General features: G+C 43.8%; 2 protein-coding genes across 5 annotated transcripts; both read left to right on the forward strand.

The window, feature by feature from the left end:
* Positions 1-45,990: 45,990 nt before the first annotated feature.
* Positions 45,991-75,484, forward strand: CGN (cingulin). Of its 3 annotated transcripts, none has more exons than XM_049880477.1 (21): positions 45,991-46,029; positions 51,456-52,336; positions 53,200-53,300; positions 53,438-53,507; positions 53,612-53,707; positions 55,928-56,055; positions 56,715-56,847; positions 57,186-57,398; positions 57,999-58,147; positions 58,353-58,485; positions 66,604-66,813; positions 67,156-67,362; positions 67,939-68,196; positions 69,059-69,229; positions 69,772-69,933; positions 71,487-71,576; positions 72,056-72,139; positions 72,252-72,370; positions 72,706-72,814; positions 73,476-73,639; positions 73,969-75,484. In XM_049880477.1, exons 2-21 carry the CDS (start codon positions 51,470-51,472, stop codon positions 74,108-74,110), a joined length of 3,606 nt encoding a protein of 1,201 aa, XP_049736434.1. In that variant the 5' UTR covers positions 45,991-46,029; positions 51,456-51,469; the 3' UTR covers positions 74,111-75,484. The 3 variants fall into 3 exon arrangements, with proteins under 3 accessions (XP_049736434.1, XP_049736433.1, XP_049736432.1); XM_049880476.1 differs by lacking the exon at positions 45,991-46,029 and adding an exon at positions 46,128-46,215; XM_049880475.1 differs by lacking the exon at positions 45,991-46,029 and adding an exon at positions 49,656-49,714.
* A 1,212-nt stretch (positions 75,485-76,696) lies between these two features.
* On the forward strand, positions 76,697-121,277 carry TUFT1 (tuftelin 1). 2 transcript variants are annotated; one of them, XM_049880480.1, is made up of 13 exons: positions 76,697-76,899; positions 97,795-97,869; positions 98,269-98,370; positions 102,986-103,072; positions 103,919-104,005; positions 105,464-105,529; positions 109,002-109,115; positions 113,336-113,464; positions 114,050-114,144; positions 116,822-116,927; positions 117,987-118,070; positions 119,080-119,180; positions 119,722-121,277. In XM_049880480.1, exons 1-13 carry the CDS (start codon positions 76,840-76,842, stop codon positions 119,783-119,785), a joined length of 1,170 nt encoding a protein of 389 aa, XP_049736437.1. In that variant the 5' UTR covers positions 76,697-76,839; the 3' UTR covers positions 119,786-121,277. The 2 variants fall into 2 exon arrangements, with proteins under 2 accessions (XP_049736437.1, XP_049736435.1); XM_049880478.1 differs by lacking the exon at positions 97,795-97,869 and having other exon boundaries at positions 76,754-76,899.
* The last annotated feature ends 619 nt before the right edge of the window (positions 121,278-121,896 follow it).

Here is a 121,896-nt window from a genome sequence, read left to right on the forward strand (position 1 = left end):
AGCAAGTCTGGTCTTTCTTTTTGAGTTAGAATTTTGTTCTACATTTTTCTCCAGCTCTGTCTACTACTCTCTATTGTGATCCCTGTTAGAGCAGTCACTGGTGGTAGCTGGGCACCATCTAGTTGTACTGGACTCAGTCTGGTGGAGGCCGTGGTAGATGTGGTCCATTAGTCCTTTGGACTGATCTTTCCCTTGTATCTTTAGTTTTCTTCATTCTCCCTTGCTCCTGATGGGGTGAGACCAGTGGAGTGGCCTAGATGGCTGTTCACAGGCTTTTAAGACCCCAGATGCTACTTACCAAAGTAGAATGTAGAACTTTTTCTTTATAAACCATGTTGTACCAATTGAGCTAGATGTTCTCCAAGATCATGGTTCCCCACAGCCCTCAGCCCAGCAATTCAGTCCCTCAGGGAGTCTGGATGTGTCTATGGAGTTTCCATGACCTTGCCTTGTACAGGCTGTGCTGGCTTCCCCAGTACTGTGTACTGTCTTACCCTTCACCAAAGTTACCACTTATCTGTTGTCTATTTAGTGTTTATCCATCTCCACCCCTACCCTCCCTCTTAACCATCAAAGATTGTTTGTTTTTGTGTGCAAGCCTTTTTATGAGTTTTTACAGTAGTGGTCTCATGCAATATTTGTCCTTTTATGATTGACTTATTTCACTTAGCATAATACCCTCCAGATTCATCCATGTTATCAGATGCTTCACAGATTCATCATTGTTCTTTATCGTTGCATAATACTCTGTTGTGTGTATGTCCGACAGTTTGTTTATCCATTCATCTGCTGATTGACATCTAGGTTGTGAGAAATGAAATCTTAATGCATGTCACAACCTTGATGAACCTTGAGAACATCATGCTGAGCAAAATAAGTCAGTCACAAAAGGACAAATCCTGTATAATCTCATTTACATGAAATAGGCAATTGCACAGAAACCAAAGTTTATTAGTGTTTACCAGAGGTGGGATGGAGGGGGGAGAGACTGGAACACTTATACACTGCTGGTGGGAATGTAAATGGTACAACCACTTTGGAAATCCATTTGGTGCTTCCTTAAGAAGCTAGAAATAGAAGTACCATACGATCCAGCAATCCCATTCCTTGAAATATATCCTAGAGAAATAAGAGCCGTCACACGAATAGATATGTGCACACCCATGTTCATTGCAGCACTGTGCACAACAGCAAAAAGATGGAAAAAACCTGGGTGGCCATCAACGGACGAATGGATAAACAAATCATGGTATAGACACACAATGGAATACTACACAATGTTAAAGAACAATGATGAATCCATGAAATATCTCACAACATGGATGAATCTGGAAGGCATTATGCTGAGTGAAATTAGTCAGCTGCAAAAGGACAAATATTGTATGAGACCACCATTACAAGAACTCAAAAAAAGGTTTAAACACAAAAGAAATCATTCTTTGATGATTACGAGGGTGGGAAGGGAGGGAGATGGGAATTCACTAACTAGATAGTAGACAAGAATTATCTAAGAAGAAGGGAAGGACAGCACACAATACAGGGGAAGTCAGCACAACTGGAATAAACCAAAAGCTAAGAAGTTGCCTGAAACAACTAAACACTTTGAAGGACAGAGTAGCAGGGATGGAGGTCTGGGGGCCATGGTTTCAGGGGACATCTAGGTCAATTAGCATAACAAAGTTTCTTAAGAAACGGTTTTGCACCCCTCTTTGGTGAGTGGCATCTGGGGTCTTAAAAGCTTGTGAGTGGTCGTCTAAGATGCATCAATTGGTCCTATCCCACCTAGAGCAAAGTAAAATGAAGAACACCAAAGATACAGGAAAATATTAGCTCAAGAGACAAAAGGGCCACATAAACCAGAGATGCCATTAGCCCGAGACCAGAAGAACTAGATGGTGCCTGGCTACCACCAATGATGCCCTGATAGGAAACATAACAGAGAGTTCCTGACAGAGCAGGAGAAAAGTAGGGTGCAGAACTCAAATTCATGTAGAAGCACCAGACTTAATTGTGTGACTGAGATTGGAGGAACCCCTGAAGACTTGGCCCCTGGACTCTGATAACTCAGAACTAAAAGCATTCCCAAAGCCAACTCTTCAAACAAAGATTAGACTAGGCTGTAAAATATAAAATAATACTCGTGAGGGGTGTGCTTCTTAGTTCAAGTAGACACACGAAACTAAATGGACAGCTCCTGTCCGGAGGCGAGATGAGAAGCCCGAAGGGGATAGGAGCAGGTTCAATGAACACAGGAAACTGGGGTGGACAGAGGGAGTGTGCTGTCACATTATAGGTACTGCAGCTAGGGTCACATAACAACATGTGTATAAATTTTTGTATGAGAAATTAACTTGAGCTGTAGACTCTCACCTAAAGCACAATTAAAAAAAAAACAAGGAAGGCAAGAACGGTTGCATAACTTGAAGAACGTAATCAATGTCACAGAATTGTGTATATAAAAGTTGTTGAACTTGCAAATGTTTTGTTATGTATATTTTTACCACACATACACAAGCTTCTAGAAATACAAGAACAAGAAGAAGAAAAAAAAAGCACATCCGATCAAGTCATTCCCCTGCTTAAAACCATAAATATATAATGAATGTACATTGAATAAATGTGAGATGTCATACGAAAAGCACCTGGCACAAGAATTCTACTCACTAAAGTTAGTCCTCCTCACCTACCTCCTCCTTTCACTCTCTTGTTCTGCCCTTCTTTCCTCTCTGGCTCTTTTTTTTTATTTTTATCTGCCTCTCACCCTCTTCTCCCGCTTATCACCTATCAGTCTCTTACCATCTGAATTTTTTTTCTTCTTTCTTGCCTTCTACTTTCTTTCCATTTGCTTTTCTTCCTTCTTTCCTTTCTCTCTTTCCTGCTTTAGTTAACTATAATGTAGAATTTAAATAGATTTAAAATTTATTATAGTTATTTACTTCTGTGTTCCAAGTTCTTAATTTAAAAATCAGAAGAGCTTGACCTCTCATTAGGATGAAATTAAGATGCTTTTTACTTCATCATGGTCCTCAAATAACTTCTGTTGTGGACTGGAGAGCTTTTATAGAAAAACACATATTATCGTCTCCTCTTGGGGAGGAAAACAATCCCTTTCACTATTTCATAGAAAAAAAATGGTGCCGTTTTTCCACACAGGATCATTTAGGGATTTGAAACAAGTCAAAGAAGAACCCTGGCTTCTGCCCCCGGCCACTCATAGGTAGATCCCAGTTCCCTCCTGGCAGTAGGGCAGTGAGGCAAGTTAATTATTCAGTGTCTTTGGAGGTCAATAAATAAATGAAATACCTAATTAAATAAACCTTCAGGGTGGCTGAGAGCTGACAGTTTCCTTAAGTTGGCACACTTTCTTTGGAGGACCATTCTCTTGCTGAAAGAACAGCTGACCCAGGCATATGGGCTGTTTCCTTTTAGGTCTGAGAAAATGGGTTTATGACCCTCTGCAAACTCATCTTTCTGTTCATGTCTCAGACATAAACAACTCTGCTAGAGTCCAGCACTCTTTCTTACCTCCACTGAAAGCAAGGAGAGATTCTAAAACTCCAGAAGGAAGAAAGGAATTTGTAGTAATTCAAGAAGGACTTGCTGTTGTCAAGACAGAGTAGACACTAACACAAAACAAGTGAGGGAGGATCGTAGGCTAGAAGACATGTCTCTCTGCAGAAAAGACCCTTCTCATCCCAGGTCTGGCTTGAGGGTGGGCCTACCTCGAAAAGTCTTGGCATTCAGATTCAGGATCAACATTTGTTGAGCAGCTATTACATACAAGTCAGCTCCATATAAATCTGTCTATTATACCATTTTAATATTTGGACCTAAGAGAAACTCATCAGCTTTTTCCCAAAAGAAATCTTATCCTGCAGTGAGATCCTGCAGAGAACTACCCGCAGCAATACTTTGGTTTTAAGGTAACTTTGCCCACTAGAACATTTTTCCTATCTTTAACTATTGCTCTGTGAACACCCTGAGCCTGTTTCCCACATTCCATCTGTCATGGACTGAACTATGTCCCCTGTAAATGTGTGTCAACTTGGCTAGGTCATGATTCCCAGTATTGTGTGGTTGTCCACCATTTTGTGATCTGATGTGATTATTCTATATGTTGTAAATCATAACCTCTATGATGTTAATGAGGCAGGATTAGAGGCAGTTGTGTTAATGAGGCAGGACTCAATCTACAGGATTATGTTGTATCTTGAGTCAATCTCTTTTGAGATGTGAAATAGAGAAGTCAGCAGAGAGACATGGGGGCCTAGAAAGAAGAGCTAGGAGTGGAGCGTATCCTTTGGACCTGGGGTCGCTGTGCTGAGAAGCTCCTAGAAGAAGGTGAGATTGATGACAAGGACCTTCCCCCAGAACCAGCAGAGAGAAAAAGCCTTCCCCTGGAGCTAGCACCTGAATTTGGACCTCTAGCCTCCCAAATTGTGAGAGAATAAATTTCTTCTTGTTAAAGCCATCCACTTGTGGTATTTCTGTTACGGCAGGACTAGATAACTAAGACACCACACTAACAGCTTGCTCTTAACCTCTCACTACAAAAATTTACTGAGAATTTCTTTCTGAAGAGAATTACTCTTGTGAAAAATAATACAAGAATGTTGTATTAGTTAGGATATGGTAATTGCTGTAACAAATAGACCCAAATAAGAATGACAGCCCATATTCAATAGAAGTTTATTTCTTGATTCTTGGGTGGGAGGGCAGCCCTCTTACTATGCATTCATTCAGGGACCTTCACTAACTCGGGTTAATGAATGCCTATCATGCAAAAGTCATGGAGGAGCACACATGGGAGGTTTTTATAGACCTAGAAGTGGGATACATCACCCAAAATGTGCTCCATAGACTAGGTTCAGTTCGTAGTTTGCTACTGGTCCAAGGCAAGATAAGCACAGAAATTGAGAGTAAGGTTTTAGAAACTTTTATAGCAATTTTGACAGTATTTTAGTCTGTTGAATCTAAAATAAAATATTTGGACTTATAGTTTATATGTCTTCATTCTTTTGAAGTCCCTGGTTGATGCAAACAGTTAACACCCTTGTCTGTTAACCAAAAGACTGGAGGTTCTAGTCCACCTAGAGGTGCCTAAGAGAAAGACCTGACAATCTACTTCTGACAAAAATCAGCCATTGAAAAGCCTATGGAGCACAGTTCTGTTCCCCATGTGTAGAAGTTGACATGTGGTTTCTGGTGAATAGTTGGTACTCAGTGAATATTTTTTACGTGAATAAATAAAGGGTTTTAAACCTTTGATCCATCAAGAGGATGGAGACTATCTTGTCTGTTCCCTAAGAATAAAGGGTTTGAGGAAGATAGGACAAGAAGTTGAGACAGCAAAAGAAGGAGCTAAGACAAGACCTCAGGAATACTGTCAAATGGGAAGGCTCTGAAATGTAGATATCTAGGATGGGACAGGAAACCTGGTGGCGTAGTGATAAAGTGCTACGGCTGCTAACCAAAAGGTTGGCGGTTCAGATCCATCAGGCGCTCCTTGGAAACTCTGTGGGGCAGTTCTACTCTGCCCTATAGGGTCACTATGAGTCGTAATCGACTCGATGGGCCTGGCTTTGGTTTTTGGTTTGGTTTAGGATGGGACATCTCAATGCCTGGAGAGGGGAGACTGCTAGTCGCTTATCCAATATCCAATCTTTCATTCTTTCTTACTAACAGAGCGCTTATATTATTGAAGGTGGTGTTATGGATTGAATTGTGTCCCCCCAAAAAATGTGGGAATGGGGTTTCTTTGTTATGTTAATGAGACAGTATTAGTGTAGTGTGTATCTTAAATCAATCTCTTTTGAGATATAAAAGAGCAGGTTAAACAAGCCGACACAAACCAAACCAAAAAACCCATGCCGTCGAGTCAATTCCGACTCATAGCAACCCTATAGGATCAGGGTAGAACTGCCCTATAGGGTTTCCAAGGAGCGCCTGGTGGATTTGAACTGCCATCCTTTTGGTTAGCAGCCGTAGCTCTTACACACTGCAACCGTCAGAGTTTCCAAGCCAACACAAAGGGAGGGGAAAATATAGGCCACATGATCACCAAGGACCTTCCCCCAGAGCAGGACAGAGAGAGAGCCTTTCCATAGAGCTCGTGCCCTGAATTCAGACTTCTAGCCTCCTAAACTGTGAGAAAATAAATTTTTGTTAGTTAAAGCCACTCATTTGTGGTTTTTCTGTTATAGCAGTACTAGATAATTAAGACAGGTGGTAATATGCTCAGCTGCTAAAACCATGTCTCTGTAGGTAGGAATGATTAGCAGTGAGATGTAGGTGGGAGTCTTTGGGCTGGAATTCTTGGAAAGCTTTTTAAAGGGGGCTGACTATGAGTTGGAACTGTCTCAACGGCAATGGTTTGGTCTTATGGTGTTTTGACTTAGCTGACTGAGTTTTTTACCTTTGCCTCTTCCTCATTCATGCTGCCTAGAACATGGATGTAGTGTCTGGAGTTACAAATGCCATCTTGCAACAAGAAGTCAACCTTGAGAATGGAAATCATGAGGAAAGGATAGCAGAGCAGAGAGCTCGAGGGAGCCTAGTGAGATGGAATCACCCTTCTCGCCCTGGCTTGCCCTTTTGAACTTCTTTCATGAGAGAGAAAAAAATCTTCAAGCTACTATTATTTAGATTTTCTGTTTTACGTAGCCAAACCTAATGCTAGCTGATAAACCAAAATCAAACCTGTTGCCATCAAGTTGGTTCCACCCTGGTGGCGCAATGGTTAAGTGTTTGGCTACTAACCAAAAGGTTGGCAGTTTGAATCCACCAGCTGCTCTTTGGAAATCTATGGTGCAGTTCTCTGTCCTATAGGGTCACTATGAATTTTAACTGATACAAGGGGAATATTTACAGAATGTTTTCATTTGTAGGTATTTTATAGATATTAGCTCTTTTTAGTCTTCATGACAATACTGCAAAGATTGGCCTGATTGCTCCTAGCTAGTTATATGTCACTAAGTAAGTTACTTTACTTCTCTGTGCCTCGATTTCCTCATCTGTAAAATGAAGACAATAATTGCACCTTCTCATAGAGTTGAAGACGGAACAAGTTCATACATGTAAAGTATTAATACTTAGAACCGTGCTTGGCACATAGTAAGTGCTCAGTGTTATCTATGACTATATTAGCAACGTCATAATTATATTCAGAGGCCTGACTGTAGCTGTGGTGGCCTAGTGGTTGAGAGCTACGACTGCTAACCAAGAGATTGGCAATTCGAATCCACCAGCTGCTCCTTGGAAACTCCATGAGGCAAGTTCTGCCCTGTCCTATAGGGTCACTATGAGTTGAAATCAACTCAAAGGCAAGGGGTTTGGCTATTTTTATTTTTTATTTTACTGTAGCTCAGAAAGCTTCAGTAACTTGTTTAAAGTCGTATGGCTAGTAAGTGGTAAAGCCAAGATTCAAATCCAGGCTGGTCTGACTCTTAAAATTGTGCATGCCCCCACTACATTCTCAAGGACCCAATGTGGGTAGGCTGTGGGGCAGAGGGGCCAGAGCTTGAAGATGAATGAAACCTTGATTTTTGTTCCCTTTTATTATTTCCAGTGGAAGGAGTGTCCATCTCGCCCTCTTGTGGCCACAGGAGTCACTGTGCACTCTTTGGTAATCAGTGAGTAAAGAAGCCAAACCCTTCAGAACAGAGGGACCTGATACTTTTGATGAGGAGGAAAGTGGCACTGAGTATGGAAATAGTGAGCATAGCACAGCCATAATAAAGATGAGGGTTTGAGCACAAATAGAAGGGTATAGATACAATTAAAGAGTGCTGACAAATTGTGATAAATGCAAAAAATATCGATGAACAATTTGTGTGGAAAATGTAAAAAGAATTCATTGAAAGATACACAGTTTTGCAACAACAGTAATAACTAAAAACATGTGTATGCTTACACAGATAGATATGGATGCATGACAGGCAGGCATATATTAATATACAGACGGGCGTGTAGCTATAGGCATGTAGACATGTTTATATGTGCTGCATATATTTTCAAATGTAAAATAAAGCACATAAGGGGCACAGTTATAGATACTTACTAGACATAACCAAACACCTCATGGGATCTGTTTACTGGGTTTGAGAGCTTAGGACCATAATCTCGTGAGGCAACTTGGTCAATTGGCACTATACAGTGCATGAAAACAGTATTGCACATCCTAGTTTGGTGAGTAGCATCTGGGGCCTTAAAAGATTGTGAAAACCAAAGACACAAGGAAAATATTAGCCCAAAGGACTAAAGGACCACATGATCACAGGCTCTACCAGCCTTAGCCCAGAACAACTAGATGGTACCCGTCTATCACCACCAACAGCTCTGACTGGGATCACAATAGAGAGTTCCAGACAGAGCGAGAGAAAAATGTAGAACAAATTTCAAATTCACACACACACACAAAAAAAACCAAACTTACTAGTTTGACAGAGACTGGAGGAACCATTGAGACTATGGTCCCCAGACACCCTGCAACTGAGATCTGAAGCCACTCCTAAAGCCCACTTTTCAGACTTTAAAAAAAAAAAAAAACATTAGAAAGGCCTATAAAACAAACAATAACACACGTGAGAAACATGCTTCTTAGTTCAGTCGAGTATACAAGACCAAATGGGAAACTACTGCCCAAAAGCAAGATGAAAGGGCACGAAAGGACAGGAAAACTGGACGAATGGACACAGGGAACCTGGGGTGGAAAGGAGAAGAAGTGCTGTCATATTGTGGGGATTGTAACCAAAGTCACAAAACAGTTCGTGTATAAATTTTTGAATGAGAAACTAACTTGCGCTGTAAACTTTCACCCAAAGCACAATAAAATTATATTAAAAAAAAAAAAAGCTTGTGAGCTGCCATCTAAGATATAGCTATTGGTCTCTACTCCTCCAGAGCAAAAGAGAAAGAAGGAAACCAAAGATGTAAAGAAGAAACTAGTCTCTGGAACTAATAAAAAAACTAATAGTCTACGTAAACAATGGCCTCACCTACCCCGAGACCGGAAGAACTACATGGTGCCCCATTACACTGATGACTGTTCTGACCAGGGACTCGATAGATAATCCTAGATACAATGAGAGAAAAATGTAAAACAAAACTAAAAAAGAAAAAAGGCCAGACTTACCGAACTGATAGAGACTAGATGAACCTCTGAGATTATTGCCCTGGGATACACTTTAAACTTGGATCTCAAACCCTCCCAGAGGTTACCTTTCAGCCAAATGACAGATTGACCCATGAAATAAAAAATATCACCTGCAAGTACTGTATTCCTCTAAATAATCATCTAATTGAAACCACACGGTAAACATTTTCCCTAGTCCAAAAATAAGAATGTAAGAGGGGACAGGAAAGCTAGATTAAGGGAAACAGAACAATCAGAATGGAAATAATGCAAAAGCTGATAGAAATTACGAAATGAGGACTGAATTTGCTGTGTAAACTTTCACCAAAAATACAATAAAATATTTTTTAAAAGTCAGTTAAAAAATTGACAGAAAATAGCTGTTATATCACCATCTCAAAAAGAACTCAAAATAAGGTGATCTTTAGACTTGTATTCACTAGCATTTTCTCATAGTGGAGGAAAGGCATATTAAAATATGAATTTCCTATATGCTAATTGTTTTCCTCTATGGAAATATGTTAAATTTTAAAAAAAGGACAGAGTCCTTAAAAAAAAAAAAAAAAAGAAGGAAGCCAGAAAGGGAGCGCTGAAGTTACCAAAGGGCTTAACTGGACTCCTCTGTGAAAAAAGATACGGTTTTCAAGAAGAAAGGAGGCAGCTAGCAAGTTCAAGGGAACCAGGCTTAGTTCAGTGCCAGACTTCCCAGTCCCAAGTCCATTCCCAGGGCTAGGAGTGTTTAAAAAAAAAAAAAAATTTTTTTTAAGGAGTGTTTAGCTTCCCATAAAAATGAGGCCCAGAAAACTTGTCAGGCTGTTGATAAGACTTTCTTAAGCACGGGGTTCTCAAGAGATATCGTCCCCTCCCTCAAGGAGCTCATGATATAATTAATTCATCTGAGCAATCAGCAGGCAGAATTGTACATGCACTTTGATTTTTCTTTATCTCTTTTTTTTTACTCAGTACCGTATCTTTGAAGATCTGTTCCTGCAGTCAGAACTGCCTGGGTTCGCATACTGGTTCTGTTACCCACTGTGTGAACTTGGGTAAGTTATTTAACCTCTTGGTACTTTAGTTTCCTCACTTAAAACGGAAGGTGATAATGCTACCTACCTCATAAGGTCATTATGAAGGCTAAATGAGGTAATATTTGTAATTAGAACTGTGCTGTTGAGGTGATTCCGACGCAGAGCAACTCTACAGGACAGAGAGGAACTGCCCCACAGAGTTTCCAGGGAGCACCTAGTGGATTCAAACTGCTGACTTTTTGGTTAGCAGCTGTAGCTCCTAACCACTAGGCCACCAGGGTTTCTGCCTAACATATAAAAAAAACTGAAAAAAAAAAACCCAAACCCATTGCGGTTAACTCGATTTTGACTCATAGCCACCCTATAGGACAGAGTAGGACTGTCCCATAGGGTTTCTAAGGAGCAGCTGGTGGATTTGAACTGCCCACCTTTTGGTTAGCAGCCTGAGCTCTTAACCACTGTGCCTCCAGGGCTCCAGCATGTAGTAAGTGCCTAAGTATTTGTTTGAGGCATTGATAGTTCAGTGGTAGAATTTCTCCCCTGCCATGTGGGAGACCTGGGTTCTATTCCCAGCCAATGCACCACATGTGCAGCCCACCCCTCTTTCAGTAGTGGCTTGTGTGTTTTGAAAATCAGCCAATGAAAACCCTACAGCTCACAATGGTCCAGTCCCCAACTGATCATGGGGATGGTGCAGGACTGGACAGCATTTTGTTCTGTGTGTATGGATTTGCCACGAGTTGAGGGCTAGCTTGATGGCAGCTAACAGCAACCAATATGTGTTTGTTAAATAAATAAATATACAATTAGAGATTTATAAAAAGCAACAAAATACTCAGTGTGTGGTAAGAATTCAGAATGGGAAAAATTATAGGAATAAAGAACTCAGAAGAGCTTCACTGAAGTAGTGAGGTTTTAAACAATGGACAGGATTTGGGTGCACTCAGAGTAGTGGCCCTGATCCGGAGATCAACAGGCAGAGGTGTGGAGGCAGAAACCAGCACAGTGCAGGGGCAGGTGAGGTGGGAAGTGAGGAGAGACTGTGTAAAATAGGCATGGGGCAGTGTCCACCTCCTGTAACTTCACGGGAGGAAGGAGAATCAAGATCAACAGCCCAAGTGTGATTCCTATGAGGCGGAGTTCAGACATGCCTCCTGTCTCCACCATCTTTATCAATTCTGACACCAACCGTCCCTCCCATGGTACTCTCCACTTCTCTGTTGGGTTCAATAATTCATTGCAATGGCCACATAGAACTCACAAACAATATGATTATGGAGTTTATTAGAGAAGCAACAGGTTACAACTCAGGTTAAGGAATGCTCAGGATACAGTTCTTCGATCAGGAGAGCCTCTTTCCAGCCCTGCTTGCAGGCATGCATTTCTCTGGCCCATGGCCTCTGCCTTGCTTGGACAAGTGTTACAAATCTCTTTTAGCTCCGCCAATAAGTACCTGAAGGTACCCTACTCCTCCAGTAAACCCTAGCCCCAAGGCGCTCAGCTCTAGCTCTGTGGGTTGGCAAACCTATCTCCACCAAGTGTCCGCAGGCACCCTACTCTGCCAGCAAGCCTCCTGCCTAAAGGTTCTCAGCTTTCTCACTCCGTGGACTGGGAAGCCCACTGTAAAGTCTCCTGCTGGTCTCTCCTGCCACTTTTTCTCTGCCACCACTTCTTGATGTCTTGTGTTACAGTTCTCTCCCTCTCTCTCTCTGTCTCTCTCTCAGTCTCCTGGTTCTAGTTGCTTCTCAGCCCTGGGATCCCAAGTCCAAAGGAGGAGCTCCGCTCTTGCCTCTCCTCCCCACCTCTGGGATGGCTCATTTCAAGCCCAGCAGGACAGCAAAGCTGAGCAATCCCCTTGGTGGGCCACAATTACTCATTTGCATAGTCCCACCCATCACGTAGGTGGGAGTTATAGACCATGGCGAGAAAAGCCACACAAAAAACGATCCATCTCACTGCAGATGGCCAGATGGTGGGATTGGAATTGGGGAGTAGGGAGAGATAAGGTTGGTTGAGTTGGTTGTGACCTGATGATGTAAGACTTTGAAAGCTATATTTGCTGTAATAGACCATGCAGAACCATAAAGACTTTTCAGAAGAAAATGACATGATGAGAGTGATGTTTTAGGAAGATTCATCTGGTAGTGGTTTCCCAGGAAGACTGGAAAGGAAAAAAAATTAGAAGAAAGGAGGATAGTTAGGAGTTAGTAACAGTAATTCTCACTTGAGGTGGCGAGGAATTAATTTAATGTTGCACTAGACGTGTTGAAAGATGAGGGGAATCTGAGAGATATACGGTTTAAAATTTATTTTTAGAAAATAAAAGCAAGATAGGCTTAGACAAAAAAAATTGAATAGCACACAAAGGTATAAAGTGGAAAAAGTCTGCCTTCTCTTCCCTACCCCCATTCTGGCTCTAGAAAGACAACCATTCTTAATAGTTTCTTTCATATTTCTACACATTTTAAGCATAAAAAAGCAAACCAAACTTGTCATGGAGTCCATTCTGACTCACAGTGACCTTAGTGCTCCATAGGGTTTTCAAAGTGTTACCTTTCAGAAGCAGATCCCCAGGCCTTTCTTCTGAGGCACCTCTGGGTGAGTTTGAACCTCTCACTTAGTAGTCTAATGCTTAGCCACATCACCCAGGGACTCCAGTTTGACACATATACCTAAACATACATATACATGTGTGTGTGTATATGTATGGAAGAGCTCAGCAGTTAACCAAAAGGTCAACAGTTCGAATCCACCAGTTGCCCCTTGGAAATCCTATGAGGCAATTCTACTCTGTCCTATAGGGTTGCCATGAATCAGAATCGTCTCAACAGTAACGGGTTTGGTTGGGTTTGATATATATATATATATATATGTATATACATAGAGAAAGAGAGTGAGCACGCGTGTGCAAGCAAGAACGAGCCAGCTTTACGGGTGTAAGATCCTTGCAGTCACACAGGGTCCTGCACTTAGAAGGGCCCCTGACTTTGGCTTCATGTTCTTGCTGTTGCTGTCTTTAAATTTTTAATTTTTGAACAAGGGTCTGTACATTTTCATTTTGCAATGGGCTTAGCAAAATTATGTAGCTAGTCCTGTATATGTACATAAAATTTTTAATTTCACAAATGAGATCATAGTATACATACTGTTTTGTATTGTTCTTTTATCTTTTTTTTTTTTACTTAATATTCTATCTTTGGAGATCTTTTCATAACGACATATATAGATCTACTTCCTTTTAACATCCATGATATAGATGTATCATACTTTTTTTATCAAGTCTCCAATAGATGGACATTACTTTGTTCATGGATTTTTGCTTTTAGAAATGATGCTGAAAGATTACCCTTGTATATCTGTCTTGGTCATCTAGTGCTGCCATAACAGAAATACCACAAGTGGATGGCTTTAACAAAGAAAAATTTATTTTCTCACAGTCTAGTAAGTTACAAGACCAAATTCAGGGTGTCGGCTCCAGGGGAAAGCTTTCTGTCTGTCAGCTCTGGAGGAAAGTCTTTGTTTTCAATCTTCCCCTGGTCGAGGAGCTTCTCAGGCGCCGTGTCCCTGTGTCCAAAGGACGCGCTCTGCTCCTGGTGCTGCTGTCTTGGTGCTATGAGGTCCCCAATTCTCTGCTTGCTTCCCTTTCCTTCTATCTCTTGAGAGATAAAAGGTGGTGCAGGCCACGCCCCAGGAAAACTCTTTTTACATTGGATCAGGGAGGTGACCTGAGTAAGGGTGGTGTTACAATCCCACCCTAATCCTCTTGACATAAAATTACAATCACAACCACACATGGCCTAACCAAGTTGATACACAGATTTTTGGGAGGATGTAATTCAATCCATGACAATATCCATACTTTGGTATGCCTTGCAGTTATATTGATGGGGTACACTAGCAGTGGAATTGCTGAGTCAAGGGATATTTGCATTTAAAATTAATAGATATTGCCATGCTACTTTTTTAAAATTTATACTAATTTTTGCTCCTACCAAGAATATTTGAGAATATCTATTTCCTCACAGCTTGTCAACTCTGGAGATTTTCAAACATCAAAAAATTTTGCCAACCTGATAGGCAAAAAATGGCATTTTGTAGTTGTTTTAATTTGTGTTTATTTAGTTATATGTGGGGTTAAACACTGTTTCTATGTGTTTGTTTATTGCTCATTTTGTGTTTCTCTTCTCATGAATTATCTGTTGTTATCTTTTGTTCATTTTCCTATTGGAATGTTATCTTTAGTATGTCTTTAAATTAATTGGTCATTTGTCTATCATATGAGTTATAGTTTCCCTGACTTACAATCTTTTTATTTCATTTACAGTATTTTTTCCCTATAAAGAAAAGCTTTTGATAAGTAAAACTTTTAGATGAGGGATATTCTTAATTTCAATCAACAGAACTTAATGACAGCTTACATGGGGAGGGTAGGGGAGAGTGACCGGTTGCCATGGAGTTGATTTCCACTCTTGACAATCTCATGTGTGTCAGAGTAGAACTATGCTTGATAAGGTTGTAAAAATGGCGGCATGGGGGCATCTGACCTCCTCTAACTTCAAGAGGGGGAGGAGAGAGAATCACATCAGCATTAGCCCAAGGCTGAATTTTGTGAAGAAGAGGTCAGACTTACCTCCTCTCTCCAGCTTTTTTACCAATTCTGACACCAGCCACCCCTCCCACAGCATTCTCTACTTTTTTGTTGGGTTCCATAATTCTTTGTAATAGCCACACAGAACTCACAGTCAATACTCAGGATTATGGGTTTTTTTTAAAGAAGTAACAGGCTACAGTTCAGGATTGGGAGGCACTGAGGATACACGTCTTCAATCAGGACAGCCTCTTCTCAGCCATGCCTCTAGGCAGGGCTCTCTCTGGCCCTCAGCCTCTTGGCTTCTTGGCCCCCTTGGCCCTTTGCCTGGTTTCTGCCCTGCTTGGGCAAGTGTTAGCCCCACCATAAGTGGCCAGGGCACCCCACTCTGACAATAAGCCTTGGCCCGAAGGTGCTCAGTTCTCTTGCTCTGTGCGTCAGCACACGCAGTGTAGCTGCCATGCTTGGTGGGACAGAAAGCCTACTGTGCTGTCTTACGCTGGGTCCCCTGGTTCTGCTGCTATCATTTCTCTACTGTTGCTTCTCACTGTCTTGCATTTTCTCCAGTATTACAGCTCACTTTCTATCTCCTGGGTCTAAGAGGTTCTCAGTGCAGGGACCCCAGGTCAGAGGACATGCTTCTTTCCTGTCTCTACTTCTTGGTGATAAGGTAAAGAGGTCCCCCTCATTTTGAGTGTAAGCATACCATTGATAGCATGTAAGCCAGCGACTTCATGCCATTATCTCCCCTCATTTTACATAGCCAATTTCTAAATAGTCCATCCCTATTTTTTTTTTTTGGTAAGGAAGACAAGCATATTTCTTGATCTGAAGAATCTTCTGTTCTGACTGGAACTTTGAGCACCTGCATTCATAAGCAAAGTCTAGTCCAGAGCAAGGCATCAAATTGCAGCAATTTACACCAGCTTACTGTGTGTCAGACATCTCTCTCTCTTCACTGGTCAGTTCATCCCTAGCCCATGTGGGTTAGGTCAATGGGTACTGGCCATAGGCTCAGGAGTCCACACACACTCCTGCACTTCGGACCAGTCAGTCTTTCTCTCTTTCGCATGCCTAGCTCCCGTAGTCTAGTCAATGAGTGTCAAGGGAACATGTCCAAACTCAGCACATTTCTTTGTTGCTGCACCTCCGCTACTTCCACTCCTCAAGTGAGCATACCAGGCTGTCTACTCACTGGGTTACTTTAACTTCCAGGACTGGAAGGGAGTTCTTGTGATGGACACTGACTTTTCCTGCCTTGATACACCACTTGCTTGAAGTTCAAGAAGCAAAAGCCATTTTTTTCCTTGCAGGTCCTTACTTCGAATGCGAATTTCCTACTCTCTCAGCAGTTTTAGGTGGATCTGCATGTCTTTTCAAATGCAAATTTCCTGACTGGACTGATTCTGGGTGAGGCTCAGGTTTTTAACCTAAGCCCCCAATACTCTATACACAGGGCTACTGCAAACCAACAGCTTGTGTTTCTTTAGGGCAAGTCCTAGTTTCCCTTTTAGCATATTCAATCAAGTATTGGCTGAAGGCAGAGTTCCAAGCTCTCTGAATACCCAATATTCATTTCCTTCATACATTTAGGTCTGTTTTACAACACTAGGTAGGAGAAACATTCAATATTCATAAAATAAACCAAAAAACCAAACCTGTTGCTTTTCAGTCATAGTGACCCTGTAGGACAGAGTAGAACTGCCCCATAGGGTTTCCAAGGAGCAGCTGGTGGATTCAAGCTGTTGACCTTTTGGTTAGCAACCTGAGCTCTTAACCACACTCAAATAAACACATAAACCTTTTTAAAACATTCCAGTTTCACCTACTCTTCTCCACTCCTTAACTATCTTAGCATTCATTTGCATATGGCCTTGGGACAATGACAGAGTGGAACCAGAAAACCCTGGCCCTCTATTAATCATCTTTAACCCACCTGGCTTTTGCCCCAAGCCACTCCATTTTCCCATCTGCTCCTCCAGCATAACATCTTGTGCTTTTCTTTCAGCCATTACAGATAACAACAACCAAAGTAACCATCTAATAATCAATAGTTTCACTTCCCACACCCTTTGGTCCTTTCTCTTACAAAGTCCCATGCTTCCATGAGTCTAGAGCCACTGCAATGAATCCAGCTTCTGACACCAACTGTAAAAATGGAAGCACAGGGATATCTGACTTCCTCTAACTACAGAAGGGGGAGGAGAGATAATCACCATCAGCACCGGTGCAAAGCTGATTCCTGTGAAGCAAAAGTCAGACAAACGGTTTTAAAGGTTGATTTTTTTGGAAGTTGGTTGCCAGGCCTTTCTTCTGAGATGCCTCTGGAGGGACTCTGTCAATGAGTAAAAGCAAAGAGAGAGGAGGGGCCGAGATGGCAGAGTAGTCAGACACTTCCTGTGGTCCCTCTTACAACAAAGCCTGAAAAAACAAGCCTGAAAATCTAGGAGCCCCGAACATCAAAGACAAAGTTGAGGGGTAAAACTGAGTGATGGCGGGGGGAGAGGCAGTTCAGAGGGAGCGAAGATTTGCCAGACCCATCCTGTCTGGCACCCTGCATGCAGAATGGGATGGCGTGTGAGGTCTGAGGCAAGCAATAGCACTTGGGATGTGTTTTCCACACAGGGAGAAACCAAGAGGTGGAGAGTCTGCTCTAGTGTCTGGAACCAGGGAGAAGTGGTGCTGATTCTGTGAAAGATAAGTGAAAGGTCTAACCTACAACACAAACCAAAAAAACCCGTTGCCGTCGAGTCGATTCCAACTCATAGCCACCCTGTAGAACAGAGTAGAACTGCCCCATATGGTTTCCAAGGGGCGCCTGGTGGATTTGAACTACTGACCTTACAACACGGGATCAAAAATATCCTTCCCCCCCGGGAATTACCTCTCCCCATTTATCTACCCCTCCCTGCTCTGGTCTGGGTCCCCATCTGGCTTCAGCATTGTCGTGCCCCTTGGGCCAGAAGTGGGACCTGTCACATGCTCTGAGCCACAGCTGTGGAGAGGGAACAAATTAACAAACAAGAAAAAATAATCTGCCAGCTTCCCTTAGCTGGGAACTCGAGGCAGGCACAGTCCCTTTGCCTAGGCACAGGCATAAGGGATCCATGGACTGTGAATGCCTTTCACCCCTGCATAGACCGGCGTGGGCCCATTTCAACAGCATAGGCCCTCATTAGCATAGTACAATGGGGTATAGACCTGAAGCCTATTTTCAACTGCAACAGTTAAGGGGGAGGGGTAGATCTGTGACGTTTGACACTGCCTTGCCCATTAAGCAAGGTCCTCATCTACCCACATCAGGGGCTGAGAACTGGTGGCTCCACCCACTCCACCTAACCACCTGAGACAGGGGTCTGAGAATAAGCGATGCCTCCCAGGTTTTAGAGCCAACAGCATTGGGTGCCCAAAGTCTGGCTGCAAAACCCACCCACCTATTCGCTGTAGGGAACAGGGACACCCCTTCCACCCAGGCACTCAGGGGAAGCCACCAGCTACCCACTTTGCTCAGGATATAACCCCATAGTGCAGCCAGACACCTCTGCCTACTCCAATCACCCCTACATAGCTCTACCCAACTAGGATTGTAGGAAAGCCTGTACCACACACTCAGTGACCGATGACCTGGACACCTGACCTGAATCTACACAAAAAAAGTAAAAAAAAAAAATCTCCTGGGGTCACATACCTAGTAACAGCTCTGACCACCTGATGACAGGACATGAGAGCTTCAAAGATGCCAACAATCAAAGTAGCACACATGAAAAGCCAAAGAAAACAAGAAGCTAGGACACAGTAAGCAAACATAAAATAAATAAATGTAATAACTTATTGATGACTTGAAGACAATAAAAAAAATAGTCAATATCAAATCATACAAAGAGGCAGACCATGATGGCTTCAGCAAGCAACCAAAACAAAGAACTAAGAAACCTCCTGGAGAAAGATAATTTCTTGGGATTACCAGAGGTAGACTTAAAAAGATTAATATGCAGAGCTCTTCAAGAGGTCAGGAAAGCAATCAGGCAAAATGCAGACCAAGCCAAGGAACACACAGACAAAGCAACAGAGGAACTTAAGAAGGTTATACAAGAGCATAACGACAAATTTGACAAGGTACAAGAATCCATAGAGAGTCAGCAAACAGAAATCCAAAAGAATAGCAATAAAAATTCAGAATTAGTTAACTCAACAGAAAGTCAGAAGAGCAGAATAGAGGCAATGGAAGTTAGAATTAGCAAGACTGAAGATAAAGCATTTGACAACAACTTATTTGAGGAAAAATGAAATAAAAGAATTAAAAAAAGGAGAAGAAACTCTAAGAATTCTGTGGGACTCTATCAAGAGGAATAACCTACAAGTGATGGGAGTACCAGAACAGGGGGGGATAACAGAAAATACAGAGAGGATTGTGGAACTTTTGTTGGCAGAAAACTTCCCTGGTATCGGGAAAGATGAGAAGATAGCTTTCCAAGAAACTCATCAAATCCCACACAGGGTAGACCCCAAAAGAAAGTCACCAAGGCATATTATAATCAAACTTGCCAAAACCAAAGATAAACAGAGAATTTTGAGAGCATCTAGGGATAAATGAAAAGTCATCTACAAAGGAGAGTCAATAAGACAAAACTCTAACTACTCAGCAGAAACCATGCAGGCAAGAAGGCAACAGGATAACATATAAAAGCCTCAGAGGAAAAAATTGCCAGCCAAGAATTATATATCCAGGGAAACTGTCTCTCAAATACGATGGTGGAATTAGGGCATTTCCAGATAAACAGAAGTTTAGGGCATTTGTAAAAACAAAGCAAAATTGCAAGAAATGCTAAAGGAGTTCCCTGGTTAGAAAATCAGTAACATCAGAAACAACCCAAGGCTAGAACCCAAGACAGAACAACCAGATATCAACCCAGATAGGGAAGTCACAAAAATAAACTGATGCTAAAACACTGAAAGGAGGAAAACAGAGATGTCAATATGTAAAAGATGACAATATTAAAACAATAAAGAGGGAATAAATCATATTGTCATAGCACTTTCACATGGAGAAGAAGTTAAGGTAATATCAAGAAAGAAAAGACTGGTTTAAACATAGAAAAATAGAGGTAAGTATTAAGGTAACTACAAAGGAAATGAACAATCCTACCCACGAAAGTAAAAAACAAGAAATACATAAAGACTCAGCAAATACAAAATCAACAACAATGAAAAAGATGAGAAGAAAATACATAAAGAAAAATGACTCAGAACAGAAAATTAAGTGGAAAAAAGAAACTGTCAACAACACACACACACACACAAATAAAAATGACAGCACTAAACTCATACTTATCAATAATTACAGTGAATGTAAACGGACTAAATGCACCAATAAAAAGACAGCGAGTGGCGAATGGATAAAAAAAATGATCTGTCTATATGCTGCCTACAAAAGACACACCTAAGAATCAAAGATACAAACTAAAACTCAAAGAATGGGAAAAAATATATCAAGCAAACAACAATCAAAAAAGAGCAGGAGTGGCAATATTAATTTCTGACAAAATAGATTTTAAAGCAAAATCCACCACAAAGGATAAGAAAGGACACCATATAATGATTAAAGGATCAATATACCAGGAGGAAGTAACCATAATAAATACTTATGCACCCAAGGACAGGGCTCCAAAATAGATAAACCAAACTCTAACAGCACTGAAAAGAGAGATAGACTGCTCCACAATAAAAGGAAATTGCAACATACCACTTTTGGTGAAGGACAGAAAGAAGCTCAATAAAGAGACGGAAGATCTAAATGCCACAATCAACCAACTTGATCTCATAGACATATACAGAACACTCCACCCAACAGTACCCAAGTGTACTTTCTTTTCCAATGCACATGGAATATTCTCCAGAATAGACCACATATTAGGCCACAAAGCAAGCCTTAACAGAACCCAAAAACATCAGAATATTAAAAGCATCTTTTCTGACCATAAAGCCATACAGTAGAGATTGGTAACAGAAAAAGCAAGGAAAAAAAATCAAACACATGGAAACTGAACAACACCTTGCTCCAGAACTATTCGGTTATAGAAGAAATCAAAGATGGAATAAAGAAATTCATAGAATCAAATAAGAATGAAAACACATTCTACCAGTACCTTTGGAATGCAGCAAAAAGAGTGCTCAGAGGTCAATTTATAGCAATAAATGCACACATCCAAAAAAAAAAGAAAGGGCCAAAATTAAAACATTAACCCTACAACTCAAACAAATAGAAAAAAACCCAAAATCAAAACCAAACCCGTTGCTGTAGAGTCAATTTCGACTCATAACAACCCTATAGGACAGAGTAGAACCACCCTATAGAGTTTCAAAGGAGTGCCTGGTGGATTTGAACTGCCAATCTTTTGGTTACTAGCTGTAGCTCTTAACGACTATGCCACCAGGGTTCCTGAACAAATAGAAAGAAAGCAGCAAAAGAAGCCCATGGGCACCAGAAGAAAGGAAATAATAAAAATTATAGCAGAAATAAATGAAATACAGAACAGAAAAACAATTGAAAGGGTTAACAAGACCAAAAGATGGTTCTTTGAAAAGATCAACAAAATCGATAAACCACTGGCCAAAACGAAAAAAGAAAAACAGGAGAGAAAGCGAATAACCTGAATAAGAAATGAGATGAACAATATCACAACAGACCCAACTGAAATTAAAAGAATCGTAACAGGATACTATGAAAAATTGTACTCCAACAAATTTGAAAACCTAGAGGAAATGGACAAATTTCTAGAAACACTACCTATCTAAACTAACACAAACAGAGGTAGAACAACTAAATAAACCTATAAAAAAAGAAGAGATTGAAAAGGTAATTTAAAAACTCCCCCCACCCCCCAAAAAAAGCCTTGGCCCTGACGGTTTCACTGGAGAATTCTACCAAACTTTCAGAGAAGAGTTAACACCACTACTACTAAAGATATTTCAGAACATAGAAAAGGATGGAATACTCTCAAACTCATTTTATGAAGCCAGCATAACCCTGATACCAAAACCAGATAAAGACACCACAAAAAAAGAAAACTACAGACCAATATCCCTCGTGAACATAGACACAAAAATCGTCAACAAAATTCTAGCCAATAGAATTCAACAACGTATCAAAAAAGTAATTCACCATGACCAAGGGGGATTCATACCAGGTATGCAGGGATGGTTCAATGTTAGAAAAACAGCAATGTAATCTATCGTATAACAAAAGATAAGAATCACATGATCTTATCAATTGATGCAGAAAAGGCATTTGACAAAGTCCAACACCCGTTCTTTCTTTCCTGTGTTTTCAATGACGTCTTGCTTTCTTCATGTATGATGCCCTTGATGTCATTCCACAACTTGTCTAGCTTTCGGTCACTAGTATGCAATACGTCAAGTCTATTCTTGAGTTGGTCTCTAAATTTAGGTGGGATATACTCAAAGTCACATTTTGGCTTTCATGGTCTTGCTCTGATTTCCTTCAATTTCAACTTGAACTTCAAAAAACCCAAAACCAAACCCACTGCCATCGAGTCAATTCCGACTCATAGTGACCCTATAGGAAAGAGTAGAACTGCCCCATAGAGTTTCTGAGGAGGGCCTGGTGGATTTAAACTGCCGACCTCTTGGTTAGCAGCGGTAGCACTTAACCACTACGCCACCAGGGTTTCCTTGACTTTGCATATGAGCAATTGATGGTCTGTTCCACAGTTGGCCCCGGGCCTTGTTCTGACTGCTGATATTGAGCTTTTCCATCCTCTCTTTCCACAGATGTAGTCCATTTGACTCCTGTGTGTTCCATCTGGTGAGGTCCATGTGTATAGTCACTGTTTATGTTGGTGAAAGAAGGTATTTGCAATGTAGAAGTCGTTGGTCTTGCAAAATTCTATCATTTGATATCTGGCATTTTTTCTATCACCAAGGCCATATTTTCCAACTACTCATCCTTCTTCTTTGTTTCCAACTTTTGCGTTCCAAACACCAGTAATTATCAACACATCCCGATTGCATGTTCAATCAATTTCAGACTGCAACAGCTGATAAAAAGCTTCTACTTCTTTGTCTTTGGCCTTAGTGGTTGGTGGGTAAATTTGAATAATAGTCGTATTAACTGGCATTCTTTGTAGGCGTATGGATATTATCCTATCACTGCCAGCGTTGTACTTCAGGATAGATCTTGAAACGTTCTTTTTGACGATGAATGCAACACCATTCCTCTTCAAGTTGTCATTCCCAACATAGTAGACTACATGATTATCAGATTCAAAATGGCCAATACCAGTCCATTTCAACTCACTAATGCCTAGGTTATCAATGTTTATGCGTTCCATTTTATTTTTGACCATCTCCATTAGATTCATACTTCGTACATTCTAGGTTCCAATTATTACTGGAGGTTTGCGGCTGTTTCTTCTCATTTTGAGTCATGCCACATCAGTAAAGGAAGGTCCTGAAAGCTTTACTCCATCCACATCATTAAGGTCCACTTTACTTTGAGGAGGCAGCTCTTCCCCAGTCATCTTTTGAGTGCCTTCCGACCTGGGGGGCTTATCTTCCAACACTATATCAGACAGTGTTCCACTGCTATTCATAAGCTCTTCACTGGCTAATGCTTTTCAGAAGTAGACTGCGGGGTCCCTCTTCCTAGTCTGTCTTAGTCTGGAAGCTCAACTGAAACCTGTCCTCCATGGGTGACCCTGCTGTTATCTGAATACAGGCAGCATGGCTTCCAGCATCACAGCAACACACAAGCCCCCACAGTACAATAAACGGACAGACATATTGAATACTAGTGAACAAAGACAAGACGAGTTGTGGAATGACATCAAGGACATCATACATGAAGAAAGGAAGAGGTCATTGAAAAGACAGGGAAGAAAAGGCCAAGATGGATGTCTGAGGAGACTCTGAAGCTTGCTTACGAACATCGAGCAGCTAAAGCAAAAGGAAGAAATGACGAAGTAAAAGAACTGAATGGAAGATTTTAAAGGGCGGCTCGAGAAGACAAAGTAAAGTATTATAATGACATGTGCAAAGACCTGCAGATAGAAAACCAAAAGGGAAGAACACACTCAGTGTTTCTCAAGCTGAAAGAACTGAGGAAAAAATTCAAGCCTTGAGTTGCAATAATGAAGGATTCTGTGGGGAAAATATTAAATGACACAGGAAGCATCAAAAGAAAATGAAAGGAATACACAGAGTCATTATACCAAAAAGAATTAGTCAATGTTCAAACATTTCAAGAGGTAGCATATGATCAGGAACTGATGGTACTAAAGGAAGTCCAAGCTGCTCTGAAGGCTTTGGCGAAAAACAAAGCTCCAGGAATTGACAGAATATCAATTGAGATATTTCAACAAGCAGATGCCGCTCTGGAAGTACTCACTCGTCTATGCCAAGAAGTATAGAAGACAGCTTCCTGGCCAACTGACTGCAAAAGATCCATATTTATGCCTATTCCCAAGAAAGGTGATCCAACCGAATGTGGAAATTATAGAACAATATCATTAATATCACACGCAAGCAAAATTTTACTGAAGATCATTCAAAAACTGCTGCAGCAGTATATTGACAGGGAACTGCCAGAAATTGAGGGTGGTTTCAGAACCAGGGATATCATTGCTGATGTCAGATGGATCCTGGCTGAAAGCAGAGAATACCAGAAGGATGTTTACCTGTGTTTTATTGACTATGCAAAGCGTTCAACTGTGTGTATCATAACAAACTATGGATAACACTGCGAAGAATGGGAATTCCAGAACACTTAATTGTGCTCATGAGGAACCTTTACATAGATCAAGAGGCAGTTGTTCGGACAGAACATGGGGATACTGATTGGTTTAAAGTCAGGAAAGATGTGCGTCGGGGTTGTATCTTTTCACTATACCTATTCGATCTGTATGCTGAGCAAATAATCCGAGAAGCTGGATTATATGAAGAAGAATGGGGCATCAGGATTGGAGGAAGACTCATTAACAACCTGCTTTATGAAGATGACACAACCTTGCTTGCTGAAAGTGAAAAGGACTTGAAGCACTTACTAATGAAGATCAAAGACTACAGCCTTCAGTATGGATTGCACCTCAACATAAAGAAAACAAAATCCTCACAACTGGACCAATAAGCAACATCATGTGAAACGAAGAAAAGATTGAAGCTGTCAAGGATTTCATTTTACCTGGTTGTACAATCAATGCTCATGGAAGCAGCAGTTCAGAAATCAAAAGATACATTGCATTGGGTAAATCTGCTGCAAAGGACCTCTTTAAAGTGTTGAAGAGCAAAGATGTCACCTTGAAGACTAAGGTGTGCCTGACTCAAGCCACGGTATTTTCAATTGCATCACATGTGCATGAAAGCTGGACAATGAGTAAGGAAGACCGAAGAAGAATTGATGCCTTCAAATTGTGGTGTTGGCGAAGAATATTGAATATACCATGGACTGCCAAAAGAACGAACAAAACTATCTTGGAGGAAGTGCAACCAGAATGCTCCTTAGAAGCAAGGATGGCGAGACTGTGTCTTACATACTTTGGACATGTTGTTGGGAGGCATCAGTCCCTGTAGAAAGACACATGCTTGGCAAAGTACAGAGTCAGTGGAAAAGAGGAAGACCCTCAATGAGGTGGATTGGCACAGTGTCTGCAACAGTGAGCTCAAGCAACAATGACTGTAAGCATGGCACAGGACTGGGCAGTGTTTCATTCTGTTGTGCATGGGGTCACTATGAGTCGGAATTGGCTCAATGACACCTAACAACAACAACAACAAGAACATCCATTCAAGACAAAAACTCAGCAAAACAGGAATAGAAGGGAAATTCCTCAACATAATAATGGGCATTTATACTAAGCCAACAGCCAACATTGCTCCAAATGGAGAGTCTGAAAGCATTCCTCTTGAGGACAAGAACCAGACAAGGATGCCTTTTATCACCATTCTTATTCAACATTGTGCTAGAGGTCCTAGCCAGAGCAATTAAAAAAAAATTTTTTTTAGGCTAGAAAAACTCAGCAAAACAGGAATAGAAGGGAAATTCCTCAACATAATAATGGGCATTTATACTAAGCCAACAGCCAACATTGCTCCAAATGGAGACAGTCTGAAAGCATTCCTCTTGAGGACAGGAACCAGACAAGGGTGTCTTTTATCACCACTCTTATTCAACATTGTGCTAGAGGTCCTAGCTAGAGCAATTAGGCTAGAAAAAGAAATAAAGGGCATTCAAACTGGTAAGGAAGAAGTGAAAGTATCCCTATTTCCAGATGATATGATCTTATACACAGGAAACCCTGAAGAATCCATAAGAAAACTACTGGAACTAATAGAAGAATTCAGCAGAGTATCAGGATACAAGCTAAACATACAAAAATCAGTTGGATTGCTCTACACCAACAAAGAGAACTTTGAAGAGGCAATCACCAAATCAATACCATTTACAAGAGCCCTCAAGGAGATAAAATTTCTAGGAATAAATCTAACCAGAGACATAAAAGAACTACACAGAGAAAACTATAAGACACTACTGCAAGAAACCAAAAGAGACCGAGACAAGTGGAAAAATATACCTTACTCATAGATAGGAAGACTCAACACTGTGAAAATGTCTATTCTACCCAAAGCAATCTACACAGATACAATGCAATGCCAATCCAAATTCCAACGACATATTTTAATGAGATGGAAAAACAAATCACCAACTTTATTTGGAAAGGGAAGAGGCCCTGGATAAGCAAAGCATTACTGAAGAAGAAGAACAAAGTGGGAGGCCTCACGCTGCCTGATTTTAGAACATATTATACCACCATAGTAGTCAAAACAGCCTGGTACTGGTCCAACAACAGGTACATAGACCAATGGAACAGAATTGAGAATCCAGACGTGAATTCTCCCACCTATGAGCAGCTGATATTTGACAAAGGCCCAAAGTCAGTCAAATGGGGAAAAGACAGTCTCTTTAACAAATGGTGCTGGCATAACTGAATATCCATCTGCAAAAAAATGAAACAACACCCATACCTTACACCATGCACAAAAGCTAACTCAAAATGGATCAAAAACCTAAATATAAATTCTAAAACGATAAAGATCATGGAAGAAAAAATAGGGTCAACACTAGGAGCTCTAATACATGGTATAAACAGAACACAAAACATTACCAGCAATGCACAAATACCAGAAGAGAAGCTAGATAACTGGGAGCTCCTGAAATCAAATGCTTATGCTCATCAAAAGACTTCACCAAAAGAATAAAAAGACAACCTACAGACTAGGAAAAAATTTTTGGCTAAGACATACCTGACAAGGGTCTGATCTCTAAAATGTACAAGATACAGCAAAACCTCAACAACAAAAAGACAAATAATCACATTAAAAAATGGGCAAAGGATATGAACAGACACTTCACCAAAGAATACGTTCAGATGCCTAACATGGGGAAATGCTCACAATCATTAGCCATTATAGAAATGCAAATCAAAACTACAGCGAGATACCATTCACCCCCACAAAGCTAGCATTAATCCAAAAAACACAAAGTAATAAATGTTGGAGAGGTTGTAGAGAGACTGGAACACTTATACACTGCTGGTGGGAATGTATAATGGTACAACCACTTTGGAAATCGATTTGGCACTTTCTCTAAAAAGCTATAAACAGAGAACCATAGGATCCAGCAATCCCACTCCTTGCAATATATCCTAGAGAAATAAGAGCCATCACAGAAATAGATATATGCACACCCATGTTTCTTGCAGCACTGTTCACAAGAGCAAAACGATGGAAACAACCTAGGTTCCCATCAAACGGATGAATGGATAAACAAATTGTAGTATATTCACACAATAAAGTACTACACAATGATAAAGAACAATGATGAATCTGCAATACATGTCACAACATGGATGAATCTGGAAGGCATTATGCTGAGTGAAATTAGTCGCAAAAGGACAAATATTGTATGAGACCACTATTATAAGAATTCAACGACAGGCTTAAACACAGAAGAAAACATTCTTTGATGGTTACCAGGGTAGGGAGGGAGGGAGATGGGAATTCACTAACTAGGTAGTAGCCAAGAGTTATCTGAGGTGAAGGGAAGGACAACATACAATACGGGGGAGGTCAGTACAAACGCACTAAACTAAAGGCCAAAAAGTTTCCTGAACACAATCAAACACTTCAAGGGACAGAGTAGCAAGAGCGGGGATCTGGGGACCATGGTTTCAGGAGACATCTAGGTCAATTGGCATAACAAAGTTTATTAAGGAAATGTTCTGCATCCCACTTTGTTGAGTGGCATCTGGGGTCTTAAAAGCTAGTGAGCAGCCATCTGAGATGCAACAATTGCTCCCAACTCATCAATAATGGATAATGAAGACACAAGGAAAATATCAGCCCAAGAGACAGGAAGGGCCACATAAACCAGAGACTCCATTAGCCTGAGACCAGAAGAAGTAGATGGTGCCTGGCTACCACCAATGACTGCCCTGACAGGGAAAACAAAACAGAGTCCCTGATGGAGCAGGAGAAAACCGGGGTGCAGAGCTCAAATTCACATAAAAAGGTCAGACTTAATGGTCTGACTGAGACTAGGGGAACCCCAGAAGAGATGGCTTCCAGACTCTCTGTTAACTCAGAACTAAAGCCATTCCCAAAGCCAACTGTTCAAAGATTAGGCAGGTCTATAAAACATAAAATAATACTTGTGAAGAGTGTGCTTCTTAGTTCAAGTAGATACAGGAGACTAAATGGGAAGCTCCTATCTGGAGGTGAGATGAGAAGGCAGAAAGGGATAGGAACTGGTTGAATAGACATGGGAAACCTGGAGTGGAAAGGGGGAGTATGCTATCACAGTTATATAACAATATGTGTGTAAATTTTTGTACGAGGAATTAACTTGAGCTGTAAACTTTTACCTAAAGCACAATTAAAAAGTAAATAAATAAAATTAAAGTGAAGAGATTTATGAAAGGTTCAAGACAGTTTGAACTGGGGACATAGCTGACCTCACAAAGGGAAACCAAAGGTTCCAAAATGGTGGAGTTACAGAAGCATTTTTATGAGCTAAAATACAACATTTTGATTGGAAGTTGCAAGATTAGGTAAGCAGGAGGTGGGACAACTCAAAGCAGGGGCTTTATAGTGATTGATTGGAAACATGAATGTGGGCTATTTGGATTGGTTAGTTTAGATACACGACTAACTAAAGGGGGGTTTGACAGGGTGGTCATAGAGTAATTATCTTTAAACATTTCCTCAGGGCTACTGTGGGGGTTTCTGATAAGGGTCTTGTGTCAAGACCCTCCCTTAGGAACATTCTTTCCATATTTTCTGTTTAACCACAGAGAAAAATGTTTCCTTTGTTATGTACTTAAGTCTGACTAAGGTTTCGATGGTTGCTGGGTCAATAAGCAAAACCTAAGATGGAATCGGGGCTCAGACCTGGGCTGATTATTCTGATACAAGTCAGGTGCCTCTATTTTAGAATTCTCACACAACTCAAGCCTCCAAACTTTCAGGTAGCAGCCGAGTGCTTAACTGTTTGCACCACACAGAGACTCCTTGGGGGGATAACAGTAGTGTCCTTACCAGGCGCCTCTAGCAGGAATCCTCCCAATAATATGTTCTTCCCCAAGTGCTTAGAGAGCCGAAGTTTCAAAATCAAGAATTCACTAGAACATACTCCTTTTTTTTTTTTTTAAATAAAAATGTTAAGACTAGTTTAGATTTACAGAAAAGTTCCAAAGTGGTACAGAAAATCTTCTTATACCCAAAATGAAGTTTCTGCTATTACTAACATCTTAACGCTAGAATGGTTCATGTCACAACTAACGGATCCTTTTTGTTAACTAAAGTCCATACTAAATTCAGATTTCCTTAGTTTTTACTAATGTCCTTCTTCTGTCTCAGGATCCCATCCAGGATACCACATAATGTTTATTTGCCCTGTCTTCTTAGACTCCTCCTGACTGTGATGGTTGAGTGTACAGCTTTTCTTTTGAATTTTATTCTGCTTTAGGTGAAACTTTACAACTCAAATTCGTTTTTCATTTAGAAGTTTATACACGAATTGTTTTGTGACATTGGTTGTAATCCCTCCAATGTGTCAGCACTCTCCCCCTTACTTTTTCCACCCTGGGTTCTTTGTGTCCATTTGTTGTCCAGTTCTCCTGTCCCTTCCTGCCCTCTCGTCTTTGCTTTTGGGCAGGAATTGCTCATTTGATCTCATATACTTGATGGAAGTAAAGAGCACGCTCCTCGCCTGTGTTATTGTTCATTTCGTAGGCCTGTCTAATCTTTGGCTGAAAGGTGGACTTCAAGAGTGAGATAGCAGGGTGTCTGGGGGCCATAGCCCTGGGAGTTCTAGTATCTGTCAGATCAGTAAGTCTGGTCTTTTTTTGTGAATATGAATTTTGTTCTCCATTTTCCTCCTGCTCTGTCTGGGACCCTTTATTGTGATCCCTGTCACAGTGATTGGTGGTGGTAGCTGGCACCATTTAGTTCTTCTGGGCTCAGGCAGGTGGAAGCTGTTGTTCATGTGGTCCATTAGTCCTTTGGACTAATATTTTCCTTATGTCTTTGTTTTTCTTCATTCTCCTTTGCTCCAGATGGGATGAGACCAATAGATGCATCTTAGATGACATCTCGCAAACTTTTAAGACCCCAGACGTGACTCACGAAAGTAGGTTGTAGAACATATTCTTTATGAACTACGTTACCTCAGTTGACCTAGATGCACCCTGAGACCATGGTCCCCAGTCCTTAACGTAGTAACTCGGTTCCTCAAGGTGTTTGGATTGTATCTAAGAAGCTTCTATGACTTCACTTTGTTCAAGTTGTACTGACTTCCCTATATAGTGTGTTGTCTTTCTCTTCTCCAAAAGTAACACTCGTCTACTGTTCAGTTAGTAATTTTTCTTCCCCATCCCTCCCCTGAGAGTACGTTTTTTTATTATTTTCATACCATGTCAATTTACACTGACAAAGGAGAGGAAAAGGTCCCTGGATGGCACACATGGTTTACATTTAATAACTAACCTAAAGATTGTAGTTCAAACCTATCTAATGGCACCACAGAAGAAAGGCCTGGTTTTCTACTTCCTTGAAGATTACAGCCAAGAAAACTATATGGAGCTGTTCCACTCTGTAACACATGGGGTTGCCATGAGTCAGATTCGACTCAACTGTAACAGGCCTTGTTTTTGTTGTTTTTTTTTTTTTAATGAGAGCAAAACCCTATCTGAGCTAGCCCTGTCCAGGATACGGAATCAGCAAACAGCAGAGTTTAGATCCATATCCCATTCCCCCTCTTGCTCCAATCCTTCTTTCCTGAGGCTTTGAGTTTGCATACCAAACAGTACCAATCCTTTGCCCTCCAGTGGATTCTGACCCACAGGGACCCTAAAGGACAGTGCAGAACTGCCCCATAGGGTTTCCAAGTCTGTAATCTCTACAGGAGCAGATTGCCAGGTCTTTTCTCCCTCAGAGTGGCTTGTGGGTTAGTAGCCAAATGCTTAGCCACTGCCTCAACCAGAGCTCCTTTACATTCAAAAGGTTACGTAGGTAGCTTAGGGGGCAGTGAGTTCATGTTAATGGAAAGAGTGAGTTCATGCTAACGGGAAGGAACAATTCTGAAAAGGAAGGTGAGAATGGTTTAACAATTTGGTGAATATAATTGGAAAATATAATCAATGTTGTCATGGATTGAATTATGTCCCCCCAAGCTGTGTGTATCAACTTGATTAGGCCATGATTCCTAGTATTGTGTGGTTGTCCTCCATTTTGTGATCGTAATTTTATGTTAAGAGCATTAGGGTGGGATTATAACACCACCCTTACTCAGGTCACCTCCCTGATCTAGTGTAAAGGGAGTTTCCTTGAGGTGTGGCTTGTACCATCTTTTATCTCTCAAGAGATAAAAGGAAAGGGAGGCAAGCAGAGAGATAGGGACTTCATACTACCAAGAAAGAAGCACCAGAAGCAGAGTGCATCCTTTGGACCCAGGGTCCCTATACCTGAGAAGTTCCTAAACCAGGGGAAGATCGAGGACAAGGACCTTTCTCCAGAGCCAACGAAGAGAGCCTTCTCCTGGAGCTGAAGCCCTGAATTTGGACTTCTAACCTACTAGACTGTGAGAGAATAAATTTCTCCTTGTTAAAGCCATCCACTTATGGTATTTCTGTAATAGCAGCATTAGATGACTAACACAAATGTACACATAGAAATTGTTGAATTGGTATATGTTCTGCTGTGTATATTTTCAACAATAAAAAATAAATAAAATAATTATTTTTAAAAAATTAGTTTGCCTTAAGTAAAGCAGATTACCATCTATAATGTGGGTGAGTGTAATCCAATCAGTTGAAGATTTTAAGTTCAAAAACTGCTTTCCCAAAGGAGCATTCTGCCTTGAGACTGTAAACATAGCTTTTCTGTGGAGTTTTCAACCCATTGCCTGGCCTACGGATTTTGGATTTGCCAGCTCTCACAATCGCGTAAACCGATTTCTTGAAATAAATCTCTCTTTCCCTCTCTCTACATATATAAATGGTTACAACGTTTCACTGCTATCCGTAAAGTTTTCACTGGCTAATTTTTTTCAGAAGTAGCTCGCCAAGTCCTTCTTCCTAGTCTGCCTTAGCCTGGAGGCTGAACTGAAACCTGTCCCCCATCGGTGACCCTGTGGTATTTCAAATACCGGTGGCATAGCTTCCAGCATCATAGCAACACACAAGCCACCACAGTATGACAAACTGATAGACAGGACTAAGATGTGCCTTACCTAAGCTGTGGTGTTTTCGATTGCCTCATATACATGGGAAAGCTGGACAATAAGGAAGACTAAAGAAGAATTGATGCCATTGAATTATGGTGTTGGCAAAGAGTATTGACTATACCATGGACTGCCAGAAGAATGAACAAATCTGCTTGGAAGAAGTACAGTCAGAATGCTCCTTAGAAGCAAGGATGGCAAAACTTCGTCTTACTTACTTTGGACATGTTATCAGGAGGGACCAGTCCCTGGAGAAGGACATCATGCTTGGTAAAACATAGGGTCAGCAAAAAAGAAGACGACTCTTAATGAGATGGATTGACACAGTGGCTGCAACAATGGGCTCAAGCATAACAATAATCATGAGGATGGCACAGGACCAGGCAGTGTTTTGTTCTGTTTTCACTGTGAGTTGGAAATAACTGGATGGCACCTAACAACAACATAAATAGTTAAGGGCTCTACTTTACCAGCCAAAAGTTTGGCAGTTTGAACTCATCCTGAGGTGCCTTGGAAGACAGGCCTGGTGATCTGTTTTTGAAAGGTCATAGCCTTGAAAACTTTAAGTAGAAAGAGGACTGAGTTTAGTTTCCTAGTTCAACTGCAGGGGATAGACAAGAGGACTTGGAACCGTTGGGTATAAACTACTCAACTCAAGAAATGACAAATAGAAAGGAAAGAAATAGGACGGCAGCTACAAGTTGCAAAAGGCTTAGGGTAAGGATTTCCTATTTATCTTTGAGGGCAGACAGAAAGTAACTCGGAAAATTCTTGAAGATGAGAGAGGAAAGAGAGATTTGTGGAATTTAACTTTTAGTTTCTCTGCTTAACTAGGATGTAAGCTCATGAAGGCAGGGATTTCTACCTGTTCTGACTTCTGCTATGTTGTGAGGGAAACCCTGGTTGCATAGTGGTTAAGGACTACGGCTGCTAACTAAGAGGCTGGCAGTTTGAATCCACCAGGTGCTCCTTGGAAACTCTGTGGGGCAGTTCTGCTCTGCCCTGTAGGGTCACTATGAGTCGGAATCGACTCGATGGCAGTGGGTTTTTTTGTTTTATATTGCAAGAGCCTAGAAGAGTACCTGGCACCTAACAGGTGTTAAAAAAAATATCATTGAGCAGTGGTGAGACACTAGGAGGGGAGGCTGCCTTTAAAATGAAGGATAAATCTTCCTCTTATACCATAAGGAAGGTTTAGATGTCAGAGGTAGAGAAGGAACTCTGCCTGACAGCTCTGGGCTGAATGACTTTGGTACCCAATGAAAATGGACTGCTGAGGGGCAGGCCTGTTAGGGAACTAAGGACAGAAACCCTCTCCTGCTCCCATACAGGGAGCCAAGAGCTGGCCTGGGACACCAGCTGGGCGCTCTTCCCAGTCCTTTGCATTCTAGCTGAGCCTTGTGAACAATGAAAGAGAAGTGACAGCATAGTGACATAATTTAGATAAATGAGCTACTGATCACCAGTCAAGTGAGTGGGAAGTTGTGTTTTTTTTTTCCTGCCCACTTTTATAGAAAATTTTTTTAATGAATGACTCATCTTCTTTCATTATTCAGAGGACAAACTTGTGAGCTGGGAACAAGAGGTCAAAACTCAGGGTGAACATATCTAACCCCTACCCCCAACACATATAATTTCTGGTGTATGGATCTATTCACTCTCTTGATTGCAGTGATAATTTCACAGATGTATTCCTATGTCAAAGGAGCCCTGGTGGTGTAATTGTTAAGTGCTCACCGCTAACTCAGAGGAGTGGTTCAAACCCACCAGCTTGCTCCCTGGGAGAAAAGAACTGTCAATGGGATCCTGTAAAGACTACAGCCTAGGAAGTAGGGGCAGTTCTACTCTGTCCTGTAGTGTTGCTATGAGTTGGAATTGATGGCACACAACAACAACATACTTATGTCAAAGGGGCCCTGGTGGTGCAGTGGTTAAGAGCTTGGCTGCTAACCAAAAGGTTGGCAGTTTGAACCTACCCAGTGCCTCCACAGGAAAAAGACCTGGTGATCTGCTCCGGTAAAGACTACTAGAAAACCATATGGGGCAGTTCTACTCTGTCACTTAGCGTTGCTATGAGTCAAAATTGACTCTAAGGCACCTAACCAAAACACGAACATACCCCTGTCAAAACTATCTAATTGTACACTTTATATACCTGCAGCTTATTGCATGTCACGTATACCTCAATACAGTTGTTTTTAAAAAGGAAAGAATCTTAAATTTAAAAATATTTTAATGATAGTTTTCATATTTAATTTATATATGCTTATTTGCATATACCTAAATTTTATCTGATTTGTCTTCACAGTCAAAAAGAAGGTCATTTTGAAATAAAATCAAATAACTATTTATGGGAAAACAAATGACAAGCCAGAGAGACAGAATACAAAGAGTGTCATTGTGGAATTATCAGCCAAAGGCCCAAGAAAAATGAGCCACTCCCTCTCCTGGGGAAGGAAAGAAGAGGAAAAAACCTTTGGTTAGCTAGGGTGAGAATGGTGTGTTCCTTTTGTAAACTTTTCATCATTCCTAATTTAACTGGCTGACTCTTCTTGAGACCATTCTTTCCTACCAGTAACCAGTTGCTTCCAAACTGATCTGTATTCACGGCCACCCACGTGTGTCAGGATAAAACTGTACTCTACAGGGTTTTTCAATGGTTGATCTTTCAGAAGTAGATCTCCAGGCTTTTCTTCTGAGGTGCCTCTGGGTGGACTTGAACCACCAACCTTTCAGTTAGCAGGTGAGCATGTTAACTGTTTGCACCACCCAGGGCCTCCATTCTCTTCAAATTCTCTTCAATCTATAGAAAATCTTCCTTTTTATGTTTCAGAGGGAAAGACGGCTTTCTCCTAGGGCAGCCAGTTGCTCTGCCATTCTGCTGGCCTTGGGGTCCCATTTCTTAGTCCTCCTGATGTGATGCTCTACAGACCTTGAGAGACACCAATACAGCCCACCTAATGGTTGGATCCAGGGCCTGGTTTCCCTGCCTCCAGTACTCAGCAATGGCCCAGAGTATTACTGGGGAAAATTTACTTTAAGTTTTTCTGAAAAGGTTTTGGAAATTATTTTCAAAGGAATTAAATTCAAATGGTAGGGACTTAAATTACTCCAAATTTGGTCTCGGCCATTGCAGTTTTAGGGCTTTTATCCCAGACAATATGCCAACAGCTAAATGCTGCTCTTAATCCTAAAGAAATATGCTTAGTCCTTGCTTTTGTGTTTGAGACTAAAACCCCAGGGGGATGGGGGGGGGGTGAAAGGACAAATCAATATTTACTTTGCGTGTTGGAACTTGTCTGCTTAAGAGACCTGATTGATAAGTGGGGACTGTAAAAGTCAGCTACCTTCCTGAACTAATGGGCCCCAAATTCACCAAAAACCTCTAAAGAACTCCAGGGGCAATGGATCCAAGGGTACTCTTAGTTAGCTTCCCATTATTCAGGCTTCAGCTCAAAAGCTACTTCCTCAGAGGGACTTCCCTGACAGCTCTCCATACCTAGTCACCATCATGTCACCCTTTCAAAAATGTCTTCATAGCACTTCTCAGCATCTGAAAGTGATAATTAATTTATCTGTTTTTTATCTGTCCCTGCTACCTTAGAATACAATCTCCCCAGGAGCAGGAATTTTATCTCCATGTTCACCACTGTATCACCAGAGCCTGGAATGGTGTGGTATAGCCCCCCAAAAATGTCCACATTCTAATTGTAGGGACCTCTAAATATGTTACCTTATGGCAAAAGGGACATTGCAGCTGTGATTAAGTTAAGGATTTTGAAATGCGAAGACCATCCTGGATTACACAAACAAGTCTAATGTAATCACAAGCGTTGTTATGAAAGGGAGGAAGGCAGGTCAGAGTCAGAAGAGATGTGGTTGGTCACAGTCAGAGAAAGACATGAAGATGCTATGCTGTTGGCTTTGAAAATGGAGGAATGCAGGCGGCTTCTAGAAGCTGGAAAAGACAAGGAAACGGATTCTTTCCTAGAGCCACCAGAAGGTGCACGGCTCTGCTGACAACTTGATTTTAGAATTTCTGACCTCCAAGACAGTAAGATAATAAATTTTTCTCTTTTGTTTTAAGCTGCTAAATTTGTGGTAATTTGTTATAGCAGCAACAGGAAATACAAACGATATCTGACACGCAAAAGATGCTCAATAAACACTTGTTGATTGATCAACTTTTTTATATCTGGGACCTGAGTCCATAATAAAAATAATACTTTGTAACTCTATAGTGTTGTACAGAAGCAAAGTGTGTTCATATTCTTTATCTCATTTTATTGCCATGACAAGGCTGTATCCAATAGTCCACAAAGTATCTGAATATTCTCCTTTCCTCCATGTATAGCCACCTGAGTAAATAGCCATAAGTCCCTTTTTGGAAGAACTGGGGAATCATTACTTGCCAACTGGGAACCTGGCTACCTCTCAGTCAATGAGTTTGCATCTGAAAACTGACTTAGGTCCAGAAACTAGGCAAGGGATCATTCCTTTTAATGAGACATCCATCCTCAGCCTTCTGCTCATCCATTCTTACTTTCTTTTGATTATATATATTAAGCAGCACCCTTGCTAACAGCACATCTATTTTGCTCTCTGTCTGTATAGAGAGATTTATATTAAGGAATATAGAGGCTCGAAGTCCCAAGTCCATGGGTCAGGCCGGGAGCTTTTCCTGACTCAAGTAGCTGCAGGGGCTGGCAAATCCAAGATTGGCAGGTCAGATAGCAGGCTTCTGGTTCACAGGCTGCAGAGGCTGGCAAATCAGCAAGTAAGACAGCAGACCACGGGCTCACAGACTGTGAAGGTTAGAGAATCCCAAGACTGGCATAAGCTGCTAGCTCAAGTCCCAAGAACTGGGGGGTCAGATGAACAGGAGCCAGCTGCAGGATCCAGAGCAAGTAAAAGCCTGTGAGCTTTGCCAGAAAGTCCACCTACATTGGATGCAGGCCACACCCCCCAAAAAACTCCCTTTCAACTGATTAGCTGCTCATAACAGACCTCATCATGGAGGTGATTACATTATATCAGATCTCATTACGGAGGTGATTATATCATTACATAGCTGCCAAACTATATCGTAACTGCCAAACCACTGAAAATCATGGCCCAGCCAAGTTGACACACAAGCTTAACCATTACACTATTCTTCATTTCATGGAAAACCTGGTGGCATAGTGGTTAAGAGCTACAGCTGCTAACCAACAGGTTAGCAGTTCAAATCTACCAGGCGCTCCTTGGAAACTCTATGGGGCAGTTCTACTCTACTCCAAGGAGGGGCTGGTGGATTTGAACCACCAATCTTTTGGTTAGCAGCCAAGCTCCAAACCACTTTACCACCAGAGGTCCTAGAGGGCCTAGGGAGCCAAAATCTTTGGGGTTATCCACCCAGTTATCTCCATTCTATGTGTCAGAGTTTCAGGTTTTCCCAACCAGAGCCTTGACCTTGATTGCAGACCTGTCTCCTGAACTCTTATTAAGTCTTCTGAGTTTGGTCTTCAGCTTTTTCTGCTCTTCCACTGCCAATAAATAAGGGCTTCTTTGTAAGCCACCAAAGAGGCCCTCTGGCCTTCACAGTTAATTTTCAATGCTTGTTAACAGCTCTCAGTTTATGTTCTCTTGGCAGAGCTCAATGCAATTTAATAACACCCAGTCAGTACATTGTCCTGTATGTACTGCTGTCCTTTCCCCTACCCCATATGCCTGAATTGTTGGACCACCTGAACATTTTCCCAAGTGAGTACCAGTGAAAGTTTTGGCAACTTGGGCCACCATCTTGTCCCAGGGGCTATCTGTATGCCGCATATCCTCCAGGATGGGCTGTTATTGCCAGCCAGGCAATGAGTAATGTAGCTGTCAAAGCCCATCTTACCACCTGCTTTTTCAGACCACTCCTGGTACCAACTGAGTCAATTGAAGTGGTCTGGGAAGCAGATGCTGAAACAAAGTTAGAAATGCAAGAGATTTATTGGGTAGAAATGCCTGTGAAAAAGGAGCCCTGGTGACACAATGGTTAAATGCTCAGCTGCTAACTGAAAAGTAGGTGGTTCGAATCCACCAGCTGTTCTGAGTGAAAAAAAGACCTGGCGATTTGCACCTGTAAAGACTGCAGCCTAGAAAACCCTATGAGGCAGTTCTACTCTGTCCTATAGGGTTCCTTGAGTCAGAATCGACTAGGATGCACACAACAACAAAGCCTGTGAAACATAAAGGAGAAGGAAGCAGGAATGGGCAGGAAAAGCCTTCAGATAGTGATACTGACCTGACACACACACCTGTGAAAGGAAAGAAGGCAGGAAGAAAAACTGGACAAAGAAGGCCTCAAGCCACAATGAAGATCCTTCCAAGTTTCAGTCAACCCAGTGGAGAGTTCCAGAGCAAAAAGTGCCCTATCCAAAAAAACCAAACTCGTTGCTGTCGAGTCAACTCTGACTCATAGCAACCCTATAGGACAGAGTAGAATTGCCCCACAGAGTTTCTAAGGAGTGCATGGTGGATTCAAACTGCCAACCTTTTGGTCAGCAGCGTAGCACTTAACCACTACTCCACCAGGGTTTCCGAGTGCCCTATACCAAAAAAAAAAAAAAAGAAACCAAACCCATTTCCATTGATTCTGACTCGTAGACCCTATAGGACAGAAAAGAACTGCTCCATAGGGTTTCCAAGGAGCACTTGGAGGATTTGAACTGCTGACCTTTTGGTTAGCAGCTGTAACACTTAACCACTACACCATGAGGGTTTCTGAGTGCCCTATGGAGGAGTATAAGTGACCAGACTTAACAGACATACTGTGCTCGGTCATTGGTTCAGGGCTGCCAGCCAAGAGCCCTGACACTGTAGGAGATCCCAAAGGTGCTGCAGCTGGAGGCTGACAGCTAACTGTACTCCTGGCTTTTGAATGGCAGATTTTTTTTTTTTTTAATAATATGGAGCGAGATTTATTTCAAGGAAATGGCTTACACAACTGTGGAGGCTGGCAAATCCCAAATCCATGCATGGGTCAGGAGCCAGGCTGGAGGCTTCTCCTGACCCACATGGGTGGCAGGAGCTGATGAACCAAAAATATGCAGGTCAGGCAGCAGGTTGCTGGCTTATGGGGTTAGGCAGCTGGCAAATCCAGGCAGATTCTTCCTTTAAGGGAGCTCCGAGTGACACACCTCCATGGCTGCCATATCAGGTATTTGGTCTCTAAGTCCAGTGCTATCTTCATATAGTGTTATGGATTGAATCGTGTCTCCTAAAAATACGTGTTGTAAATCCTAACCCCTATACTTGTTGATGTAATCCTGTATGAGAATAGGGTTTTATTTATTATGTTAGTGATGCCATATCAGTGTAGGATGTGTTTTAAGCCAGTCACTTTTGAGATATAAAAGTGCAGATTAGGCGCAGAAGCAAGGAAGCAGAGATGGGGAAGATAGACGCTATTCCACGTGAAGATCGCCGAGGAACCTATGTGAAGATCTCCAAGAAACCGAGGAACAGAAGCTGAAAAGAGACAAGAACCTTCCCCCAGAGCCTACAGAGAAAGAAAGCCTTTCCCTAGAGCCAGTGTCCTGAATTTGGACTTCTAGCCTCCTAAGTGTGAGAAAGTAAATTTCTGTTCATTAAAGCCGCCCATCTGTGGTATTTCTGTTACAGCAGCGCTAAGAAGCTAAGACACTAGTATGAGACATGTATTTTGGAAAGGATTCAGATAAAGGATAAGCAAATCAGGTAATTAGTGAAACTCAGCCAAAACTCTGCCACAATGGAATGTGAGGGAACTGGAGGAATCTGGAGGCTTCGAGAATGTGTGTATAGGTTTAAGCTGCCAAGCTTCCGTCTCCTTTACTGATGAGGGAAGGAAAACAAGTTGGGAAATGGGATCAGCTGTTGCTTGGGTGTGTGGAGGAAAGCTGTCTCTCTCCTCAGAGTAGTGTTTTAATAACTCAGAAAAAAAAAGTACGCAGAAGGAATCTGTTCCTTCTAATTTCACTGGAATTGAAAATATGTAGCCTTTCTTGCTCTTTTTTTTTTCCTTTTAAATGATAACTCTTATTCTGAATGTATACTGGAGACTTTGAACTGGAAGTTGCTCAGAGCATTAGAGGTGGGGCAGACGGGGCAATAAAGGGGGTATGGGGTGTGGTGTGACTCAAGGAGCTTTGAGATGAGTCTTTCCCTTGTGAGGGAGTGACTGTGACTAGGCTGCAAAAGTTTGCCTGAAATTCTTTGTCCCAGGCAGTTCCCCTGTTATGTACCAGATATGGTTACATTTACTCATGTTCCCAGCTGATGGTAACAGGAGCTAGAAGGCAGGAGAACATGGTTTTTTCCCCAAGAAGTCCAAAGGACACAATACAATTATGAAATATGGGTCTGTCTTCTTAATTTCTCAGAGGAAACAGAGTCCCAAAGGTTTTAGGAGACTCGGCTAGGGTGACAGCTTTCCCAGAAGTAAAATTAGAACACAGGTCTCTTGACTCTAGACCCAATGCTGTGCCTCAGTGATGTCCATTCAAAATCCTTTCAGCTCTGCCTCCCTAGTCAACCTGAGTGGAAGATGTGGGGCAGAAAGAATGAACTAACTTCTCGGGACTCTTGGGAGATCCTGACTCAAAAGGTTGGAAGGGTATATAAAGTGACCCTTTCTTATTATCTTTGCTAACAACACACAGAATAGAAATTTTACTCAACCAGGAAAGGCCCCAGTGTTAGTATAATTACGTGTTATTATTGCTATTGAAGAGCAAAGTACATATTTGTAAACAAAACTCAAGGGAGAAGTGATGAGTAATGTGCCAAAAGGGTGTCAGGGTGACTGGTCCCTTGCTTTTGCCTCCATTTGCCATCACTCTAGTATAGGCTTTACCACCTCAAGCCTTGCCCATTCCATCTATCATATAGACCTTATCTTTTGTAATGCTGCCATTTCTTTGCTCAAAAACCTTCATAGCTCTCTATTACCTATCAATAATGTCCAAATTCCTTATCCTGATATTCAAGGGCTTGTGGAATCTATCCCAGAATCTACCTTTCCAGTTTTATTTCCCACCACTGCTCTGCCCCTTGCTCAGCCAATAGGGTCTACTTAGGGTTTCCTCAACAATGTTGTACTTTCCTGCCCTAGGGCCTTTGTACATTTTCTTTCTCCTTTCCTTTCACCTATCTGGTTTTTCAAGGCACAGATTAGATACTACCTTGTTATTATTGTTGTGTGCCTTCAGTCAATTCCAACTCATAGGGGCCCAGTGTTACACAGTAGAACTGCCTCATAGGGTTCCCCAGGCTGTAATCTTATAGGAACAGACTGCCAGGTCTTTTCTTCCATGGAGAGGCTGGTGGGTTCAAACAGCTTACTTTTAAGTTAGCAGCTGAGCACTTAGTTCTAGTTGAAAGGGTGACTTTCCCCTAGAATTTAATTTGTGCCATTCATTTTGTGGAGCCCTGGTGGTTAAGAGCTCAGGCTGCTAACCAAAAGGTTGGCAGTTCGAATCCACCAGCTGCTCCCTGGAAACCCTGTGGGGCAGTTCTACTCTGTGCTATAGGGTTGCTATGAATCGGGATAGACTCGAAGGCAGTGGGTTTGGGGATTTTTTTAGTATTCATTTGGTATTTATCACATCCTTTTTTAAGGCTGTAGATAATTCCAGCAGTTCCAAAACCTGTTTACAAATCCTCCAGCTCCCAGCAGGAGAGCAGTGGGATACAGATCTCAAATTCTTGTAAAAAGACCACACTTAATAGTTTGACTGAGACTAGAAGGACCCCAGGGGTCATGGTCTCCAGACTTTCTGTTAGCCCAAGACAGGAACCATTCCCAAAGCCAATCCTCAGACAGGGATTGGGCTAGACCCAAACCAGTACCCAGTGCCATGGAGTTGATTCGCTAGACTGTGGGATAGAAAATGATACTGGTGAAGAGTGAGCATCTTGGATCAATCTTGGATCAAGTAGACACATGAGACTATGTGGGCAGCTTCTCTCTGGACAAGAGATTATAGGGCAGAGGGGGTCGGAAGCTGGCTGAATGGACACAAAAATAGACAGTGGAGGGAGGAAGTGTGCTGTCTCATTAGAGCGAGAGCAACTAGGACTATACAGCAAGGTGCATATAAGTTTTTGTATGAGAGACTGACTTGGTTTGTAAACTTTCACTTAAAGCACAAAACAACAACAACAACAACAAAAAAACTCCAGCTCCCAGAATCACCCTTCTCTTTGACAGGTCCAGCAATCTGGGGACCCGAAGTTATCTGGCTCAACCTCCTCAACCTCCCAATCTTTCACACTGTTCTTCCAATTTAAGTTCTAGAACATAGACTCCTCCTTCTTCTCTAGGTCCAGGCTTTGACTATTTGACTCTTCTCTCATTTCTTGAATCTTGCCCACTCTTCCATTTCATTCTCCAAAGATGACCAAGTTGTGCTTCTTCCTAAAAACAAAACATACAACTTCCATTTTCTTTCATCTTTTCCCTTTTATTGACATACTTCTTTTACTGAAGTCTGAGTTGAAGGCCTACCACTTTGCTGAAACTGACATCTGGAGGATGAACTTTAACTTCCTAAATGCCAAATTCCACAGTCTCTTCACCTATTTAAATATCTCTCTTCCACGGACTTAATTTTTCATCTGCCTCTTTGAATACTCCATCCCTGTCCCCGTACCCCTCTGACAATATTTTTCGAGGTTTTTTTGGTCCTCTTTATAAACTTTCACGTTTTATGAGAGTGATTCTTAGATCTTTCTCTAGTCCTGACTTTTCTTCTAAGCTTCATTTCCAGGTAGGCATTTTTTTGGATGTCCCACATACTTCTTCAAGACTACAAGTTCCAAAGTTTACTCATACTTTTCCTCTTCTAGATCCTCACCAATCCCCTTCTGTCTTAAGTCCTTTTGATCTCAGCCAATGGCATCATCTCCTTTCAGTTATTTTTTTCAATTACTCTTCCTGCGTAGGCTTCCCTGCTGCTCCATTTAGTACTGGCCACAGATTAATAGATGATCTTGAAGGGAACAATTTGAGTAGAGTTGTTAGAGTGATAGTAGTGATGGTCTTGAAGAATTTAGGAAAGAACTGAGGAAAGAATTGCAGCACAGGAATTTAGCTCCCAATTAACTTCTTCCATGAAATCGTTTCCAATTTACTTAGAGGTGCTTCTTCTACATCACTTCACAAAATAAAATTAACCTCTTGAATGTATGTATCAATGTTATTTATTTCTTCTATCTAGATATTATATTCGCTGTAATGTTCTGTCTTTACTGTATTTATAAACTAAGCCAATTTTGCCAAATTGTTAACATTTCTTAAGGAGAGAGGCCACTTGTCTCCTGAACTCTGGAAAAAGACCATGGTATCACCTCTGTAGGAAACCCTGGTAGCATACTGTTTAAGAGCTACAGCTGCTAACCAAAAGATCGGCAGTTCAAATCCACCAGGCATTCCTTGGAAATCATATGGGCAGACCTACTCTGTCCTATAGGGTTGCTATGAGTCGGAATCGACTCCACGGCAATGAGTTTAGTTTTTTTTTTTTTTTTTTTTAATCACCTCTGTCTTGGTGGAGCAGTGGTTAAGTGTTTGGCTGCTAACCAAAAGGTAGGCGGTTTGAATCCAACAGCCGCTCCTTGGAAATCCAATGGGGCAGTTCTCCTCTGTCCTATAGGGCAGGCTTGACAGCAACGGGTTTATCACCTCTGTCACCTGTGCCTGATGAGGATGTCCCTCTGAGACTGAGCATTTCCTTGAGGAACAGATGATGATGATGGTGACTCAGAGACTTCCTGGTTTTTCCTTGTAATCCTAGTTCATAGTGCTGGGGTGGGGTGTCTGTTTTACTGCCTCAATTTTGTATTTACTACGAATGCACTTAAGTATCCTAATTACTCAGATATTACCCAGGAGAGCTTAGGAGTTTCCACTTTTCTAATATATAGGTCAACTCAATAATCCCACACTTCAAAAAGAAAAATCTCTTTATAAAACCACCCTAGTGGTCTGGAGGTAACAAGATCTTGAAGAGACTCTCCTCTTCAGTTTCCCATCCACACCACGCCTTTTTGGCCGTTTCTCCCCAGGGCATGGGCTGGCTGGGTGGCTCTAATCATTAGATAAAGCTTCCTGTGGAATGCAGAGACTTTGCATCCCAGTTTAGGAACTGGTAGGTGGACTTTACCCTACAGGACCCACACCTAGCTTCTGAAGGCAAGGGAAGGGGAAGAAAAGTCACTCTTGCAAACGCACTGTAGGTTGTATTCAATATTCCTCTTCGACCTTAAATAGGTACACAATAAATATTTGTTGAATAAATAAATGAGAACAGTATCCAGAGCTCAGGAATGTAAACTAAGTCAATCTCTTTTTTACATATCTCAACGTTTAAAATATAGGAAAAGCTTTAATGCTGTTTAACGGGGTCTCTCTAGTTGCAGAGTATCATCCTTTTCTGAATAGATTTTGGAGCCGGGGACCGATTTCCCTACTTCTTGAAAGGCTAATTCCGAGGTAAATTTACAATCTGGGATTGAGTTTCCTTCCGTTTAGAATGAGGGTCTTCATATTTTTCCCTTCAATGTAAATTTATACCCTCAGTTTCCATTCATTCATTCAACCAATATTTACTGTTGTTGTGTGCCATCCAGTCGATGCTGACTCATAGAGACCTTATAGGACAGAGTAGAACTGCCCCATTGGGTTTCCAAGGAACGCCTGGTAGATTCAAACCGCCGATCTTTTGGTTACAGTCTGAGCTCTTAACCACTTCACAACCAGGGATGGCAACCATTACTAAACGCCTAATATGTGCCTGTCCCTGTTCTAGGCAGTGAACAAAACAGATCCCAGTCCTGGTGGAGTTTATCGTCGGATTGGAGACAATGTGATTTTAAAAAATTAAATCATATAATAAGTTAGAAGGTAATATACTGGAGAAAAAGTTGCCAGGCTGTAAAATGATCGTGGAGGCCAGGGTGTAGGGGAAGAGAACCCAAGACTGGGGTTCTAGTTTAGTTGGGGAAAAGGAAGACGAGCTCAGGTGGATTGGGCTCTGATGTCGAGGGACAAGGGAGGTTTTTCTGCAGAAAGTGATGAGAGTGTATTTTGGTTTATGCGCAGGTAGGTGAAGGACTGTAAGTCGGAATCGGCTGGACGGCACTGGGTTGGGGTTTTTAAGTGAAGGACAAAAGAGGCTCTGGACCGAGATTCCCGTTGGGAAAACTAGAGGCGGGGGTTATCTTCCAGCAGAGGCGAGAAGATGCTGCAGCTGCGTAGCTCCGGGGCAAGGGGTGAGGGCGGTCACGGCGGCCAACTGCTACGCCCCCAAAATGGCTTCCCAGTGCCCCTCGCCGCCCCGCCCCCCGAGCGCCCGCCCCCCGAGCGCCCGCCGACCCACGTGACCCGCCCCCCCCCCGCCCATCCCTGCTCGCGACCCCGGCCGGGGTCCCTGCGGCGGCAGCCCCGCCTCTCGCGGAAAGCCGACCAACCGGAGGAAGGGTAGGGCGGGGCGGGTGGTGACGGCCAATGGGAGTGAAGCTCCGTAGGGAGTAACAGGTTGGTGGGAGGGGTAGAGAGAAGGAGGGAGCGCGGGGGGACCGAGTGGGAGGGCCCGGGAGTCGCGTGTGCAGGTCTGCTCTAGCCCGAGCCCGGAGTGCGAGCCCGAGAGCGCCGAGCCCGGCTGGGGTGAGTCAACCGGGCGGAGGCAAGGGCATCTGAGAGGCAAGCGAGCCCTCAGGTGTACCCCTGAGGGGCGGGGGGTTGCGGCGACCAGGGATGTCCCCTTCCAGGGCACAGGTGCTGAGTTGGAGCGGGGAGGAGGGGAGGTCAGGGGAGAGTAGGAGCTTTGATTAAGAGCTGGCCCCTGCTCTAAGCGGCCTGGGGCAGGTTGCTGGCAAGGTACCAGGTGAGGGGCACCTGAGGGTAAGATTTTTCTCAGTGCGTGAAAGCATTTCAGAGCCAGGATTTGTCTGGAGGTTTGACGCCAGCCCCAGGGGCAGAGTTTCTCTTGGAGATCGGGGTGGTGCGGGGAGAGTTAGTCCCAGCTGGGCAGAGGGAACAGCTGCCTAAGGTTCAGGGTAGTAAGGGGAAGGCATCAGCAGGTGCTGTTTTCCTGAAACCCCAGTGCCGGTCTGAGCTGGTTGTTGACGCCTCCTTTCTGGCTTTGAGATGGCTCTGAGGTGTGGCGCCTTTCTCTAAGCGTTCACCTACAGGTGAAGACAGTTGCAGATAAGAGGCACTGAGGGGAGAACAAGAAACCACCCCATCTCTTTACTAGGTGTGAAACTATTTCAGGGGATACGGTTTCTGTCTGCCTTTGCTTTCACGCCAGGGAGGAATTTCCTTCTTGAGATAGTGCTCTCCTAGAGAGGGACATAAGGAGCTCTGGTGGCGCTGTGTTTAAGCGCTGGGATGCTAACCGAAAGGTGGGTGGTTTGAACCCACCAGCCGCTCCTCCTGGCAGTCTGCTTCTGTAAAGATTTACAGCCTTGGAAACTCTACGGGACAGTTCTGCTGTTGCTCTGAGTCAGAATTGACTTGATGACAATAGGTATGGTTTTGGTTTTAGAGAGGATATGAGGAAGCATAGGTCCCTGAGCCTATAAAATATGCAGAAATTCTTATTTCTAACGAGGCCTCTTTCTCTGGGCAGATATCAGTTCCCCCCAGCACACATACCTTCTTCTGTGTTTCTAGATGGAGACCATTGGGTGAGGTTTGGGAGCTCAACCGATTTATCTTGATGCCTCCCAGAATCACCCTTATTCTCTGAGGCCCCACCAGGCATCCTGACTCCCGACCATGATGACTGGCAGGCATTGTGCTGTAGGAAACAGTCAGGACTCCTCAGGAGAGACACAACTAGGAGAATTAGCACCTTCAAGTCTCCAGGCCAGATGACAGGTGCATGTTGGGTCCCAGGCAAGACTTCTGAGGCAGATTTCCTCGCCTTAGGCAGGGAAGGCATCCAGAGCCAGCCTTAGCTTGGCCCCTTTGATGCCCTGCCTGAGGAAAGTTGTTGTAATTGGGAAATAATTAGCAACCGCTATTATATTGTAGACAGGCTGCCCACACGTGTCTGTGCACCTCTTCTTTTGTCCTGGATATTTGGGATTTGGGGAGCTGGCTCTGGGGGGCTGCTTATCTAGTGATTTGGTTCGCTCTAAAGAATTCTGGTGTCCTAGAACCCCTTTCTGCCTTCCACAGGCTGACCTGCATGCTATTGCCCCTGTGGGATGTGGGGAGAGACACTTATCATGGGAGGGGGTGGGCTGCTTTTCTTCATGCGAGGGAGGGAAGAGCTCAGGGCTGGGGGGTGGCCAAGGCAAGTGTGGAATCAGGAGTGCAACTTTGGGAGCTTGAGAGGGAGGAGTAGAGGGAGACAAAGTCTTCTGTCACACACTGGCCTGTCACTCACCGGGTTCTTTGTGTGTCTGCTCCCACTGCCTGTTCCCTCCCTACCTTCTGTCTCTCTCTTTAGAGCTTTGGCCTTGGCAGCCAGACTGGACAGAACCCCTACCCACAGGCTTGCCCCTCTGCCTCCTATGTGGTGTGGAATTTCTCTGGTCTGTTTTACAAGCTGCCAGTGTAGTCTCCCTGGCCCTGCCTTTCCCCTTGCCTCTCAAACCAGTCCAGCCAGTTTACAGGGATCCAGTTCCTCATTGTTTTTCTTCCCACTGGCCGAGCAGCTCTAGCCTGGCTCTCAGGTTTCTGGCTTTTTCAGTGGACAGTCAGAACTCCACTTGGGGGTTCTTTTTGGATCCACTGGGAGCCTCCTTACCTCTGTAACTCTTTAATGGGAGCAGAACAATCAAAGTCACTGAGCTGTCCTCTATTTTGACCATTTGATTTCCTTGTTACCTGAAAGAGGTAGTCTAATCTCTATACCTCTAGTTCCCCCATTTTCTGAATCTGCCAATATGTGGCACCTAGCATACTGCCTGGTCTTGGGCATATCAGCCCTTCCTGAAACCACCCCACTCCCACTTCCTGCCAGGAGTCCAGGGACCCTGTCACTGCTAGTTGGATGCCAGGCGATAAGACTGGGCCAGAGGTGATGGAATTGGGGCAGGGCAGGATAATGAGTAACTAGGAGAAGTGGCTCTGAAACAGGTGAAGGGTGTCCCCTCCCTCCTTACCAGCTGGAGTGGCAGAGGCAGACAGATGAAAACAGAATTAAGTGTGGCCTGGTCTCTTCCCGGAGTACAGTTGGTGGAGAGAGACCCTGAGCATGCGCCAGGGGAGGCAGGAGGGTCAGGCATCTGGTGAGAGCTCAGGCTCTGGGCTTCATGTTGCCTGGTGCTAGATCACTGTTTACCTGCCTCTGGGGCTTTGGCAAGGCCCACAGCTGCGCTGCTCCCTTGGCCCCGCCCCGCTGTCCTCTGTAACCGAAGGTGGTGGGTAGGTTTCGGGTTTTCCATGCTGAATCATTTAGAGCCCTGCTTTCTGACCCACCTCACAGATTCCCTCCAGCCATCCTGGCCCCTGACCCACGTGTCCCAGGACTGAAGGTGGTTGAGGGTAGGGAGTCATTGGGACCTGGGGGAGTGCTGGATCTGCCTCTCAATGAGCTGGTGCTCTCAGGCAAGGGGCTGTGTACTCTCTCAGGCCTAGGCCAGGAGCTCCTTGACCTGGATCTGGAAGATCAGTAGATGTGCTGACAGAGGAGAGCTGCATCATGAATAAATCATGTGGTTTCTGAGAGCTGGCAGTCTAGGCACATCTGGATCTAAAGTCGTGAATGAGTAGGGCAGAGAGTTCAGGCCAGGAGGAGGTCCTGTTATGAGGGAAAACAAGACATAACTGTGAGGGACCCCTGGGCAATTCCTCCTTCTGCTATGCAAGTCTGCATTGGTTCAGGATACAACCTTTCACAAATATTTATCAATATCTACCATGTGCCAGGCATTGGGGACACAGTAATCGGCTGATAGCCATGGCCTTTGCCCTCCAGGAGACTGTAATCCTGTGGGGGAGACGGACAGGAAACAAATAATGACTTCAATAAATATATAAAAACGAACCGAGATAAACCTACTGAAGAACAACTGCAGAGGATATAACATGGATCTGACCTAGTTTGTGGGGAGGGATGGTCAGGGAAGGCTTCTCTGAGGAAGTGACATTCTTCTAGGAACCAGGTGAAGCCGGGAAGTCCCTGTTGGAGGGAACAGCATGTGTGAAGGTAACATTTATTGTCAGCTTTGTAACAGGCCTACTCTGCTAGGTACTTTCGTGTTTAATATCTTGACTTTTCCACCTTTATATTGAAGTATGACTTAAATACAATAAAGAACAAAATCTTAAGTGTAAAACTTGATAAAATTTGACAGTGGTATATGCCTGTGTAATTTGTTGTTGTCTGATTTAATTCTCACAGGTAATTACATTGTGAGATATTATCATTATACCAGTTTTTACAGAGATGGAAACTGAGGCATAGAAAAGTTGTGATTTGCCCGAGGTTATACATCTCCAGGGAGAACAGAGTTAGACTAGTCCAGTGGCTTTTCTACTGTGCCAGGCTGCCTCTGGATAAGTGGTTTGGAGAACTTACCTCTTTACCTCCTAGCTTCGTTTCTGGTCCCATTTTGGATCCTGCCAGTAAGATATCTTGCTGTTTGGGGTATCTGAGTTAGAGATTGGTTAAGGTTCTCCCCAATGCCTAAAAAATGGGAGACCAGGGTCCTCAAAAGTTGACGGTTGGGCCTTAAGGTATCCACGGACCTCTTAAAATTGTGCGATACTAGTTTGTGTGGGCTGTCTCCTAGAGGAGGTTGCACTGCTGTCATCATTTTCTCAAATGCGGACCCAGTGTCAAAAAAGGCAACGAACCACTACCAAGAAGGGGCTCCTCCTTCCCTATTCTTTTCTGTGGAGGGGAAAGGCTGGGAAGGCTGTGAATGCGCTTCCTCAGATAGGAGGCTGTTTCCCCCCACACCAGCCCTTCCTAACGTGGAACTCTGCCCCTCTACATCCCTTCCCCTCCTCATCTCACACGGGTTGTCTGGGCTGCCAGACCTGGCCGAGTTGCCTTGGCTCAGAGCTCCGCAGGGAGGTCAAGTTGCATGTTTGTGTTTCTGTCTGGTACGCTACAGGCACCTCCTCCAGTTTGGTGCTAGGTTCTGGTAGAGACTAGCAGAAGGGGTGGAGAAGTTGCATTTTTTCTTTGCTTGGAGTTTCCTGGAACAGAGCATGCCTGGAATACATTTCATTTGATGACTCTGAGCTTGGCAATGTGGATCTGGGGAGCTAGTCTGTAGATGGCCTTGGCTGTGTGGCCCCTTGGACTGGGACACTTAAAATGATATTTACATTTTTTCTCGAATAGGTAATACATCTGTATGGTTTCAAACTCAAAACGGACAAAAAGATACACAGTAGAAAGTCAGTCACTCTCCCCTTCTTGCCCCTAACCCCTTGGGTTCCTTTCCTCGGAGGCATCACTTTCTTTGAATAGTTTCCAGAAATGGGATGGCACACTTTGACATCTGTCATGCAGGGGTTGGGTTCTGTCCTTTCTTGAGGGAGGAGGAGGAGGGACATGGTGGTGTATGTGTGGATATCAATCAAAGTTTTTAAACTCTTAACAAAACCAAGTTGTCCGGAGCTATATCAGAAGAAATGGATTCTTCTGGACCAGCCGTATCAGGATCACCTGGGAACTTGTTAGAAATGCAAATTCTCAAGCCCCCACCCCAGACTTACTGAATCAGGAACTCTGGCGGTAGGGCCCAGCTATCTGCGTTTTTTAATAATCCCTCCTAGTGATCTTGTTGCTCAGTTAAAGTATGAGAATCACTGTTCTACAAAGAAAAAACTGACAAGGCAACTAGCCCCATTAAAGCGGGGCAGCTGGAGGTTTCTGGATTTCTACTTCATGTCTCTCGGCATAAAATGTTTAATCTCCTTTCTCCCTCTTCCAGGACCTCTCCTGCCCATGGAGCAGGCAGCTACCATGGCTGAGCCCCGGGGCCCCCTGGACCATGGAGTCCAAATTCGCTTCATCACAGAGTCAATGGGTGGTGACGAGACGGGTACCCTACGCCGTGGTGTGCGACGCCCAGCCAAGGATGCAAGAGCCAACACCTATGGAGTTGCCGTGCGCGTGCAGGGCATTGCTGGGCAGCCCTTCGTGGTGCTCAACAGTGGGGAGAAGGGTGGTGACTCCTTTGGGGTCCAAATCAAGGGGTCCAACAACCGAGGGGCCCCAGGAGCTCTGAGCTCTGACTCGGAACTCCCCGAGAACCCCTACTCTCAGGCCAAGGGGTTTCTTGCCTCCTCGCAGGGCAGCGCATCTGATGAGGAGCCTGGGACCCACTGGAATGGAAGACTACTCCGTTCCCAGTCACAGGCCTCACTGGCAGTCCCTACCCCTATGGCTCCAAGCAACAGGAGCACCAGCCTGCTGGAGTTAGCCCCCCAGGGGGCCTCCCCAGGTAGCACCATTGACACTGCTCCCCTGTCCTCAGTGGACTCGCTCATCAACAAGTTTGATGGTCGCCTTGGGGGCCAGGCCCGGGGCCGGACTGGCCGCCGTACACGGACATTGCCCCATGAACAGCGCAAGCGGAGCCAGAGCCTGGACAGCCGGCTCCAACGGGACACCCTTGAGGAGCGGGAACGTCGGTCCCCCAATGACCTGTCCCCTAGCATGAAGTATGACAGCCATGTGGGGAGCTCAAAACAGCCAGCCCAGAGCCAGAGCCCTCTCAGTGGCTTCAGCCGTTCCCGGCAGACCCAGGACTGGGTCCTTCAGAGTTTTGAGGAGTCACGTGGGAGAGCACAGGACCCTGCTATGCTGCAGGTCAGAGCTCATGCCCAACCCCCAGCCCCTTCCATCAGCCCTGACCCATGATGGACCCCTTGCCAATTCAAATAACCTAGAGCAGCAAGTCCCTACCTTTTTTCCTTCACTTCATGCAACCACTTAATGGATGATATTCACATGTATAAGATACTTCCATGGGTAAAATTCTAAAGAAAATAGAACTACAAAATCATCATTCACAAGCATGGAGAGTAATTGGTTATTGCCCCAACCCTTAACTGTGCTTCAGTCACTAACATTTGAGGACTGCAACTAAGTGGAGGTGGGACTTTACTTGAGACAAAATTGAATCCATTCTCAAATCATTTACAAGCCCTAGTATCTTATTTTTATGCAAATAACACGCACTTTCTACATTTGTTTACCAACAGCTCCTCCCCCCCACCAGGTATTTTTGTAAACATGCTATACTAATTTTTTTTACAGCAACATGTGAAAAAAAAAAAAAATTGGCATAGCAGTGCTTAATACCTGGGGGCAGGGCGGGGGAAGGGTGGGAGCAGTTGGCAGACCAACTGTAGAAGGTGCCTGTTATTTGTGTAAAAATAGGACACATTAACTATCATTAGTGACAATTTACTTGTGACACAGCTCATAGCTGGTCGAGATCTGCTTGTCCAGTAAAATCTGTTTTTCAACAATAGCAGAGAGGTATATCTTGCACGGACCTCTCCTGGCCCATTGCTCAGGGCTCAGCAGGGTTGCCACCTTACCCTGTTTCAGGCTTGTTCATCATGTTTGAAGGGCCTCATCTTCCAACTGCTAGTTCTGCTCCGTCTAAACCCCATACATGCCTCTGGTCCTAATCTTCCTGTTCCTTTGGGCTTCTATCTTTGCAGTTCAAATCAACCCCAGACCTTCTCAGAGACCAGCAGGAGGCAGCCCCACCAGGCAGTGTGGATCATATGAAGGCCACCGTCTATGGCATCTTGCGGGAGGGGTGAGTAGGGCCGCCCCACAGTGGAGGCACACACCTCTGTTTTCCTTTCCTTTTAACTTCATTCCCCATCTTCCCTCTTCCTCATCTCTGCTACCTCTTTCTTCTCTAACTCTTGCTTCTGCTCTTTCATCCTCTAGAAGTTCAGAAAGTGAAACCTCAGTGAGGAGGAAGGTCAGTTTGGTGCTGGAGCAGATGCAGCCTCTGGTGGTGAGTGGCTTTCTCGGGATGGGAGCAAGGGGCAGGGCTAGAGCCTTGAGGCCTTAGAGGATCTGGCTGTGGACTCACTTCCTTTCCACCCATGTCTCTGGCAGATGGCCTCTCCTGGTCCAGTTAAGGCCTTGGCAGGGCAGGGCGAGCTCACCCGAAAAGTGGAGGAGCTACAGCAAAAGCTGGATGAAGAGGTGAAGGTGAGGAGAGGTTAGAGGAGTGAAAGGATGAGTGATCCCAGGGAAAGAGCCCTGCCCTGGAGATGGGCTGGACTGGCTCCTCTAAGCAATGAAACAAGCACTTTTGTGTCCTGTGAGACAAGAGATACGAGTGTGCCCTATCTCAGAAAGGACTTCTGGGGCTCTCTGAAGCTCAGGGAGGCACACTGCATTAGGGATCCAACTACCTTCCATTCCATTTCCTTTGGGAGTTCCCATCTTTGCTGTGCCACTTACTGGCTTTATGAATCTTGTCCAGACTACCTAAGTTACTTACTTAAATTACTCTGTGCTTCAGTTCTCTTTATCTGAAAAATGCGGACAATAATACCCACTTATTGGTGGTGAAGTTGTTAAGTGCTCGGCTGCTAACCCAAAGGTTGGTGGTTCGAGCCCACCAGCTGCTCTGCAGAAGAAAGATGTGGCAGCCTGCTGCTGTAAAGATTACAGCCTTGGAAACCTTGTGGGGGTGCTCTACTCTGTCCTACAAGGTCCACTATGAGTCGGAATTGATTCGATGGCAGTGGGTATAATCATGATAATTATGATGGCAACAATAGTAGCTGTCATTTATTGAAGATAATTTTTGTAATAGATAGTGTCCTGGTTAATATGTAATCATTATAGCAACCCTGTAAAGCAGGCATTCTGGATCCATTTATGATAAGAAAACTGAAGATCAGAGAAGTTAAGTAAATTGCCCAAGGTAGTAGGTTGCAGAGAAGGAGTTAAATAACTCCTTTATTTATTTATTTTTTTATTTAATGCTGCCCCCACCTCATAGTATTGCCTTGTACATAATCCGTACTTGGAAAGTGTTGAGTTGTAACTTCTCTTATTTCCTAGTAGCACAGTGTAGTTAGTCGTTAGTTGGTAGGCTATGGAGTCCAGCTGCCTGGGTTCAAATACTGGTACCCTTACTTGTTGGCTGCATGACTGACCTTAGGCAAGTTTTTTAAATTTTCTAAACATCTGTTTCCCTAGCTATAAAGTGAGAGTAATAATAGTACTGTATTTGTTATTTATTATTGTGTAACAAATTACCCCAAAACTTAACAGCATAAAAAAAGGAAAAATTTATTGTCTTCACAGTCTCTGACGGCCAGGAGTCTGGGAGCAGCTTAGCTTGGTCGTTCTAGCTCGGGGTCTGTCATGAGGTTCCATAAAGTTATCAGCTGGGGCTATAGTCATTAGAAGACTTGACTGGAGTTGGATCTGCTTTGAAACCGGCTGTTGTTTGGAGGCCTCATTTACTTGCTGTGCAGACCTCTTCATAGGGCTACTCAGGTGTTTCACAGCATGGCAGCTACTTTCTCCCAGAGTGAGTGATCCAAGAGAGAAGGCAAGAAGGAAGCCACGGTGCCTTTTTATGACCTACTCTTGGAAATCACACGTCACTTCCCTGTTTTTCTATTTATTAGAAGAGAATCCGTAAGTCTAGCCCATATTCAGGGGAGGGGAATTAGGCTTCACCTTTAAAGAGGAATGGCAAAGATTTGTGGACATATTTTTTGTTGTTGTTGAGAAATATACACAGCAGAACATATATAATTCAACAGTTTATCCATGTACAATTCAGTGACATTGATTACATTCTTCAAGTTGTGCAACCATTCTCACCCTCCTTTTCTAAGTTGTTCCTCCCCCACTAACATAAACTCACTGCCCTCTAGGTTTCCTATCTAATCTTTCAAGATGGTGTTGTCAATTTGATGCCATAGAGATAGTTCTTAAAAGAGCACAATGCCCAAGGCAGACATTCTTTACTAATTAAGCTAAACTATTGTTTGGTTTAAAGAAGACTTCTGGGTATATTTTTGGTGTAAGGTTTAAAGATTATCTCAGAGCAGAAGTTTTTGGGGGTTCATCCAACCTCAATGGCTCCAGAAAGTCTGAATTCCATGAGAATTTGAAAAGTCCGCCTTTCCCCCCTTTTGATCAGGATTCTACTATAGACTTTTTGATCAAAACACTGCGTAATGGTAGCCAGGCACCATCCAGTTCTTCTGTGTGGGCATATTTTAAACCATCACAAGTACCAAGGGTTGTTAGGAGGGTTAAATGCAGGTAATACACATAAGGTCCCTAGTACAGTGCTTGTCACATAGTAAGTGTTTAATAAATATTTGGTATTCTCATTATCCTTCCTTCTGAGAGGCTTTTCCCACCTTTCACCCACTGTGTTCTCCTTCCCTTTTCCAGAAGCGGCAGAAGCTAGAGCCGTCCCGGGTGGGGCTGGAGCTGGAGCTGGAAGAGAAGGCGGAGGAGTGCAGCCGATTGAAGGAGCTGCTGGAGAAGAGGAAGGGGGAGGCCCAGCAGAGCACCAAGGAGTGAGTGCAGTTGTTGGTGCATGTGGGCCTGCTTGGGGGGCCTAGGTGCACTTAGATTCCTGTCCTCAGGGCTCAGGAAGGCAGAAGGAAATCTCCAGAAGCTGAATGAGGCAGAGATGGTTTAAAGACAGGACCTTTCTCTTTACCCTCACTATCAGGCAGGTTAGTTGTAGTGGTTACAGCTCCACTGGAGCTAGGTGGGGTTGCCTTTGTGCCTCATGTTCTTAATCTATAAAATGGGGATGATAATAGTATCTACTTCTCAGAATTGTTGTGGGGATTCATTCATTCACTCAGGAGACATTTTCACAGTGAAAACTGTGGCAGGCACTGATCTTGGTTCCTGGGGTACATCAGCGAATCATACAGATGAAGAGCCCTGCTCCTTAGAAGCTTAGTTTCTGGTGAGGGGGAGCAGACAGTAAGCAATGAACATATGATGTAAGTAAATTTGTAACATATTAGAAGGTGAAGTAGAGCAGGATAAAGCAGATCAGGAGGGCTGGGTTTAACGGGGAGCAAGTTGCAGTATTAAATCAGGTAGTCAGGGAAGGCCTCGTTGAGATTTGAACAATCATGGAAGAGGTTTAAATAAGTTAATATATGTAAAGTTCTGGAAACTTCCTGACACATAGTGCTTAATAAATGTTAATTATTAGGCTGCAGAACATGAAGCTCCTCTTGGACCGGGGTGAACGGTTACGACATGAACTGGAGACTCAGGTGATGGAGCTGCAGAACAAGCTGAAACAGGCCCAGGGTCTGGAGCCTGCTAAAGAGGTGCTAACGAAGGTAGGGAGCAGGCTTGGGTATCCTGGCCCCTGATTTCTTCCCCCTGGAACGTCCTCAAGTCTGTTCATTCACAGTTTCTTCAAAGTATGGGAAGGAGGTGGTTTATTAGGGATTCCCATTAGTGTGCTTCAGGCAGACTCAAATGGCGAGTGGGGTAGAGCCCAGAATAATGGGTTTCCTTTATCTTAACTAGGCATCTTAGAGGGCAGAGAGCACCTGGTACAATGCCTAGCACGTAGAAGGTGCTCAGTAAATATTTGTTGAATGGATGAATGAATATTAATGGACAGATGGACCCTAATACGGTCACCCTGTGCTCCCATCCTCACTTTCCCCAGGACCTGATAGAGACCCGGGAGCTTCTGGAAGAGGTCTTGGAGGGGAAGCAGCGGATAGAGGAGCAGCTGAGGCTGCGGGAACGGGAGTTGACAGCCCTGAAAGGGGCCCTGAAGGAGGAGGTGGCCTCCCGTGACCAGGAGGTAGAGCATGTCCGGCAGCAATACCAGCGAGACACAGAACAGCTTCGCCGGAGCATGCAGGATGCAACCCAGGCATGTGATGAGGGCAGGGGCTGGGAGAAGTGGGCCTTGCCAGGGAAGAGGGGCTGCCTTGGGGTCTTGAGGCCTTGCATTTCGGGACTCTGCCTGCCTGCCTATTGCCACTGAGTCAATTCCAACTCATAGCGACCCTACAGCACAGAGTAGAACTGCCCCATAGGGTTCCCAAGGGGTAGCTGGTGGGTTCAGAATGCCAACCTTTTGGTTAGCAGACAAGTTCTTAACCACTGTGCCACCAGGGCTCCCTTGGGACTTTACACGGTTGTAATTGGAAACTCACTGTATAGTACACGTGTGAGATGAAGTGAAAACGTTGTCTAGAAACCTACAAAGGCAAAGGCAGGGTGCAGGCCAGAAGTACGATGAGGGTGTGTGAGCCAAGTCCCATGGGGGAAATAAGAGGACAAAGGGGTGGGCTGTGACTTGGGGAGAGAGCCTCCTGCTAGTATTGTACCAGGTACCACTGGGGTTTCTGGGTGTGCAGCCTGCACAGTGCCTTTTGGGCCTGAGTCTCCCCTTCTACACACTCACACCTTGGTTTAGGGTGAGCCCTTCCCTCTGAGCCTTCTGGTCCCTCACTCTACTCCTCCCTAGGACCACGCAGCATTGGAGGCTGAGAGGCAGAAGATGTCAGCCCTGGTGCGAGGGCTGCAGCGGGAGCTGGAGGAGAGCTCAGAGGAGACAGGGCATTGGCAGAGCATGTTCCAGAAGAACAAGGAGGAGCTGAGAGCCACCAAGCAGGAGTAAGGACCTTGCCCCTCTCTCAAGGGTGCTTCTAACATCCCTCTTCCTTTCTACCCATGCTCTGCTCTTACTCACCCATTTCTCAGGTGTTCTTTTCCACATCTGCTTTCCTCCCTTCTGAGAGTTGGTACCCAGTGTGCTGGCCTTGAGGCAAGTGGCTTGACCTTCTTCCCCTCCCCCTTTATATCACCTCCCTGGACGCAGACTCCTACAGCTGCGGATGGAGAAGGAGGAGATGGAAGACGAGCTTGGGGAGAAGATGGAGGCCTTGCAGAGAGAATTAGGGCAGGCCCGAGCTGGTGCTGGAGATACTCGCCAGGTTGAGGAGCTCAAGAAGGTACTTGGAAGTTGGGGGGTAGAAGGACCAGCTGGGATGATAGGCACCTGCCTCACCTGCCCATAGGGGCCTCCAGACTACTGCAGCTGTCTCAGGTGTGCTTGATTTTTGGGCCCCATCCTGCCTGCTGAGCTTTATCTCCTTCCCAGCACACACTGTCCAATCCAGCAGGGCTAATCTCCTTGCCGAGCGTAGAAGTTTCTAATGGAAAGAGCTCTCAGAGGCCAGGTTGGGGTACAGCCAGCTGGCTGCTGGCTGCCTCCCAAGAGACCTCATGCGTAGCAGCAGTTGGGTAGATTTGTGAAATTTCCAGGGTCATTTTTGCAGGCTCAGAACCCTAATTTGGTTGGCATGGCAAGAGTTGCTCTGCCTCTTAGGAAGGACTCATTACCTACATTTGTGAAATAAATGTTTCCAGTTAGAATGCCAGTTTATTAATTTAAAATGGATAACAAGAAGTATTGTCACATGGACTGGAACACTGTGCTGGTGTGGCCAGCTGACCTACATGGAAGCCAAATTGTAACCTGGAGGCTGTTTAGAGAGTACGGAGTCTGGACATGGGGAATTAAAAGATACTAGTGTTTAATGTGTCCGTCTCCCTAGTCAGCATAGCCTGCAACACTTGAAGTTTGTGGTAAGATTTCCTCTCTTTGGTCTTCTTTCTTTTTTAAGAAAATCCTCTTTTTATCATGCATGAATGCTGAAAGTTTATATATAGGTCACAAGTGGTACGATCATAAAATTAAATTAATAAACTCAATTAATGAACTGTTTTAGTTTATTAAGGAATGAGAGGACAACTAGTTATTTTAGATGATTTAGATAACTTGGAAAGTATTTTCATTAATTATAGGGACTGGCATTTATGGCCCCCTGAGGATCCTCCTAGGTCTACATTTTCTTGATTTGCTATGCTGAATATATAGTAGGTGCTCAGTTAACAAGTTAATTCATCAATACTTATTTGTCATGCCTATACTGTGAGATTGCCTAATTTTAATCAAGGTAATGATTGCCTAATTTTAATCAAGGTAATGTTAATATACATGTATATCTTTTTTTCGGAATTTTATTGTGGTAAGTTATGTATAACAAAAAAATTGCCATTTTAACCATTTTAATTACAGTGACATTAATTACATTTAGCACATTGTGTGACCATTACTGCTACCCATTTCTAAACGTTTTTCATCACCCTAAATGGAAAACTCAATACTTCTTAAGCAAGGTGGTCATATTTTTAAATGAGTAAAGAAACATAGCTCTGAATGATGATTTTCCAGATAAATAAAATCCTCAGCCTTACACACAGTATCGGGTCAAGAAAAACATAACAAACGTTATCCAAATTAAGTGTGGTTGTTGTGGCGGTGTATATGTAATGTAAAATTCTGTTTGCTCAAGGGAACTCCTGAAAGAATGGCGAAGTGAAAAATGCTCTTAAATTTTTACTGTATTGTTTTGCTGTTAACAAATACCAAGGGTAGTTGGAGGTCTTCTAACTGTATAAGCTGACACAGAGAACTTAGACATTCCTCTGGACTGTCTCAGTTAATTTATCATGCTGGGTAAAGCTGGGAAGCTAAAAGCAATAAGTAGTGTTTTATTTATCTCATATATTTTATCAAATATATAATCAATAAACAGATTATACTTTAGGTAAACAGACTAACCAAATCCAACATAGACCACACACTGCTATTTTTCTTTTGTAATTTGTTAGTGCCTTACATGGAAGACTCACTACATATTATACAATCCTTCAGCCTAATTATGGTACTTTCTGAATTTCCAAAGTAGCTAATGGCTAAAGAATTAGAACCAGAGCTCATTTTATTATGTGTGTGTGTGTGTGTGTGTGTAAATATTTTTTAAGAAGTCAGAGCAGCACCAGCATTTATTATGTTACATGCTTTGGTTTTCAATAATTTTTTTTTAAATAGCCAATTCACTCTTCCTCCACATTATATATGTATATACTTTGTTGCTAGTGTATTCATCATTGTGTTTGATAATCCATCATTGAAGAAAATTAGGTCCCAAAGCTTTGCTCCTATATTTTCTTCCAAGAACTTTATGGTTTTAAATGTAACATTTAGGTCCTTGATCCATTTTGAATTAGTTTTTTGTGTATGGTATGAGGTATGGATCTTGTTTCATTTTTCTGCATATGGAAATCCAGTTTTGCCAGCACCATTTGTTGAAGACACTCATATTTTTTTAATTGAGATAATTTCACATACCATAAAACTCACCCTTTTAAAGCGTATGATTCAGTGGCTTTTAGCATATTCACAAAGTTGTGCAATCATCACCACTATTTAATTTCAGAATATTTTTATCATGTAAACGAATGATTTCTTTTATAATGATCAGCACGAGGCTGTTCCTATGAGGCAGAGGTTAAAGATGTCCCAAATTTCTAACCTTTCCAAGCTGCTGTACCATTCCATCATCTCTAACATCAACTACTCCCTCTCACCTCAGTACTCTCCCTCTTTGGGCTCCCTAAATTTCTTGCAAGGTGTCATACAACTCACAGACCATATAAAGGAAATGGTCCACAAGGTTATGGAGGCTAGCAAGTCCCCAATCTGTGGGCCAGGCATAAACTTCTCCCAGGCCCTCAGTGTCTGCCCAAAGGCACTCGGCTTTCTTGTTCCATGGGCTGGGAAGCCAACTGCACTGTCTCCTGCGGGTCCCTCTGCTGCGGGTTTCTGCTGTGGGTCTCTCCTTCTTTGGTGGTGGTGGGCTCTCCTCTGTGCTCTGGAATTGACTCTCTTTTAAGGCAAAACTGATCAATCCCCTCTGTGGGCCACAATTATATGCACAGCCCCACCCAGTTACCTGGGTGGGAGTCACAAGACCATGGCTAGAGAGGCCACATGCAAAAGTAATTAATCATACTGCATCATCACCCCCAAAAAAGAACCCTGTACCCATTAGCAATCACATCCCATTCCCTCCTCTCACCCATCCCTAAACCAAAACCAAACCCACTGCTGTCTAGTCGATTCCGACTCATAGTAACCCTGTAGGACAGAGTAGAGCTGCCCCATAGAGTTTGCAAGGAGCGCCTGGTGGATTCGAACTGCCGACCTTTTGGTTAGCAGCCATAGCACTTAACCTCTACACCACCAGGGTTTCCCACCCATCCCTAGGCAACCACTAATCTACTTTCTGCCTATGAATTTGTGTATTCTGGACATTTCATATAAATGTAATCATAAAATATGTGATCCTTCGTGACTGGCTTCTTTGACTTGGAGCCCTGGTGGCGCAGCACTTAAGAGCTCAGCTGCTAACCAAAAGGTTGGCAGCTTGAAACCAGCAGGTGCTCCTTGAAAACCCTGTGGGACAGTTCTACTCTGTCCTATAGGGTCGGTATGAGTTGAAATTAACTCAACAGAAACAGGTTTGGTTTTTGGTTTGGAAAAATGTCTATTCACATCCTTTGCTCATTTTTAAATTTGGTTATTTTTCTTATTATTATTTGGTTGTAAATATTATATATTCTAGGTACATTTCCCTTATCAGATATATGATTTGCAAATATTTTCTTCCATTCTGTGGGTTATCCTTCTACTTTCTTGATTGTGTCTTTTGATGGACAAAGGTTTTTATTTTATTTTTTCAACTCACGGCAACCCCATGTATGCCAGAGTAGAACTGTGCTCCATAGGGTTTTTTTGTTTTTAATATTATATTGTGTTTTAGGTGAAAGTTTACATACAAAGTAGGTTCCCATTTAACCATTTTACACAACTTGTACCATGGCATTGGTTACATTTTTCACAATTTGTCAACCTTCTCATTATTTCCATTCTTTTTGTTCTGTTTCCATTAATCTAGCTTCCCTGCCCCTCGTTAGCTTCTCGTCTTTATTTTAGGGGAAATGTTGACTGTTTGGTCTCATATAGCTGATTATTTAAGGAAGCACAGTATTCACGGATGATATCATTTATTTTATAAGCCAATCTATTATTTGGATGAAATGTGACCAATAGGGGTGGTCAGTTCCAAGTTCAAAGGGTATCTTAGGGCGATAGTCTTGGGGGTTCTTCTCGTCTCTATCAGTCCAGTAAGTCTCGCCTTTTTTAGGAATTTGAGTTTTGTTTTATATTTTTTTCCCTTCCTATCCAGGACCTTCTAGTGTGTCCCTGGTCAGAATGATCAGGATTGGTAGCTGGGCACCATCTAGTTCTGGCCTCAGGCTAGATAAAGCCATGGTTCATGTAGGCTATTAGTCCTGTGGACTAGTTTCTTCTCTGAGTCTTTAGTTTCCTTCATTCTCTTTTGTTCTAGACAAGTAGAAACCAAGAGTTGTATCTTAGATGGCTGAAAATTAAAAAAAATTTTTTAATGTTTTTATTAGGTTGTATCGTAGGTTCAAGGGCATTTGTCATTTTACTCACCATTTTTTTTTTTTAAATTGTGCTTTAGATGAGGTTTACAGAGCAAATTAGTTTCTCATTAAACAATTAATACACATATTGTTTTGTGGCATTAGTTGCCAACTCCGTGACATGTCAACACTCTCTCCTTCTAGACATTGGGTTCCCAATTTCCGTTTGTCTACCTTTCTTGTCCCTTCTTGCTTTTTCGTCCTTGCCCCTGGGCTGGTGTGCCCATTTAGTCTTGTATACTTGTACTGGTGTTTGTTTTATGGGCCTGTCTAATCTTTGGCTGAAGGGTGACTTCAGTACTGAGTTAAAAAGGGTGTCCAGGGGCCATGCTCTCAGGTTTCTTCAGTCTCCATCAGACCAGTAAGTCTGGTCTTTTTTTTTTTTGTGACTTAGAATTTTGTTCTACATTTTTTTCCATCCTTGTCTGGGATCCTTTATTGTGATCACTGTCAGAGCAGTCAGTGGTGGTAGCCGGGTACCATCTAGTTGTGCTGGACTCAGTCTGGTGGAGACTATGGTAGTTGTGGTCTATTAGTCCTTTGGACTAAGGTTTCCCTTGTGTCTTTGGTTTTCTTCATTCTTCATTGCTCCAGACAGGGTGGGACCAGTGGAGTATCTTAGATGCCCACTCATAAGCTTTTAAGACCCAGATGCTACTCACCAAAGCAGGAATATCTACATCCTATTTTTCTTTATAAACTATGTTATGCCAGTTGAGCCAGATGTCCCCTGAGACCATGGTTCCTAGCCCTCAGCCCAGTAATTTGGTCCCTCAGGGAGTTTGGATGTGTCTGTGAAGCTTCTGTGACTTTGCCTTGGTCAAGTTGTGCTGACTTCCAGCTGTATCGTGTACTGTCTTACCCTGCACCAAAGAAAAGTTTTTAATTTTAATGAAGTCCAATTTATCTACTTTTTTCTTTGGTTGCTTGGGCTTTAGGTTTCATATCTAAGAAACTGTTGCCTAATCCAAGGTCACAATGATTTACAGCTGTGTTTTCTTCTAAAAGTTTCATAATTTTACCTCTTACATTTAGATCTTTGATCCACTTTGAGTTAATCTTTGTATTTGGTGTGAGGTTGGGGTCCAACTTAATTTTTTTGCGTGTGGCTATCAAGTCATCTCAGCACCATTTACTAAAGAGATTATGTTTCCACCTAATGGACTTGGCACCCTTGTTAGAAATCATTTATGGCTTTATTTCAGGACCCTCAATTCTATTCCATTGATCTATATATCAGTCCTTATGTCAGTACCACACTGTATTGTGGGGAAAGATTTCAGTCTTTCACCATTAAGTATGTTGTTAGCTGTGGGCTTTTCATGATGCCTTTTATCAGTCTGAGGAAATTCTCTAATTTTCCTAGTGTATTAATCGAGAAAGGGTGTTGGATTTTGTCAAATGATTTTTTTGCATCAACTGAGATGATCGTATTTTTTTCCCCCTTCATTCTAAGAGTATGGTGTATTACAGTGATTAATTTTTGCATGTTGAGTTACCCTTGCATTCCTGGAATAAATCCTACTTGGTCATGGTGTATAATCCTTTTAGTATGCTGCTGCATTTGGTTTGCTAGTACTTTGCTGAGGATTTTTGCGTTTGTATTCATAAGGGATATTAGTCTGTAGTGTCCTTTTCTTGTGATGTCTTTGTCTAGCTTTGGTATCAGGGTAACACTGGACTCATGAGTTAGGAAGTGTTGACTCCTCTTTTTATTTTTTGGAAGAGTTTGAGAAGGATTGGTGTTAATTCTTCTTTAAACATTTGGTAAAAATTGCCATTGAAGCCATTTGGTCCTGGGCTTTTCTTTGTGGGGGGTTTTTTGATTACCAATTCAATCTCTTCGTTTATAAATCTATTCAGATTCTCTATTTCTTCTTGATCCAGCTTTGGTAGTTTGTGTCTTTCTAGGAATTTGTCCATTTCATCTTTGTTATCTAATTTGTTGGCATACAATTCTTCATAGTATTTTCATGATTTTTTTTATTTGTTTAGAGTTGGGTGTAATGTCCCCCTTTTCATTTCTGACTTTAGATATTTGCATCTTCTCTCCTTTTCTTTCTTGGTCAGTCTGGCTAAATGTTTGTCAGTTTTGTTGTTGATCTTTTCAAAGAACCAGTTTTTGGTTTTACTGATTTTCCCTATTTTTTTCTCTCCCCATTTTTGTTTTGTTTTTGGTGAAAATATACATAACAAAATATCCATCCATTCAACATTTCCTACTTGTACAGTTCAGTAACATTGGTTATATTCTTTGCATTGTGTCACCATTCTCCCTACCCCTGTCCATGTTGTTTCACCACCATTAACCTAATCTCTCTGTACCTTAAACTTCTCCCCTGTGTTTTAGAGTTACTGCTGTCAGTTAGATCTCATATAGATAATTCTTTATAAGAGTGCACTGCTCAAGGCCAACATTCTTAACTAGTTGAGCTAAGCTGTTGTTTAGCTTAAAAATGACTTCATGGGATAGCTTTGGTTCAAGGCTTAAAAATTGTCTCAGGGCAATAGATTTGGGTGTCCTCCCAGTCAGCAATAGGTCCAGTAAGTCTGGTTTCTGTAAGAATTTGAAATTCTGTTCCACATTTTTCCTCTTTTTGATCAGGATTCATCTGCTGAGTCTCCATAAGTTTTGAAGCAAGTCTCAGAGATATCATGTCCTCGGGTTTTGATGTCTAACTAGGATTGAAAACCACTGCTTGAATCCATGTGATTTTGGTATTTAATAATCCAGGGAAATCTTAATTTCTCTAGTTTTTAAATGATTAAGGATGAACCAGGCCTTACACAAGCTTTCATTTATGTACAACACATATATTATGCAAATTTCCATCTCCCTCTTTCACTCACGTAATTCCCTTTACCAGGATGCCCTTCCTGTACCACTTTCTACCCTACTTTACCCATTCATCTGTCCAGGCCCAGTAGTGTCCTCTTGACCTTGAAGCATTTCCTAGCAAGAGTTCTCTCCCTCTTTTGAACTCTGTGATTAGAGTCTGTATTTGTTCACTTTGCATTTGAATAATTCTATTATTCATTTTTCATTATTTCTATTAGACTTCTGGCCCCTGCTAGATTTATGATCTTGAAAGGCTGGGTCCCATGTATGCCTTCTCTGTGTCTCCTGTGGTATCTGTCACAGTGCTGGTGCTTGGTACACATTCAGCTGATTAGAACATAGCAGGGGATAATGGCATTATAGGCTGCCAGCAAAGGTCCTGAGCCTTAAAGCTCTTGATCCCAAGGTAGACCCAGCTACTTTTTCTTCTTTTTTTAAAATTTATATGTGATAAAATTCACTCTTGGTGGTGTATAGTTATACAGGTTTTGACAAATGCATAGCATTGTGTATCTGTCACCAAAATCAGGATACAGAGTAGTTCCATCATGCCCCCCAAATTCTCTCCCACTGCCCCTCTGTAGTCAGCCTCTCTCTGGCCCCAGCCCCTGGTATCTACTGATTTGTTCCATTCTTCCAGAATGCCATCTAAATGGAATCATACAGTATGTGGCCCTTTTTTTGAGCCTGGCTTCTTTGATTAAGCAAAAATCTAGCTATTTCTTTGTTAATCCTGAGATCCCTCTATTAAGCTAAGCAGCAGGAGCCAGAGGTTCTTCTGAGATTTTAAAGAACTAGGCCAGATGAATGAAGGACTCTGGTATCTCAGTCTGGCTCTCTTTGCCCTGTCACCATTCTGCTTCCGTTCTAGGAGCTGTGCCGGACACAGGAGGAGTTTAAGGAGCTGCAGGCAGAGCAGCAGAGCCAGGAGATGGCTGGGCGACACCGTGAACGGGAGTTGGAGAAGCAGCTGGGTGCCCTGAGGGTTGAGGCTGATCGAGTCCAGGAGCTGGAACAGCAGAACTTACAGCTACAGAAGACCCTCCAGCAGCTGAGACAAGACTGTGAAGAGGCTTCCAAGGCAAGGGGAGTGGGCATAGGGCTTAGAAGGTGGAGGCTGAGGGGTCTGGAGGGCTGAGGAGCCACAGGGCGTGGAAATTACCTATCATGGGTATGTACCGACCAGATCCTTGGTCTTAAGTGTGTGGTTAAAACCAGCCAGGTTGGGCAGGGGGGAGGCGGCTGTACCTGGCGGCACCCACAGTGTCTCTGTAGAGGTGGGGTTCTCAGGGAGGCCTCTGGCTGGTGTCAACACCCTCTTTAAGCTGTGGTCCTGGTGGGTGCTCTTTGGGAGGGCTTTCCTGGGAGTAGCAATGACCCTGACCCCTGGGGTCTGAGCCGCCGCTTTCTGAACCGTCCGCAGGCTAAGATGGCAACAGAGGCAGAGGCGGCAGTGCTGGGGCAGCGTAGGGCAGCAGTGGAAACAACGCTTCGAGAGACCCAGGAGGAAAATGACGAATTCCGAAGGCGCATCCTGGGTCTGGAGCAGCAGCTGAAGGAGGCGCGAGGCCTGGGGGAGGGCAGGGAAGTGGTGGAGGCGCGACTTCGGGACAAGGTGCAGCGGCTGGAGGTCAGTGCTTCAGCTGATGTTGTTGGCTTCTTCCTCGCCAAATACTCAGCCATCAGTTTTATTCGATCCTCAGTGTGCTTCTGTTTTGCCTCCCTGAACCCTGTGTTTAACCTTGGTTTATTTCCCAGCATGTACTTGGTGTGAATGTTTCAGCCTTTGCGCTAGCATTTTTGCCTCTATCTCCTACCTTTTGCTTGCTCTCTGTGTCTTGATTTCTTAACAGGTTCCTCTGAGCCTATTTTCATTGCCCATAGATACCCTCCCCGGCTTCTACCTAACCAGTTAACCAGTTGCAGTCAAGTCGATTCTGATTCATGGCCACCCGATGTGTGTCAGAGTAAAACTGTGCTCCATAGGGTTTTCAAAGGCCAATTTTTTTCAGAAGTAGATCACCAGGCATTTCTTCCAAGGTGCCTTTAGGCATACTGGAAATGCCAGTGTTTCAGTTAGCAGCCAAGCATGTTAACTGTTTGTACCACCCAGAGCTGACTCCTCCTCCTACTCACCTCCAGGTGCTTGAACCCCAGCTTTGCCTTCTTCCAGCCTGACCCCCTTCCCCCACCGTCTCCCTCTCAGGCAGAGAAGCAGCGGCTAGAGGAGGCCCTGAACACAGCTCAGGAAGAGGAAGGGAGCCTGTCAGCAGCCAAGCGGGCACTGGAGGCCCGGCTGGAGGAGGCCCAGCGGGGGCTGGCCCACCTGGGGCAGGAGCGGCAGGCTCTAAACCGGGCCCTGGAGGAGGAAGGGAAGCAGCGTGAGGCACTCCGGCGGGGCAAGGCCGAGCTGGAGGAGCAGAAACGTCTGCTGGACAGGACTGTGGACAGACTGAACAAGGAGGTGGGGCACAGGGCAGCTTGGGCTCTTAGGAAGAGGCTCAGCTCATACTGAAGCGTGGACAGGGGAACTCAGAAATGTGTGGTGTTGGCTTTCTCACATTCATTGTTGGGGTGGCCACGGCCAAATCTCCGGAGAGTGGCATCCTTCCTACCTCTCTTCCTTGTTTTTGAGCTTCCCCTGCATCCACTATGGTCTTGATGCTTGGAGAATCCCTCCTGGGAGGGATATTTATCGCTTTGAAGTCTATGAGCCCTCAACATGTGATAGAATTTCATCTTTGGGGGAGGAGAAGGAGAAAGGAAGAGAGGGGAAGAAGTTGCATTTTAGGGGTGAGATTCTTTTCCCAATCTCTATAAAACAGGAGGAAACATATCTCATCAATTCTAAAATGTACATTTTATCATCTCTGAAATTGGGTTATGTCTGATGGTGATGGTATGTCATAGTTCATTTGGCAGATTTTTCTTTCTGAGTGGCATAACTTATAATTACTGGCATCTTAGGTTTGCTGAAATATGGTAGTTTACTTTGTGTCAGGCACCGTGATAAGTCCTTTACATAATTTAATTAACTAACACAATTCTCACAACACGCTTGTGATACAGATATCATTAATGTACAGATGGAGAGCCGAGGTCTAAAAAGATAAGCCACTTGTCTGTAGTCACACAGCTAGTAAGTGGTAGAGCCAGAATTTGAACCCAGGCAGTCTATGTACTCCTAACCACCTGTATTAGAGACCTAGGTGCAAGAAAGTAGGATGGAGGCTCTGGGACGGTCTTGGAGTTTGTGCACAGAGAAGGGACAGAGGCATCTGCTAAAGAGGTGCAGTGCTGAGAACTCTCTTTTCTCTCTACCTCAGCTGGAGCAGATTGGGGGGGACTCGAAGCAAGCCCTGCAGCAGCTCCAGGCCCAGCTGGAGGATTACAAGGAAAAGGCCCGGCGGGAGGTGGCAGATGCCCAGCGCCAGGCCAAGGATTGGGCCAGTGAGGTTGAGAAGACCTCTGGGGGGCTGAGCCGGCTTCAGGATGAGGTAGGAGCTCAAGAGTCAGGAGGGTGGGAACCATCCCAATGTCCTTGGTTTGAAGAGGTCATTCATTGCCTCTTAGCTGAATCTGTGGCCAGGGGGTCCTGGGGCCCAGGTTTAGGGCTAACTGCTTGTAGTGACGTACTAAAGTGGAGGATGGTGGGGGGACTTGTCCACCCTAGGCACAGAAAATAGGGACTGCATTGTCTGTAGAGCAGTGATTCTCAAACTCTGCTGCACATTAGAGTCACCTGGGAGGATTTAAAAAACCTCAACGGCCAAGCTGCATTCAGTGCCATTCAGATCATAATCTCTGGGAGTGGGGCCCAGGATCAGTAGTTTTTAAAAACCCCCAGATGGTTCCAATGTGTGTAAAGAATTTTAAAACTAAAAGTTAGCCTGCTTTTTGTTATTACCATCCTCTGGCAATTCTAAAGAATGGCAGTGATAAAATATTTCTCCCCGGAAGGACAGACCACTGGTACCCCGCACCTTTCACCTTCCTACTTCACTGCACCTGTATGGTTGCTTTTTTCCCTCTTGTCCAGACTCAGAGGCTGCGGCAGGCCCTGCAGGCATCCCAGGCCGAGCGGGACACTGCCAGGCTGGACAAAGAGCTGCTGGCCCAGCGGCTGCAGGGGCTGGAACAAGAGGCAGAGAACAAAAAGCGCTCCCAGGATGACAAGGCCCGGCAACTGAAGAGCCTTGAGGTGAGGATGATGAGGGGTGAGCTGTGGTGGGTAGGGAGGGAGAGGGCCTGGGTCCTGGCAGAGGTGGGACCTCTGTGGGGAAAGGAATCAGGATACGCCAAACCTCTTTCTATACTAGGGATTGAAAACTGGCAGCCCACAGCTGATGGGTTTTGTTTGGCTGCAGTGTTTCAAAACAACTTTGAATTAATTGCTAATGTTTAGAAATTTATAGATGCCACATAAAAAATTGGGTTTCTGGCTTCTTCTGTAAAACTGGAAAAATACGGTAATGCTGAGCTTTTAGCCCTACATTTTTGGCATGGCAGCAGTTGGCTGGAGCTGAGCAGTGTGGTTGCCCCCTTCAGAGTTAGCAGTGTTGTTCATTTGGCTATACTTGGCCGTAGTAATAATAGTAACAACAACAGCAAGCAGCAGCAGCAGCAGCAAACATATATATACCATGCTCTGTGCCAGGGACTGTAAGACTCGCTTAGTTCTCAGAATAACCCCGTGAAAAAGGTACTCTCCTTTTCTCCATTTTACAGATGAAGGAAACTGAGGCACAGACAGGTTAAGTAATTTGTCCATGGTCACACTGCTAGCCAGTGGTGGATCTGAATTTCAAACCCAGGCAGTCTGGCCCCAGAGTCCATACCCTTTTTTTAATTATGCTTTTGATGAAGGTTTACAGAGCAAATTAGTTCCTCATTAAACAATTAATACACATATTGTTCTGTGACATTGGTTGCCAACCCCATGACACTCTCCCCTTCGCGACCTTGGGTTCCCCATTTCTCTAGCTTTCCTGTCCTGTCCTGCCTTCTCGTCCTTGCCCCTGGGCTGGTGTGCACATTGACTTTCTTATACATAGTTGAGCCATGTGTGTGTTATTATTTGTTATATGGGGCTATCTAATCTTTGACTGAAGGGGGAACCTCAGGAATGACTTCAGTACTGAGTTAAAAGTATGTCCGGGGGCTATCTTCTTGGGGTTTCTCCAGTCTCTGTCAAACCAGTAAGTCTGGTCTTTTTTTGTGTGAGTTTGAATTTTGTTCTACGTATTTCTCCTGCTCTGTCTGGGACCCTCTATTGTGATTCCGTCAGAGCAGTCAGTGGTGGTAGCCAGGCACCATCTAGTTGTACTGGTCAGAGTCCATACTCTTAACCTCGACATGGTGCAGCTTGGTTCTGGAGTTTGCTCCCCCAATCTGTACCCTGGTGCTTCAGTTTTTGACCCTCTCCATCTTAGCCTTGGCCCAGGCATTTGGGCTTCTCTCTGTTTTTCCATTAGGGAAATAGGGCTCCTCCCATGAGGAATGGATTCCGGGGTTTGTCTTCCTGCCAAAGGGTAATTAATTAGAGCATGCCTCACTCCTTCCCCTTGATGCCACACCTGGCCAGCAGAGGGCACTAGCTCCATGTTGGCTCCTGGCAGGGACTAGGACCAAGAGGTTATGGAGATGAGAGAGAGAAGTCTGTGGAGGCTGGGGTTTTAGTGGGTCCTTGTCTGAGTTTGGCATTCCAGTGTCTGGCATTTGGGGCAGGATTAACCCATTGTCCCTTGGCTGCAGGAAAAAGTCTCACGGCTAGAAGCAGAGTTAGATGAAGAGAAGAACACTGTGGAGCTGCTGACGGACCGGGTAAATCGTGGCCGGGACCAGGTAGCCCCTTCCTTACCTAAGCCTCGTCTATGTCTGTCTCTGACTTCATAACCTCTTGCCCATCTCAAAACAACTCTACCCTCCCATCTTTCATAATCTGGAGAGTTCTGGCTGCAGAATCTGTACATGGCTGCCTCTACTTCAGGGTCTTGTCTGCCTTGGGAAGGGCTGGCAGGTCTTCTCAGGTGGAAAGATGCTAAGAATTTGAGAGGCGGAAGGAATCCCAGTAGCCTGGGCTACTCTCTGGCCTGAGTTGGGGCTGCTTTGGTTCAGAAGGGACGCTAGTTCCTGGTGGGACTAAGGAGGCACTGTTCTTATGGTTCCTTTGTTTGAATAGGCTGTGATTTCTTAATTGCCTGGGAATTTCTGGAATTCAGGGTCCAGAGACCATCCCACAGTTACTCTGCTTCACTTGGTTCAGCTTGCTAGTTCATCTTTAGCTTCCCCAAGTCTGCTTCCCCTTAACCTGCCCCAACTAGGTAGACCAGCTGAGGACAGAGCTCATGAATGAGAGGTCTGCTCGACAGGACCTGGAGTGTGACAAAATCTCTTTGGAGAGACAGGTGAGGGGGAGGGGTGGGGAATCTTGGGGTTAGACCCAAGGAAGCAGGTAGAACGACCACGGAAGGGACTGGGAGTGGAGTGGTAACCATGGAGGCTTCCTGTCTCTCTCAGAACAAGGACTTGAAGAGCCGGCTGGCCAGCTCAGAAGGCTTCCAGAAGCCCAGCGCCAGCCTTTCTCAGCTTGAGTCCCAGAATCAGGATTTGCAGGAGCGATTGCAGGCTGAGGAGAGGTGATATGAGCTTGTCCTCCTTCCCTCCCTCCCTCCCTCCCTCCCTCTGTGTTCCTCTCCTTTGGGGCTTCCTCTGCCCTCCACCTCAGACATGGCCAACCTGGCCTGATCTCTAGAGAGGACTTCTCTCTGACAGAAAGCAGAGAGAGCTGTAGAAATTCCGAAATCGGAATGACCTTTATCTCTCCAGTTCCTTGATCTACCCTGGATCCTCCCTAGTCTAATGGTGAGGCTCAGGACTGAGGGGAATCCCTGGAGGCAACAGGGGACCAGGTGAGGATTCCCTTAGAAATGGCATCAGCCATGGGCATACCCGTACTACTCCATTGCCTTAGGGAGAAGTCGGTTCTGCAGTCTACCAACCGAAAACTGGAGCGGAGAGTTAAAGAGCTATCCATCCAGATTGATGATGAGCGGCAGCATGTCAATGACCAGAAAGACCAGGTAAGGACATGGCACCTGGGGTCAAGCTACCATGTGGCAAGTACATATTATGTATTTGCTTGAAGGCAAGGGAGGCCCCCATCTTCCATGTCTTCCAAACTTAGACTTTTTTAAAATAAGGACAGAGAGATTAGACTAAAAGGAGTGGCTCTACAATTGGACTTTTCTTTTTTTTTTTTTTTTACTGTTGAGTTGATTTCAACTTATGGCACCCCCACGTGTGTCAGAGTAGAACCGTGTTCCATAGGGTTTTCAATGGCTGATTTTTCAGTAGTAGATTACCAGGCCTTTCTTCTGAGGCCCCTCTGGGTGGACCTCAACCTTTTGGTTAGCAGCCACGCACATTAATACTTTGTACCACCCAAGAACAAAATTGGACCAGAATAGTCATAGTAAGCATAAGTATTGAGTGCTTATGACATGCTAGGTTCTTTTTCTAAGTGCATGAGCTCATTTAATCCTTAAGACAACCCTGTAAGCTGAGTCCATTTATTATGTTGTTTTCCAGGTGAGAAAACTGAGGAACAGAGAGGTTAGAGAACTTGCCCATGGTCAGAACACTTTCCAGGAACAGTAATTCCTGGTCAAGATTGTTTCAGGGGAGGGTCCCAGGCCGTGGTAGCAAATGCCTTCTAATGTGGGGACTTGGTGTCCTGCCCAGCTAAGCCTGCGGGTGAAGGCTTTGAAGCGGCAGGTGGATGAAGCAGAAGAGGAAATCGAGCGGCTGGACAGCCTCAGGAAGAAGGCCCAACGTGAGCTGGAGGAGCAGCATGAGGTCAATGAACAGCTCCAGGCCCGGATCAAAACTCTGGAGAAGGACTCCTGGTATGGGCTGCCCTTTTGCACTCTACTCCTTAGGGACAATGGACTAAGAAGGGAGTGGACTCTCCTCAGCTGGATAAGGAGAATCTCTTTAAGAAGGGACTTTGCAGATAGTCACTTATTCCTGGCTCGAAGTCAGTATGATTACCTCTTAGTATCTCGGCCCCATCCTATATATCCCATCTCCCCAAATCTCTGATTAGTAGGGGATCTCGTAAGTTTTAGGCCTTAGAAAAATTGGAGTTTCCTTAGCATGAAAAGGGTGGGTGGTGGCTGTCTCAAGTCTTCTACTTCCCCTCCCTTATAAGTATTCCTCTCTCCCTTTGACTCAGGCGCAAAGCTTCTCGCTCAGCTGCTGAGTCAACCCTCAAACATGAAGGACTGAGCTCAGATGAGGACTTCGATAGTGCCTACGACCCCTCATCTATCACATCACTGCTTACGGAGAGCAACCTGCAGACCAGCTCCTGTTAGCTCATGGTCCACAAGGGCCCAGAAACCCAGCTGGAGGCCTATCCTGGCCAGCCCTTCTCTGCCCTGTCTTGCTGTGCCTTGCCCAGCCTTGGATTCCTCATTCCTATGGGTGACCCAGTTATTCAGACCTGAGATAGGGAGGGGTCTGAGTGATGGTGGTAAAAAGGCATCAGCGCTAAGCTAATAGATGTGGACTTTCTCTTTCCTTTGGAGGAGTGGGTATTTTAGGCCAACCGAGTCCTTCCTTTAATTGCCGACCCCTCCCTCTTCCCCCTCATGAAAGGATGGTCAGCATATAAGCTGAGCAGAACTGAGCAGGATAAGAAGGGATAGACATTGCCATGTATATAAAGTTTTATTTCTTCAGCCCTTATCCTTAAGGCTCAGGGAAATCCCCTATGCAATTCTGCTTCCCTGACTCCTGAAACCCATTTTTCAGGATGAGGGTGGACATTATGGGTAATGGACACGCTGGCGTGCCTCTGCCCACTTAATATACGCTCCTCTTTGCACAGCCGTGGGCCATGAGGTAGTCCCTATACCCTTCCAATTCCTCCCATGCCAGTGCATCCAAGGAACTCTTTCTCCTCTCCTTCTTATTTTCACCATTCCTACCTTCCTTCTTGCCTCTCAGTGCCTTAGCCAGGGTGAGGAAATAAGGATGCGCTTCTTGCCTTTTACACCTGCACATTCATACCTCTCCAAAGATCAGCCTTCCTATAACTGGGGCCCTCAGCCCTCCCTGCTGCCCTAGTGACTGCTCGGGAGCGCCACCAGCTTCTCTGCTGATGAGCCCCTGGGAGAGGGACTTTGGTAGGGCTGTGATCAGGTGGTGGGGGCCTGGTTCTGCTCAGGGTTTCTGTCCTTCCACCCCCTCCTCTGCGACTATGGATGTGGTTATAAGGTGGTTACTCCTGGGAACTCTGACAACTGTCTATACAAGTTCAAAACACAAAGATCTTAATCCCTGTGGCCTTCATTGTGACTTTCCTGACCAAGTGCGCCTAATCTCAGGAGGGAACCCAGGATCCTCATTTTCTTAGGAGCTTGGCCCCAATTCAGGGCTTCCTGCCTGGGGCTGGGCTCTGACTGTTGGTAGAAATGGAAAGAGGCAATGGAGGTTTTGTTTCTCCTTTGGATTTGGGGGAGAGTCAAGCCCTGGTGGGAAGGAGGTAATGGGATGATTCACCTCTCTTATTATTTCCTAAGCAGGCTCTGTAGGGAGCTGGGGAGAGGAAGGAAGGTGCCCTCACCAATGACTTGTAATTTCATAATTTTAAAAAATGCCTCTGTTCCTCTGCAAATCAGACATTCGCTCAAGCCAATCCAGCTTTGATTTTATTTTAAATTAAATATTAAAATTATATATCTATACTGAAATCCTTGGTTTGTCTTCTCATTTTTTCTCCTGGCTTCTTTGGCAGTCCAGGTTTTATGCAGAAGCCATTTTACTGTACAGCTTAGAGGCTGAAGCTGGAGTTTTTCTTCACCTCACTAACCCTTCACAACAGATCAGGTGGGACCTGGGACCTAGGGAACCTGAGGTGTTTACAGCGGTCCCATTGTTTGTGGGACAACCCTCTGGAAATATGGGAATACCAAGGCCAGTAAATGCCTTTGAGGATTAGAGGGAAACAGATCAGTACTAGGTTTTATTCCCTTCGGTCACGGGGTATGCCCAGCATTCACCTCCCAGCTACAAAAATCCCCACCGATTCCTACCTGACATAGGACCCAGTCCCTACCTGGGAGATAGGGAAGTTCTGCCATCCTGGCCCTTGTGTTGACTTGAAGAGGGAGCCAGTTGTTCACAGAGCCTATTGCCAGGTGTAGGAGTACTGTCCATTCTGGAGTGGGCCAGACCTCCAAGGTATTCTGCCTGCTGTCCTGGTGAACCATTGCCCAATGGAGCAGCTACCTGTCTAGAGCAGCTGGGCTGTGAAGAGGCTCTGAGGTCCTGCTTGGCCAACCATCTCTTCTAGGCCCTCAAGATGCCAGCCTGGTTTGCGAGCAAATGCAACAGAGAAGTTGAGGCTCATCAATTTCTCCAGAACACAAATTCCTTTTAAGGCAACATGTCCCGCCTCTCTCAACCATATATGGGTAGCTTTGGTGTAATAGCTTCTGCAAAACAAGCTCCACCCAGAGCCAAGCTGTTTTTGACTTTGGCCTGGGCTTCCTGCCAGGGAAGGGCACCTGCCAGACAGGCTTAGGCCAGTCTGAGTGAGCTGGCCCTTGGTGTCTGCGATTCCACTGCGGAGGAAAGGTTGTACAGCTCCACAAAACTACAGACTGGTCTATATATAGGAAAATGAGCTTGTATGAAAGCTTTTGCAGGGTTCAACTCCTCATTGCCTAGGGGCTGAGTGATTCCCTCTGACCAGCGCTGATCTTGGGGTAAAAAAGGAGTCAGCAGGACTAATGAATATTTTGAGATACAACCACATACGCCAGAGAAGATGTTCTGTTCATCAGCCGCAGGTAGCGCCAAAGCCTCGCCTTTATGCAAATCTGAGCGAGTGCCGATGGGACGTATCCTGAAGCCTCTTGGCCCCGCCCACCCCGCTCATTAGGACATTTTCATTGGCGAATGGCACCATGGGGCGTGGCCTATCCCCAGTCCTCGCCCCTGGCACGTCTATACAAGGGGGAGGTTCCGGCGCGCGCGCCTAGTCGGAGCCGAACCACTGCGCCGAGGGGATCGGTGTGCTGCTGCTCCCCGAAAGAAGATGAACGGGACGCGGAACTGGTGTACTCTGGTGGACGTGCACGCGGAGGGGCAGACCACGGTAAGAAGAAGCGGCCATACCGCCTCCCCCCTTGGTATTCTCGGTTTCTGATTCCGCCGCCCCGCGCCAGGTGCGGAGCTCGCCGACATCCCCGGTGCCCCACTCGGTGCGACCTGAGGCCCCGAGGTGGCGGCGGCGGCCGCGGCGGCGGCCGCGGCGGCGGGGGTTCCGGGGAGTCGCGGAACGGAGACTTTTTTGAGGCTCGAGGGCTCTGGGCGCCCTGCCCCACCCGGGACTGGGCGTCGGTGCGCGACGGCAGTAACTTCAGCCTTTGGGCCGCGGGGCTCTGGGGCGCTGTACTCACCAGGCGTCGTGTGCGGAGTAGATGGGGTCGTAGGAGAGTGAGCTCACGGGACGGGACCTCTGCGCTCTTTTGGACACTGTGTCGCGAAGAGGCGGGTGAGGCTTTCCTGTGGGCCCCGGTGACCTCGGAGTCCCTTCAAAGAACTTCATGGTGCTTTGGGGGACCAATTAAAAAAAAAAAGGTGTAGAGGATGAAATGCCAGGGCTTTTCCTGTGTGGACTGGAGGATGGGGGGCATGTGGGAAGCGATAGGACTCTCCGTCGAGACGAGCATAGGACTCTACGTTTCCCTGTGGACATTGCGGCTTTCTGCCTGGGGTCACTCCTCTCACATTTCTCCTCCTTCCCCCTGCGGTTCTGCTTCCCTCCTTCCTTCCCCTTACCGGGTAACCGATCGCTTCCTGGGACCGTTGGTTGGTTTTGCTTACGTCTCCAGCCTCCAAGTCCGAGACAGGTTGATGAAGGGGATGCCTGAGACCGAGGTGAGAAAGGAAGGGAAGTGACCCACGCGAGGGGTTCTGGGGGATGGGGGCGCCACCCTACCCCTCGCTTCCTGGCCTCCAGCCCTTGCTCTCCTACACGCTCCAGCTGACCATATGGCTTCTCCAGAGGCAGAGGGGACTAATGTGTCCCAGAGTGTTTCTAGGCTCTTCTGGGGATCTTAACCCAAGTGGGTGTATACTATTGTATCGATTTCCAAGCTGTTGTGGGTGATAGTGAAATGGGAGCCAAGGAAGCCCCCCCCCCATCTGATACCCGTTTCCTGTGCCTGCCTCGGCATGTCCTTGAGGTAGATAGAGCTAACCGAGCTGCTGCTGGATTAGTACTCTTCTTCAAAGTATATTTGTAGAATAGGTGCTCATATCAAGTTTAGGGTACAGATGATCATTTAATTCTGTTTACAGTCCCTTCTCCATGTCCACCAAGGCTGTCAGTGTTTCTGTCACACTACAGTACAGGTCTTGCTACTGCTGAGCCTCAGTGCCCCCAGCCCCCAGTCTTCTGTAGTCTTCCACTCCCCCAGCCATGGACTCTGAGGAGATAAGGGAAATCCATCTTTTATTGTGTCAACCCCAATTCCAAGTCCTGGTTAGTTCCACACTCTTGCTCACTGTTTTGGAATGGTTAAAGCAAGGAAAAGGGCATGAGGTAAATAAAGGAGATGGGTGTTTGGACTTCTTTTTGCTTGCTGAAGAAAAGAGATCCAGAAAGAGGTCTAAGGCCAAGGTATTGGCAAGGTTAAGAATGAATCAACAACACCCTCCACTATCCCTTGATATTTCTTTATCGTCGGGTGGGGCGGAAAGAGCAGTAGAAGCAGTGAATGAGGCGTTCATTCTCCGGCTACAGATTAGTTTGAAGCTAATCTGAGACCTCTAGAGCAAGGGGGAGACAGAATTCTCTTTTATTTCTTCTTTCTGTGCTGGGCTTGAGTTATTTTACCCTAAAGCTAGGAATGAAATACTCATTACCCAGATCTGACCTGGGGTCTTAAAGAGGAGGAGAAGACGGTAAACAATCAGTCAGGAGAGAGGCTTTGTCCTGAATTCCTCTCCTGTGAGTCAGCTCTCGGATAGAATTTATGGCTCTGGACAGTCCCCAGGAACCTGTCATATAATCCACACCATTGAATGAACAGATGTTTCTTCTGGGGTGGGCAGTGCGGGCAGTTGAACTGACTGGAGCTCCTGATAGGAGTCAGGACCCTGGGCCTCTGTTGGTGTTTTCCCACTAGCCGGGCCATATCTTTTAGCGCACCACACATGGATATGGAAGAATGCATAACATACTCTGGGTTGTTTTTATTGAAGGCAGATGTAGCAGGTACAAGAAACCAGTGCTTTTCAAACTACAGATCATAACCAGTAAATGGGTCTGAAATCAACTTATTGAGTCCCAACCAGCCTTAAAAAATGATAATAGAGAATCAGCACTCTCAGAATGTATTGTCACGAGAGAGGGTAGGCCTTTTCCGCAAAACGTCTGTTTCAGTTGTATATATGCGCACATACTAGATATATATTTGTGTGTTTATTGGATCATGGTGCAAAATGTACTTCTTAGGTGTAAAAAAGAAATTTGCAAGCTACTGTAGTAGGTTTTACTGGCAAATAAAAGAACAAATAAATCTCAAACTCATTTTTATTAGACATTCCCATTAGGTTCCTTTGGTTATCAACAGCAGAGAGTGACTCCAGCTAACTTCAGCAGAAGAGGAGTTTATGAGGAGGAAATGGAGCAACTCACAGAATTTAGGGGAAAGCTTAAGTCCAGACCAGGGGAGTCCTGGGAAGGGTAGGATTTCTGCTTCTGTGTGAATCGATTCCAGCTGTTCTAGGTCTTTTTGTGCAAGATTTTAGAGAGAGAGTCCCTCCCTTGGCCAGGGAAGGGCAGAGTTCATGACTGACTGGTAATCCACTAGATTACCCAGTGAACCCAAAACCAAACCCAAATGCCGTCCAGTTGATTCCGACTTATGGTGACCCTCTGTGAAGCGACCCAATAAAGGAGGAATATTTTCCAAAGCAAAGCCCAAGTGCTGTTACCAGTGAACGTGAATGGAAACTGTGGCAAAAGCAAGAGACATTCATTACACTAGACGTTGGCATGGGTGATTCTCTGATATTCTTTTTTTACATCATTTTTATCTGAGGACTATATACGAATGGTTTTAAAATGATCTAATGGTATCAAAGCCTTTTAAAAGAAAATAGCAGTCCCCCACCCCAGTTCCTGCTCCATGGAAGTAATTAACCACTTTCAACTCTTTTAGCTACTCATCTGGTGTTTACCTCACATTTGTAAATAATAAGCTTAAAGCAATAGTTCTTGATTTATCAGTTTTAGACATCTATTGACTTCCTGTTGTAGGAATTATACTGTTATCGTTACCCTTCTTTCGAATATTTGCATTTTTTCATCCTCTCTATTTTTTTATTTTGACTAGTCTTGGCCAGAGAGGTTCTCTTGATGCCTGGGTGAATTTGCTATAGACTGAACTGTCTTTCCCCTGGAATATGTGTCATTCCTTCAGGACTTAGAAACTGTATTAGATTAATGCCAAGTCTTTCCTGAGCCCCACTTTTTAAAAATTTTTTAATTTTAACTAGAGCTGTGATTTATTGAGTGCTGACCATGGGCCTTGTATTTTTTTTAAATAACAGCTTTATTGAGATACAATTCGTATACCACATGATTCATTTACAGCATATAATTCAGTAGTTTTTACTGTATATTCACAGTTATGTAACCATCCACACAATCAATTTTGGAACATTTTCATCACCCCAAAAAGAAAGCACATATCCATTAGCAGTTATTCCCCATTTTCGTCGAGTATCCTACCTTCCCCTCTCCCTGCCACAGTCCTAGGCAAGCACCAATCTACTTTCCTTCTTTTAGGAATTTACCCGTTCGGTATATTTCATATAAATGGAATTATACAATATGTGATCCTTTGTGACTGGCTTCTTTGACTTAGCACGTTTTTAAGGTTCATCCATTGTAGTACGGGGGCCCTGGTGGCATAGTGGTTAAGAGCTTGGCTGTTAACCAAAAGGTCGGTGATTCGAATCCAGCAGCTGCTCCTTGGAAACCCAGTGGGGCAATTCTACTCTGTTCTATAGGGTCGCAGTGAGTCGGAGTCAACTTGATGGCAATGATACTGTAATGTGAATCAGTCCTTCATTCCTTTTATGGCTGAGTAGTATTTCATTGTATGGGTATATCTTCATGGCTGTATTTGTCTTTTTTTTTTTTTTTATTCATCTTAGATAATTTTGGTGGACATTTATCCAAGGGTTGTTTCTACTCTTTGGCTATTATGAATAATGCTGCTGTGAACATTCATGTACAAGTTTTTGTGTGAACCTATGTTTTCATTTCTCTTGAAGAGAAATACCTAGGAGCAGAATTGTTTGGGCCAGAATATTTGCATTTTAAAAGAGGATTCATCTGGGGTCATTGATACTTACCACAAAGGAATGAATGAATTATAATGGTGGAGGCCCTGGCTCTGTGACACCTGGGTGGGGAAAAACACTTGGACAGAGGAACCTTTCAAGTTTGGTGACTGCCTGTTCCTCCCACTCGTGAGACTTGCCCCCAGCTCAGCCTGTAAATTCCTCCTTGCACCGTTCTGTCTCCCCCACTTATTGCCAGGTTCTTACTTTCCAGAGCACAACAGCCGATATCTCCTAGGCTGCCTGCAATTTGGGAAATCCTGGGCTCTGCAGGAGCGAGGGGAAGATCTGAGAGAGGAAGGTTACCTAATCACGAGGCATTTGGCGCCAATGTTTGCCCATATTTCTCTAGGGTGGGGGGGGTGTGCACCTAGATGGTTTCGGTTCCAGACACATGTGCTCAGAGTGGGTGGCGACCAGCTTCCCTGCCTGCTGATAATTACTGTACATGCCTCTTAGGGTTACAATGCAGAGTCTTGTGAAATACCTTTATTTCCCCAGGGGTGGGGAGGTTTGGTTGGGGGAACAAGGGTGTATCAGGGAGGCAGGGGGCAGGAGCAGAAAAAGGAGAGGAAAATACAGGGTAGAATGGGGATGGATGGATGAATGAAGAAGAGATAAATGGTCTTTTAGATCTGGGGACACAAAAGCAAAAATCACAAAGCAGAGTAGTCAGAGACTAGAGAGGGCAGGGTCACCTGTGCCAGCCCGTTGAGGGAAGGGGACTTTGAGGAACTTGCTCTTACATTCCAGGCTGGCTAGGCACTGGGTGAGTTTCTTAGAGAGACTGGTTCAGCAAAAGGGTGCCTCCTTTAGAGCTGAGGGTTTGGGAGCCCACCTCCCCCTATATACACACTCCCTTGCTGCCAGGGCTCCAGGTAATGAAAAGAGCTGCCCCATTTAGGGTGCCACCCCTTCTACCTTTTTCTCATTTCACCTCCCAATTACCCGGTCAGCCCTCTGCTTGTCCAGCCCTTACCTCTGGGCAGGTAGCCAGACAAAAAGCAAACACCTGTTTTGTTGGCTAATCTGTGGGGAGGAACAGGAATGCTTCTTTGTCCTATACTCAACAAAAGGGCATTTCTGACTTGGAAAAGGCAAGACCAAGGCCCATGAAACCTGTGAGCTGAGTGGGTTAAGAGTTTCACCTGGGAGAGGGTTGGCCCTTAACCACTCCATCTGGCCCACTTTTTCAACTTTATGGGGTTTTCCTCATGCTGGCCTCTTGGGAGCCAGTGTTACCAGGAGCTGACTATTTTCCAGAGTGGGGAAAATGAGGCGGCTGTCGGCACAGTTTGAAAGACCATATACATGGGGGGAGACGGGATTGCAGCACAAAGTGATGGCGGAGTGGTTAAAGGGGTGAGGGTGAATTAAGGATGCTGGCTTCCTGCTTGGGGCAATTTCCACTTCCTTAACTTTCTCTTAGGAAGAACCCTACACTTGACCCCCACCCACCACCCAGTTCTCCTGGCTTCCATATGAGCTTGGGGAGTGGGAGTTGAGGAAACATAAACCTTTCCCCCGTTCAGATGAGCCTGTGGTGCGAGCTCCTAAGCCCTCCTCTGTTTATCTCCCTGAGACCTCCCATTTATCTTCCTGTGCCTTTTCTTTAGCGCCTCGCTTCTCTTTAGCGCCTCTCCTTAGCGTCTTGATCTCTAACCCCTCAACTATGTGTTTATCCCCTCCCCACTTTGAGGGGTGAGTCAAAGCGAGAGATTTGTTTGAACCGAGTGGAGAGGCTGCCTGTAATTTGGAGGTGGCTAGGCATCTACCCAAGAATGTTTATGAGGTTAGAGGCTGCCTACCTTGTGATTAGCTCCGCTCCTTTTTCCCTAGAGAAGAATGCACCACTTCCCATCCTGTCCTTCAGTGAGTCCCCAGTGGAGACCACCCTGGCAGACGTTTTTGGGGTTTCCCCAAAGCTCTCTGAGGCCTGTTCACAGCCCTGGGGTCACTCCAGATTCAGAAACTCACCAAACACACCAAGCGGAGAGGAGTCCCTGCTTTTCCCTCTTTGGCTGTGGGTTGGGGTTGTGGAATGAGGTCTGTGGCCTTGCAGGCTGAATTCTCTGCTTCTGGGGGATGAGGTGCCAGGGGGGCCGTAGATTTATTCGCCAGCCTCCCTTCAGACAGTTAGTGTCATTCACCCCTTGCATTTTTCAGAGTTGCTCAAAAAAGTAATGCTACCTCACCTTTGTGGAGTGATTTGTGGTTTGCAAAGCACTTTGACATGATTCTAGCCTCCCAAAAACCCTAAAATGTAGGCAGGGTAGGTAGTATCAGCCCCATTTTACAGATAGAAAACTGAGGCTCAGAGAGCTAAAGAGCCTTGTTCAAAGATTACTGGATGTCAGTCAGGACTCAGACTCAGCCTCTGACTCCAAGTACAGTACGTTTTCTTTCCTTCTCTTTATATATTTTATCATTGGAGTGGAGTGTTGCACAAATATATTTTTGTCGCTAAGGTTTCAATCAACTAGGCGTATGTGGAATGGAAGTTTCCTTTCCCTGCCCTGCTTAGTGTGTTTAATGTTTGTGAACCTCATGCTTTTTGTATGTGTTTACATCCGAGGGAAGCCGTGTAGCCTGGTGGTTAGGAGCACAGACTCTGGAGCTGTGTGACTTGGGTGTGAATCCTGGCTGTGCCTCTTATTACCTGTGTAACCTTGGGCAAGCTACTGAGATTCTGTGCCACGGTTTTCTCATCCGTAAAATGAAAATGTTGATAATAACCAAAACCCAGACCCATTGCCATCATGTCAATTGCGACTCATAGTGACCCTATAGGAGAGAGCACAACTGCCCCATAGGGTTTCTAAGGAGGCGTTGGTGGATTCAAACTGCTGACCTTTTGGTTAGCACTGTATCTACCATATAGTGTTGCGAGGATTCAATGAGTTAATACATGTAAAGCACTTTGAATAAGGCTGGACACATAGCAATTGCTCTGTGTGGGAGTTGGCAATGACTAGTATTATGAACATGTACATATGTATCTAAATAAATAAGAAGTCATATTTTATCAATGTGTGACTTGCCTTTTGTTTTTTGTTTGTACTTAATATTTCATGGGGATGTTTGCTTTCAGTTCATAGAGATTTATTTATCAGCAGTGTAGTATTTCATAGTGTGGATATCACCGTAGTTTATTCACTTACCTATTAGAGAATATTTATGTTGCTTCCAGTGTTTAGCTGTTGTAAACAGGGCTGCAGTTAACAGCCTTACACATATATCTTTGGGCAAATGTGCATGGGTTTTCATAGGACAGTTTCCTAAAATTGACATCACTGGGTGAAAGGGTTTGCATATTTTAAAATTTTATTAATATTGCCAAATTAAATTCCAAAAATACTTTTATAAATTTATACTCTCTCTGACAGTGTATAAGGTTAATCTTTTTCCCTGCATCCTCACTGATCCTGGATATTATCAGTTTCTTTAATATTTGCCATTCAGTTTGTCTAGAAATACCTCTCTGCAGGATCTACACGAAGAAAACTCAATGGCTCTACTGTGACGCAGAAAGAAGGCTGGCGTATATAGGAAGTTTTAAAGCATAGCAATAAAATGAGTACCTGTTTACCTAACACCCAGCTTAAGAACTGAAACTTTACCAATACTTTTGAAGGCCCTGCTATCCCTCTCAGATCGTATCGCTCTGCGTGCTCCACAGAAATGATCACTGTGCTGAATTTTATGTTTCTGTCTCTGCTTTTTATTGTAATTTTACTACGTATGAATAGAAACTCAAAGAATATGTTGCTTAGTTTTGGCAGAGTTTGAACATTATATACATGGTACCATCTATATTCTCCACCTGGCTTTTTCTTAACATTATTTTTGAGGTTCATTCATGTTGATGGATGGTGCTGTAGTTCATTGATTTTTCACAGCTGAATAATAGTTCATTGTACTAATATCATATGTCAGAGTTTATTCATCCGGTTTCTTGTCAGTGGACCATCTGGGTTGTTTCTAGTGTTTTGCTGTTGCAAACAATGCTGCTGTGAACACATTTCTACATGTCTTATTTTTGTGTGTGTTTTTTAATAAATTTAATGAAATTTCCCCAAAAATGATATCTCATTATTGTTTTAATTGGTATTTCCCTGAACTGGTAAGACCGAGCATCTTCTCGTACACCCATTAGTCTCTTGTATTTCTTCTAGAGTTGCCTTCTTAACCTTTGCTCATTTTTTTCCCTTGATTTTCTCTCTTTTCTTGTCTGTTTTTTCCAGTATCTTATACTGCTTCTCAAAACAGAGGAGTCTGAGTTTCTCAAAAGAAAGGAAATTCTGCATCTTGCTTTTTCTTACCGCATCACCTGGAATTCGTTTTTGAGTACCTACTCTAGACCAGGCACTCTGCTAAATAAATCATCCATGTCTTCAAGGAACTCATGATTTCAGTGGGGGAGATGAATGAAAAGAACGGGATAGTGTGAGAGTGTGGGATATGTAGGGGGCAGTGGGTGCAAGGAGCAGGCCCTGACTGAGGAGTGTGGGAATAGGACCCTCAGAGGAGGGATGCTTTAGCTGAGCCTTGAAGACTGGGTGGGAATTCTCCAAGGAGGCAAGGAGGAAAGGGTATCCCAGGAGGGACCAATATGTGCACCTATGGGTAGGTGGGAGTGTGTATGGCATTGGAAGACTTGTCAACAGAAATGGAAATTGGGATTCAGCTTTCTTACAATCTGATCAGGAAGGTTTCGGATAGTTGGAGTGTAGGGTACATGTGGGATACTGGTGGGAGTGAAGACATGTGGTATAAACAATGATAGACCTAGTATAAGGGACTTTAATGCCATGACAAGGAGTGCCCCGCTTTTTAAGCATTTTATTGAAGGATAACTTGCGTATAGAAGAGTGCATATATCATAAATGTACAGTCAAATAATTTGCACAAACTGGACACATTCCTGTAACCAGCACCTAGATCAACAAATAGATCATTACCAGTACTACAGAAGCCCCTTCAGGTCCCCTTCTGGTTACTACCTATCCCTCACCCTCAAAGGTAACCACTGCTCTGACTTCTAAAGCATATGTTAGTTTTGCTTATCTTTGTACTTTTTATATAAGTGGAATCGTATAGCATAATTTTGTGTCTGAATTCTTTGCTGTGAGATTGATTCATGTAGCATGTAACAGTAATTCATTCATGTTGCATGTAACAGTAATTCATTCTTTTTCATTGTTGTACAGTGTTCCATTGATGAATATATCACTACTTAACCGTTCTGCTGTTGATGAACAGTTGGGTGCTTTCTAGTTTTTGGCTGTATGAAAAATGCTGTGATGAAAATGGTAGTGTATTTCTTTCTGGGGAACATACGTACGCATTTTTGTTGGATAGATAACTAGAAGTGGAATTGTTGGTCATAGGGCATGCAAATGTTCATCTTTGGTAGATATTTCTTTTTTTTTTTTTTAATTGTGCCTTAGGTGAAGGCTTATATAGAGCACATTAATTCCTCATTAAACAATTAATACACATATTTTGTAACATTGGTTGCCAACCCTGCGACGTGCCAACACTCCCCCTTTCTCGACCTTGGGTTCCCTATTTCCATTCATCCAGCTTTCCTGTCCCCTCCCGCCTTCTTTTGGTAGATATTTCTAAACTGTTTTCCAAGGTGACTGTGATAACCAACACTCCCATCATCAGTGTATAAGAATTCCAGTTCTTCCATATCTCAACACTTGAGCTTTTTTTTTTGGTCATTTTCATTTTAGGTATTCCAATGGGTACGTTGTGGTATTGCCTTGTGGTTTTAGTTTCCAGTTCCTCGATGGCTAATGCCATTGACCTTTTTTCATGTTTATTGGCTGTTTGGATGTCCTCCTATGTAATGTGTCTGTTGAAGTCTTTTGCCCAGTTTTCTATTGAGGTGTTTGTCTTTTTTCTTTTCTTTTTTTTTTGTTTGTTTTGAAATAATTTTAGATTTAAAGAAAATTGCAAAGATAGTACAAAGAGTTTTTGTATATGTTTCACGTGGTTTCCCCCAATGTTAACATCTTCTATAACTATGGTAAATTTGTCATAACTAAGAAATTAATGTTGATATAATACTGTTAGGAGTCCTGGTAGTGCAACGGTTAAGTGCTTGGCTGCTAACTGAAAGGTTGGTGGTTCAAACCCACTCAGTGGCTCATCGGGAGAAAGACCTGGTGATCTGCTTCTATAAAGATTATAGCCAAGAAGACCCTATGGGGCAGTTCTACTCTGTCATATAGGGTCACTGTGAATCGGAATCAACTTGATGGCATCCAACAACAACGTAATACTATTGAGTAAATTATAAATGTTATGTAGGCATCACCAGTTTTTTCACCAATGTCCTTTTTCTGATCCAAGATCCAATCTAGGATACCACATTTTGTCTTAAGTCTTTTTATTTTGTAGAATTCTTTACATATTCTAGTTATCTTTGGTCTAATACATGTATATTGAATATCTTCTCCTCTGGGGGCTGCTGTGTACTCTTTTAATGGTGACTTTTGGTGAAGGAAAGTTTCACATTTTAATATAGTACAATTTATTATTTTTTTCTTTTATGGAAAGGATTCTTTATGCCAGGTTTAAAAATAATTTTGCCAATGCCGATGCCATAAAGATGTTCTCCCATGGTTTTATGTAAAACCTTTATTATTTTGCTTTTTACATTTAAATCTTCAATCCATTTGGAATTGATTTTTGTGTGTAGTATGAGGTAGGAGTTAATATACTTTTTTTTTTCATACAAGGCATTTTTACTTTAACCTGTAAGTATATGGAGTCATTAAATTATGTCAAAGAGGAGCATTATATCAAATTTGAGAGAACTGGTATTTTTCTGTTTTTTTATGTGTGTTAATCACTGTGTACTCATTTAAACATCATACTCTGTTTTATCGACTAAAAAAAACTAAGCCTGAGAGAGAGTGAGAGCAATTCATGTAACAAATAAAAGCCAGAGTGAGTATTTGAGCCAAGGCTTAACTGTTCCAAATGCCTTTTTTTTTTTTTCTGCAAAGGAAAGAGAAAGTCAAGTTTGCTTTGAGGGCCAAGGGGACCAGGCAAGAAATCTGGTGATCTAGTTACTATTGTGTATTATCTTATTCTATCTATCAAAGTGGAAACCCTGATGGCGTAGTGGTTAAGTGCTACAGCTGCTAACCAAAGGGTTGGCGGTTTGAATCCACCAGGCACTCCTTGGAAACTCTATGGGGCAACTCTACTCTGTCCTATAAGGTCACTATGAGTCAGAATCAACTCAACGGCATTGGGTTATGTATCAAAATAAAAGATGTATTCTAAACTTTTAAAAAACAATAAGAAGAAAAGAAAATGAACAAAGAAATGGACAATAACCTACATAAGGGTTAGGTTGAATAAATTGGTTTAACCTATTCCATGGAGCAGTCATTAAATACCAATTTGAAGAATGTTTAATGTCTCGAAAATTAAATGTTAAAGGAAATAAAGCCAGTATACAATTGTGAACAATATTATACTGTTTAAAAAATGCACATAGAAAAACTATAAGGAATTCAACTAACATTTTAGTAGTGGCTCTTTCTGGGTAGTAGGATTATAGTGTTTATTTTCTTCTTTGTATTTTTCAGTACTTGTCCCTGAAAATTCTTCAGAGTATTACTTACTTTTTTAAAAGATTGTTATAGATTCACATGCAGTTGTAAGAAATAATAGAGATACCCTGTACCCTTTGGAAACCATAGTGGTGAAACGGTTAAGAGCTATGGCTGCTAACTAAAAGGTCAGCAGTTTGAATCCACCAGCTGCACCTTAGATACCCTATGGGGCAGTTCTCCTCTGACTATAGGGTCACTGTGACTCAGAATCGACTTGATGGCAACAGGTTATTTTCAGTGTCTTTATAAATCCGATCTTTATTTGTCTTTGGGGGTTGGCATGAGAATGATAATATCAGAAGATTATGTGGCACAACATTGTATGTGATACATATCACTAATGATAAGATGTACCAGAAAATAAGGATGGTTGTAAGTGCAGTTGGTCCTAACTGGACTACATCCTAAGTCGAGGACTATCTCTAGTATGTGACCTTTTGGGATTAGCTTTTTTCACTCAGCATAATTCTGTGGGGATTGTCGTTGCATGTATCAATAGTTTGTTCCTTTTTATTGCTGAATAGTATTATACAATATGGACATCTGTCTTAGTCATCTCATGCTGCTGTAACAGAAATACCACAAGTGGATGGCTTTAACAAATAGAAATTTATTCTCTCACATTCTAGTAGGCTAGAAGTCCAAATCTGGGGTGTCAGCTCCAGGGGAAGACTTTCTCTGTCAGCCCTGAAGGAAGGTCTTTTTCATCAGTCTTCCCCTGGACTAGAAGTTTTTTTGTGCAGGAACCTCAGGTCCAAAGGACTTGCTCTGCTTCTGGCACTGCTTTCTTGGTGGTATGAGGACCCCATGTCTCTCTGCTCGCTTCTGTCTTTTATATCTCAAAAGACATTGACTTAAAACACTATCTAATCTTGTAGAACTCATCAATATAACTGCTGCTCACCCATCTCATTAACATCATAGTGATAGGATTTACAATACATAGGGAAAGCATATCAGATGACAAAATGGCAGACAATCACACAATACTGGGAATCATGGCCTAGCCAAATTAATACACATATTTTTGAGGGACACAGTTCAATCCATGACAACATACCACAAGTTTGTTTAACCATTTAATCTGTTGAAAGGAATCTGGGTTGTTTCCAGTTTTTCACTATTCGCAATAATCAAAAACAAAGCTAAAAGAAAAAAAGCTAACAAACTTGTTGACTCCATGGCCTATAGGGCTTTGAAGGAGCAGCTGGTGGATTCAAACTGCCAGCCTTTTGCTTAGCAGCTGAACTCCTAACCACTACGCCACCAGCTCTCCAAATAAATCTGCTTTAAATGTTCACGCACAGGTTTTTGTGTGAATTTGTCTTTATTTCTCTGGGACAATGCTCAGGAGTGCTGTCGCTAGGTCATATGGTAGTTGCATGTTTAGTTTTTTAAGAAACTGCCAAAGTGTTTTACAGAGTGGTTGTATCATTTAATATTCCCACCAGCAATTTCTTTGTGATCTCGTTTCTCCACATCCTCACCAGCATTTGGTGTTGTCACTATTTTATTTCAGCCATTCTGAGAGGTATGTAGTGGTATCCAACTGGTTTTAATTTGCGCTTCTCTGATGGTCAGTGCTGTTGGACATCTTTTCATGTGCTTATTTACCGTCTGTGTATCTTCTTCAATGAAACGGCTCCTTGTGTCTTTTGTCCATGTGGTAATTGGATTATTCGCTTTTTTTACTGTTGAGTTTTAAGTGTTCTTTGTATATTCTAGATACTAGTCCTTTGTCGAATGTGTGACTGGCAGATATTTTCTCCTACTCTGTAGCTTGTCTTTTCATCTTCCTAACAGGGATTTTCTCAGAGCAAAAGTTTTTAGTTTTGGTGAAGTCCAGTTTGTCAATTTTTCCTTTTATGGATTATGCTTTTGGTGTCAAGTGTAAGAACTTTTTGCCTACCCCTAAATTCTGTAGATTTTCTCCTTTTCTTTTTAACAGTTTTATAGTTTTACGTTTTAGTTTGTGATCTATTTTAAGGTAATTTTTTTATAAGGTGTGAGACTTATGTTGAGAATCCTTTTTTTTTCGCACATGGTTGCCCAATTTCCCCAGCACCATTTGTTGAAAAAAGCCATCCTTCCACCATTGAATTCCTTTGGTACTTTTGTCAGAAAACCAAAAAGCAAACCCACTGCCATCAAGTCAATTCTGACTCATAGTGACGCTATAGCAGTCCTACAGCACAGAGTAGAACTACCCCATAGGGTTTCTGAGGCTGTCAGTCTTTATGGAAGCAGACTGCCACATTTTTCTCCTGCAGAGCAGCTGGTGGGTTCGAACCACGCACCTTTCAGTTAGCGGCTAAGCACTTTTTCCACTGCATCACCAGGGCTCCTTTGTCAGAAAACAGTTGGGCATATTTGTGTGGGTCTATTTCAGAGTTCTTTGTCCCCTCCATTCTGCTGATGAGCCCATCAATTGAGTTAATTACTTTCATAAATATTTAAACAAGTAAATGCTGTTGTGTGCCATTGAGTCTGTTTCGACTCATGGAGACCCTGTGTGGCAAAGTAAAATTGCCCCATAGGGCTTCCTAGGCTGTAATCTTAAAATGTTTTTTTGAAGTTGATACTTTTTTTTTAATTGTACTTCAGATGAAGATTTACAGAGCAAAATAGTTTCTTGTTAAACAGTTAGTACACATATTGTTTTAGGAAACTGGTTAACAACTGCACGACATGTCAACACTCTCCCTTCTTGACCTTGGGTTCCCTATTACCAGCTTTCCTGTCCTCTCCTGCTTTCTAGTCCTTGCCCCTGGGCTGTTGTGCCCCTTTAGTCTCATTTTGTTTATAGGCCTGTCTAATCTTTGGCTGAAGGGTGAGCCTTGGGAGTGACTTCATTACTGAGCTAAAAGGGTGTCCAGGGGCCATACTCTCAGGTTTTCTCCAGTCTCTGTCAGGCCAGTAAGTCTGGTCTTTTTTTGTGAGTTAGAGTTTTGTTCTACATTCTTCTCTGGCTCTGCCCAGGACCTCTGTTGTGATCCCTGTGAAAGCAGTCAGTGCTGGTAGCAGGGCACCATCTACTTGTGCTGGATTCAGTCTGATACAGGCCATGGTAGATGTGGTCCATTAGTACTTTGGACTCTTCTTCTCCTGTGTCCTTAGTTTTCTTCATTCTCCCTTGCTCCTGATGGGGTGATACCGGTGGAGTATCTTTGATAGCTGTTCACAGGCTTTAAGACCCCAGATGCTACTCACCAAAGTAGGATGTAGAACATTTTCTTTATAAACTATGTTATGCCAGTTGAGCTAGATGTTCCCTGAGACCATGGTCCCCACAACCCTCAGCCCAGCAATTTGGTCCCTCAGGGAGTTTAGGCTGTAATCTTTATGGGAGCAGATTGCCAGTTCTTTTCTCCTGCATACCCACTGGTAGATTTGAACTGCTGACCTTTCAGTTAGCAGCCTGGCACTTAACCATTGTGCCCCCAGGTTTCCTTATTTTAAGGAGTAGGGCATACATTTATATTAATAAGACTTTGAAAGGGGAGGCTAAGGGTATTGTTTTCAAACATAGAATCCTTGGCAAATGGCTGAGATGTGTTTTGCCTTATATAAAAGGTAAGATGCCTTTAACAACAACTTAAGCCATAAATGCAGCTTTTATTTTACATAACAAGAACCCCACATATTGGACAGCTCCAGGGTTAATTCAGTGCTCACCTACGTCATTAAGGAGAGAGCCAGAGCCACTCCATCTTTCCATTCTACCATCATCATTATGTCAGCTTTGTTTTCAAGCTAAGTTCACTTTGGGTCACAAAATGGCGCCAAAGTTCCAGATCCAGGATACAGCAGTTCAGACTGTCTCTTCTCCCCAGCAGGCTTATATTCATATCTCATTGTCCAGGACTGAGTCACGTGCCTTTGCCTTAGCCTGTCGCAGGCCAGAGTAATGAGATTACTGATTTTCTGAGATCAAATAGGATCAACCCCTGGGAAAAGGAGCCCTGGTGGCACAAACAGTTAAGCACTGGGCTGCTAACTGAAAGGTTGGTGGTTGGAACCCACCCAGCAGCTTTGTGGGAGAAAGACCTGGAGATCTACTTCCATAAAAATTGCAGCCAAGAAAACCCTATAGGCAGTAGCCCGAGACCAAAAGAACCAGATGGTGCCTGGTTACCACTACCAACTGCTCTGACTTGGACCACAATAGTATGTCTTGGGGGGAGTGAGAGAGAAATGTAGAACAAAATTTGCAAATTCATAAATAAGGCCAGACTTACTGGTCTGATAGAGACTTGGTGAAACCTCCAAGACTATGACCCTTAGACACCCTTCAAACATAGAATTGAAATCACTCTCACAGGTCACATTATAGCCATACAATAGACAGGCCTGTAAAATGAACAGTAACATCAGTGAGGAATGCACACCTCAGAACAATCAATGATACAAGACCTAAAGGGCAGCATTGGCCCAAAAGCAAAGTTCAGAAGAAAGGTAGGGGCAGGAAAACTGGGCCAACTGACGTGGGCAACCCAGGGGAGAATGCTGACACACTCGGGTTTACAGCCAGTCACGAAACAAACTGTGTGTAAATTGCTGAATGGGAAACTAATTTGCTCTGTAAACTTTTACCTAAACAACAATAAAATGTACAGAAAAAAAAAAAAATCCTATAGGGCAGGTCTCTTCTGTCACAGGGGGTCGTAAGAGTTGAAATTCACTCAGCAGCACCCAAAAACAACAACTACCCCTGAGAAGTGGGTAGAATCACTTTTCCTAAAGAATGAATACCTTTTAAAAATCTGTGTTTATAAGATATGTAAACACCTTCTTTAGAGCAGGAAGGTGGATGAGATGGCCTTTCAAAGCCCCTACCTAGCCTAGTTGTCTATGCTCTTCCAGTGAGAATGCCTGGGTTCATGAAATAAACTGGACTTGATGATCTTCATTGCCTCATCTCCTTTGTTCTGACTGAGGGCTGTCCTGGCTTTTCCCAACTGCCTCCAGGTATGAGAAGATGGAGTTTTAATCAAAGCACATACTTGTATCCTGGAGGAAAACAAATGGCAGTCACTTTGGCTATTTTGAAATCATTTTGAATCATTCTTTTGTAACGTTTTCTTGACCTAGATGTCACGGAGTATTCAATTCGCATTTAGAAAATACCTACCTGTGTTAAGAGCTGTGGCAGACAGCAGTCCTGGAGGAGTTAACAGAAGAGGCAAGTCCTTGTAGAACACAAATAACTGAGATGCTGGTGCCACAGGAGACCTTATGATGCTCAGGGAGCCCAGGGAGGGGAAGATGCGTTTCCCACAGGAAGCAGGGAAACGTCATGGAAGATGAGGCTTTTGAATTGAGCCTTGAGGGACTTGCAGATGTCCTGGATGAAAATGGGAAGAAAGGCCATCTACAGTAAAGGAAATGATGGGAGCAAAGGCACTGTTATGGATTGAATTGTGTCCCCCCAAAATGGGTATCAGCCTGGCTAGGCCATGATTCCCAATATTGTGTGATTGTCCACCATTTCGTCATCTGATGTGATTATCCTGTTTTATAGTCTAACCTCTATTATGTTAATGAGGCAGGATTAGAGGCAGTTATGCTAATAAGGCAGGACTCAATCTACAGGATTAGGTTGTATCTTGAGTCAATCTCTTTTGAGACATAAAAGAGAGACGTGAACAAAGAGCATGGGGACCTCATACTACCAAGAAAGAAGTGCTGGGAATAGAGCATGTCCTTTGGATCCTGGGTGCCTGTGCTGAGAAGCTTCTAGACCAGGGAAAGATTGATGGCAAGGACCTTTCCCTAGAAACAACAGAGAGGCAAAACCTTCCCTTGGAGCTGGTTCCCTGCATTCAGACTTCTAGCCTCCTAGACTGTGAGAGAACATACTTCAGTTTGTCAAACCCATCCATGTGTGGTATTTCTCTTACGGCAGCACTAGATAACGAAGACAGGCACTGAAGTGAGAAAGCACAGAATGCATGAAGGTGGGGCACTGAGGGGCAGTAGCAGGAGAGGTGGGTTAACCCAGACTGTGGAGAGCCTTGAATGCCACACTAAGGATCTGGCTTTTATTTGGTAGGACTTAGTATTTTTGTAAAACTAAATACTTTGCCTGACCAGGGACACATAGAAGGTCCTAGTTTGAATGGGAGAAAAATGTAGAACAAAACTCAAATTCCTAAAAAAAGGCCAGACTAACTGGACTGATAGAAACTAGAGGAATCCCCAAGACTATCAGCCTAAGATACCATTTGAACCTGGAACTGAAGCCACTCCCGGTGATCATCTTTCATCAAAACAAGAAACTGGCTTATAAAATAAGCAATATCACCTGTGAATACTTTGCGCCCTTAAATTAACCAACCATATGAGACCAAATGGTCAACATTTCCCCTAAAACAAAGCTGAGAAGCTAAGGAGAGGCAGGGAAGCTAGATTAATGGAAACAGAACAAAAAGAATGGAAATAATGAGAATGTTGACACATCACAAAAAATGTAACCAATGTTACGGAACAGGTTGTATAAAAATTGTTAAATGGGAACCTAACCATGTAAACTTTCATCTAAAATACAGTTAAAAACAAACAACTAGATACTTTGCTAGGATTGGAAAGACCTAAGGGCCATCCTGGGAGTGTCTTCTTTCTGCCCTAAATTCGGATTCATTCCAGTATGTGAGAGGAGGCAAATATTTGAGTGCCTCCCTCCTGTGTGGCAGAGAGCAACCTCCATACATTATCAGTTAATCTTCAACAGCAACAAAAAGCCCCCTCAGGTGGATGGTGGTATTATTCCCATTTTACAGATGAGAAAACCAGGAGTTAAGTATCTGGCCACAAAGACTGATTTCTTCTCCATCAAGTTGCTCTTGCCTGTGTAGGAAGGACTCTTGCCTTCCAGAAGCTTCACTGAACTCCTTCTGGCAGGGTCCATCCTTTCTTTCTCTTTTCCTTCCAACAGACACTTAGAAGATGAGGAGGGTACCTTAAAACCTGTTGGGAATACCATGGCATTTATGCTGTGTGGCCTCGAAGCAGGGCAGGGCCAGGTGACCTCAAGGTCACTTTCATTGCTGGGTATCTCAATGCCCATCTTGTCTTTACTGCCTGGGAGAGGTAATATATTCCACTTTCATACTATCACAGGACTTAGAGCAGGAAGGAGCTTTAGGAGATAATTTGTTGGTTATTGTTGTTGGGTGCTATTGAGTCGATTCCAACTCAGTGACCCCGTATTACAAGAGTAAAACTGCCCCATAGGGTTTTTTTTTGGCTGTGACTCTTTGGAAGCAGATCTCTAGGCCTTTCTTCTGCAGAGCCACTGGATGGATTCAAAACACCAACCTTTCAGTTAGCAGCCGAGTGCTTAACCCTTGCGCCACCAGGGATATAACTAACCCCTCATTTTTCAGGCGGGACGCAGAGGCCCAGAGTGGGTCAGCCCCTCGCCCACTGTCTTAGTCATCAAGTGCTGCTATAACAGAAATACCACAAGTAGATGGCTTTAACAAAGAGAAGTTTATTTTCTTAGAGTGAAGAGGCTAGAAGTCCAAATTCAGGGTGTCAGCTCCAGGGGAAGGCCTTCTCTCTCCGTCAGCCTTTTCATCAATCTTTCCCCAGACCAGGAGTTTCTCTGTGCAAGGGACCCCCGGTCCAAAGGACGCTTTGGGCTCCTGGCACTGTCTTCTTGGTGGTTTGAGGTCCCCACCATGCTGCTTACTTCACTTTTGTTTTTTACCTCTTGAAAGATAAAAGGTGGTGCAGGCCACACCCCAGGGAAACTCCTTTTACATTGGCTCAGGAATGTGACCTGGGTAAGGGTGTTATAATTCTACCCTAATCCTTTTTAACATAAAATTATAATCACAAAATGGAGGGCAACCATACAACAGTGGAAATGCTTGAAATGGCCCAGCCAAATTGATACACACTTTTTGAGGGGACATAATTCAATCTATGACACCCACCTTCACACAAAGCATAGGTTGTGGCAAGGCTTGGTCCACCTGCCTTGCTGACCCACTCTCAGAATTACCACTTGCCCAAATTACTAGGCTCCCACTTCTTCTTGTCACCACATCCCCCCTGAGATTCCCCTCCTACACACAAAGTGTTTTCGTTTTTATTTTTTAACTTTCCTTGACTTATGAAAGAAAACTTGCTTTGTCCTTTGAAATTAGGCTGATCTCTCGATGAATACCTATTATCTAACCTGCTTTCTTTTGAATTTTTTTTTCTTTAATTGTGCTTTAGGTGAAAGTTTACCGAGCATTAGTTTCTCATTAAACAATTTGTACACATTTTGTGACATTTTGCCAACCCTGCCACATGTCAGCACTCTCCCCTTCTTGACCTTGAGTTCCCCATTTCCATTTGTCCGGCTTTCCTGTCCCCTCCTGCCTTCTCGTCCTTGCCCCTGGGCTGGTGTGCCCATTTAGTCTTGTATACATGGTTGAACTATGTGTGTTATTGTTTGTTTTATAGGCCTGTCTAATCACTGGCTGAAGGGTGAACGTTTGGATAGCTTCTAGGTGGCCATAGAAATAGGGGTTTGGATTCAGGTCCTTTCCTATAGTTTGGCTCAGGAAGGATACCCTAGTCTTGTGAAGTGCATCAGTAACTTTCTGGCTGACTGTCAGAAGCAGAAATTCTGGATTGGGCAGCTGAGGGGGTGACGTCTTCAGGCCTGGGGGGAAGAGGAATCCATGCAGTGTGCCTCCTGGAATCTGAGGACCAGGTCACCCCACTGGAGCTGTGTGGGGCAATGTGTAGAGTAATCTCTGCTATGCCTGTGGTTTGGTGGAAAGGGCATTGTCAGATTGCCACAGAGACATACCACCACCCGGGAGTGAAGTGACCTTGGCAAGCTAATGTTACCTCTCTGAACCCCAGTTGTCTTTATCTGTGAAATGGCGATAACGCCCACTCCAAAGGGCTGGCAAAAGTGTCCTTGTAGTGCTTCGTACCTGTAGACCATGAAGGTAAGGGGATATTGTTGTTGTCGTTGTCATTATTAGGGCAGCGCGGACATTCTCAGGCTGACTCTCCAGAGCGAACTAACAGGAGATGAACTTGAACACATAGCCCAGAAGGTATCAAGGTTTCTGTGGGGTGAGGCCTCCTCCTCTTGGCTGTTCCCCTTCCTTGCTGTTGAGCCCTTACCCCACTGCTTCCTGGAGGCGCCTTTGCTGCTAAGAGCTTCAGAGCATCAGCTTTCAGACACATTCAACTGAACGCTATATTGTGTGCTACTTTGAGGGGTGGTGAGACCCCGCTAAAATGAAAACTAACCTGTAATTTCTACTAATTTTCCTTGTCTAGTGTTCTTGCTGCTGTGTGGTTTCTGGTAGTGGTTCTGAGATGAATTTTTAGATGGCAAAATCAGACTAACTTCTTGAGTCTGTTGAGGAGCAGGTATTCTGCATTGGTTGAAGGGCAGAAGCTCTGGGCTTGCCATATATTTCTGAGCCATTCCTATTTTTCTCTGGCAGGCGGGCAGGAAGACCTATGCCATGGTATCCGGCCGGTCAGCTGGTCAGTCTCTGGCCTCAGAATTGGTGGAGTCCAACGATGGACATGAGGAGATCATTAAGGTAAGCTTAATTCTCCTTCACCTTTTCTCCCTTTGGTAAGCAAGAGGGAGTAGCCGATATTGTCGAAGGGAAATTTTGGTTTGACCGTGGAGAGAACCAGACCTGAGGTGCTAGTTTCCGGCCATCTCCTGGGAAGATCTTAATTAACACTGGAGACCAAAGTCTGTCTGCAATGACTTTGTGTTTCCTGGCCGAGGGCATGAGGAGGGATGGGATGACCTTTCTCAGTCCCTGTTCACTGCTCATGTTTAGCTGTAGGAGGCTGTGGAGACAGGTGGGTTGTGTGCTTATGAAACTCATTTTAAAATGAAACAATTTTTATTCTTTTTCTTCTCTTATTAAACAGCTGTGTTCATATACCATACAATTAATCGACCCATTTATTGTGTGCAGTCCAGTGGTTTTTAGTATATTTACAGAATTGTGCAACCATCCACCAAAAACCAAACCTGTTGCTGTCAAGTTGATCTGACTCATAGCGACCCTGTAGAACAGAATAGAACTGCACCATAGGGTTTCCAAGGCTGTAATCTTTACAGAAGCAGACTGCCATGTCTTTCTCCCACAGAGCAGCTGGTGGGTTTGAACCTCCAACCTTTTGGTTAGCAGCTGAGCACTTAACTATTGAGCCATCAGGACTCTTTTGTGCTGCCATCACTACTATCTAATTCTGGGATATTTCCATCATCCCCAAAATAAATCCTGTACCCATTAGCAGTTGCTTCCATTCCTATTTTTCCACAGCTTCTGGCAACCACTAATCTGCATTTTCTCTCTATGAATTTGCCCGTTCTGCATATTTCATATAAATGGAATCATACAACATATGGTCTTTTGTGTTTGACTTCCTTCATTTAGCATTATGTTTTCAAGGTTCATCCAAGTTCTGCACGTATCAGTATTTAATTCATTTTTACGGCCAAAGAGTATTCCATTGTATGGATATGCCACATTTTGTTTAGTGATTCATCAGTTGATGGGCATTTGGGTTGTTTCCACGTTTTGGCTATATTGAATAATGCTGCTATGGCATTTGTGTAAAGGTTTTTCTGTGAACGTATGTTTTCAGTTCTCTTGGGTACTTATCTAGGAGTGGAATTGCTGGGTCATATGGTAACTCTATGTTTAACCTTTTGAGGAACCACCAAACTTTTCCACGGTGGCTGCACCATTTTACAATCTTACCAGCAATGGATAAAAGTTCCAATTTCTCTACATCCTTGACAACACTTGTTATTTTCTTTTTTTTTTTTCCTTTTTTTATTATAGCCATCTTAGTGGGTGTGAACTGATAGCTCAGTGTGGTTTTAATTTGCATTCCCCCAGTGACTTATGATGTATATTTCTTCATGTGCTTATTGCCCATTTGTATATATTCATTGGAGAAATGTTGCTTAAATCATTCGCCCATTTAAAAATTTCAGTTATTTGTCTTTTTATTGTTGAGTTAATAGAGTATATTCTGATACTGGACTCTAATCAGATGTATGATTTGCAAATATTTTCTCCCATTTCTTGAGTTGTCTTTTTACTTTCTTTATGCTGTCCTTTGAAACACAAAAGTTTTAATTTTGATGAAGCCTAATTTACCTATTTTTTTCTTTTGTCTCCTGTTTCTTTGGTGTTCTGTCTGAGAAAGATCACAAAGATTTAACTCCTGTATTTTCTTCAGAGTTATAATTTTAGCTCTTACAAATAGATCTGTAATCTATTTTGAATTTATTTATTTTTTAAAATAATTTTTATTGTGCTTTAAGTGAAAGTTTACAAATCAAGTCAGTCTGTCACATGTAAGCTTATATACACCTTACGCCATACTCCCACTTACTCTCCCCCTAATGAGTCAGCCCGCTCCCTTCTTCCAGTCTCTCCTTTTGTGACCGTTTTGCCAGTTTCTAACCCTCTCTACCCTCCCATCTCTCCTCCAGACAGGAGATGCCAATACAGTCTCGAGTGTCTACCTGATACAAGTAGCTCACTCTTCATCAGCATCTCTCCAGCCCATTGTCCAGTCCCTTCCATGTCTGATGAGTAGTCTTCGGGATTGGTTCCTGTCCTGGGCCAACAGAAGGTTTGGGGACCCTGACCACCGGGATTCTTCTAGTCTCAGACCATTAAGTCTGGTCTTTTTATGAGAATTTGGGGTCTGCATCCCTTGAGTTTATTTTTGTGTATGGTGTGAGGAAGGGGTCCAACTTCATTCTTTTGCATGTGGATAACTAGTCCCAGGACCATTTGTTGAAAAGACTGTGTATTCTCTCCTCATTGCATTGTCTTGGCACTCTTGTGAAAAAGCACTTAAACATATTACTATTTATATGGAGCTATTATAAGGAGCTCTGGTGGCACGGTGGCTAGCTGCTTGGTTGCTAACCAAAAGGCTAGCAGTTCAAGCCCACCAGCAGCTCTGTGGAAAAAAGATGTGGCAGTCTTAGAAACCCTATGGGGCAGGTCTGCTGTGTCCTGTAGGGTCTCTATGGGTTGGAATCGACTCAACAGCACATAACAACTGCTATTATTGATACATAACGTCATAATATCATATTATTATTTCCGGATTCTAAATTTTATTTATCTGTATGTCTATCTTTTTGCCAGTACCATACTGTTTTGATTACTGTAGCTTTGTAGTAAGTTATGAAATCAGGAAGTATGAATCTTCCAACTTTGTCTTTTTCAAAATTAGTTTGACTTCTTTGGGGTCCCTTTCATTTCTATATGAATTTTAGGATCAGTTTGTCAATTTCTTTAAAGAAACCAATTTGGATTTTGATAGGAATTGTATTGAATCTGTAGATCAATTTGGAGATATTATATCTTAACAATATTAAGTCTTCCAGTCCATGAATACAATGTCTTTCCACTTATTTAGGTCTTCTTTAATTTCTTTCAAAAATGTTTTGTAGTTTGTAGTGTACAAGTCTTATACTTCTTTTGCTAAATTTATTCTTAAGTGATTTATTCTTTTTTGATGTTATTGTAAATAGGATTTTTTTTCTTAATTTTATTTTGGATTTTGAATCGCTAGTATATAGAGATACGACGGATTTCTGTATATTGATCTTGTATAATGAAACCTTGCTAAACGTTATTCTGATAGTTTTTTTTTTTTATTGAACTCTTTTTAAGACATGCTATGTACAAGATTGTGTCATCTGCAGATGGAGATGGTTTTAATTTTTCTTTTCCAACTTGGATGCCCTTAATTAATTTTTCCTTCTTACTCAAAGTGATTGCATGCCCCTTGAAGAAATTAAGACCACCATTGTTAAAATTGTGTATCCTCCCCAAGACTTTCTTATTCATGTACATTTTTTCCAAATGACATCATATTATATACTCTGTTTTTTTTTTCTACAACCTTCTTTTTCTGCACGTTAATGATATAACATTTTCTGTGTCAATAGGTGTAAATATTTAGAATTTTTAAAGGCTGCATATTATTCTGTTGTATAGACATACTAAAAAAAAAGCCCCAAACCCATTGCCGTTGAGTTGATTCCAACTCATAGTGACCTTATACAACAGAATAGAACTGCCCCCATAGCGTTTCTAAGGCCGTAAATATTTACAGAAGCAGGCTGCCACATCTTTCTTCCTCAGAGAGGCTGGTGGATTCGAACCAGTGACCTTTTGGCTATCAGCCAAGTGCTTAACTACTGTGCACCAGGGGTCCTTCATTGTATAGACATACCATAATATATTTAATTAATCCCCTATCATTGGATATTTCATTTGTTTCTAGTTTTTTGTGAACATAAACAATATTTTGCTGAACATGTGTTGTTAAACCATGTATGTCTGTGTTTTATAATATAGAAATATTTTCTCAATTATAAAAGATTCAAGCATGGTATACAAAGCAAAATGTGAAAACCACTTCTTACAACCTTCTTCCATAGAGGGAGCCACAATGACTAGTTTGCATTTTTCCAGTCCCCTTTCTATGATTATGGATGAGTATTTATGCTACTATAAATCTTTAGCTCAATTTATTTCATTAGGATAAACTTCCAGAAGTAAATTTGCTAGGTTAGAGTAAACACATTTTGAAGTCTTTTGATCTGAATCACCAAATTGCCATCCAGAAAGGTGGGAACAATTTACCCTTCCACCAGTAGTGTACGAGGGTGCCTGTTTGTGTGGAATTAATTTAACTTGATATTTTGCAACTAAATAGTGTTGTCTTTAGAAGGACCCTGATGATCATGGCCCCCAGACCCTCTGTTGGCCCAGGATAGGAACCATTCCCAAAGCCAACTCTTCATACAGGGATTGGACTGGACAATGGGTTGGAGAGGGCTGCTGGTGAGGAGTGAGCTTTTTGGATCAGGTGGACACTTGAGACTATGTTGGCATCTCCTGCCTTGAGGGGAAATGAGAGGGTAGAGGGGGTTAGAAGCTGGCGAAATGGACACAAAAAGAGAGAGGGAGGGAGCGGGCTATCTCATTAGGGGGAGAGCAACTGGGAGTATGTAGCAAGATGTATATAAGTTTTTGTGTGAGAGACTGACTTCATTTGTAAACTTCACTTAAAGCACAATAAAAATTAAAAAGAAAAAAAAGAGGAGTGGTAAAGATAAATAAATAAATAGTGCCATCTTCCCTATTTCAGGTGTACTTGAAGGGAAGGTCTGGAGATAAGAAGATCCATGAAAAGAATATTAACCAGCTGAAGAGTGAGGTCCAGTACATCCAGGAGGTGGGCGCTGCTCCCTTCTCTCTGTGGGAGTGCCCATGCCATTTCTCTAAACCTCCCATTCTTACTTGGCTTCCTTCTTCTGTGGGTGCCAGTTTTCCCCCTCTGCTCCCTTCATATCCCCAAAGTGCCACCATGCTCTCCCATGTGTCAAGTATTATTTCTGACCCTTTGGCCTCAATCCATTAACCAACAAATATTTATTAAATACCATGTAGGTAGCAGTGGTGGTTCAGTGGTAGAACTCTGGCCTTCCATGCTGAGACCCGGGTTTGGTTTCCAGTCAGTACATCTCAAGCGCAGCCACCACTCGTCTGTCAGTGGAGGCTCGTGTGTTGCTGTGATGCTGAACGGGTTTCAGTGGAGATTCTGGACCAAGGCAGACTAGTAAGAAAGGCCTGACGACCTAGTTCTGAAAATCAGGCACGGAAAACCCTGTGGGTCACAATGGTCGATCTTATTGTGCATGGGGTTGCTTTGAGTTGGGGGCCGACTCAACAGCAGCTAACAACACAGCAAGAGCACTGTCTTCAGCCTTACTATCTGAAATTGCTAACCACCCTTTCCCAGTATTTCCTAACCCTCTCCCTGGTTCATGCTACTCCTTGGCACTTGTCTCTCCAAACAGAGTGTTAGTTCCACCAGAGCAGGGTCTGTGCTTACTTTGTTGCTTCTGCAGGAGGAACTGGGCTGTAGCCATGTGACCAGGGTCCCTCCTTCCCTCAGGCAGTGCCTAGAACAGTGCCTGACTCAGAGTGGTGCAGGTTAGGGATGGGGCATGAAAGTGGGTGAATTGGCATGCTCTCTGTCCCTACCCCAGAGGTAAAGTTACTTGCCCTCCCTTCCCAGGCCAGGAACTGCCTCCAGAAGCTCCGAGAAGATATAAGTAGCAAGCTTGACAGAGATCCAGGAGATTCTCTCCAACGGGAGGTACAGGTAAAAGGAATTGCTCCATGGTTGAATCCCCACTTAGGAGATGGGACTCTACCAGGCAGGCCCATTTACCAATCACCCAGTGCCAGGAAGGGCGAGGATGTAGACGTGCTGACTTTTCTGAGCACTCACAATCTAGTTAGGGCTCTACAGCAGATCGGCACATGCCTTTGCACATTTCAGCCTATATGTAGGTGCAGATGTTCCTAAAACACAACAAAAATTGAATGTATATAAATCAAATTATTTTAAGTTCATTGGCAAAGCCTCTCATCTAGAAGACTTCTGTGATCAATCCTCTTGTAAAACAAAGTCTTGTGAAGCGAATGATCAACTGTAGATCCAAATTTCTTATATGTTGACTTCGCCCCTGCAGTACATGTTGGAAGCCTTGGCCCTAGCCTATTAGTTATCTCTGTGCATAGCTGTCTCTACCCTGGTATAGGAAGCTCTTTAAGACTAGGCGTTGTCCCTCTTTCTGCATTCTGGCATAAGGCCTGGACACAGAAGGCCATCAGCAAGTGTTTGTTAGACTGAAGTGGTTGGATAAGTTCCTCCTGGGGTGGATAGTCCTGTGATCCTGCTTTTCCAAAATTCAAGCACAGAAATGTCCTAAGGAGAGTAGAGAGCTATCTCTTCCATGACGCTACCCTACCCGCTTTTGAATTCTGAGTGACACTTCTTGAGTTGCGTTTTGGTTTGGGTGAGATGGTCTTTCCCCAGCAGCCCCTGCCCCGTTCCTCTGAGGGGAACATGGCCCAGCAGCTGGTACCTGGAAAGTTCATCTTGGGCATGGGCTATGCTAAGCCTGTGTGAAAGACATTCCACTAATTCATTTTGCTCTGGCTAACGGTAGGACTTTTGCTGCTTGAGCTCACTTCTGGCTGGCGGGAGGTGCTTTGTCAGGTGGCAGTAAGAACTGTTTGTGCTCAGAGATACCCAAAAGGCCAGGCCCCTTGTTTGCACAAACCAGCCATCATATGATGAATAATCAGGCTTTGGGTTGGAAATAATTTTAGCAAATGCTGCTTCCTTTTTTGACTTATGCTTTGCCAAACCTTGTCAGGATCCCTGGAGGCGAGGAAAACTGTTTCTGTTTGTGACATGCAGCTGCTTGTGTTCCCCGGGCTGCAAGGAAGGGGGGCCCTGCATTTTCCAACCTGCCGAAAGGTTTTAGCCTTAGGCTTCCTTGTTTCTCCCTACAAGGCTGGGGTGAAAAAAAACCCATTGCTGCTGAGCCGATTCCAACTCATGGCAACCCTATATAAAAAATAGTCCCTCTCAAATCCTCACCCACTTCTCCACCCTCTCTTCTTTCCATTTTCCCACGGAGCACTGGAAGTCTTTTTTTTTTCTTTTTCTCCTTCCTTCCTTGTAAGATTTGCAGTCTTAGGAGAATAATGTTTTGGACTTGGTTGCTTGAGACTGGGTTAACTACCAGTTTTCTTTTTCTTTGAACAGGTGGTGCTAGAAAAGCCAAATGGCTTTAGTGAAAGTCCGACGACCTTATACAGCAGCCCACCTGAGGTAAGGAACAGAGGGAAGACCATGGTGACCGCTGCTTGGTCAGGGGACAGAGGATCCACCTCCTCATTCCCTAGTTTATTGTCTTCTCTCTTTCACAAAATACAAGAGGAATATTTGCTTGCTGTAAAATTCAGACAATAGAGAAATAGAAAAAGCTGTTCCCTAATTCCATTCTTTGGAAGTATTTACTATTACCAGTTTGAAGTGGGCAGATCCTTCTAGAGCAGTGCTTCTCGCCCTGGGCTGTCCATTGGGATGACCCTGGGAGCTTTAAGGAGTCTCTGAGTGACACAAATCGTTGACGCACTCAGATACTATCTGGAAGGTTGGCGTTTCGAGTCCACCCAGAGGCACCTCGGGAAAAAGGCTTGGCGCTGTACTTTCAAAAAACTCATCCGTTGAAAACGCGTTGGAGCACAATTCTGCTCTGACACACATGGGGTTGCCATGAGTCAGGACTGGCTCGACGACAACTGGTTTGGGAGCTTTAAAAGATGCCTGGGCCCCCTCCCCAGAGGTGGTAATTTAATTGTTCTGAGATGTAGCCTGGACGTCAGTGCTTTTAAAAGCACTTCAGTTGATTATTATGTTTAATCAGGATTGAGTACCAATATTTTAGAGCGGTTTTCTATACACAGACGACCATGTTGAAATACCCGATGTGTCTATGTTAATGTATATACATACCCTTATCTTATATACGTGTATAAATATATGCATATAATGTGCACATAAACCAAAACCAAACCAAACCCAGTGCCATCGAGTTGATTTCAATGCATAGCAACCCTATAGGACAGTATGTGCACATACTTTTCACATGTACTGGGTCGCAGCAAATGTATTATTCTGTAGCTTGATTTTTAATTTTTAAATTTATTTTTATGTAGATACATATAGATCTATCTCATTCTTTTGAATAACTGCATAGTGTTTCCTTTCATGGCTGTACTTTTTAAGAAGTAACATTTGCTTTTGTATTTTACAACTTTGTAAGATAGTACAAGACATGCTTATTGTAGAAAATTTGGGAAATTCAGAAACACAGACAAGTGAAAGAAGAAGAAATATCAGTTGTAATCTACCCAGAGAAAACCACAGTTTGGTGAACTTTCCTTTAATGCAAACATACATTTACAATATTGAGGTTATGCTGTATATAGTGTTTCTTTGTATTTTGTTTCTTTGGTCAGTTGGGAATTTTTTTGGACTGGGCTTTCTTTTCTTCCACCCTCAAGCCGATTGAATTAGATACTCCTGTCAGTTCTTGGCACATTATCATCATTGGTCCCATCAAGGCCTCTCACTGATTTTACTTTTTTTTTTTTTGCCCTTTCGTTTCCAGTCCTCCCTCCCTTTACCTCCCATATATTCAATATATGGCTTTAAATATGCCTATAAAATACGTAAGGAGCCCTGGTGGTGCAATAGTTAAGCGCTCAACTGCTAACCGAAAGGTTGGCAGTTCAAACCCACCAGTGGCTCCATGGGAGAAAGACCTGGCTGTCTGCTCTCATAAAGATCACAGCCTAGAAAACCCCACGGGGCGGTTCTGTTCTGTCACATAGGGTTGCTATGAGTTGGACTTGACATGACAGGCACCTAACAGCAACAACAACGTAAAATATGTTTGTTTTCAGTTTACGTGACAGACTTGTGCTATGTCTGTTTTCTGTTTTTTTCCTTTATTACCCAACACCATGTTATTAGGATCTATCCATGTCGCTGTGTTAAAATTTAGTCCATTTCTTTCTAACTGGTATATGCAGACTTTTGCAGCTTGCTTTTTTAGTTTCATATTATATCGTGAAAAATTCCCATGTCATTAAATAGTCTTGGAAAACTATTTGAAATAGGAGGCTTTTAATGCATTTTTACCAGCCCAGTAGCTTAGGTGTGTATATAGGGGAACTGAGCAGGTAGCTGTTGACAACTAGGTTTAGAATATTGTGATTCTAGCCACCTGCTTTAGGTGTGCAGTTTGGATTCTTCCCTTCAAGTGGATCACCATATTTGACAAATATGCTGTTGGCAACAAATTATAATAACACCTGGTATTATCTGTTCAGCCCCGTTCTTCTCATAAGCTCAAAGCCCTACGAGATATTATCTTGCTTAGGTTTGAGGCAGCCTGTAAGGCAGGGCGTGGTAAGGAGTCTTCACTGCTTCACAGAGAAAGAAATGAAAGTACACAGGACTCGGTAATAATACCGCGTCTGGGACCCTGTCTCCCTCCTCCTAACTGAGAGCCCCATGCTCTGGTTTGAAGGTGCTGCAAGACAGGGCGATCTTTTTCTGGCAGACTTGCAGGGAGTTTATAACTGAAGCAAGAGTTGGGGGCGAGACCTTACACGCCAGCTGAGCCGAACCACCAGCCCACAATTGGGTGTGTCTGGGAGAGAGACTGAGCAGTACCCTCGATGAGACACCTTTTCCTATATCAAATCAGATTCCTGGACTAGTTGTGTGCTTTTGCCTTAAACCTGCCCATCCATCAGTAACCCTTTAAATGCTCATATCTGTGCCAAGTACAAAAAACAATAAAAGATGCATCTTTGGCCACGTAAATCAGACTACAGCAGCCTGAGACCAAAGGAACTAGATGGTGCCTGGCTACAATCGATGGCTGCCCTGACAGGGAACGCAACAGAGAATCCCTGATGGAGCAGGAGAGCAGTGGGATACAGACCTCAAATTCTCGTAAAAAGACCAGACTTAATAGTCTGACTGAGACTGGTCGTGATCCCCAGACCTTCTGTTAGCCCAAGACTGGGATTTGACTGGACTGTAAGATAGAAAATGATACTGGTGAGGAGTGAGCTTCTTGGCTCAAGTAGACACATGAGACTATGTGGGCAGCTCCTGTCTGCAGGAGAGATGAGAAGGCAGAACCAGACAGAAGCTAGCTGAATGGACACGGAGAATACGGGGTGGAGAGAAGGAGTGTGTTGTCTCAGGGGGAGAGCAACTAGGAGTATATAGCAAGGTGTATATTTGTAAACTTTCACTTAAAGCACAATAAAAAAAAAAAAAAAAAGATGTGCCTTTGGGATGCTCCCGTTGTGATGGGTGTGGCATAGGCCCTGCCCTTGGGGAACCATCGTCTGAAGGGGAACATAGTCTCTGCTCTCTGAGAGCTCTAGTCAGAAGGAAGGAAGCAGGACATACACATCAGCTAGTTGATATGTATATACACAATTACTGAAAAAAATTACTGAGGGTGCCCTAAAATAATTAGGTGATTGGTGATTTAAGACTAGTTCAGTTCTTCAGGGTATAAAGGGAGAATGTCTTCATATGAATAATTCAGAGCTTTAGTTCCTAAGACTAACTCTCCTGTTGTGTGTGAATTCTTTTATAAGGGTGGTCTGGTCAAGGTGGTCCAAACCAGTGGACGGGTGGACAGACCTACCTTCTCTTACCAGGTCACAAGCATAGTGACTTCACTTTCCCTTCCTTGCTGTGACTATAGGTGGACACCTATATGAATGAAGACACCGAGAGCTTAAGGAAGACTGTGCGGGACCTGCTTGCCAAGCTGCAGGAGGCTGAGCGGCAGCACCAGTCAGACCGGGTGGCTTTCGAGGTGAGATTTGGGATTTAGGCAGGAGGTGCTCCAAGGGATGGGCTGCTGAGGTTCACTGGGCAGGTGCCAGTGACTTTCTCCATGTGGGCTTCTTGACTTTTCTGGTTGGGTGCCATCAAGTAGAAAGACAAGGCTTTGAGCCTGAGGCACCTGCTGTCTGTTTTCCCTTGCCTGGACATTCACAGTGTTTGCTGTCCAAGGTTGGTCTTGATAGTTCAAAGGTCAGCTCTTGATTCTCTGCTGTAACGAAGTTGAGTGGTAATGCCGGTCCGGGACAGCACGTAGTTCAGAAGTCATTTCTGCATGCCCAGGATCCCTGGGCTCTCAAACACCATGTGGGCAAAGACTGGTACTGTCATGTTCACCACTGACTCCTTAGAGTCTGGCACAGCACTTGGCATAAGGTGGGTGCTTCATAAATGTGGCCTGGCTGAATGGATGACTCTGCATTGTAGTGGAAAGAACCGTGCTCATGGAGTCAGAAGGCTTTAGCTCCAGTCTCAGCTTTCCTGTACAGAGCTTTGTAACCTTGAACGTGCATCTTAATTATTGTTATAAAAGTAATACTATATTATTATAGAAGATTAAAAAAATACAGATGTCTGTAAGTAAACAGTGAAAGCCCCCCACTATTAAAAATGTGTGAGGTCCTCCATCATCTCCAGAAAATTCTGAGTATGAAATAAGGTTCACTGGGCAAACAGTAGGTGTGTTTTTTCTAACCACTCTGTGTGAGATGAACCATCTGCTATTGTTCATCTACATGTAAAGTCTTTGTTAATGTTGTAAATATGTAATAATAGGATTATCTCCTGCTGAGGCACGCCAGGAGCTGGTGGAAAGAGGAAGGCCAGCCTGAACTCTTCGTTTTCATGGGACCAAGAGAGAGACTTTTTGGGAGGAGGATTGAGGGTACAAGTGAAGGGCACTAAGAATGACAAACCATGTCTAGATTAGTTAAAGTCTTATTTGGAGAAATAATTTAACCTCCTTAATCATTAGTTTCCACTTTCGTAAAAAGGGTTCATACAATATGCCTCACAGGTTTGGTGTATGGATTGAGTGAGGTAGTACATGTGAGAGCACTTCATCACTCTAAGGGACTTTAGAAGAACATTCTATATTTTTCTTAGTAATCACTTTAACAAGGAGATTTTCCTATCCTAAATGTTTTGGACTTAGGGCAATACTGGGATTAATTTGTGGCCTCAGAGCGAAATAGCTGTGTGATAAGTTTGCTGCATTTGTTTCAGATTCCACCATTTGGATGGTTGGGATGGCAGTTTACCAGTTTGGCAACCAGCAGTTCCCTACCTTCTGGGAGCAGAACAGGAGGAAGCAGAGATTGAGGCTATAATGCTGACCAGGCTGTGAATTTCGGAAAGAAATTTCTGTGTTGAAAGGCATTATGGAATTGTGGAAATCTTAGAAGCACTGGTTTTGGCCACACACACACACAAGGAGGGCTTTGGTAGCCCAGAGTTTCAAAGTATGAGCACAAGTGTTCTTGGTAAAGGCCTGAGGCCGAAGGCTGCAGCTATGTGCCCAGGGTTTAGAAAGGCTACTCTTTAACCCCTAACCGTTGAGCCACCAGGGCTCCTTTAACCCCACGCTGCACAGCTTCCACTTGCAATAGGAGACACTTCTTGGGTTGTTCCCACTGTTGGGATGGGTTAGCACACCCTCCTATAATTAAGGTGCTCCTTTGAGGCAGGGCTGGCTAGAGCTACAGGGACAGATGTGGAAGGGGAGTCTTTGTTTTCAACTTTGTGATGGCACCTAGGCCCTGTTTACATGGTGCTCTGAGCACAGTGTTTACGTGCAGAAATGAGAGGCCTTGTCTTTAAGGTCCTGCCCGTGGGCTGGTCTGTTCTAGGCTAGTGTGGGCACTTCGAGGGCTTTTCTCAGCCTCTCCTCTGGTTTACTTTCCTGAAAGGTGCCCTCCTGGCACAGTGGTTGGCAGCTCAAACCAGGGCTTCCAACTGGTTCAAAACAGTTCATTCATGGCCTGCGGAAATAAGTGCAGCGTATGCTCGCATAGCAACCAAGGCTCTTGCACATCAGATTTTGTCCCAAGTAGGAAACAGCACTGCCCTGCTCAAAGATGGCAGCTGCCTGCGCTGCTGTGAATGCTTGTTCTTCACATTTTTGCCAATAACCCAGTCTCCTGCATTGGGCTCCTGAAGTCTAAATTGAGGGCGCTTAATTTTTATTCTAGGGGAGACGAGCCCTGGTGGTGCAGTGGTTACACACTTGGCTGCTAACCGAAAGGTCGGTGGTTCAACCAGGGCTTCGAATTGGTTTGAAATTGTTTGGTTATGAACTGCTTCTGAAGCCTTATGTGGGAGATTGGATTATTGGCTGGAAGGTGGAGAGTGATACACATTCAAAGTGGTACAGTCAGCCACCATCTTTGAGCAAGGCAATGCTGTTTCCTACTTGGGACAAAATCCCACGGGCAAGAACTTTGGTTGCTCTGCAACACGTGTGCTGCCCTTGTTTCCGTCAGCTGTGGCTTAACCATTTTGAACCAGTTCAAAGCTCCGATTCAAACCCACAAGCCACTCTGAGGGAGAAAGATGTGGCAGCCTGTCTGCATAAAGATTACAGCCTTGGAAACCCCATGGGGGCAGTTCTGCTCTGTCCTGTAGGGTCACAGTGAGTTAATACTGACTTGACGGCAACAGGTTACTTTCCTGAACCAGGGAGTAGGAAGGTCAGGATTGTCAATTACTGTGAAAATAACCCGCCATTAAGCTTAGGTTTCCCGTTCTACTGGCTGCTACTGTCAAGAAGGATTTGCAGAGAGTTTGCTATGGACAGGGCTGGCGTGCAGCACGGACCTGTCCCATCACACGTCATCCTGCACTTTGCTTTTTCCTCCCTGATTCTGACTTTGGGAGGAGCCAGGCACACTGGCTGCTGGTGTTGTTTACCCAGGCCTGACCGGGCTTCCCAGCGGTTACCTGGATTGTTTTTTAGAAAGTAACTGGGGAGGCGGTTTGGGGTGACTGGGGTGAATTGAAATGGATGGTGAAGTAAGTGGATTCATTCACTAGCTGTGAACCTTGAATAGGCCAGACCTTTACTTGTAAAAGGAAGGGATTGGACTAGATGAAGATCAATTCCATTCACAATTTCATAGAGCAGTTACTGTGTGCTAGGCACTGTGCTGAGCTCTGGAAATGTAGTGGAGCCAAGGTCTTTACCATTATGAAGCTAACAGCCTCCTGGGGGGTGCATACAAGTAACCAGGCAAAATTCGGCATGTGCTATGAGAGGAAGGAATGTGTGTTTTCTGTGGGTACACAAAGGAAGGGCACCTCCTCAAGGCTCTGAAGACTCTCCGGAAGAAGGGCTGTTTGAGCTGAGTGGCTGTTGTCAAGACACAGGTGGGAGGAAAGGGGGCAAGTGAGAGGATCTTTCTAATTCTAAATCCTGCTTTTATCCTTTCGAAATTGGCTTCTCATCTTGGCTAAAAGACAAATGCTTCCTGATGCCTAGCAGCCCTTCCATGTTCCATCATGGCCTTTGTACACAGGCAGAAATATTACTTGAAGTAAGGGTGAAAAAGAGCTGGGGAAATGAAAAGAAGGACATGGAAATACCTTCCCCTGGATTATTAGCTTTTAAATTCGCAAGAAAGTCACATCATTTGGTTAAACTGGGGTGGCAGTGGAGGATTCGTGGGGATATTGAAGAGTTCATTTGAAAAATGGTGCTTGTGGGTTCCAGGTGTCTCATTAAAGTGGAGCTCAATCAACTATGTGCCGCTTAACCCTAGTAATCAGTCTGGGGTCTCTGCTCGAGTCCCTCGAGGTGGTCTTAGAGCAGTGCATCGGAGGGGGCCGTGTGCTCATCAGAGTTGCCTCCTTTCCCTCATCACCGCTCCAGAGCCCACCACCACCCGCTGTTCTTGGGTTCTCTTGTAAGGTTTATATCCATGTTTAGTTTTCCCCTTTGCCCCCATTTAACACATCCCTATCCTGTGTTGGGGGTCTCTGCGTGGCACAAGTGGTTTGCACTAGACTAGTAACTGAAAGTTGGTGGTTTGAACCTACCTAGTGGCACTGCGGAAGACAGGCCTGGCTGCTTCTGTAAAGATTACTGCCAAGAAAACCCTGTTTAGCACAGTTCTACTCTGTAACACATGGGGTCACCATGAATTGTAATTGACTTGATGGCAATGGGTTTGGTTTTGGTTTTATCCTGTGTTATAGGTCACACTCAGCCAGTACCAGAAAGAAGCAGAAGAGAGTAATGTGGCCCTTCAAAAAGAAGAGGACAAAGTAGAGCAGAAAGAGGTGGAAATCGGAGACCTGCAGAGGCGCTTGTTAGGGATGGAGACGGTAATTGTTGGTGTCTTGCTTTTCAGTGCCTAGGCTCCTGGGCAGGGAGGGGGCCTAAGGATTGACTGAGGCGATTGCTGGGCCTCTCCTTTTCCAAGCAGCTGCAAAAAAAGGACACTTCACAGCTTCCTTTGGCACATACCTGCAAACAACTTTTAGGCTTTAATGAATAGGAGAGTCTTTCTCTCATCAAACTTCAGCTCTCCCTAACTAGAGCTTAACCCATTTCCATTTTAGTTGGGTTCTTATTGAACTGCCGCTTTGGGGTTTAAAAGCTTCTTAAGAATCTGCTCAGCCTGGTACCTCAGGGTTGGCAGCCATAGCTGGCAGGTGGGCCTGAATAATGGGAGGCCAGGCTCTCCCTCCGGTGGCTAGGCAAGACTGGGAAGTTTCTGTGTGCTGAGGGTGGGGAGGGTTATCCTTGATAGGGGAGGCTGCCCCATCAAACCAGCTTGGCCTGCTGCTGCTTGGCAGCTGTCCCAGGCCAGTAGAGGCCGAGTCTCAGCCCTGGTGCCTATGTCACACCAAATACAGAAACCATTGCCATTCTCTCATCCCAGATTTTCCTTTCTTTGGCCCATCCAGGATCACCAGGCCTTACTGGCGAAGGTCAGGGAAGGGGAGACAGCCTTGGAGGAACTTCGCACCCAGAGTGCTGACTGCCGAGCAGAACAGGAAAAGTAAGGGCCCTATTCACTGTGAAGCTGGGGTGCAGGTTGGGGCAGGTGGGCCACGTAGGCTGCAGCTTCCATGGTGGCCAGATACGGGGAAGCAGCTGGTGCTGATGTCAGATCTTCCACCCCTGACTCACAGCATGTTTGCCCAGGGTGGGGCCCTGCCCAAGGAGATACTGTTTGGGAGGCTGCCATCTCTGGGGAGTTCATTTTCCACGGAGTAATAACCTACAGAAAAGGCCTTTATGGTTTTTTCCTTACGTTATTACTAAAGAAAGAAGCCAAGGTCAAGCAAGGGCTGGCAAAGCATCTGCTGTAAAAAAAAAAAAAAAAAGCAGCATGTTATTCCAGAGATTATTGTACTCAGTGTACTTCACCACAGTTCCGTCACCACAGAGACAAAACCCAGCTGTAAACCAGTTAAGGGTAAAAACTGAATAACTTCCTATGAATCCTGCTGATGAAAAATAAATAGAGTGGCTTCGTGAGAAGAGACTGAACTTCCTGTCACTTAAAGCAATTCAGATAGAAACTGAGAACCACCTGTCAGCAGTGGCATACAGGTGATCTCTGAGATCTTTTCTAACTCCCAAATTAGAGAGTTGTGCAGATTCCCTACGATCAGAGACCCCAAACCAATGAAACTTACAGAGCAAAGATTGGGCCATTGTGTACTTTCAGGAATTTGGAAATTCTTTATGCTGTTGGCAATTAATTAAGATCTCAAATGTTAAATCAAATTTGATTTAACATCATCATATTGAGTCTGATCTTCATTGTATGAGTTGAGCCTTTTATAGTTCAGTAGACATTACATGAAGGGCCTACTAAGGCCTGGGCGCTGTCTTGGGTGCCGTCACCCCTCAGTCTTATGGGGACATTTTCTCTTCTTGGGAATAAACTACATCTTAGGCCAGCCTGACGTGAAAACGCAGACATCTTATTCTAGCCTCCTTCCTTACTCACCTTTGTATCAGAATTACTTTAAATTGCTCAGCATTCCCTCTTCCTCTGTGGTGGAGCCACTCATGAGCAAGAGAGGGGAGGAGCAGGAAAAACAAAAAGGACCAGATCGTCCAAAACCGAGGCTCGGGAAAATGCTTTTACAAATGCAAGTTTTCTACGTAAAAGGAGATCGAGAAGTAGGGATACTGGAGAGCTGTGGGTGGAAACCCAGAATGTTTGAAGTTTAGGAAGGAATGTTGGACTGCTCAGGTTGCCTTGTAACCCCTCGGCCTCCAGCCGAGCACTGGCCGTCTTCTAGTAGCGTGTGCTTGTCAGCTTCCTCAGGTGGAACTGGAGGGTCCATGGGACCTGCAGTTCTTCAGAAGCTCCTGGACACTCCCCAGGGGCTTGCTATATGAGGTTATGGCCTGGTTTGCTTAGAAGATGCAAAAGAAACACCGTGGTCTGGGGATCAGGAGACTGAGAAACAGAGTCATGTGAAGAGGCTTTAAGGATCCTCAAATCTTGTTTCCCTCCGGGTATAAATCCTCACCAACAGCGTGATGGTGCTGGGTACAATAATCCCAGCTCCTACTTGAATCTTTCCAGTAATGGGGAGCTCATTACACATGAGGCAGCCCACCTTCTGACAGCTTTCATCTGAGAACAGTCTTCCCTGTTTTAATATAAAAGCTGCATCCCTGGATGGACGGAATTGCTAGGCTGAGGGCTGAAGACCATGGTCTCAGGGGACATCTAGCTCAATTGACATAACATAGTTTATAAAGAAAATATTCTACATCCTACTTTGGTGAGTAGCTCCTGGGGTCTTAAAAGCTTGCAAGCAGCCAGCTAAGATACATCTGCTGGTCCCGCCCTGACTAAAGCAAGGGAGAATGAAGAAAACCAAAGATACAAGGGAAAGATTAGTCCAAAGGACTAACGGACCACAACTACTACAGCCTTTGCCAGATTGAGTCCAACACAACTAGGTGGTGCCCAGCTACCATCACCGACTGCTCTGGCAGAGATCACAATATAGAGTCCTGGACAGAGTGAGAGAAAAATGTAGAACAGAATTCTAAGTCACAAAAAAAGACCAGACTTACTGGTCTGACAGAGACTGGGGGAACCCAGAGAGTATGGCCCCCGGACACTCTTTTAACTCAGTACTGAAGTCACTCCTGAGGTTCACCCTTCAGCCAAAGATTAGACAGGCCCATAAAACAAAATGAGACTAAATGGTCACATCAACCCAGGGGCAAGGACGAGAAGGCAGGAGGGGACAGGAAAGCTGGTAAAGGGGAGCCCAAGTTCAAGAAAGGGAGAGTGTTCACATGTCATGGGGTTGGCAGCCAGTGTCAGAAAGCAATATGTATATTAATTTGCTCTATAAACCTTTGTCCAAAGCACAGTTAAAAAACAAAACAAAAAACTGCCCCCCTGAAACATCCATCCACGGGCTCTAGCTCTGCCCTCTGGAGCTGTCCAGAGTGACATATCCTTTTTAACCTTTATAAGCCTCACTTTCCTCATTTGGACTGTAGATGACCTCTGATGATGCTTCCAGCATGATGTTCTAAGGTGTCCTACCAGCTATTCTTTTTGGGCAGACCATTGGGGATCAGGTAGAGGGAATCACACCTGATGGAAACCTCCCGCACCCAAGGATTTTCCTGTGACTGGGTAGACAAGGCATCTTTCCCCCTTGTCTCAGCCTTCTGGTTTTTATCTCCAGGGCTGCTAGCCTGGAAAAGGAGGTGGCTGGGTTGCGGGAGAAGATCCACCACTTGGATGACATGCTTAAGAGCCAGCAGCGGAAAGTTCGGCAAATGATAGAGCAGGTAAGAGGGTCCAAGCAGGTGCCTTGAACTACTTCTTCTGGAGGTCACCACGTTGAGTCTAGCCCTCCTTTCCTGTAAATATAAGCTTCCACTTAATTTATTCTCCTAGGGAGTTCGGCTTTATACTCATGTGCTTCCCATAAAACGTTATAGCTACCAATTATTAGAGTTTGGGTTATTGGGATTTGCTTTTCTTCTATATTTCTCCTACTTTTTTGGCCATTGGCTTCTGCTTTCCAATGGGAAAAGAAGGAAAAGGTTAGTCTCTCATATATTCTATGAAGAGTGCTGGTAAATGAATAACTGAGTCACCGTAAACTCAATTAGCTACAGAAGACTGGCAACCTTTGTGCCTCATGGCAAATTTTCTGTCTTCTGCCACCTGAGCTATAGGGTGTAGTATACTCAGGATATGCCAATGTGCAGAATTGTTTCAGGAACTTAAAAAGAAAAAGTTGCTGTTGAGTCCACTCCAACTCACAGCCACCCTGTGTGTGTCAGAGTAGAATTGCCTCCATAGGGTTTTCAATGGCTAATTTTTCAGAAGTAAATTTCCATGCCTTTCTTCAGAGGCGCCTCTGGGTAGACTTGAACCGCCAACCTTTTGGTTAGCAGCTGAGTGCATTAACTGTTTTCACCACTGAGAGGGCACATTTGCTGCATGTCAGCCCTGCGAGGGCTGGGGTTTTTATGTTTTGTTTGCTGCTGTTTCCCGTTATCTAAAACGGGGCCTGTCATAAATTAAGCACTCCAATAAATATTTCTTGAATGAGTAAATAATTTGTATTTTCCAAAGCCAAATGGAATGGTTTTTGAATCATCCCTTATTTTGGATTATCGGTGTGGTGTACCTCTTACATCCCCTTCCTGCTCCTGGAATAATCAAGAGCTTAATATTGGCTGAAATGTGGCTTTCCTAGAAAAGCTAAGCAAACCATGGGAGAGGTACAAAGCACCGTGTTTCATCTCTGCCGGCTCCTCCAGCCATGAGGGTGAAGTTCGATGAGCGTGTGATGAGTCATTTCAAAATGAGCTCCCATGTCTCCCACGTCTTTGCAGCTCCAGAATTCAAAAGCAGTGATCCAGTCAAAGGACACGACCATTCAGGAGCTCAAGGAGAAAGTCGCCTATCTGGAGGCAGAGGTGTGTATGCCAGGCAGCCCGTGAAAGGGGAGCAGGGCTCTTGAAGGGAAGATTGGATATAGGGAGGTTATTGAGGGGGTCTTGGTTCTGTTTAGCTGCTGCTCAGAAGTGAGCATCTGGGATGGCTGGTTGATCTTTAGTTCAGCTGAGTAAACATTTTCTGAGAACCTTCAGGGAGTTGCTGACAATGATGAGACCTGTCCCTGTTCTCAAGTGACATATCATCATGATGCAAACCCTGTGCCACAGCAACATGGAGGCTACCTCTTAATTCTGACCCTGTGGGCTTTGCACAGGGGCTGGCCATGGAGCTGGACCTTGAAAGAGGAGGTATCCTGTAGGTGACGTCTTCTCCATGGCCAAGATGATGGGCTTGATTAGCTAATGAACTGTCTTCCTAGTTTGATTTCCGCTTTGCTGTGGAGCCTTTCTTGTCCATTGACTGCCTGGAGGTTGCTTCGCCGTCACTGTGTGATGATCCCTTGTAGTGGGACAGAAATGAGAGATAAAATCGTGTATTTCAGGGAGTTTGTGGTCTAGAGTCGGAAATAAAATTAGGGAAAAAAAAAAAACCTAGGAAGAGTATAAAAATATATGTACATATATATTTTAAAAAGATCTAAAATATAAAAATATTTTTTAAAAAGACCTAAGAATACTTTATAGAATAGGTATATATCAACAAGGGCAATTGAATAGCTGAGCTGACTACAGGCAGTTGTAGACAGGAAATATAGTATATACAAGATGTGTAGGAAATGATCAGTGTTGTACAAAGTTATTGGGAGGACATTCTTGAGGATGGAGGCTGAAGCAGAGATGGGAGGAAGAGACCCATCGGGAGTAACAGATAAGGAGGGAGGGCATCCTGGTGGTGGTGTGTATGGTAGGGGTGGGGGCAACAGCAGCAGCACAGACACAGAGGTGGAGAGACTGGAAAGAGCCCATTGAATGTGACAAATGGCAATCCAGGAAAAGGCCAGTTCTAACCCTGTAACTTGTATTACAGAATTTAGAGATGCACGACCGTATGGAACACCTGATAGAAAAGCAAGTCAGTCACAGCAATTTCAGCACCCAGGCCCAGGCCAAGACAGAGAACCCTGGCAGGTGAGTGCATGCAGTGGGGCCCAGGTGGGAAGGGAAGGAGAGACGGAGCTCTGAGAAACCTTGAGTGCTAAGGCAAAAGCAAGCTTCTTTTAAATCCAACTTTACTCTCGCAGTCTCTCATCTCATCCGCTCTCCACCAGAACCATTTTCTAACCTAGAGTCGAGCCTGATACCATGACCCCAAGGGGGTCCATGAATAGCTTCTAGATGTGTGTGCACCCCTTGCAATCATATCCAAAAAATTGTGTATGCATAATACATGCCTATTTCTTGGGAGAGGGTCTTTTGCTTTCAAGATCCTAGGTATACCCACTTCTCAGTTATTTAACTGCCCCCTCTCTTTTACTTGTCCCTGCCACTAGAAGAAAGTAGCATGCCTAAAATCTTCTCTTAGCTGTCACTAACAATTACCATTTCAGAGCACTTGGAACCCAAGAGATCAGCCAGCACTGAAGTAGGACTCCAGGGACAGACATGGAGGGGAGGCTCGGTGAAGGGTGGGCAACAACACAGCACTCAGCGTTTACAACTTTCTTTTCAGCGTTCGGATAGCCAAGCCCCCCAGCCCTAAGCCCCTGCCTCTCATCCGAGTGGTGGAAACATGAACTGGATGGAGAAGGGAGAGGGCCACCTGCTGCTGCTGCTGCCTCTTGCCTGTGGAGAAGCCCACACCCCTGTAGGCTGTTAGCACTGACTTTTGACTTCCTGACTGTTTCCTGACTGCACTCAGGGCTTCTGCTGGGCGGACGGAGGATGAGCGCCTCCTCTGGACACTGCAGCCCTTTGGAAGCCATCCTACCAGCAGGAGCCAGGGCAGTCTCCTTGTTGCCATAGTTACTGTTATTTCTCTATAGCAGAGCCTCCCTTCTGTTATAGACTGGAGTCCAGCTGCCCCAGAAGTCAGGCCCTCATCGGGTTAGGAGAGGCAACAAGATTTGCCTCAGCCCTAAAAGCTGGAGACACAGATGTCCACAGTGATTGGAAAGTGTCCTGGGGGAATGAAGTTCCTTCTGCAAACACAGTTTGGTTCTTAGCAACAGTTTGGTTTTCTACCCGCTCCATCCTCAGCCCCTGCTGACCTGGACCTCCTACAGATAGACAGCGGGGCTACCTGTCACGGCCTGGTCAGAGTCAGTGAACCTAGACTTTGATGGCCCTGTTTTTCTGGGGAGATGGGAGTAGCTTTGAGCAGAAAGATTCTCTAGGGCCATGGACAGTTACGTGTGACTTCTCTGCTGTGAAGACTCCCAGAATCTCTTAGGTTTTCCCCTAAGATGCAGCACAAGGTACACCCTAGTCTTCTCCACCCAGAGTCTACAAACTATGTCTTCACTGGGTTACATTGGTCCCAGCAAAACCCCAATTGTATTTATTTTTCTAAGTTATTGGTGTTTTTGCTTACATCTCACAATTGATTTAATATCAAAGTTTTGTAACCTTCTCTTATGATGTTAGGATTTGCTCAAAACTGGGAAAAAGAGTGTTCCCACTGGATTTGTTGACTTCAAAGTGACATTGTTATAAATCTCTCTCATTCCTTGACCTGCCGCTTTTCTGATCCTCCTCCAAACCTGTACCTCAGGAAGGCAAGGATATTTTCCCTGAGGTGTTGGGTTCTGCATGTGTGTTGTTTGGGGGAAGAAGCAGGTAGGACTCTTGGGGAAGGACAGAGTTCTTCCCTTAACCCTCCTGTACCCCTCTGCTCCATAATCAGCCTGTTACCCTGGCTCTGAATGACCCTCGAGCTTACCGGGTTTTCTTTAGGGCTCTTCCTGCAGCCTTACAGAGATACAGATCAGAGTGTGGCAATATAGGAAATAGAAAAATTAAAAATAAACATGGCATAAGTCTTTAGGCTCTACTTGGCTGAAATCCAGAAGACTTAAGTCTGTGTGTTTCTGTGGATTGGAACTGGGCTCCCATTCTGGCCTTGTCTGCAACGGAGTGTGGGACTTCTGGCCCTTCCATCATGTGGAAAATGAGGGGCTGGGACCAGATGATCTCCATGGGCCTTTCCAGTTCTGGTATATATTTTCTTTTCTGTGACATATTCTTTGTATGGTGAATTTAATAAATTATGTTAATGTGTCTCTTTGAGCTGGCCTGGTTCCATTTTACTTTTGGGGGAGGATGAAAGAACATACAACTTGAGTGCCTCTTGAAGATGACCACGCTATTATCCACATCTGGGATCTGTGGTCCAGACACCTCAAACACCATGGTAGGAGTACTTTGAGGCGTTCGGGGGAGTTAGAATGTCCCCTGTCAAGCAGCTCAGCAACATGGTGTGAGTCCTCATTATAGGAGGTGGCCGCTAACTTTAGCTTTGACCCTGTCAGATGTGGTGGCCTTGTGAGATCCCTAAGCTTGGCCAGTTTGCGTCCTTGTTTGGAAAAAAGCTGGTAAGAGGTAGAGGTACTGTGATTGCATGTAAACTTATTAATCAGCACTGTGGGTAGATGAGTAACTCACGTCCTTTGCAGAATTGAAAAGAACTCTGGAAATGCTGACTGCAGCTGTTTAAGGGTTTAGTTTTTGGCCATCTCTGAGGATCACTCAATTAGTCCAATGATTTTTTTTTCTTTCTGCCAAGAATGCAATTGACTGTAGGACCAAATGGGGGCATAGCTGAATTTACACATATCTTCTCTGGACCCAAGAAACTTGAAATGTAACCCCCTCTCATCTCTGACCCTGTTTCCTTTTTTAGCTTCCC

This window comes from Elephas maximus, chromosome 3 (assembly GCF_024166365.1).
Source record: "Elephas maximus indicus isolate mEleMax1 chromosome 3, mEleMax1 primary haplotype, whole genome shotgun sequence".
Classification (NCBI taxonomy): Eukaryota; Metazoa; Chordata; class Mammalia; order Proboscidea; family Elephantidae; genus Elephas; species Elephas maximus.

Coding starts and splice junctions, on each gene's coding strand:
- TUFT1 (XM_049880480.1), top strand. CDS start 76,840: ATGAACGGGACGCGGAACTGGTGTACTCTGGTGGACGTGCACGCGGAG. Junction 113,465..114,049: donor GCTTGTTAGGGATGGAGACG/GTAATTGTTGGT, acceptor TGGCCCATCCAG/GATCACCAGGCCTTACTGGC. Junction 114,145..116,821: donor TGCCGAGCAGAACAGGAAAA/GTAAGGGCCCTA, acceptor TTTTATCTCCAG/GGCTGCTAGCCTGGAAAAGG.
- CGN (XM_049880475.1), top strand. Junction 53,508..53,611: donor AGCAGATGCAGCCTCTGGTG/GTGAGTGGCTTT, acceptor TGTCTCTGGCAG/ATGGCCTCTCCTGGTCCAGT. Junction 72,371..72,705: donor CGATTGCAGGCTGAGGAGAG/GTGATATGAGCT, acceptor CCATTGCCTTAG/GGAGAAGTCGGTTCTGCAGT.